The sequence below is a fragment of the Sciurus carolinensis genome, chromosome 8 (genome assembly GCF_902686445.1).
Source record: "Sciurus carolinensis chromosome 8, mSciCar1.2, whole genome shotgun sequence".
Classification (NCBI taxonomy): Eukaryota; Metazoa; Chordata; class Mammalia; order Rodentia; family Sciuridae; genus Sciurus; species Sciurus carolinensis.
In genome coordinates, this window is record NC_062220.1 from 131,616,658 (window position 1) to 131,728,957 (window position 112,300).

The 112,300-nt window shown below is 56.0% G+C and overlaps 2 protein-coding genes across 6 annotated transcripts; one reads left to right on the top strand and one right to left on the bottom strand.

The window, feature by feature from the left end:
- The first annotated feature begins 4,040 nt into the window (after positions 1–4,040).
- Positions 4,041–53,910, top strand: Fam222a (family with sequence similarity 222 member A). Of its 2 annotated transcripts, XM_047559861.1 has the most exons (3): positions 4,041–5,088; positions 30,084–30,210; positions 51,379–53,906. In XM_047559861.1, exons 2-3 carry the CDS (start codon positions 30,129–30,131, stop codon positions 52,659–52,661), a joined length of 1,365 nt encoding a protein of 454 aa, XP_047415817.1. In that variant the 5' UTR covers positions 4,041–5,088; positions 30,084–30,128; the 3' UTR covers positions 52,662–53,906. The 2 variants fall into 2 exon arrangements, with proteins under 2 accessions (XP_047415817.1, XP_047415818.1); XM_047559862.1 differs by lacking the exons at positions 4,041–5,088; positions 30,084–30,210 and adding an exon at positions 47,570–47,646 and having other exon boundaries at positions 51,379–53,910.
- Positions 53,911–64,955: 11,045 nt separating this feature from the next.
- Trpv4 (transient receptor potential cation channel subfamily V member 4) lies at positions 64,956–103,155 on the bottom strand. 4 transcript variants are annotated; one of them, XM_047562653.1, is made up of 17 exons: positions 103,059–103,088; positions 97,939–98,039; positions 89,421–89,825; positions 83,368–83,540; positions 78,896–79,048; positions 78,100–78,240; positions 77,015–77,313; positions 75,386–75,565; positions 73,534–73,692; positions 73,233–73,325; positions 72,960–73,033; positions 72,095–72,260; positions 71,808–71,874; positions 69,255–69,571; positions 67,162–67,289; positions 66,020–66,141; positions 64,956–65,633 (listed from the first exon to the last, which is right to left on the bottom strand). In XM_047562653.1, the coding sequence occupies exons 3-17, from the start codon at positions 89,804–89,806 to the stop codon at positions 65,476–65,478; spliced, it is 2,616 nt and encodes an 871-aa protein (XP_047418609.1). In that variant the 5' UTR covers positions 89,807–89,825; positions 97,939–98,039; positions 103,059–103,088; the 3' UTR covers positions 64,956–65,475. The 4 variants fall into 4 exon arrangements, 3 of the variants coding, with proteins under 3 accessions (XP_047418609.1, XP_047418610.1, XP_047418611.1); XM_047562654.1 differs by lacking the exon at positions 97,939–98,039 and having other exon boundaries at positions 103,059–103,155; XM_047562655.1 differs by lacking the exon at positions 97,939–98,039 and having other exon boundaries at positions 89,421–89,822; positions 103,059–103,077.
- Positions 103,156–112,300: the final 9,145 nt, after the last annotated feature.

Consider the following 112,300-nt stretch of genomic DNA (forward strand, 5'->3'; position numbering starts at 1 on the left):
GCCTTCCTCTCAGATCCCCTGAACCTTCTCCGGCAACCTACTATGTGTCAGTAGCTGGGCAAGGTGTTAGGGACACAGCAGTGATGAAACGGCCAAGAGTCTCTTCCAGAGTTAGGTCCAGGCAGGGAGACAGAAAATGAGTCAACCCAGAAGGTCTCAGGAGGTAATGAGTGCTGGGGAGGGGACCTCGGAGGGCAGCGACCCTGGGGAAAGGATTCAGAAGGGGTAATCAGGGAGGGCTTCTCTGAGGAGGTGCAGCTGAGCTGACATCTGAACTACAAGAACGAGCCAGCTGTGCACGGGGCACTTGTCCCTGGCCTTGAACTGGAAATGACCTGACAGCTGAAAACAGCCCAGAGACAGCTGGAGAGGCTGCAGGGAGCGCAGGTGGGATGGGGGTGGGAAACTTGGCAGGGTTCCGTCCCTCAGGCTGCTTGGGCCTCCTCAGTCCCCCCCCTCTCTTCTCCCCAAGCCCCGAGGTCTGCCCCCACCCCCAGAGGGGCTCCAGGCACTGGGGGGCAGGGCTGGTGAATGACAAGGTTACACGTGCCCCTTTTCTCTGGGAGAAGCATAAAGAGCTCTTTCTTTCCTGCTTATTAATAGCTCTGATTAAATTATCTCTGAAAAACCTTCGTGGTGTGCACCAATGGGGGCTCGGCTCCCTCCAGGCGCTGGCCTAGATTACAGCAACCAGGGCAGGTGAGGCGACCGGGGGCGGGTGGGAGGCTGAGGCAGGCCCGCTCCCCCGCCTGGATAAAGCCCCTGCTTTCTGCCTCTGACGAGACCCGGCTCGGCCTCTGACCTACCTCTGCTCCTGGCATTCACGTTTCCCTCCGTTGGAGTGCTATAGGCCTTTGCCTTGGCAGGTCCCTCTGCCGGGGACATCTCCCTTCCCCATTACCTATCCTCCACTGGGTCAGGCACCTGCTCTGGACCTTCTCCTCTCCTGGTACTCTGAATGACTCCTGTTAGTTTCCTTGTCTGTGTCCCCCACGAAACTTAAGTTCCACAAGACCTGTCTTGGACCAGGTCACTGCAGAATCCTTAGTATGTGACATAAAGTGGTTTCTTAGGCAATGAATGGATAAAGGAATTAGCAGAAAGCAATGGGAAGTGGCCAGACCTCAGCGAGGGTGAGGCTAATTTCACCCATGTGGGAGGGTGGGAGTGGAAGTTCCAGGCTCCAGACCCCCTGAGCCAGGTCTATGTGACAAGCGGTCCTGGGCGCAGAGAGGAGGAGTCACACGGCTGGTGACCCAGCCATCTGATTCCACTCTCTCCTCTTCTTCATACTCCTCCTCTGTAAGAAGACAAAAAACAAAACAAAAGCCCCGGCCACACGTATTCACTGGTTGGGAGATGAATTCAACAGTCCTTTCCTGAGCGCTGACGGTGTGCAGACCGGTTCTGGGGATGGAGTGCGGGCCCTGCCCTTCAAGAGCCCCAGGCTGGTGGGAACAGATCACTCAGACGGGGTGCACCCAGTCCAGAGGAAGCACTCGGGTCTGGAGGGTGGTGGTCAGGAAAAGCTTCCCAGAGGTGGTGGTCCAATCACATAAAGCAGAATTACTAACACAACCCTGAGCAAAGGCCTGGGTCCCTCGCCTCAGGGAGGCCGGTGTACTGAGGGGCTGTGAATGTGTGTTTGGTGGGGCATAAATGGAAGTTCAAGGTCGAGCCACTTCTGGTGCATCCACCTGCCTGGGTGCTGGGAGAGGCATCCGGAAGACCCCCTTCCACCCAAACAGCTGCCTTCCAGCAGGCCACTCCCTAAACCCACCATTGGCACATCATGGACTTCCTGGTCTTCAGAGATGGGGGTCCTTCCAGATCTTTTAAACCGCAGGTTGCCAGGCCTGTCTATACTTTGAAAGCTTGTGGAGACCTTTGGAAACGACTGACCCACTCCCGGAAAGGCTGGTAAGAACCTGATGTTCAGAAAAGAGGAGAACCTTGTCCCCAAGTCAAACACTGACAATTAGTGACTGTCACCAGCTGCAATAAATCAAGCTCAGGGGGTCTGGTGTTTGGGATCCAGTTCTGTCATTGTGTGACCTTGGGCAAATCAGGTGACTTTCCTCTGATATGTGCATATCCTATGTGCCTCACAGATGAGAGTATAAGGTGATATGGCCATGTGATATAAATGGCACTGAACACACATCCGGCACCTAGTAGGTGTCAGTCAAGTCAATGGTCACCTACAACAGAAAAAAATCCCAAACTTTGGAAACCCTGTAGTGAGGTCAGATGTTGTTTCCCTTCTGCCCCACTTCCAGTTCTCTCTCTTCCTAGGCTTTGGTTGACACTTATCCCTTGTCCTGTCCGGGGCTTGAATCTGGTCCCCCTACCTGTCCACGCCCAGGGTCCAACCAGCGAGTCACCAGGCAACCCGCCTTGACGTCAGGGCAGCTCTGGCAGCTGGCCGGGAACTGAAGCAGCTGGAGGTCGGATCACGTTTCCAGGTAAATCCCCACCCCCACCCCGCACCGAGGGAGGTGAGGCGGGGGCGGCCGCAGAGAAATAGAGCGGGGCACCGGGCCAGGAGCTGGAAGCCGCATGCGTGGCGGCTCCGAGACCTGGAACAAGGCAGCTCCTGCCCTAGATAAAGTGGTGGGTGGCCTACTTGGGCCGGCCTCGGAGGTCCCTCGCGGGTTCTAGGTAGGTGTGGGAGGACTCCCGAAAGTAGGCTAGGGCCCAATTATAATCAGCGCATCCTGCTGGATACACTTACCAGCCCTCCACAATGGAAGAGCACCACTGTAATTTGTTAGGCACTTCTAATGTTCTTTCCATGCAATAATTGATTTTGTCCTCATTGACAATTTACACGGAGGGAATTAAGATACCCTATCCCCCCATTTTGCAGACAAGAAACTGAGACACAGATCCATGAAGATACACAGTCAAAACCGACAGCTAGAAAGAGCAGGGCTGGAATCCCACTCAGGTTCTGTGGGATTCTGAGTTTCACAACCCTCCCAACTTGCTGTGTGATGGACACTTAGCAACTGCAGAAACTGCCCCTCCCAGGACTCAGTTTCTCCATCTGTAAGTGGGAGGGTTATACAGGCCACCGTGGGCTATCAGACAGACCAGATAAGAACTTATGCAGCTGCTTAGAAAGTGAAAGCCACTGTATAGTTTGAGGGGATTCAAATCTGGGCCTCAGGTGGAGATCATAAAAAGCTCAACTAAAGAGGGCAGCATGTTACTGTGCATGCAGGTAATGCTCCACAGATCTCAGCTCTGATGCCAAAAATCCATCATTGCCAAAAATATGCCTTGATACAAAACATTTAAGGACACTTGGCATCTCGTGGACTCAGTTTCTTTTGTATGTTGGGAGTATAATCACAATGCCTACCATATCAGTTTTCTCATCTGTAAAATGGGTGTGATAATACCTCTCACACGATTGTGAGGAATAAGTAAAGTATGTACTGTGCTATGTAAGTGTGGTAGCTACTGTTACTGACTAATATTAGTATTAGTGCTGGGGATTGAACGCAGGGCCTTGTCCACCTACCTCTACCACTGAGCTACACCCCTGGCCCTTTTGTGATTATTTTAAACACAGTCCTCACAGGGTTGTTCCCAAGGTTAAATGAAACAATGCAGATAATGCACTTACCACAGTGTTTTGCCTCAAATATGAGCTCTATAAATGATAACTAGTTTTTCCAACACAGGTTCCTCGACAAAGGGACTACAAGTACCAGCATGCCCTGAGCCCCTAGTCGGGGCCCCTCCACCTTGGCGCTAGCGCGCAGCATGCCGGAAGTTGCAGTCCTCGAGAATCAGGTCCCGCCTTGTTCCAGCTTGGGGGAGGAGGTTGGAGAGCCGCCCTGCCGGCCTTTGAATTTTGCCGCGAAAAGCGCGCGTGGCGGCCCTCAGCCCCGCCCCCTGGAGGACGCGGTGCCGCGTCACCGTGGTAACCGCCTCTTGGCCCCCGCTGATTGGGCTGGGATGCGGGGGGCGGGCCGGAGGCGAGACGCTGCGGCGGCCGCCGGCGCTCGCGCCTGTCAGTCGGGCTAGAGCGGAGCAGCGGTCAGGAGTGCCGGGTCGGCACCTCCGCCGAGAGGCTGCGCGCGCCGGCCGGGGGAGGCGGAGAGCCGGGCCCGCCGCCTGCGGGGCGCGGCGCGCGGCACCCAGCCCTGAGGCAAGGCGAGACGCCCGCGCGCACCAGGAGGCGCGAGGCTGCGGCCCCGGGAGCCCCTGCGCGCCGCCCCGGGCCATGGGCGCGTGAGAACCCGGCGCGCGCCGCCCCTGCTGCAGCTCGCGAGCTCGCACGCTCGGTGCAGAGTCCCCCGGGCCGTCTCCGCTTCCTTCCTGCGCCACCTGGACCTGCTATTCCTTGGCGCTGAGGCCCCTGAGGCTGCATCCGAGCCTCCGACACCCGCTGCCGCCGCCACCACCGCTGCTGCTCGCCGGCTTCCCCTCCCCCCACACCCGGGGCCGGGAGCCAGAGGAGGAGGGGCCGGTGCATTCTCGCCGCTGCTCTTTGCAACCTGCGGGGGCCGGTGCATGCCCGGCGAGGAACCGGGGCCGCTGCAGGTGCGTGCAATCCCGGGAGGAGACGACCCCACCCCCACCCCCCGGCGAACCCGGGGGCTGCCAGCGGCGGGCGGGCGGGTGAGCGAGAGGAAGCAACAAAGACAGGCTGCAGCTGGGGCTGGCGAGAGGGGCCGCGGCCTCCCGGCTCCCTGCGCGGACGGAGAGGGCGCCCTGGGAACAGCGCGGGGCGAGCTGCAGAGGTGAGCGGGGCCCCGAGGGGAGGCGCAGCGCCTCCCGCCGGACGCGGCGAGCACAGACTCCGGCGAGGATGCGCAGCCTGAGCGTCCTCGCGGCCCGGGTCCCGGGCGAACGCGACCCTCGCTGAGCAGAAAGCCCCGACTTCGGACGGCGCGCTCCGGAGTCTGGATCGCTTTCACCGACACCGTCCCTTCCCACCCGGAAAGAAGCTTCGGCCCCCAAGGGGGCTTTCCTCAGGCAGCCTCTGCCACCTCTGCATGGCTGCAACCTGTCGAGTGGAGCGTAGAGGCCGCTGAGACCTGGTGCCTGCCCTACGACCGCCTGGCTGATTGGGTGAGTTGCGCGGGGCGGGGTTCCGGGCTAGAGCTGAGGGCACCCCTTGGTGTCAGGGCAGCCTGGACTGGACCTAACGGGGACGTAGATTGTTGGGGGCATTGCGCCTCTGGCACGTCCCTTTCCCTTCCACACACAACTTGTTTGGACTGGCCAACTGACTCGAGTGGAGGCTGGGGACCCCTGGTGTGCATTCCACCGGGACTAGGGTAGTGCAGATACCAGACAGGAAAGGTCTCTCCACCCGTAAAGCTAACAGACAAAGGTAATGGCTCCGTCCTCTGAAAATTCTCGGGGAACTCCTGCGTCTTGTGGGAAATGAAGGGGCACCCAAGTTAGGGCAGCATTGAGGGTCTCCACAGCAGCTGCTGAGATCTTAAAGGGACATGGATCAGAAGGGAGATATGGGGTCCTGGCCACCGTGGGTATGTTTGAGGATTGTGCCCTCTGTGGATAGAACACCTCCCATTCTGGCAGGTGTTCCAATAAATAACTTGCAGAGAGACCTGGTGTTCAGTGGGGCTGGGATGTAACGTCACTGCCCAGCCTCTGGTATCACTGCGTGATGGTGGCAATGAGACTTGCCTTGACCCAAGGCTGGAGGAAGCAGGTCTGGATGCCTTTGGGCAGTGGAGAGGTAAAGGCCAACTCCCCCCACCCCTGCAGTCTTCTGACCTAAATCCTCAGCCACCACATGAAGTGGGGGAGGGAGACAGTGCCAGCTGTCCCTGCTGATGCTCCTCCCTCCAAGGACAGGTGTTTAGAACTTTGCCCATATAACTTGGTGGTGCCTGGGGGCTTGGCACTCCCAGACTGAGCAACTTTCTGCTTTCAAACAAATGCTAAAGAGGAGACCACCCTGAACCCCACCACATACCCAGCCAGCAGACTAGAGTTCCTGGGGTCCCTAGAGAGATGTGGGCCCTCAGCCTTCCAAGAGGCCACCTCCACTCAGGAAAATGGGACTGCCCTGCCCCCAGCCAGGGAGGGTGCGGAGAAGCCGCTGCCTGCCATGCTTCAAGCCCAGGGATCCCCCTGCTGTTCAACCCCAAGGCGAAGGGCTTGGCCCAGCCGGTCCCATGTTCCCTCTGGTGTTTAAGATGGTTTTGACAAGCCTAGTGTGATTGATGCTCATTGAGTGAATGGAGGGCAAGTCAGCATTAGGGTCTGAATCTGGCTCTGCCAGGACCCGGCTTTGATGGGTAGAGGGCACCAGCCCTCTTTTCCTGTCCACACCCGATACTGGCCCTGGCCCTGTAGTGTGCAAAGACCCGAAGAACCCCCAGCCAGCATCCTGCTGCTGGCTCTGTGATTCTTCCAAGTCCCTTCCAGCAGTTACTGCCAGTGTGGGCTGTGGGCGCAACTGCCGTGACCACATTTCTAGGAAAAGGTTTGAAAACCGTGTCATTGCTTCAGGGGTGAGGGGCAGGGTGAGAGCAGAGAGGTGCATGTGGGGGGCCGTTCTTAGAAGCGAGGCCCCGTCTCCATGCAGTGAGCATCGCCCCCCCACCCCACCAGACTCTCTAGCCAGATGAACAGGTATAATAAATATTGGCGGAACTGCTTTGGGGGCTTGGCAGGGAGATGGTATTTCCAGCTGAAATGGTGTCGTTAAACACACAAGCTTCAGAGGACAGAGGAGCAATAGCAGATTGGGGGAGAACGGGGAGATGTGGGCAGGAGGGCTGTTTGCACTGCCTCTCTCGACGCTTCCCAGTTTAGAAACAAACTCAGTGTGCGCCAGAGATCCACAGACACAGGCAGCTGGAGGCCTCCGTGGAGTATTTACACTTCCCCAGCCAAGGCGGAGAGAAGGGCTGTCAGAATTGGGCGATTCCTTCTGTTCCCTTCCCTTGGCTCCCTGGGCTTGGCAGTCAGCGCCAGACGAGGAAGGGGGGGGGGTGAGTACCAGCTTCCCCGGTGTCTCCCTGTGTGCCAGGCATTTTACTCCAGGATCTCACTCCTTGACGTGGCTTATGGGCTGTGACCCATTTTATAGATGAGGAAACTGAGTCACAAAGCAAGAAAGTGATGGTCTGTAGGTGCTCAGTCAGGTAGCTGCAGAGGTTTGGCCCTGAATTGCCCTGGCTCCAGAATGTCCAGGACCTCCCCATTCACTTGTGTGGGTACAGGGGAGGTACCCCTACTTGTTAGGGGGACCCTGCAAGAATTAGGAGCTCTTGGTAATGGAGGGAGGCTGGCTCCACCAGGATGCCTTGTCCACATCAAAACCCAGGTGTGAATCCTGGTTCCCCCTTACCTGCAGGCCAGGGTTACACAGAGCAGCAACTTCTGCCCTGGGCCTTGTAGTCAGCTTGCTCCCCGAACCACCCGACCCCTTTCCAGCCCCGGAGAAAGGAATGAGTGGCATAAAACCTCCCACAGGAGAGCTCAGAGAGCCAACCTAGGTGATTTGTCATCTGCCTTTCTGGGCTTGTGCGGAGGGAGTGCTGAGGCCACCCTCAGCCATCCAGGGACCCTGTGGGTGGACAGAGCCGATGGGAAGACAGGGATGCAGACAGCAAGGGGACCTGACCCAGCATGAGAGTGGGAAGGGCCCTGTAGGTGGGGTGCCCTGTGAGTCTCCAGAAGGACGCTCAAGGATGCGCCAGTCAGTGGGATTGGCCGGGAGAAGGCCAGTGATACTTGGGCTCTGTGCCTACTGAGCTCAGAGGGGGAAGGGGTGGCCAGGAGGTGGCTGCGTCCTGGGGCTCAGGGCACGGGGGAGAGGTTCTAGTGAAGGCTGCCTCCACAGGGACAGTCACCCTGGACATCCTTTGGGGTCAGTAAGGGAGACCTTCTCAGTCCTCTGGGCAATCTCTCAAGGTTGGCTTCCACCCCCATCCCCAGTAATCCTTCTCACTTGGCTAATTCCGCATAAGCTCCTCCAGCCTGGATCCTCTGAGCCTCCAGGTTGCTTTGGACCAGGATTGGGCCAGGCCCACTTCCTTAAACCCCTTGTTGAGAAACTTGAGGCCCCCTGGTGAGCAGTGGCTCCCAGGAACCCAGCCCACCACTTGCTGACTGTGTGACCTTGGGTGAGTAGCATTGCTTCTCTGAGTTTGTTTCCTCATCCAAGAGAGGCAGCCGCTAACAGCTCCCAATGGCGAGGGTTATCAGGAGGATTCAATTGAGGGCTTCGCGCAGACTACAGCATGCCGCAGGCACTCCATAAATGCGCCGCTTCACGGCTCCTCTTAGCCTTATCTTCAAAACAGGGCCTTGAATGGCTCTCCCAGTGCTTTGCTGCCAAAGGTGCAGGGCAGGCAGCCCGACCCTTCTGGCCGCCTCTGCACCAGGGCACCTCAAGTCACTGGGGCCCCCACGTGGCGAGCACACGTGGCTCCCATCTGAGTTCTGGCGGGGCTGGGGCCCGGCCCGGGGCCCCTCCCCAGGCTCCCTCTGCCTTCCCTTCCCTCCCAAGCCGAGCGAGCGCCGGCTCATATTCATGAACCGTAATTCAATCAGGCGGCGATTCCTCTGGGCTCGGGCGGGGGTGAGAACGGGGAGGCGCGCACAAAAGGGCCGCTTTATTACCTCCCGCGGGCCGGGAATTGCTGCTCTCCCCCAGCAGCGGCCGGAGCCGCCTTTATTGTGTTAACCCATTTGCGTGTCAAGAGCTATTGTGCGCTTTCTCCGCCTGTGCGGGGCGGCCGCGGGAGGAGGGCTGCGCTGCGCTGCCGGCCGGTCACCTCCGCGGGCGCCGCCCGCCGCCCTGATTGGTTGCTAAGTGATTTGCATCCAAGGTAATCACTTTTATCTCAGAAGGATGTCGACTATAATTATAAGCTACTGACATCTTTTGAAATCTGCCTAATGACTATTTTAGTCTGCCTGGGCTGGGGGTGGGGAGGGGGATTCTGCAGCGGGGGAGGCGATGGATTCCTTCCACCTGGACCATTGATTCCTTAGTTGAGAAACATCTGAGGGCCTCAAACAAAAGGCCAGGCGGCTGATGCGGAGCTGGCATTCCAGTGGGCGGAGTTAGTACCATTTTAGAGATGGGGAAATGGAGTCCTGGGGAAGGAGCCACCTGCCAAGAGCCACGCAGCCGCGACTGGGCAACTCGTGGGCTGGCCTCTTAGCTGGGTGACAGACAGAAATAATGGTGATGGTGCCTGGGCAGAGGTCAGTGGTCTGGTACCTTCCTAAGAAATGTAGGTGCTGTTGGTACCCCCATTTTACTAGGGTGGAAATGGGCACAGGGAAGGCATGTCACTGCCCAAGTCACTCAGCCAGGGAGTGGAAGATTGAGGTCTGTGGCCGGCCATAGGTCCCGGGTGGGGGTGGTGGCATGGGCAGGGAGAAGACAGTAGAAGGTCAGGCCTGGGGTTCAGCTCCCCTGCCTCCCCCCTGCTTCCTGGGGTCCAGCCGGGCCAGGGCACCCTGGTGCTGGCCACTGTCAGGTGGCAAGGCCCCAAGGGCCCACAGCCTCCGTAGGCAGTGAGAGGAGCCTGCAGCTAACTGGAACTCTGGGCAGAACTGGAGTGGGCCTGAGAGGAGGGACCGTCAGGAGGGGAGACGGCAGCTGGGCATCCAGGCTCCTGACAGAGGGGCTTTTGCGCTGGGTTCTGAGGACCGAGTGGATCTGCCCATCGTGGGATGAGTGGGGGTGTCGCTGGCAGAGAGAGTTTGAGAACCCAGGGGCTGGCCAGGAAAGGCAGGGGGAGCTTATCAAAGGGCAGAGATGGAAAAGGGTGTAGGCTAGGAGGGTGCTGGAGCAGATGTGGTCCAGAGGAAGAGGGGACACCTGGCAGAGTCCAGGCCCGGCAGGTGTGGTGGGGGAAGGGCTGCCGCAGGTCAGCAGGGGGCCTGGATTCTCTCGAACCGGGATCAAACCAGGTCTCCTACACTGTTGCTGCCTGTGTAGCCTCAGACAAGTTCCTTTACCTCTCACGCCCTCAGTTTCCTGGAGCGTTTAGAGGATTACTGCAGTTCTCTTGTGGGTTTCTAGATGGGAAGATTTTGTGTGTGTAGTTCTGTGAGTTCTGGGGACAGAAAGAAGGGAGAGGCTCAGCAAGCTGGGCGACATGGGCTCAGACCTAGGCCCAGGCCATGCCCCTGGCCCCACAGCAAGTTACTGTTCCAGCTGCAGCAGCTGTTTGGGGCCCTGAGAGTCCCTGCTATTGTGCAGAGATCACCAGGGACAAAGGCCTGGGAGGTCAGGGGCCAGGCCATCACTGGCTGTGAACAGGCTCCCCTGGATGGGGACTTAATGACACAGAACTTAATGACCCAGAATCCGTGGGGAGAAGGGCCTCCCTTGGAGGAAGAGAGGAGGGGGAGGTCAGCCACCAGCTGTCTGCCCCAGGATTCACTGCCAGGGCAGGGACACCTGCCTCAAGAGCCCTGGCCGAAGGCGGGTCTCCCCAGGCCTGAATTTGGGGCTCAGCCTCTGTGTGACCTCAGTCTCCCAGTTTGTCACACGGGCCAAGAGTCCACCTGGGAGGGCAGCTGTGAGGCGTGGCAGAGCCGAGAGGAAGTGGGCAGGAACAGGAATTGCTATTTTTGCTCGTTATTCATCCGTTCATTCAGAGAGACTTGCTGGCCTGTGCCAGGCTCCCTGCCAGGTGCTGGGGACACAGAGATGAACAAGGGCCCCAGTTACTTTGAAAGGTGGCATGTACGGAGGGAGGGGCTGCAGACAGGGGAGTGGGCGGGTCCACCATGGAGGAATCCACAGGGTGAGGCAGGAGCAGGGATGCAGCAGGGACATGGTCCCTGCTCCTGGGGACCCTGGTCTCTCATGGAAGGTGGAAGCTTACTTCTCCCTGGGGTAACCTGACAGGCTCCCGAAGCGGGAGGCACTTGGGGTTGCTGGCTTTGGGGACTTCCCTTTAAACACCTGGCCATCATGAGAATCACAGGACACTGCAGACAGCTACTGTGTGGCAGACCGCGCTTCCTGCCTGGCGTCTGTTCTCTTGTTTAATCCTCGAGGCACTGTGTGATGGGGGTTTTTATTTCTCTTGTGTAAAGGAGAAACAGAGGCTCAGCAAGGTGAAGCGACTGCCCAGGGCCAGGGCCACCTTGACAAGGACCGCCAACTCCCTTTTGTTGTCCACAGGAGCTCTGGCCTCTCTCCCTCCTCTGAGGGCACTGAACTTGAGTGGCGCTATCATGGGAGGATCCTTGGGCAGACACTGAGGGGGACCCTGTTCTGGGCCAGCTGTCTCCTTTGTGAGCTGCACGCCTTTGAGCAAGCCACCCCAACCCCGGCCTCTGCCATGTCCTTCAGGAGACATCAAAGATGGCAAGTCCAGGCAGGCATGACCTGCCTTCCACTGCTGTGCCCTTGACAGGCATTGCCAATCAATTGCCGCCCTCTTCCCTTGCTGAGTTCCTCCCTGACCTTGGGTTTTCTCCAGAGCTCTGGGAAGGCAACACCAATCAATCAGCACGGCCTATGAGCTGAAGCTGGTTACCCGCCTGGCCTTGATGAGCTCAGGGTTCCTTCTGCCATCTTCATGTGGTTCAGGGGACCAGGGTATCAAAGCAAGGGATTCTGGGGAACCTTCTCTAAGGATATGCTTGGTTCTTTAGCCACGAGAGCCATTTAGGTATGAGAGTCAATCACCATTTTCCAGTTCTGACTCATATCTCTCCGTGAGCAGATTTCAAACACCTGTAGTCTGGAATTTATTTGCAGTAGCATTTATTGAGCTCTTCCTGAGTAGGTCCTTGGTGGGCGCCCTCTGACTCCTTAGTCTGCAGAGCACCTGTCTCTCGGCACCTCTGGCCCGTTTGAGAGATGAGGAAACCGAGGCTTGGTGCAGTTAAGCAGAGTAGGTTGTGAACTTGTGGAGTGGCTGAACCCAGGTCTCAAAGTCTATAACCTGAGGGTGGCAGGCAGACTGGGCAGCCTCCCTGGACAAGATGTCAGCTGTTGCAACATCTTAACGGCTGGTGGGCTTCTAGCAGACAGAGCCAGGCAGGATGGCCTGGGTGGAGGGGACAGCCTGAGCCAGGCACGACAACTCTTTGAACAGAGGAGCGATGAGGTCCCATCTGTGAGTACTTACTCAGCATCTCTGTGACCCCACCCAGAGGTGCTGCCTTTCTGTGACCTCCTGGAAGCTTTAGCCTGGAACACAGTAGGTTGGTATCCAAAAAGCATCTGTTTAAAAAATGAATGAATGCTTCCCAAACGACAGTACTCCTGACCTTTCTCCCCAGGGGCCCTTTCTCCTCCAGCTGCTAGGAGGGGAGACACCCGAGTCCCTTTCTCCAGGAGTAGTTGAGCATAGGCCTGGTGGTGAGGGGCAGGAGAGGGACCGGGCAGGTACCTGGGGCAGGAGCGTCCCTCTGGGCACTCCCTGACTCCGTTGCTGTCCCTAGGACCCCTTCCAGACCTTCCTGCTGGGCTGTCCACGCCTCACTAGCCACGCCTGGCGGGCAGTGTGGGCCCAGCGCTTGGGGGGATGAAGGATGAAGGTTCGTGACCATTTTTTAACTCAATAAAGGGAGAGACAAGCGGCAGGCTGCAGGCCGGAGATATAATTAGTTCGCAGCGGTGGTGCTTTCTTGATTTAGCTTCTGAGAGAACAAGACAAGGATGTTATACCCAATTAGCAGTAACATCCAGTCGGAGCCTCAATAGGTGAGATAACAAGCTATTTTTATGACTTTTCTTTCCCAGCTTGGAGGGGGCGGGGGAAGGGGGCATCAGGGCCTTATTTCTTTTCATCAGGGAACAATTATTTGCGATCTCAGGATTTCCCCAAGCCAAATGATGCATTCGTTAGCCCAAACAAGCCAGCAGCCCAGGGCAACAGCTGGGGTGGCAGCCTGAACTTGGAGCCCAGGGGTTGTAGGAAGGGTGCAGGCCCCCTTGTCCACTTTCTGGAAGCCCCCAGAGAAGGCTGGCTGTGCCAAGCCCGCCGTGTGGCAGGGCAAGTTTAGCTACTCCAGAGATTCTTAGCGCCTGCCTTGATGGCCCTACCTGCCTTCGAAGGGACACAGGAGGGGGGTCAGTTCTTCTAGGGGAGAGGGAGGAGCCCGTTCTGGCCCTCAGCGTCCTTCCTGGCACTACCCTCAATCCCTCTGCCAAGTGGGCCAGAGGTTCTGGCTCCTCCGCTCGGAACCCGCTGTGGGCCTCTGCCTGTTGGACCCCTATCATGGCACGCACCGCCTAACCACCCCTGCCTGTCCTGGGTCCCAGATCTACTCTCTGGCAGGTCCCGAGTGTGATTAGCTGTGCTCTCTCCACGCTCATTACCCCACAGCCGGGCACCCCGCACCGGCCAAGTCCCTGCCGAGCAGGGAAGCCCCGCCAAGCCCCTCCTCGGCTGCCTGGCTACACTCCGGCTCCTGGCGAAGGCTGGGGGATGCCCAGAGAGGGAGCTGGCCCGGCTGCCGCGACACCCCACCAGGCAGGCCCCCGGCCCGGAGCAGGTTGGTCCTGAGGAATCCTGCCCCTCCTCGTCCCACACCTCGCCTCTGTCACTGTGCAGCTCATGGTTCAGATAACTGACGAATCCAGCCATGCAAAGTGGGAGTTTAATTGCAAACAGTTTTTATGGATCATGGGCCCATCTGCGCCACCATATGCAAGAGGGAAAAGTACCCCCCCATCTCGCTCTCAGACTAACTCCAAAAACAACGTTGCAGGCTTTTCTGAGGGCTTCCAGAATGCGGGGTATTTTTCTGGCGGGAGCCAAGCATGGAGCAAGTGCCTGCCCAGAATCGAGACCACCACTGGGCCTTTGCACGGACCATGCCCAGCCTCTCCCAGCCACCTGGCTGATGCTCTTCGCATGGCCCTGGCGGCCTTGGCCTGGGGAGGGACGCTGTGGGTGGAAATGTATGAATGAGCCGTGGGGAGCAAGGACAAGGCACTTCCCTCCCATTTCTGGCACAGGAAATGGAATCCCAGGAGGACGGGGCTACAAAACCTCTCTGACTCCCTTCTTAGTGGCCCCTCTTCCCCTGGTGCCCAGGCCCGCTCTGCAGATGAGCCCCACCCAGGATGGAAAGGCCATCGTTGGGGGGTCCTGAGATGGCTCCCCCTAGGGCCTGAGGACTGGTCTCTCAGAAGACTTCCCTGCCTGGCTTTGAGTCCCACACTGCCACGTCCCAGCTGGGTGACTCGCGACCATTTCCCTCCCTCCCTCTCTCCCTCTGTGCCTCAGTTTCTTTCTCTGTCAGGGAGGAGAGGCTGATAGTTGCTGTCCTTGGGTGCATTTATATCTGTCATCAGGCCGGGAGCCTTGTGAGTGAGGGTCCTCGCTTTGTCCCTGGTGACCTCCGAGGCTCCTCATGAGGACACTCGATGATAAGGAGACAGGTGTTGGCAGGGCTCCCAGGGAGGGAGCGGGACACGGGCTCTTGGCTCGCCAGCCGTCAGGGAGTTCACTGCATCTCTCTCCGGCGTCCACCTTGCAACCCGTGTGTCATGAACTCCATTCTACAGGTGAGGAGAACCGAAGCTCAGGGACGTTAGGAGACTCTCAAGGTCATGCAGCTGAAGAGAAGCCAGGGCTGGGACTAGCACCCTGGAGTAGGTGACTTCCAGCTGACCACGTCCCCGCCCCTCACATTACAGGTGAGGAGGTCAGACCCAGAGTTGGGGAGGGACTTGGCCAAGGTCACACAGTAAGAAGACAGCCCTCAGTGTTGGGCCGGGGGAGTCTTTCCTGTCCCTTTTGTGCAGATGAGGACAGGGGACCCTGCAGCCTTAGAGCCAGGCCAGACATGTCCGGCTGCTCTGCTCTCCCTCCCCAGCTCCCCTGGGTCTGTGCCTGGGGGCTTCACTCTCGGCTTTATGAGCAGGCAGCTCGGGAGGGCCAGCAGCCAGGGCCCACTCGGGCACTTGGCACAGCCCTCCCGCAGCAGGTGGCAGGAAGCGTGGGGCTGGGGCTCCGTCCCCGGGGCCCCAGATGAGCACAGGCCCACTCCCCGCCCGGTGCTGATCACCAGCTCCCGTTGTAATCATTAAAACTATTAGAAGGAAACGTTCGCTTGAAGCAAGTGTCAGGCTCCGAGCTCTGCTTTGTAAACGCTCACAATTAATGCCAATCAGGCCCGGAAAAGAGCCGGCCCGGAATCCTGTCTGTTTCGTCTCATTTGTCAGCTGGTGCGCCATGTTGCACATTTTCATACAATTGCTATAAACATGAAAGGGAAACTCCGCAGTGTTCCCGGGCGCCCGGATGGTGCGGCAGGCTCAGCGGCTCCATACTCCGCTGCGCACTTGGCCGCCCCAGCAGGCGGGAGGGAGGGAGGGGGACTTTGTGTGGTGGGAGGGGGGGCTCCCGGGGGTCAGCCAGGGAGGTGGGCCGAGCGGGCAGCCTGGGCCTCCTTACCCCGTGCTCTGCAGGCTGCGTGGCCCCCAGAACCTAGAACAGCTGAAAAACAAAAAAATTTTGGGCAAGAGTTTGTAAGCTGCTCACATGGAAGAGAGGGGCTCAGAGTCGGCCGCACCTGGCTTCCCAGCGCCCAGCGTGACCCTCGGGTTTGTTGCTGCCTCGCTCACACCCGGCCCCTGCCACCTTCCAACGGGGCTGTGGTTTTTCCACCTGTGTGTTGGGGGTGACAGCGGGTGTCAGGCCCCAGCTGGGGCCTGGGAGCATCAGGAGGTTGTCCTCATGGCCGTGGCTGCATCAACTCTTTGAGGGCAAGCCGTCCCTCTGAGCTGCAGGGCGTGCGAGCCCATAACCGTTGTCCCAGGGTAGCTGCGGGGTTAAGGGGGGATGATGGAGCTACAAACCCCAGCACACAGTCCCACTGCCTGGAGATGGCCTGGGGCAGAAGAGACCCCAGAGCCCGGCCTCAGGGTCAGCACCAACAAACGTGAATGGCCCTTGCTGGGTGGAGGGTGGGGGTAGGGGATCTGGAGAGGGGTGCTGTCCTCTTCCCTCCCCAGGAGACGAGGCCCACAGGAAGGAGATGCTGAGACATGGCTGGTCAGTCCCCAGGGGTTCTGGCCTGCCGTCCCTTTGCACACCAAGCCCCTCACCGCCTCTTCGAACCCTCTGACAGTCCAGAAGGATGGCCACATTGCTGTCATGGTCCCCATTGAACAGATGAGGAAACCAAGGTCCAAACTGACCCAAGGGTACACAGCTAGCAGGCGAAGCTGGAGGCAGATGCACACCTGGGTTTGGCACCCTGAAGTCTGTCCTGCCTTGCTCACCGGGGTGTGAGGCCTTCTGCACACGCACACTCTCTGTGGACAGGGTCTTCTGAGGCCAGCCTGGCCCAGCAAGGACACACTGGCCTTTGTGTAGGCTCTGGCCAGGCTGGGCAGCAGCAGAGTGGGGAGCGGGTGGTGTGGCCCGGCCCGCGGGGACAAATGCACACAGCAGGAATAGAGGCCCCTTTGTGTGACTCTCCGTGGGGGCAGGGGTGCTGCCAGCTGCCACCCCGTGTGACCGGGAAGCCGGAGCCCTCTGCAGAGGTTTGCCCCCACCCCCAGGGGACCATCCAGGAACCTGTCATCTCTCCACCACTTCCTGCTCTTGTGTATTGCCCCCTTGTTTGAGGGACTGGCTGTGAGAGGAGCTTCAGGCGGCCACTCACCTGTGGGCCTACTGTGTGCCGGCCCGGGGCCCGGCGCTCCACTGACCCTGATGGTAAGGGGCAGTAGTCGACGTTAGACACTGAGGTCTTTGTGCACGGCGTGGCGCACAGTAGGCCTTCAACAAAGTCCAAACAAAGATGTGAGCAGACCTGGTCCCCAGCCAGCAGAAGCAGACACAGACAGGTCAGGGGCGAGGCCGTAGGTCCAAGAGGGGGTCAGGTGGAGGACACCTGTGCTCTGACCCTTGTGCAGCCCCTCGGGGCTCCTGCAGCAGATGAGAGGGACGCTCAGACAGACGGGCCGGAGCTTCCTCCGCTCCTGAGGGCGGAGCCTGAGGCCGCCTGGGCTGGCTGACCCCTGGAGTCCGAGCTGCACCTTCCAGGGGGACCTCAGGGGTCCCCGGGCCCAGCAAGTGCCCCCGGCCTAAGGAAACGTGGCCTCTACGCTTTCAGAGATGCCAGTTTTCTTCTCTCAAGAGATCAAGCGATGAGAATCTGGGTAGATTTTTAGTTTTGTCGGTTTTTTCTTTTTAACATTGGCAACCACTTCACTTTTTTTTTTTTTTTTTAATGCAGCAAACAGGGCAAAGAAAAGATGTGTGTGGGCAGGCTCTCCCGGGCTCTCCCGGGCTGCGGTGGGGCTTGGGTGAGGGCATTTCGGGGGTTCCCAGGATGGCCCGTCTTCCCTGTCCCCGGCCACTCGCACCCCACCCCCCCCGGAACCCCTCCTGACACCCCCAGCCGCGCCCTCCCTGCCTGAGGTGGGAGGCAGGGCCCAGCCCCGCGAGGGCACCACCCAAATAGCTATAATCAGCAGCCTCGCCAAGACTTCAAACTCACCCAATTATCCTGCGAGGGAAAAAAAACACAAAATGAAAACAAATTAACATGTTTGCATAGAAGCCGCCGCAGCAACACACACAGACGCGCAGGCACGCTCGAGCTGGCGGGTGCCCCAGCCCGGCTGGGAGGCCCCGCTGCCATCCTGTCCCAGGTCTGGCACCCACCTGGACCACGCTCCACCTGGGAGCAAGCCCCGTGACCTGACTGGACACTGCCTGGGGCCACCAGCTGCCGGTGTCTTTTCCTGCAGGGCTGGGGAAGGAGCGAGGGCCTAGTGTGTGCGAGGCGGACGCTCCACCTCAGAGCCATGGCCTTTCTTTGCTCTTTTTCTATTGAACATAAAATTCAGTGTGTGCCAGGGCTCCTCCGCACCGCGCTGTGAGGTAGGTCTATTACGAACCCCTTTGTACGGGTGGAGAGGCTGGAGCCCAGAGAGGTTAGTGGGCCTGCCCAGCACTGCACAGCGGGCAAGCAGGAGAGCTGGCCTCCTGCCCTGCTGGGTGCCTTTCAGCTCTGTTCCAGGCACAGGAGTACTCCAAAGAGGGCTCAGGTGCTCCCCTGTCCAGAAACCGCCTGGCCTGGGGCAGCCCTCTCCTTGGGCCCCACGCAGCTCCGTCTGGCCAGGGTTGGGGTGGCTGGCTGGCTGGGTACCTGGCATCCCTTCGTGTCTGAGTCTGCTCTGGACCCCACAGCCTGGCATGCTCAGGGGCTCCCTGGGGTTTGGTGAGTGTGCCCACCAGAGACTCTCCCTACTCTTACCTGAGCCCCTTCGGGGCCTTGTCCCTGGGGGTTGAAGAACAGTCTGCGGCAGTGAGTGTGGTTTAGTCCGGGAACTCGAGGGTGGGCCGCTTCCCCTTGCCCTGTGTGACGGGCACACCCCTCCCCCTCTCAGCCCGCACTGTCCCCCGTGGCCTGGGCCGGTGACGTGCAGGCACCCCGCTCTGCACACGTCTGCTCTGGCCTAGTCCCCTCTGCGGCCCCGAGGGACGCGAGGGTCCCTGTGCACTTTCCAGACGGTGAGACCAAGGCCCCGAGGACCTCTGACTCCCTGCCAGCCCTGCCAGGGCGGTGGCGCTGGGGTTGAACTCGGTTCTGGGGTCACACTGTGCCCCTTCCTAGAGCTGCCTGTGGGGACCGCAGGGGACAGTCCCTCGTGGGGCTCGAGTGAGACCCGTCGGCTGTGTGGTGGTGGTGGTGGCCTCTGGGTGGCCCCTCTGGCATCAGCCTTCTGGCCTGGAGTCATATCCGCAGCCACTCAGAGCAGGACAGTGGCCAGGGGTCCCAGCGTCCACCCCAGGAGGGGCCACCCCTGTCCTGTGGGCCGATGCCCAGTTGGAACCCAGCCCACCCTCAGCATGGCCACGCATGGCTTTAGAGTTCACATCCAGACCCCACGGGGTGGCCAGGGACAAGCCCCTTTTCTCTCCTCCCTGAGCCCCTGCCCCACCAAGAGGACAGGAGGCCCGGATGGACTGCATGCCAGGTAATGGGCCCAGTGCCCCGGGTGCTGAGGCAGCGGGGGCCCTTTCCCTCCCCCAGAGCCTCTGGGCCCTAAGCCTCCACCACAGCCTAGCGCTGGGGTGCGCACCACCTCCCCACCTGTGCCCCCGGCGGGTGACTGTGGGCCTAAGAAGAGGCGCTTGCCACTCACTGGCAGCCCTGCCTGCTGCCCACTGGATGGGCACCCTCAGTCCTGTAGGGCCTGGGGTTCCCAGAGTGACGGGGGCAGTGTGTCAGCGAAGTGGAGCCACCAGGAGCCACATTAGGTGACTGGGGAGGACCGTGAGCCCGGGCCATGCCAGGGGCAGCAGGCCGTGAAGGCCCCGACCCTTCCCCGTGTTCACCTGGGATTCCTGGAGCCTCTCCCGGGTGCCGGCCCGAGACCCAGCTCCTCACACGGGGCTATGGTGGCAGTCACACAAGGTGAGACGCGACGCTCGGGAGGGACGGTCCGAGGCACCGTGGGGTGGCCCCTCCGCCCCCCTTCTGAGGTTCTGGGAGAGGCTGGGAGCCGGGCGGGGCGAGTGCCAGGGAGGAGATTCTTTTCCTTCCCGTTACAAAAGTAGTGTTCACCTTTTAGTGTTCAGAAGTACGAGCTTGATTTCACGTTGGGGACGTTCTGCCAGGTGCTGGGGGTGCGGGCAGCGTCTGGTTTCACCTTGCGTGGGTGACCCGCCGGCAGGGCCAGGCCTGGGCTCAGTGCAGCCTGTCCTGGAGAGGACTCGGGGAGCCACCTGCCCAGCAGCCCGTCGCCCGGCCCTGAGCTGCCGAGCAGCCGTCGTTCTGCGCACACCTGATCCCGTCTCTTCCACGTCAGGTCGTTGGTAACCGGCACCAGGCAGTCGGGCTGTCGCTGATTCAATCTCGGCTTTGTGCTGGCACAGCCGTTTTTCTGATTTTGAAAGGAGGCCCATCTTCCAGCCTGCTTTCCAGAGGTGGGGGGATGGACAGAGGAGCTGTGTGTGTGTGCATGTGCGTGCACGCGTGTGTACATGTGCGTCCCCCACGTGAGCACATGCACGTGCTCTCCGCCTCCGCCTCTGAATGCCCAGAGTGGAATTCGGGGTGAGGTGGGCAGATGGGGTCTCCCCAGGCCTGCTGCCTCCACTCTCACCCCAGTGCCTCCCGCCTGCCCACCCTGAGCACTTACTGTGCACCCCACTCGCAGATTCAGCAGAGACTGCTCTGGTGGAGGAGACAGACGACACTCATCCGTAAAATAACCGAGGAGTTGGTAATGAGAGTGAAGGAGCCACAATGGCGATGGGATAATGACTGGGCACAGGGTGGTCGGGGGACCTCTTGAGGGTTGGGGTTGCGGCTCAGTGGCAGAGTGCTCACCTAGCACGCTTGAAGCCCTGGGTTCGATCCTCAGCACCACATAAAAATAAAGCAAAGATATTGTGTCCCAAAAAAAGGAGAACCTCCTGGAGGAGGTGATGTTTGAGATGAGGCATGAATGAGGAGATGGAGCTGAGGGTGGGGGTGATAGGCAGTGGGCAGCACTGCCACACCTTGGCCACAGGTGGTTACTGAGCTCGTGCAGGGAGGCCAGGCTGAACTGAGGTCCCCTGAGGGTTTACCATCCAGCCTGGATTTCGGAGATTTAGTATGAAAAGAAGAACACAGAGTGTCTCACAATGACTTCTTGAGGTGACACTAATTTGGACCTATTGGGTTAAATAAGAGACATTATTAAATTCACTTCTCTGCTAAAAATTTACATATTGGGTACCTCTTACTGCATACTTTCATTGACCAGCACTGGCATCGAGACAAACAGAGATGCAAAGGCCCTGGGGTGGGACCAAAGTTGTCCTTTTAGAGGATCAGAAGACCCGGTGAGGCTGAGCAGTTAGCCAGACTGTAAGGCAGTGCGGGAAGGGGGTTGGGGAAGGGGTTCCCATGGGGCCTCTGAGAAGATTGTTACAAGGCCAGAGGGGAGTTTCGAGTGGGGAGGGACGTGAGATACACAGGGAAGGCTGAGCCCCGCCCTGGGGGTGGAGAGTGCCGTGGAGCCGGGGCCACAGGGCTCATGGACTGCAGGGGTCTGTTACAGAAAGAGCTGCTACCAGGACCTGCCCAGAGATGGGCTCCCCAGAACGCTCACCGCTTCCTGTTGCTCCTGGGTTTCAAAGCTTCCGGGACTTGTGTCCCCTCTCCTCCCAAGGTCCCCCCCTCCCCAGCAGCTGTTCCCTGTCACATCGGTGAATTTACCATGAGCACCAGCCTCCCAAGTCAGGTGGTCAGAGGTTTTGAAGCGTTCTAACAGATGAAGAGAACACAAGGGGTGCGTGTTTGTTGGGGAGAAGAGAATGAAACTCCCGGAGACGAGCAGCCACACAGGGGCCGCCGTGGAGTGGCCTGCACCCAGGCGGCCCGGCCTCCGCTCTCAGCACTTCACAAACCGTGGTGGGCGTCGCACGCGACCCGGTCAGAGACACCCCCGCAGGACCGCAGCGAGGTCGAGAGCTGGGGACTGTCCTGTTCACAAGGGGGGCGTGTTTGGCTCTCGGAGTTTTAAAAACAAAGCCGGAAGAGACCACTCCCAGGCGGTGGGCTTGCGGGCCGGGCCGGGCCCTGTCATTGAGTTCTTCTGAGCCTCCGTCCAAAGCCTCCATTCATTTTCGTCCCAGCCCCAGAGGCATCTGTTGAGCTTGGCTTTGGGCTACAAGTCACAACCAGCCCTTAGTGGCCGCTGTCCACCCTGTAGACCCTCTGGTCCATTCCTCCCCTCTCCCCTCAGTGTCTGGACCCTCAAGCCCTCCGCATCCTCGGGCCTTTCTGCCGCCCTCCACCCCGCTGCCTGTGGCCCTGGACGGCCCCTTCTGGCCTCCGTGTCCTCTTGGTACAGCGGCAGCTGTCATTCTCCAGGTCGTGCGTGGGTTAAGTGAGGCGATGTCTAGAAAGTGCCGAGCCCATGGGGAACACTAAAAATAAAAATTAGCTCTTACCGTTGCTCTTACTATCGGCTTTCCTCCTTCCCGGTTGCCTGGTTTAACCCTGAACTGTGGGCAGGGCCTGGGGGGTTGGGGGTGAGGCTGGGAACACGGAGCCCCTGCCGCCCTGGTCTTTCCTCTGCCCTCGGCGCATGGTGCTCCCTCTTTGGGGACCCCTTGTGCCTGACCTTATCTGATGACACCTCCGTTTTGGCCTGTGTTCACATGTTGCTCCTCCAGAAAGCTCCAGGCCCTCTCCCCAAAATCTGGGTTGGGGGTGCTTCCCGCCAAGCCCTCCAGCCCACACGGTAACCTCACAGTAGGATATTTCCTATGATTCCCAGCTTGCCCCACCTTTTCGGGAAGGTGATGATGGAGATGGTCACTTTTTATGCAAGAGCTAAGACCAGGACCTGGTGGGGCAGGGGTGCCCTCCAAACGTCCCACCTTGGGGTCTGGCTCTCGGGAAAGGGTGTTTTAGGAGGTGACAGCTGGGCAGGAGTCTGGGATTTGGGCCTTCCTCCCCAAGGCTTGTTACTTGAGAATGAGGAGTCCACGCATCCACTCCCTAGGAACTGCCTGTTGGAGAGGGCCAGTCGGGTGTCCCAGTGCCTGTGACTGCCCCCTGATTTCTGGAGGGGGCTTTTGAGCATTCCTATTGAGTCCCCAATGCCCACACGGAGTCTCTCCTTGCCCTGAACCAGCACTTGTCCACAGCAGGGTATCTCCGCCGGAGTTTGGGGGCCTCCGGTGGCTCCCCCCGGATAAGGTGTTTTCAGCTCCCCTCCCGGAGGCTGGATCTGCTGCTGCAGCCGAGCCGTCTCGGTCTCCCCACGCCTTCCTTCCTTCCCTGGCATCCTGGCTCCTCCCCCTCCGTCACTTCTTCCTCCTTCCTGCCCACGGTTGAGGGTGATCATATACAATGCCAGCATGAGGACCCTGGCACTGTGTGGGTACAAATTCATGGTAAGGAATTAGCCCTTTTTCAGATAAAGAAACTGAGGCTCGGAGAGATGGAGGAATTTGCCCAAAGCCAGCGTTCAGGGATAAAGGTGGGATTTAGGTAAAGGATAGGACTTGGGCATCTGGCTCCAAAGCCCGTTACAGGACACTGTCCTCCTCCTGTGAGGCAGCTGTGGTGCCTTCCACCTTGGCATCCCTGGGTCAGGCAGGAGGGGCCCATTGTGGCTGCCACTCTTCCTGCCTCCACCAGCTCCTATCCCCTCAGGATCTGACTGTCCCACATGTAGCACAAGAATTGGCACACAGTAGGGGCTTGTCAGGCTGCCATGACCTCACAGGCCAGTTCCCATGGTGCCTGAGGTCGCTGTGCTCTGGACTCGGCCCCGCCCCTTTCTTGGCAGGTTGGCTGGGAGCTGGCCGCGGTGCTGAAGGGCTGTGGGACAGCCACCCACCCCCCAGTCCCCAGTCCCATGTCCCATCCTTCCTGAGCCCGCCTGTCCTTCAGGACCAGTTTTTCTGGAGCCCACAATGCACTGCTGTCAGCCCTGGGAGCCGATGTGGGAAGGGTCAGGAGGGTACGTCAGGCGTCCACCCACTGGGCCACCCTATCACGTTCACACGCACTGTGGGTCTTAGGAGCCCTGAGGAACCTGGGCTGCAGCTGAAGCCCAGGCGGACTCTTAAGGGGGAGGGGTTGCCTGAGCCAGGGCCTGCGAGCCAGCCTCAGCCTCGAGGGATGCCCAACTGAGGACCCTGGCCACCGGCCAGGATTCAGGATTGTCACTTTGTTGTTTGCTTGTCCCTTTGGCCCAGAACTGCCAGCATCTCTGGCTCTAGGGCCCAGCCCAGAAGCAGGCCTGGAGGGGGGTCTGGACTGAGCAGGAGGAGGTGAGAGCTAGGCATGTTTGGGCTGGCACCTCTGTCCTGGGAGCAGGTTCGCCTCTCAGACCCCTGGCTTGGGGGGGGATGCCCCAGTACTTGTGGGGACATGAGGCCTCTGGTTGAAGGGCACAGTGCTCCCCCACCCCGACCTTAAAAGAGAGTAAAAATCCCCTTCCGGTGCTGCGGCCCCAGTAGCAGTGGGAAATAATCACTTTTCACAGGCCCTTATCCACAGCCAAGCCCTGTGCCGGTTTAATCAGCAGGCCCCTGTGACTGGAAGATTCCCCGGCTGGAGAGATCAGGAGAGGGGTTAAAGAAAATTACCCTGGCCTTCTCCATGCTAATGTAATCTCTAACCAGATCTGCCTAGCCGCAGCTCAAATTGCTTTTTAGATTAACATTTAATTATTAACAGGGTCCCCTGGCAGGCCTGGGGCTCTCAGAACAGGGATGGGGGAGGGAGCGGCAGGAGGGAGTGGGGGTGGGGTGGGCTTCGGCTCTGGCTGCCTTGCAGAGACTGGCTGAGGGGGGAGAGAAGGAGCCAGGCAGGGGAGGGAGGGGGTCAGGCCGGGAGCAAGACAGACAGACAGACAGAGGAAAGGAGAAGTGAGACACCCGAGGGGTTGGAGCCAGGGGACAGGAAGTAGAGGGTGGATCTTCCCATGGTGGGAACCCGGAGGGCCCGAGGAAGGGACTGTGCACCACTTTTGAGCGAGGACCCTGCACCCTTCCTTCTGGCCCTGGGCAGGCTGGTTTCTGGCCCTTTGCAGTTTCGAGAGTCCCGTGCTTTCTGAGGCTTTGTGCTGGTGCTGGGGACCCACCAGAGATGTGACTCCCGCAGGGTCTCGCAGCCAGGGCTGACCACCATCCCGCATTCCTTCTCCTTCCTGGGCCTGGGCTCCCAACTCCACTCAGGCCTTCCCTGAGTTTGGGGGCAGCTGGGTGACCAGGACAGCATGAAGAGAAGGGGATATCAGTGACAGCTAGGGGCTGGAGGTGGGGTGGGGGTCCTGCCTCTCCCCAGGCAGGCTGGGAGGCCTGTGGCCTAAGGCACATGTCTCTTTGACCACCTTTTAGGGAACTCAAAAGTCCTCACTGGCCACTCAGCTCCCTTATGAGCTGCTGGGTTTCCCCGCTTCCTGTCTCTTCTTAAGATTTGAAGCCTCTCAAAAGTAGGAACCATAGCCAGGTGTGGTGACCCATGCCTGTAACCCCGGCGGCTGGGGAGGCTGCAGCAGGAGGATCACAAGTTTGAGACCAGCCTGGAACTTGAGACCCCGTCTCAAAATGATAAGTCAACAGGGCTGGGATGTGGCTCAGTGGGAGAGTGCCCCTGAGTTCAGTCCCTGGTACCACCGGCAGAAGGAGGGATGGAAGGAAGGAGTTGCATCTAAAATCCTTACTGCACGCTGCTGTCGCGCTTGGGTCGTGACCGAAAGCCAAGTGGTGACATCCTCTCGTGGCAGGCGCTGGGTGGTCCTCGCGTAGTCGGCTGGCGCACTTCCCACCCAGGGTCAGTTAGGAAGACAGAGACTCAGGTGCTGTGGCTTCCTCAGGGTCACTCAGTCAATGGGAACCCCTGTGCTGGCTGGTGACACCGGCCCTCTGGGGCTGGCTCTCCTCTCTGGACTCCTAGTCCTGTGGGACACCAGGAGGGGACTGGCACGACCTTCCTCTCAAGCCACAGCTGGTCTCAGGCCTTGAGTGGAGCCTGGCTGCTCCAGGGACCAGGGGGAGGCAGAGGGCTGGAAGTGGCACAGCCTGTGGCCTTGACGGCCACCACCTTGTCCTGCCTCAGGGCCCAAGTATGGCTTCATGCTGCCCTGCCCCCTGGACAGCCCAGCCTGACTGGGAGACACGCTGATCTGCACACTAAGGGCGAATCCCACCGCCCACGCCTGCAGGAATTGGGGGCAGGAGGGACAGACCAGGAAAAGTCCGTTTTCAGCTGGGGCTAGATTTCGGTATGGAGGGTCGGTTCTGGTGGGATATTGCTCTGGGGCCTTCTGGCCGGACATTCTTAGCAGCTGCCACAACAACACATAGCATGGGCTTGGGCCCCCAAAGATGCCTGGCAAGAGCTTGCCACCTGCAGGTGGGGCAGGTGTGGAGGAGGCAGGGCCTGGCCTTACTCATCGCAGTATTTTGGGAGGCGGGTTGCTGGGGACTGAACCCAGGGACACTCGCACTGAGCTACATCCCCAGTCCTTCCATTTCATTTTGAGACAGGGCCGCACTAAGTTGCCGAGGCTGACCTGGAACTTGGGACCCTCGCTGAGATTCTGGGAGTGGCCATGGCGCCCAGCTTCCTCTCAGCGCAGGCTCAGCCCGTGCTCGGTGGGGTGTGTGGGGAGTGGATCCCCTTCTGGGAGCCCCCGCCCTCCTTTCTCTTCTCCTCCCTCTGTGGTTCCAGCCCCTCCTGCGACGGAAACCGAGCGGATTCCTCTTCCTCCCGGCCTGGTGGGCTGGAGCTGGGCCGATGGGCACCCCCTGCCTGCCATGATGGCCTTGCCCGACCATGGGCTGAGGTTCCGGGTCTGACTGGGGACTCGGCCACCTCAGCGTCGTGTGACCTTGTACCGACTGCTTCCCCGTCTGTGACCATTTCCTCATCTGTGAAATGGGGCTAAAAGCAGACGCACCCCAGAGCCTGCCCGGGCGATGCAGCCAGCTGAGGGACCAGGTGCCCGGGGGCGGGCCCAGAGGGGACGGTCAGGAAGTGCTCGCTGCTGGGATCAGTACCAAGGTGCACATTGCTATTTCCAGACCTCCCCCTCCCACTGGTGTGGGGGCTCCCGGACACCCCCTGCAGCCAGCCAGGCAGGAGCCATGACAAAAAGCAGGCAGGCCAAAGGCCCCAGTTCCCCGTTCTTTTAATAAAAATAAAGATGGCCCACAGACATCCTCTCCTGCTCATTGTTCTGCCAAGGCGAGCGGCAGACTCAATTCCTCCTTGGACTTGGGAAGTTCTTCCTCTCTCCCCTCCCCTGTCACATTTCCTTTATCTAAATCCTCAGCTATGAAAGGGCATATCGACAGCTGGGGGCGTTATCTGGTGGAGGGGACCTTTTCCTCGGTGTCTCTGAGATAAGGCGTCTTATCAGCCCCCCGTGTCAGGGACGGTGCCAAAGCATTCTAATCATTGAGACTTGCGACATTTTTCTCCCTCCCTCTCACCCCCCTTTTTATTATTAAAGCCACAAAAGACCTTGAGCTTATAAACAGTCTGATTTGCAGATAGGATTTCAAAATGAGCAGCTCTCCGGATGGTCCCTGGCAAAGCCGGGCGCATCAGGAATCCACATGGCGACTCTGGGGGGACTGGCTTTCTGCAGCTGGGATGAGGCCGGGTAGCGAGGGGCCAGAGTGGGGTCACAAAAAAGATCTTGAGTGCTTTACGCGCCCACTCAGTCCTGCCCCGCGCTTGCTGTGTGACCTTGTGCAGGACGCTTGGCTTCTCTGGGCCTCCGTTACTTCATCTGCAGATAACCAGTTCATTGATGGAACCATTCAGTTGACCCCTCTTTGTTAAATGATGACTCTTTGCAAGGCACTGGGGAGAGAAAAATGAGACCCACACGGTCTTTGCCACTGAGAAACTCATAGTCCAGTGGCAAGGAACAGACAGGAAAGTTGGCAGTTACCACGGGGTGCAATTAGGACTGTGGTGGGGGCACCCAGAAGGGGGGACGCTGAGCCAGGACCTGGAGGGACAGATCTTAGATAAGACGGATCTGGGGGGCAGTGCTGTTGGAAAGAGGGGCCGTGTCTCTGCAGGTCTGGAGGCCAGGAGAGATGAGATGGGCAGGCCATGGGGCCTTGAGTGCCCAGCAGAGAGAGTCAGGCTGTCTTCCGAGGCCAGAGAGGAGTTTTAAGGCCCAGGAGGAAGTTCTGATTTGTAGGTGATGCAGATGATACAGGAACGGGGTGCAGGTCCACAGGTGCCTCACTGGGACGGCCCTGGAAAGGCCCAGCTGAGGCCCTACCTTGGACACCATCTCCTCCCAGAAATCCTCTCTGGCCCCCTGAGCTCAGTCGCCTGGCCCCTCTTGGCTCCCAGCCCCGCCTGGGCGTCCAGCATCAGAGCCCCTGGAAGGGCAGCGGTGGGACCTGAAGGGGCTCCAGAGCATGCCCAGCGTGGCCCGTGCAGAATTGGGGCCGGGGCTGCAGAGGAACTGAGTTTCTGGCACCTGGTGAAAGGCTGGAGGTAAAAAGAAAACAGACCTGGGGGACCAGAGGGACCACGGAGGGACTTCTTTACCAAGCCAGAGATGGACAGTAGCCCTCCTGGGGTCACAGCAAGAGCTGGGGTGGAGGACGTCCCCAGCTTCCAACCCAGGGCTCCCACACCAGCTCTCGGGCTTCCTTCCTCCCCGGCCCCGCTCTGCCCACCGCGGGCAGCAGCCGAGCCCCATGGTGAAGGGCAGGCACACCGGCCGCTGCTGCTGCTGGGTGCCCTGGGCTGGGCACTGCCCCTCTCTGGTCTGGGTTCCCCATCTGGGGAGGGGTGGGTGCAGGCTGGCTTTCTCCAGCTGATGGGGGGGTCACTGTTGGAGCTGGAATGGGTCATCACCAGCCTCTTACCTCTGGGGGGGTGTGCCGGCCCCGCTTGTCCCTGGGGGCCTCCTGCAGGAGGGTGGGAGCAGGCGCAGGCGCACCTTGGTGTGGGCAGGGGCCCCTGGGAGTGTGGCGGAGTGGGCGGGGCAGAGCCCACGTGCCGGGTATGTCCTCGAGGCCTGTGTCAAGGGACAGGGTGGCAGCGGCCCCGGCCAGGCCTGCTCCCGCCACCTGCTCACGTCCTAGGTCCCAGGGGAGCGGCGCTGCCTGCCGCAGTCAAGGACTCCATCCCCGCGATGAGCCCACTTCAGTCCCTTTCTCAACTGTGATTTCCGCCTGATTGTAATGGCATATTTTAAAATTACCAGAAATCAAAGCCGGGAAGTGGATCCTGCAGCTTTTAGTGCCTCTGCCGCCTTCAGGCTGGCGATCGGGGGAGGGGGGAGGATCACCTCCCCTCCCCCCACAGCCACCCCCTCCCCCCTCTCTCTCTCTCTCTCTCTCTTTTTTTTTTTTTTTGAGACAGTAATAGGAGAAAATTGGTTTTGAAACTGAATAAAAGTCCCTTTCAGAGGAAATCATTTCTTTCAGGGTACCTTTGCTGAAAGTAAAATAGAACATAATGAAAGGTGGTTACGTGATTGTCTTTCATTTACCAAGAGGCCAGGACAGACGGGAGGCTGCCACCGTCTCGGGGAAATACAAGATTGGAATAATTGCACCGTAACAAGGAGCTTGTTGTGAAATTAGTATCTTAAGAAAGTAGTGAAAAAAGCCTTTTCCTCATGAATACTTCATTATTAGCAGAAAGCGGCAGAATTTAGGGCAGCAGGCACCTGTTTAGGATTAAATAACTTCCCTTTCTTCCCGCCACACACGCCCTCCCTCCTTCCCTTCTCTCTTCAAACCAACGTGAAGACAGAGGTGACCCAGCCCGGCTGCTTGGGACCTTGCCCGGGACAGGATGCCTGTGTGGGTGGCCCTCAGGGGAACCAGGATGGAAGGGCCTGGCAGGAAAAAGGTCCACCTCTCCTGGCGGCCTCGAAGACAGGCCTGTCTGGATGCTGCTCCTGAGGGGCTCCGGGCCCTTGGGAATGTGCCTCGGCCTGAAGTGTCCTGCAGCGCCTGTGGGGAGCCATATCTGAGCTGCTCGGCAAAGCAGGGCCGCCTTGGGTGACCCTTCCCTTCCCACTGGGGTGAGGGGCTCTGTCAGGCCATGACAGAGATTCGGATCAGAGCAGCCTTGGTGGCCTGTGGCGCCTGGGCTGAGTGCTCTTGTGGATCAGGGTTGGATCAGCCTCCAACAGCCCGAGATCTCCGGCAGGGACCAGACCCGTACTTGAGCGAAGCGGGACAGTGAGCACCCATGGTATATTTCCTGGGCAGCCCTGCGTAGATTCCAGAGATGGCCAGATGGGGCGAGTCTTCCTCCCCTTGATAAGCGGAGGCCGATCTGCTCACACGGGATCACCAACCAGAAGGACAGCCTGCCTTGGGATACACGGGGTGAGGATCTGCCCCTACCTCTGAGGCTGGCAGGGCAGCCTGATACAGGAGGGGCCCGCAGGGGTACATCTGCCTCTTCATGATGGGAGGCCACCACTCAGGAGGCCTGCGCGAGGCCTAGGTGAGCTTCCAGATGCTCGGGCCTGGGTCTCCTCACTTGCCGAGCGACGGGAAGGGATGACGTCTGCGTTCAGTCTCCATGGTTTTGCAGGATGCTGGGGAGGGTGATGGAGGTGGGTCTGGGGTTGTCCTCAAATGACAAGCACCTCGCCTCCCTCCCCACAGGGACCCTGCTGCAGAGTGCACCCCCCGGGGGGCCCCGGCTCAGCCATGCTGGCCTGTCTGCAGAGGACCCAGAACCCTCCCGGCCAACACCTGGCCTGCCCGAGCAGGAGCCTGGAGCTTCGCAAGTGTGAGTATCCTGTCCCCAGCCTCTGGGCCTCTTCCTCTGCCGGCTCTGAGTGACCAGGGCTTGCTTTCTGTTCTTCAGGCTGTCACAGGGCAGGTCCTGGCCAAGGAATGTCACTCACCCCATGATGCCAGCCAACCCCGTCTTAAAGGCCTCTAAGCCTGTGCCCACGCTCTGCTGTCCACCCCACCCCCAACGGTGACATCCACTCCCTGGTCTGGCCAGCTCCCACTGGGCATGGCCCGCTCTCCTTCCCTGCAGCCTCTGTGCCCCATGCCAGCACCATGACCCGACCCTTGTTCTGGACCCCACCACCCAGCATGTCTGACTCTCCCTCATTTTCCTGCATTAACAGAAGGTAGCACAGCATTGAAGCAAGAATCATCCTGGACAGGAGCTCAGTCCAGGGTCTCTCGTTGGCCCTGAGCCTGTCCTTGGTCTTGAGCCTGTCCTTCCCCTGGGTCTTGCTTTTTTGGTGTATCAAATTAGGGAGCTGGACTTCGTGACCTTCAGGGGTCTGTCCTCCTCGACTGTTGCCCACCAGGTTATTAAACTCTCTGACAATTTTTAGCCACGACAGGGCTTTAAAATTTTTTGTTGAAGTACCTGGAAACAGTTCACATCAGGGAGATTTGCATAAAGACCTGGATTTCCAGGGTTCTTCCTGCAGAACATCAGAGGATCTGGTGACATAGGCCTGTGCTGCCACACCGCAGCTGTTGGTCAGAGCTGAACTGTTTATGGCCTCTTCAAAAGCAACGTTCATCTCCGGCACGCCACAGTCCCCACCTCTCCCTACTGCTTCTCTCCTGGAGCTAGGATCAGTTACCACGTATCATTATGCGTTTACTTTTTTTTTTGTAAGTATTTGTTCATCTTTAGACAAGGTTGCTTTCTTGTCATATGCATGGATGCTCCAGAGACCATGCAAGACGGCCTGTTTCCTGGCCCTGTCTCCATCACAGCATGACCTCAAACTCAAGTGTCTCACCTGAGCAGTGAAAATAGGATCATTGTCGTTTTAGTTTAGTTTGTAAAGAACGAGGTTGAAGATCTTTTCCTGTTCTAGCCGTTTGTCTTTCCTTTGAATCATCTACCCATCTCCTTGGTCCATGTTTTCGACTGCGTGGTTGTCTTGTCCTTCCTTATTGATTTGTAGGAGCTATTTGCATATGAAGGAATTAGACCTCTGTCTTGTCATTTTGTCTTTGGTTCCACCATGGAGGAATTTTCTTCAAGAAGTGAGATTTGTCAGTATTTCCTTTTATGGCTTCTGGATTTTGCATCACATTTACCAAGTCCTTCCTCTGGCTAAAATACTAACAATAATTATTGTTATAACTATATAATAATAGTAATAATAATCATTATTATTTGAGAGGAGGTCTCAAACTTGTGGGCTCAAGTGATCTCTCCCACCTGAGCCTTCTGAGTATCTGGGACTACAGATGCATACCACCATGCCCAACTTGAGATTATTTATTTATTTTTTTTCAAAGGAAAATTTTCCTCAAGATTTTTCTAGTTTTCTTAATGTTTGATGGGTTCTTTTTTGTTTTGTTTTGTTTTGTTTTGTTTTGTTTTTTGGTACTGGGGATTGAACTCAAGGCACTTATCCACTGAGCCACATCCCCAGCCCTATTTGGTATTTTATTTAGAGACAGGGTCTCCCTGAGTTGCTTAGCACCCCACTTTTGCTGAGGCTGGCTTTGAACTCACGATCCTCCTACCTCAACCTCCCGAGCCACTGGAATTATAGGTGTGCACCACCACACCTGGCTCTCTTATAGTTTTTTCAAATGTATATATGATCTACATATTTCTTAAGTCATCTTTTTTTAGTGGTATTTTAAAAAATATCTGTTCTCCATTTTGTAATTTATCTAGTATGAAGAGTGTGGTATGGATCCCAGTGGATTCAAATATCAGTGCAATGCTGGTTCCCCACCCCCCCCGGGGGCTTCCTGGGGATTGAACTCAGGGGCACTCAACCACTGAGCCACCTCCCCAGCCCTATTTTGTATTTTATTTAGAGACAGGGTCTCACTGAGTTGCTTGAGTGCCTCGCTTTTGCTGAGGCTGGCTTTGAACTCGAGATCTTCCTGCCTTAGCCTCCCAGCCACTGGGATTATAGGTGCGTACCACCGCCCCCAGCTTGCAGTGATGTTTTAATTGTTATGATACATTTGAAAAACTGAACAGCTTTACTAAGATATGATTCAGATACCATTTACCCATTTGAAGTGTTACAACTCAGTGGTTTTTAGTATGTTCACCAAATGGTGCAACTAGCACCACTTTTTGAGAATGTTTTCATAAGAAGAAGAAACCCCATGCCCATCGAGAGCTACCCCTCGAGAGCTACCCCTCGTCCCCTGCCTGCCCCCTCTTCCTCTACAGATTTCCCAATTCTGAACTCCCCTAAGCGTGGACTCAGATTGTGTGTGATCTGTTGCTCCCGGCTTCTTTCGCTTAGTGTGGCGTTTTCAAGACTCACAGTGGGTATATGATACATTTTGATATGTGGCGGAGCCTGTTGCTCCTTGTTGTTCCCCCGCCTCTGAATCTCCTTCTGTATTTATTTTCTCATCTGAACTATGGAATCCACTTACTGAGGAAAAAACAAACCCTATTTGTGATTTTGCTGGTGTTGCATTACCCTTACAGATGAATTTGGGAAGAAATGTCCATTTTATAATGCCGTCTTTCCCTCCAAGAATGTACTACACCTTTTGGTTTATTTGAACTTCCTTTTGTGTCCCTCAGGAATTTTAATGTTTGCCTTATTTAGATCTTGCACAGTGTTTGGTTATGTTTACTTCTGCATAGTTTAGCTTTTGGATTAGTTTTCTTCCAGAAATGGAGGTTGTTGCTTCGAAAGCTATTAACTCCTACTACCTTACTGAATTCTTTTATTGTTTATAATTCAATTTAGACTCTTGGGTTATCTAGTTATCATTGCAAATGATATTTTTACCTCCTACTTTGTTTTATTCCTTTATTTCTCAGTTTTATCTCATAGAGTTGGCTACTATCCCTGGAACAATGAAAATAATGGTGGTAATAGATATTCTTGCTTTGTAGCTTCTAGATTTCTCCATTGAGGAAATGTGACTTTGGGGCAGGTGTTTTATTGAATGAAGTAAGTCTTCATCTCATCCTGTTTAATTAAGGTGTATTAAAATCAAGAACACACATTGAACTTTGCCAAATGATTTTTCAGTGTTTATGAAAATAAATGTGTGGTTTCTTTCCTTCAGTCTATTAATATGAATGACAGTAATAAGAGTTTTTCATATTAAACCATCCTTGCATTCCTGGTTGAACTCTACTTCGTTGTGGGGTGTATTTCTTTATAATACGCTTTCTGGGTTGGATTTGTTATTTTACCTAGATTTGTTTGCCTCAATTTCATCAGATTGCTCTTTTTCTGGAATGATTGTTTTGGTTGGGTTTTGCAGTCTGCAGACTTACATTTTCCCTGCTTTGGGACAATTTGCATAGACATGAAATGATCTGTTCTTTAAAGGTTGGCTGATCCCCATGAAACTGTCGGGAGTAGTGCATTTATCTGGGGTGGATTGATGATGTCCTCTATTTCTTCTGCAAGAATTGGTTAATTAAAAAAAATTTAGTTTTCGATGGACCTTTATTTTATTTATTTATATGTGGTGCTGAGAATCAAACTCAGTGCCTCACACATACTAGGCAAGTGCTCTACCACTGAGCCACAATCCCAGCCCAAGATCTGGTTAATTTTAATTGTCCTATTGCCTCTTGAATGAATTTGATAAATTGTTTGTCTTAGAAACTATCCATTTTATCCAGGTGTATGTGTGCATGTATGTGTGTCTTCTTGTAGTCCTAGGGATTAAACGCAGGCTCTTGCACATGCTACGACTGAACTACATCCCCAGCCCTTTTTATTTTGAGATAGGGTCTCACCAAGTTGCTGGCCTCAAACTTGCAATCCTCCTGCCTCAGCCTCCCAAGCCTCTGGGTATTACCGGTGTGCACCACCGCACCCAGCTCTTAATTTCTTATACTGTGTATTTCGTACTGTTTTTCCATTTTTCTTGATTCGGTTAGTTAGCTAATGATATTATCCATATCCCTTCCCCAAAGATCCAGCTTTAGGATTTTTTTTTTTTTTAGTAATTACCCTTTTCTGAATTTTAATTCATAAATTTACACTTTTACCTTTATTTAAACTTTTCTTCTATTTTGTAAAAAAATTCTCAAGTTACTTGAATCTTTTTATAAACAGGAAAAATTAAGGCTGTCTCTGAGCACTTCTTAGCTCTGTCCTATAGGTTCTCATAAGTAGTGATTTCAATTTCAGTGTTTTCTAGATACTTCGACATCTTGGTTTTGATTCTTTAAGACTCATTTGAGCCCCACGCATCTAATTAGGTAGTAGGTGCTTTCTAGCGTTTTATTTTATTTTGCATTATGAACAGAGAATCTTACCTATTTCTGCTTCTTTGGAATTTACTGAAGTTTTCTGTGTGATATAATCTACAGTAATTTTTGTGTATCTTGTGGTTTTTTTTTTTTTTAAATGGGGACTTAAAAGAAGGTGTGGCCCTGTTTTCAGGATTCGGATTTGGTATGTACCAATTATATCTACCCCAGTAATTCTGTTAATTAGGTCTTCCGTGTCTTACCTGTCACGGATGGAGGAGGAAGCAGACACCCTCTGCTCATGTGTTCCAGTCTAGTTCCTTCTGTATCACCTGCAGCTTTGACCTTATGAGTGATGATCCAGCATGATTTTGTGCTTAAATGTTACTGCCTTAAATCCTTGTTGTGTTTAATCCTCTTTGCTCTGAATTCAACGTTAGCCATTAAAATGGTAAGCTTACCAGGTATGGTACTATTGGCTTGCAAGTCTGCTGGGCAGGAGGCTGAAGCAGGAGGATAGTGAGTTCGGGGCCAGGATTGGAGACCCTGCCTCAAAATAAAAAGTGAAAAGGGCTGGGATGTAGGTCAGTGGCGTAGAGCACATCTGAGTTCAACCCCTGGAACTAAAGGAAGGAAAAAAAAAAAAAAAAGATGGTAACCTCTGCTCGTTGATGACATTTTTCTCAAAACCTTTGTCAATCCTTTTATCTCAGCCTTTCTGAATTAGGTGTGACTTATGTACTATAGATACTATGGAGTTGGATTCAGCCTTGTGATCCAATCTACCTGCCTCCTCGCCCCCTCTTAACAGGAGAGTTTTAGCCCATTTGCATTTATTGATATGACAGATGTCTGGTCCTGAATCAATCATCGCGGTCTTTCATTGAGTTTAGAAGTCTTTCACTTTGTGATCTGTGTTCCCTGCTTGGTTTTGTGTACCTGCTAGTCATAGAGCCGGTTGGTGCTCTTGTCCTGGTAGCATGATTTTAAATAACTGTCCTTGAGATAACAAAAGGATGAAATTAGCATCTTCCATTTTTCTCTCCTCAATGTCTTCTCGGAATTGACTTTGTATTTTTGAACCTCTGTTCCCTGACATCAGCTTTCAATGATACCTTTTGATCCTGGCTATTCAAGGTGAAGGCATTGCCTACTTTATCATCACCCCCCCTATCCTTTCTCTTTGTCAGTGATACCATTACTGTATTATTCTCAGGGCCCAGAAAGTGAGCATTTGGCTACATCACCACCATCCCCACATCTGCCTCAATCTCAGTCTCCTTGATAAATAAGATCAGCACTTGCCACCTACCGCTCCATCTTACATGCGGTGGTCCCAAATGGTCCCTCGGGGTGTTGCCGAAGCCAGGCCTTGCAGCATTCTAGTACATTCGGAATGATCTGTTTGTTGTCTTTCCACTTGAACAGGTAAAAAGAAGAAGTCATTTATGGGTCACTTTGTCTCCTTGAGGATATTGTATTCCTCGTTCTACTCTCTTCTGATGTCGCATGTTGTAGGAGAAGTTGAAGCTGATTTTTCCTACTCTAACTTGCTTGTGATCTTCCTGTACCTTTCACGGCCAGTTACTTTACGAGGATACCTCTCAGGGTTAATCTGTTGGAGTCTGTTTTCCCTGGAACATGGAATTCCCTTCAGCATGCACATCTGAGGCTTGTATTATTTCTCCGAAGATTCAGGTTAAGCATGTATTGGCCATCTTTCCCTTCCCCACCTATGCCCTCCTGAGGAAGCCTGACTCCTCATTTCCTTTTCATTTTAACTCATTTTTCTTTCTACGTTGTCAGCGCCTGCTTTTTTTCCTTTTGCTCTTGTATGTCTGCTTTGTGTTTTTGCTTTATAGAAACAACTGCTTGCAGTTGCTTATTTTCCCTCCCTCCATGATGAAATGTTGGTTGTAACCTTCATCTTTTCTGTGGTTGCAATCTTCTGATGGGAAAAGTGTTTTCTGCCAGTCATGAATTCCTTTATTCTTTGCCTTACCTTCATTTAAAACTATATTTTGATTAGGTCCTAGTCTTGTTCAATATGAATTACTTTCCCTTTGGAGAAAGTGAGTTGTTTTTGGTTTTGTTTTTGTTTTTTCCAGTCCAGCTATTTGCAGGAGGTTCAGGTTGAGAAAAGGCCAGGGCCATGTCCTGGGCTAACTGAAGTTCTCCTTAGGACTCTGTGTGTAACTTGTTTATTCTTTATTTCCCTCCACTTGCCTCACAGACAAAGAGGTTCCTGCAAATATGGCTTCTTTGTGTGATTTCTTGTGTGGCCCCCTTCTCTGTTCTAAACCAGCTGGGTCTGCCACCAGCCAATGCACCCCTGCTTTTGCTACTGCAAATAAGGTGTTCAGGTTTTATATCTCAGTGTACACACCTCACTGAAATTGGGAAGTGCACTACTGACTTTTTTGTGGAGTCTGCAGCTGCAGGATCTTTCTGCTGCTGCTTTCCTCAGCCTCACCTGACCTCTGCTGCTGTTTGCAGCATATTCACCTGGTTGGTTTAGGGGTTTATCAGCTGCATTGTATTTCACGGCATGGATTAAAGAATAACATTCAACTCTTCCTTTGTTGATGGACACTGAGGTTGTTTCTTATCTCTCAGATTGAATCCAGAGTGCTCTGCCACTGAACTACAACCCCAGCCCTTTCTACTTTTTATTTTGAGACAGGTTCTTACTAAGTTGCAGAGGCTGGCCTCAAACTCTCCAACCTGCAATCCTCCTGCCTCAGCCTCCCTTGTTACTGGGATTATACATGTACACCACACCCAGCTTCTTGCACACATGTATCTGTACCAAAAAAAAAAAAAAAAAAAAAAAATTCTCCCAGGAGGAACTCACCGCCTCAAAGAGTCTGTGCATTTCCACCTCTGGTTACTATAGTCCAGCTGTCAGGGCTTCCCCAGCCTGCCTTTTGCTGCCAGCAGCTGGAGGCAGGAGCTGGACCTTGTGATTTGGGCTGGACCTTCCCTTCTGCTCCAAGGCTGGAACCAGAGAGCATGAAGGGTCACCACCCCTGTGCACGGGTCCTTTCACATCCCTGCACTGATTGGAAAAGACAGACTCTGCCTGTAATTGAAGAGCACAGGAAAGAGGGAGGTGGGGGGAGAGAAGCAAATTGAATCCAGTGCCCTGCTGCCGGTCAGTGCTGGACACTGGGCGGAGGAGGCTCCTACTCCTTTCTTCTGGGCATGACCCCGGGTTGATGGAGACCTTCTGCCCTGGGCAGAAACAAGACAGGAAGGAAGGGCTGACCCTGCTGTTTCCCACCAAGGGAGAAAAGGCTACCAAGCCTTGGGCGGTGTGACCTTGAGCAAGTCAGTCAACCTCCTGGGGCCTGTGTTCCCCCTTCAGAGGGTCAGAAAGGGTGCAGCAAAGAAGCCATCCAGCTCTGCCCGTCTGTGATGGTGACATCTAAAGGCTAGTTGGAGAGGGGGCACTGTGAGACCCCTGTCCTCCTCTTCCTATAGAGTGGGGATCAGCGCGGTCGGGTTGCAAGAGCTCTAACAAGGACCGGCTTCCCGTGTGCCCAGAGACTGGTCAAGCAGACATGCCGCAGGTCACGTCTCTGGGAGCTGCGGGTGCCTCATCTGGTGTCCAGGAGCCTGGGCAGGAGGCAGTTGTGGCCTATTCCAGGTGACCAGAGAAAGTGACCCGGAGAAAAAGGAAAAAAGATTTCCGAGAGAGGGGAAGTCCAGTCCCCTCCGCTCCCTCAGGCCTCAAGCTCCTCCCAGCTGGCCAGAGTCCTGGGGTCCCAGACGGGCTCTGCCACCCCTGGGACAGAAAACAATTTGCCTCAGCTGCTTCAGACCTTCCCCACTGATAAATATTTGACTTTCTCATCATGGTGTTAATATACAAACTTTGAGTCACCCACTGCCGAAAGTACAGGCTGTGCAGAGCCCCAGAGAGGCGCCGCGGGGCCGCCGAGGGGGACTCCAGGGACTGGTCTCTTCTGCATCCGAGGGAGCTGCCCCAGGAGGCAGGTGGGAGCTGCCCCAGGGCGGGGAGCCCAGCCCCCGACACCCATACTGAACAGGGGGACATGGGGCTCCCCGGCCCAGCTCTCATCCTCACTGATGAGACCCTTTGAAGGGCATGTAACCCAAGACCAAGCTCATCCCTGGCTCCCCACACGCCTGCCCTGCAGGCCGCCCACGGCCCCCGGGCTGGAGCTACTGCCCAGGTGAACCAGAGCCCGTGAGCACTCGGCAGGGGCGCTGCTTCCAGCTATGCTAATAAAATCTAGAGGAAAAGGGCCCATTTAAAATTCCAATAAAATTCAGAACTAATCTTGGGCTGTGCCGCAGATTGGACGACATGGCAGCCCGAGCGCAAACCCCCACATGCGACCTAACGAGTGAAAAACGAGCTCTGAGCCAACCAAGAGGGCAGCCAGCCCCCCTCATCTGTCAGAGTGTTGAGCCACAACTACCAATGCACCTGAGCAAAGACCCAAGTCACTGCTGCACACCGCAGGAGGTCCTAGGCAGTGCACAAGACAAGAAAAGGAAATTCAAAGACAGAGGGATCAGAAAGGAACAAAACCGTTTGCCTAGGAAACCCAGGAGAATGCGACTTCAGTGAGATCGTGACTCTAAGACCAACATTCAGCGGGAGGCTGAAGCAGGAGGATCGCAAGTTCAAAGCCAGCCTCGGCAAAAGCAAGGCACTAAGCAACTCAGTGAGACCCTGTCTCTAAATAAAATACAAAATAGGGCTGGGGAGGTGGCTCAGTGGTTGACTTTCCCTGGTACCGCCCTCCCCCCAAAATAAAAGACCAACATACAAACACAATTGTACTGTAAAACAGAGGTGGACAACTTTCTGTGCAGAATAGATACTTTCAGACTAGTGGGCCATAGAGTCTCTGTTAGGATATATCAAAGCTTTAGGTCCAGCAGGAAACAGCCACAGACATACATAGATGAACAGTGGGTGTGGCTGTGTTCCAATAAAACTTTATTGACACACACTGGTAGCCTGCTGGAGTTGGAGTTTCTGTTACATCTGCTAAGTCGTGCAATCTCCCACTCTGAAATTTAGGAACATTTTCACCACCCCTAGACCTTTTAGTAGTCACTCCCTGTTTGTCCCCAGCTCCCTGAGCCTCAGGAAACCACTGAACTACTTTGTGTCTTTACAAAATTGTCTGGGGCGCCCCCTGCAGACAGACACTAAGACATGCAACCTTCTGTAACTAATTCCTTCATTTCCAAAGTTCATCCACATTTTGGTGTGTTTCAGCACGTCATTCCTTCTTATTGCTGGATGATATTCCATCATATGAATATATCATGTTTTATTTATCCATTCAATTGATGGACGTTTGGGGTTTTTCTGCTTTTTTGGCTATTGTGTCTAATGCTGTGAACATCAGTACAAGTTTTCAGAGGAACCTGTGTTCTCATTTCTCTCCTGTATATAGCTAGGAGTGGAATCGCCAGCTCACATGGTAACAGTTAGCTTTCTGAGCAGCTGCCAGCTCTTTTCCAGAAGGGCTGCACCATTTTACATTCCCAGCGTAGGAGGATCCCAGTTTCTCCGTGCTTAACCCAAACATGTTATCCTCTGCCTTTTTGATTTTAGCCATCTTGGTGGGAAGCGGTATCTCAATGTGGTTTGAAGTTACATTTCCCTAATGACTAAGGAGACTGAATGTCTTCTCTATACTGGGGATTGAGCCTAGGGACACTCACTTTACTACTGAGCAACACCCCCAGTCCTTTTTATTTTATTTATTTTTTTATTCTGAGGCTGGGTCTTGTGAAGTTGCTGAGGCTGGCCTCGAACTTGGATCCTCCTGTCTCAGCCTCTTGAATTGCTGGGATTACAGGTATAGGCCACCACACCTGACTTCTTGCCCATTTTAAATTCAGTTTTCTTTCTTATTAAGTGATAAAAGGCTTATAAATTTTCTAGCTACAAGTCCTGTATCACATGCCTGATTTACAAGTAGTTTCTCCCATGATGGTGTTTTCTTCTTCATTTTCTTCATGGCATCCTCTGAAGCACCAAAGATTTTAATTTCGATGAAGTCAAAATATCTCTCATCACTTGGGTTTTTTGTGTTTTTCTCTAGAGAAGGCTTTGTATGACCCAAGGTCATGAAGAGGAGCCCTGTGTTTTCTTCCAAGAGTATTCTAGTTTTAGTTCTTCCATTGAGGTCTTTGATACATTTTGAGTGAATTTTTTTGTATGGTGTGAGGAAGGGATTTAGCTTCATTCTTTTTTTTTTTTTTAATTTACTTTTATTATAAACAAATGGGATCCATGTTGTTTCTGTTTGTACATGGAGTAACAGCACACCATTTGCATATTCATACATTTACATAGAGTAATGATGTTTGATTCATTTCGTTATTTTTTTCCTTCCCCCCACCCCTCCCACCTCTCTTTTCCCTCTATATAGTCCCTCCTTCCTCCATTCTTGCCCCCTCCCACTCCCCATTATGTGTCATCATCCACTTATCAGTGAGATCATTCGCCTTTTGGATTTTTGAGGTTGGCTTATCTCACTTACCATGATATTCTCCAATTTCATCCATTTGCCTGCAAATGCCATAATTTTATTATTCTTTATAGCTGAGTAATATTCCATTGTATATATATATATATATACCACAGTGTCTTTATCCATTCATCAATTGAAGGACATCTAGGTTGGTTCCACAGTCTGGCTATTGTGAATTGAGCAGCTATGAACATTGACGTGGCTGTGTCTCTGTAGTATGCTGATTTTAAGTCCTTTGGGTATAGGCCGAGGAGTCAAATGGTAGGTCCATCCAAGTTTTCTAAGGAATCTCCACACTGCTTTCCAGAGTGGCTGCACTAATTTGCAACCCCACCAGCAATATAGCTTCATTCTTTTTTAAAAAATATTTTTTAGTTGTCAACGGATCTTTTTTTTATTTGATTAATTTATTCATATGTGGTGCTGAGGATGGAACCCAGGGCCTCCACACGACCAGGCAAGTGCTCTACCACTGAGCCACAACCCCAGCCCCCAGCTTCTTTCTTTTACATGTGGATACAATTGTCACAACACCATTCCTTGAAAAAACCAATTTTTACCCCATTGAGTTTTTTTGGAAACCTTGGCAAACATAAGACACCATGAGACACCCTATTCCTATCTTTAGCCAGTCCCTGTCTTTATGTCCTGATTATTGTAACTTTGTAGTCAGTTTTAAAGTTAGAAAATGTGATCCCTCCAAACTTTGTCCTTCAGATTCTTTTTGGCTCTTCTGGGTCCCAGGAATTGTAGTGCGATTCGAGCAGGGGTCGCATCGGGCCTGTAGATGAATGCGGGGAGATCCCCTCCCAGCATCCAGTCTTCCAGCTCACAGCACATCTTCCCACTTAAATGATTTCTTTCTACAAGGTTCTAAAGTTTTCAGATGATGTTTCGCTCTTCATTTGTTAAAATGTATTCCTCGGTACTTTATTCTTTTTGATGCTGTCAGAAGTGAAATTGGTTCTCTCTTTCTTCTTCCTTTTTTGTTTTTGTGCTGGGGACCAAATCCAGGGCCTTGCTCAGGTTGGGCCAGAGCTCTACTACTGAGTCACATCCCTAGCCCTGGAATTGTTTCCTTAATTTCATTTTTTGAATAGTTCTGTGAGTGTGTAGAAAATGCAGTTTATTTTTGTGTCTTGGTCTTCTGTCCTGTGACCTTGCAGATCTTGTGTATTTCTAAATTTTTTTTGCATCTGTGAATAGAGATGGCTTTACTTCTCCCTTTCTCCCAGGCATGTCTTTTCTTGCTTTTCATCTGATTGTCCTGGCAACGGAGGCTTCCTGGAGGACGTGTGTGACGCCAGGTGTCTGTCTCCTTCCTCATTTTGGAGGAAGCATTCGGTCTTTAACCATTAGGTATGAAGTCAGCTGTGGGTTTTCACAGGGTGTTGACGTGAAAGGATATGGATGGGGGAAATGCTTTTTCTGCACCCACTGAAAAGATGTGTGGTAGCTGCCCTTTATTTCTGTCGATATGGTGTTACATTAATTGATTTTTTGATGTTGAATCAACCTTACCTTCCTTGGACACGTCCCACTTGGTCATGGTATATAGTTCTTTTTCTGTTACTGGATCTGGTTTGCTGGTATGTTGTTGATTTCTCTCTCTATTCATAAAGGATATAGGTCTGTAGTTCTTTGTGTGTGTGAGAGAGAAGTCTTTGGTTTTGGTATCAAGGTAATAATACTGGATTCACAAGATTACTTTAGAAGTGTTCCCTCTTCTCTTTGGGGGAAGAGTTTACAAAGAACTGGTAGCAATTCCTTAAATCCTTGATAGAATTCACCAGTGAAGCCATTCTGACCTGGGCTTTGCATGGTGGGTAGCGTTTTGATTTCTAATTCACTCTGTTGCGATAGGTCTACTCCGATTTCCTGTTTCTTAGGTCAGTTAGGAATGTGTCATTTCATCTAAGTTAGTGGTATAACATTTAAAATTGTAATAAAATAAGTCAACAAAAGATGTAAATGGCATCTGTACAGAAAAAAAAAGTTGATTGCTGTTTTTATTTTTATTTTTTATTTTTATTTTTTTTGGGTGCTGGGGATCGAACCCAGGGCCTTGTGCTTACAAGGCAAGCACTCTACCGACTGAGCTATCTCCCCAGCCCCTGAATGCTGTTTTTAGACCTAAATAAACTTACACATACGTCATGTTCAGGGACAGAGAGGGAAGATGGAAAAATATTTAATCTAATTCCTACTTTTTTTTTTGTACCAAGAATTGAACTCAGGAGCACCCGGCCCCTGAGCCACCTCCGCAGCCCTATTTTGTATTTTATTTAGAGACAGGGTCTCACTGATTTGCTTACGGCCTTGCTAAGTTACTGAGGCTGGCTTTGAACTCGAGATCCTCCCAAGCCCCTGGGATTACAGGTGTTCAACACCACACCTGGCCTCTACACCCTGCATCTTACCGTGTGTGTGTGTGTGTGTGTGTGTGTGTACGTGTGAGACTTGAAAAGCTGGCTTTGAAGTTGAGAAGGAAAGAAGAAAAGGCCAAGAATGGCACTTTTGACATAGTATGGGGCTGGGGAAAGGGCTTTACTACTATGGCCGAAAGTCGGGACAGAGCAGAACCCCTAGAAATGGATCCACACGCACAATGAGCTCAATCTAGGACAAAGTGGGGCCTGCAGATCGTGGGGAATCCACACCCAGCGCTGAGACAACTGGTCGCCCACAGGGAATGAGTGACGGAGCCTTCCGCCCGCCGTGCGCATCGGGGAAACCCCAGCCAGGCGAGCACCGTAACACCCGGAAAGCAAAACCGTTCCACCGTTGGTGGAAGGACAGTGACAGAGAGCGTCAGCCCCAGGGTGGGACGCGCTTCCAAGGTGAGAGAGAAGGCACAGGTAAAAGCCAAGTCGGACCACGTGAAGATTCAAGAGAGGGTGTCCACGACACTCACCACGGACGTCTCCAGAGAGAGACCACGGTGTAGCTGCAGAGAACCATGGGGACAAGACCCACAGGGACGCAGACCGGGGAGGCTGGGGCCAGAGGCCGGGCTGGGCAGGTGCGGAGAGAGGAGCCGGGCTGTCGCAGGCGCGGATGGAGACCTGCGTGCATGGCCAGAAGGAGGCCCCAGGAGCACACAGCCTGGGACCTGGGTACGGGGACAGCGAGGGAAATGAGGCCCAGGTGAGGGCGGGAAGTCAGGCTGCGGAGAGGCCAGAGCGGCCCGGCTCCCCAGGACCCTGGCCGCCCCGGGCTGAGGAGGCTGTGTGCGCGGGGCGCCTCCTGTCCCCCTGTGTGCAGTGTCCCTGCGCGTCTGTGAGCGTGGAGGGCGTGCGCACGTGTGCGCGGAGCCGGGGGACCCCGGTGCAGTGCCCAGTGGCCTCTGCTGAGCTCCGTCTGTATACCACGCCTTCTGACTCGCGTTCTCTCATCCCGTCTTCTCTCCCTCCCCGGGGGAAAAGGGCTGCGGTCGCTTCCCAGAGGTCCCCTTCTCTTCCCAGAGGTCCCCTCCCCGTAACTGGAGCACCAGGGCAGGCTGGGGTCCCCTGCTCCTCCCCAGGCCCCCGCAGCAGAGGCCAGGGAACAGCTGCGTCCCCCTGGCCAGGCAGCCCTCCCCAGCCCCTCCTGGGCGACCTCATTAGGGATTCTGCTGGTGCCACCAGCTAATTAGTGTCACGTTAATTGAGCGTTCAGGAAGCTGCCACCTCCAAGGGCGGAGTGTCGCAGCGAAGGGGAATGCAGATGTGGGGCTGCTTCTCCCTCAGGGGCCCCTTCTGTCCTGAAGAAGCCCTGGACACCCCTCGTGCCCCGTTTCAACCCAGATAGCACCCACTGTGTCTTGGAGAGCTTTCGTGGAGGAGGCAGCAGATCTGAACACCTACTATGTGCCAGGCACACCTGTCATTGTCCCCTCCTGTGGGAAAGTGACAGGCAGCCCCTCTCTATACCCAAAAACCTGCGGTCACCCAGGGAACCACTGCTCCAGGATCATGCCCCGTGAGCCTGTGGGAGGCCAAGGCCACAGAGCTTCCAGGAGGCTCTGGAGCCTCAGGACCCAGTTCCAAACCTGCTGCTCACCACGCCCAGCCTGGGACCTTGGCCCAGGGACTTGCCCGCTCCCAGCCTCGGTCAGCTGCTCTGTCACATGGGGCCAGCTCCAGAATGTGCCTCGCAGGGTGGGGAGGGCCAGACAGAGCACGCCTCCCCCTGGACACGTCTGGAGGGACCGACTGAGGTCCACAACAGGTGCCTGGGTCCCCCAGGGGACAGCCGGACCAGGAATGCTGGGCTGGTGTCCCACCCCCACCTCCCCCTTTATGAGCAGCAGGTCTGTGTCACATGCTCTGTGGGGCATCGAGCCCCACAGTGACTCCAGCAGCTCTGTGACACAGCCACCCCTGCGTCCCTTCTTGCAGATGAGGACTGGAGCCTCCCATGCCCAAGGTCATCCACAGCAAGTGGCAGAGCTGGTGTCAAACCCCTGCGACTGGACTCCTGCAGAGCGTTAGCTTCTCACCACCCTGGTCCCCACACTAGAGTCCCCACCCCCCTCCCCCCTCCCCCCTCACTGCTTCTGAAAGGCAGCGATGCAGCCGATTCCCTCTCAGTCTCCCTGTGGCAACATTAAATCCCACTCGAAGGGCTGGTTTTAATTGGCTTAATATACTCGTTAATAACTGCGTCTGTTTAACGCACCTGTAAAAGGCCCATAACGTGAACTTAATGGCGGTGACGACTCGCCTGGCACTTCCAGCCAGCCTCTTAAATTTCCTGACAAGCCTTTAGTGGGGGCCACGGGGCAGAGATGGGTCAGAGTTAGAGGCGGAGCAGGGGAAGGGGCGGCCTGGCTCACTGCCGGGCACCTTGCTCTCTGCACGCCCAGTCCCTCCTGGTTCTGTCTGGCCTCCGCCCCTGCAGCCTCCGGAAGGGCCTCCGAGCAGGGCCTCCCAGGCACAGAACCCTCATTTCTGTGATGCTTCCTGAGCTCCCATTGGGTTGGGTCCGTACAGCAGACAACGGAAGCGGAAGCTAGCTGCTGGCAAGCGGAAGGAGCCTGAGACACAGCGTGCGCTCCAGGGGCCTGAAGGAGAGGAGGCCGAGGGGGGAGGCCTGGACCCTGCAGCCAGGGTCTCCAGTGCCACCCTGAGCAGGCTCCAGGGCGGGTTTTACAGAGGCAGCCAGGAGTGCAGGGGTGGTGGCGGCTTCAGTGAAATCAACGCCAACAACTCCCACGGTGCCTGTGGGTGTAGGCACCAAGCTAGGCCAGCCCTTTACACTGCCCAGGAAAACCCTCCAAGGTCCGCAGCGGCACCGACCTTTTTACACAGTAGAAAGCTGAGGCTCAGAGAGGGGCAGTGGCACACCCGAGGTCACACAGCCAGTGTGTGGCTGAGCTGGGATTTGAACCAGGTCTGATTAGGAGCCCGCCTGCCACCCCCACCCCTGCAAGGCCATCTGCCCCAGCCTCTGCTGCAAGGCCATCTGCCCCAGCCTCTGCTCTGCCCAGGGAGGAGGGGTCAGCTGGAGTGGCCAGCACGCTGCTCAAGGCCAAGGGTTGAGGAGAATGTTTTGAAGAGGGCTGGATTCGGAGGTAAAGGGCATCCGCCCCAGGACCCCAGAAGGGCAGAGCTGCGTGCCCCTCCCCCACCCCAGGTCAGTAGTGGCCCTGGCTGGCCACTGGCGATGACAGAAAGGCAAAGGGACCCACCCAGGTGGACGCTGGGGCTGTTTTCTTCAAGTCCTGGTGCCACCCGCTGTCCCACTCGGGTCCCCACCTCGTCAGAGCCTGGGAAGCCTCACTCTGGTGCCCATCACCTGGCGGGTCCTGTGGCCTAAGTCTTTCCCAGCTCTGGCTCCTCCGTGGAGTCTGCACCCGGGTCCCCGCAGTGCCGAGGCCCTACCGATGGCTGTGCGTGCCCCCCACCTCTAGCCTGCCTCCAGCTGTCGCCCCAAATGTGCCAGGCGCTTTCCTGGGATCCCCCAGGCTCCCTCTCGCCTTCCCCGCTCTGTACTCGGAAGGCCACTTTCCAGGAACGCCCTCCTCTCCGGCCATCGTGCCCGAGCGAGGCACGGCTTTGTCCTGCGGTCACGCACACCCTGCTGCTGGTTCCTAGGGCAGCACCTCTAGTTGTACCGGGACTCTGGTGTCGGGGCACCGCGGGGGGTACGTGCCTGGACGGTGGCACCCGTGGGTGCTCACACACGGGGTGGGCTGCAACCTCCATGCAGGCCTCCTCTGGCGGGTTCCAGGAAGACGTGGAGAGAGAGCATTCCGCAAGTCGTGCGGTGTTTCACAGGCTTGCTGTGAACGTCGCGTCCCTTCCACCATCTCCAACAGAACCGAGCAGCCGCGCCAGCTCAGGACCAAGGGAAGGAGGGTCAGGCTCGGCTCTCTGCCGGAGTCACGTCAAGGAATTTGTGGCCGAGTGTTGAAACCATCTCTCCTGCTTGGTCCTTGTTGGCCAGGCTCCCTGCTGCCCGCCTCCCCTCCGCCCCTGACGGCAAAGCCGGCTCTGATGGATGCTGGTCTCCAAGGCCCACTATGGTACTGGCACATGGTGGGGACCAGGAGACCATGGGTGGGGACTGGAGGGAGGCCGTTCAAGGGGCACAGGGAACAGGGACTCCGGGCTGGACGGTGCACCTCCTGGCCGCAGCCTCGCCATTCATTCCGTTAGTGGGCTTGAGTTCCTGCTCCGTCTGTGAGCACTGGGGACACGGCCGTCCATGGCAAGTCAACCCAGGGAGGCCGGGTCTGGAGGGTGTGGGGACAGGCCTGCAGCAGCGCACTGCTGGGGTCCTTGAGGGATGAAGCCCAGGCGTGGGGACCCCCAGGCAAGGCAGGAAGGAGCAGTACAGTCTGGGGCCTGGGTCCCCTCCCTCAGCCCACCGATCCTCGCCACCGAGAAGCCTGCCTCTGACTGCAGGCTCCTCACTTCCTCCACGGGAGGCCTCCTGCCTCCTCTCAGGACCCAAGTGGACCTGGCAATTGCACTGACCATCCATGACCAGACCCCTCCGGGGGGAGTCTGGAGCCTTCCCCAGGCTGGGGTCAGGGACCCCGCACCTCCGCTAGACTCTGGAGTTTGAGGTCCCAGGGGTGGGCCAGGAGGAGGTGTGTGCGGTAGGGAGCCAGCTCAGGAGCTCACGGGCCTGGATCAGGCCAGCCTTGACCCTGGGACTCTTGTGGCCTGAAGGCCTGTGCCCACCGGAAAGCCTCAGGCGCAAAGCATGGAGCAGCAGGAGCCCCACCAGCGTAGGTCCAGGCAGGACCTGGCTCTGGGCCACCAGAGGGGCGGGGCAGAGGCCTGGACAGCAGCCACAGCTGCCCAACTGGGGGCTGCTAGCAGGTCACCTTCCTGCCTCTTCTAGCCCCTGGGCTGACCCTGGTCCCCACTAGGGATGGCCCTTCTGTGGAAGAAGAGTGAGCCCCAGAGTTCTCCCGGGCCTTGCCTGGGTTGAGTGGGGTGACCGTGACCCAGAAAGTGGACAGAGGGCATCAGCTGAAGCTCTGCTGTGCTGGCTTGGGGGAAACCGGCTTCCTTGCTTCATCTGTAAAATGGAGACCTTGTGCGTCATCTGTGTGGCAGGTGACTCCCAGGCTTAGTGGCCTAAAACCGCAGCCATAGTCTACTCCTCTCTCGCCTTGAGTGGCTCAGGAATGTGGGAGTAGCTCAGGAGGGTGGCTGGGCCCAGGATCTCTCAGGAGGGTGCGGTCAGCATGTCACCCAGTGTTGCCCTCTGACCTGGAGGCTAGAGGCCTCCATTCATCTCTGTGTGGGCCTCTCTCCAGAGGCTACTCCAGTGTCCCCGTGTGACAGAGGCTTCCCCCAGAGCAAGTGATCTGAGAGAGTGGCAGAGGAGGCCATGGCTTCATCCACCATGTTCGGACAACGCCGTTCACCAGCCCTGCTTGACGTGGGTCCTGGGCACCACGTGAGGGTGTGATTTGTGCCGTCAGAATCACTGAGCAGTGGTAGGTCCTGGGGGTCAGCTGCCAAATGCCAGGACCTGTTTCCTATCTGTGACGTGGGGACCCCTTCCCACCCCCAGAGCAGCCAGGCCCTCCAAATGAGAGCCACCAAGAAAAAGCCAGAGTCTGACACCGTCTCCTAGCACCACGGTCGGCTCCCACAAAAGCCAGAGGGACAGCACTGCCCGCCAGGAGCCCCGCTGGCCAGGTGGGCAGGACGTCCCTTTCTTGAATGAACAGAGACCGGGAACATTTGTCGCTTTTTTTTTTTTTTCCCCTTCCTTCTTAAGGTTTTAAACACCTAATTTATTCCATCCATTAGATAGATTTTGTAGATTTAATCATTTTCACAGTTGGTGGCTCATTGGATACTCAAGATAAACTCCAAATGAAAGTATAATGGTGAGGACAAATGAGTTTTCACACCACAATGGCAGAAACTTGCTTGGGAAGAGACTTTAAGAGGAACGAAAATACATACAGATATAATTTTTTCCCCGGCAGCTGGTTTTGCTGACTCTAGTAGGGTTACCACAGCTAATTTCACCAGTTTTGTTCATCTGTAAAATTGCATAAAAGTGACATTTTTGTGCTCATTATAGCAACTGCTGATTTATGGCTGGCAAATGAAGAACGGGTCCCTTTTTTGCGGGACTCTCCGAGCGGCGCTAAGTGCCCATGAAATTGCTTGTATAATGTAGTTTAAATCCAATCTCGGAGAAAGATTCCCCCGTTGGCCAAAGTGACATTTCCATTCTCCACACTGAGTTTATTTTAGGCCACTTAGGAGGGGGCGGCCCCAGGCGGGGTCAGGATGGGGACCCACAGCGGGCTCACCTGCCCTGCCCGGGTTAGGAACAGGGACACTGCCCCAGCCTCCCTGAGGTATGTGATGCCTCCTGCTGCTGCTGCCTGACTCCACGTGGCTGCCTGGTGCTCTCAGGCTGGGTTTGTCCAACCTGGTCCCCCTGACATTTGGAGCTGGAGGGTTCCTGGTTGGGGGGGTCTCCACTGTGCATTGTGGGATGTGCATCTACCACCAGATGCCAGCAGCACCTCCACCCCCCGGCTGGGACAGCCAGATACATCTCCAGATGTCACCGTGTGCCCGTGCAGCGAGACCTGCTGCCCCTGCGGAGAGGCCCGCCCCGGCACCTCTCGTCCCCTCTGCTCGAGCCTTCTCTGGCCCTGCGCTCGCTCATCCTAAGTTACTTACAGTGCCCACCCGGGACGGCCTCCCTCACCTCTGGGCCGCTGCCCGAAGCTGACTACTCCCCTCCCTCCCTCACGCCTTCCACCACCACTTGGGCTTCGGCACTTAACCCGCGCGCCATTCCTCCCCGGCTGGGTAACTCCCTTACCCCACCCACCACCCCGCGTGCATTTCATTCCATCGACTGCGAGCCCGCCAGCAGGTGAGGCTCTGGGAGGAGCAGTGGGGAGGCCTTGGCAGTGGCGGGTCTGCAGCACCAGCCCCACCTGTGCCAGCTGCAAGGACGGCTCGAGCCCCTTGCTCTGCGGGGAGGGTACTAACGGCACCAGCTTCTGCTAACGCTACCCCCTCGCAGGTCGCATTAACGACAGCATGGCACCATCTTGTAGATGAGGAAACGGGTCCAGAGTGGTGATCTGGCTCCTCCAGGTCACCCTGCAGACCTAGCACCATTATTACCCCCATTCCACAGGTGGGGAAACTGAGGCTCAGCTGGGCAGCCAGCTTGCCCAGGGCCACACAGTCCCATCCAGCCCCAGGGTCTTTCCAGCTTCTTGCAGCCCCTGTCCCTACTGCCTTGGCCCCATGGGAGGCTCTGGGCTGCACTGGGCGATGTCTCAGGACCCAGGAGGGGCTCGAGGGGTGGGGGGGTCCACCCGTCGTGACCCACTCCCCTGTGGCAGGGCCAGTTGTGTATCTAGTATCGGTGAAGGAGTGGCACAACCCAGATGGAGCTCACTAACAGTATTAGTGGCGGCTGGTCACGTGGGAGCAGTGTGGGGTTCCACCCGCTGCGGACAAAATCCAGGCATGAGTAGCCTGCACTGTTGGGAGTCAGGCAAGCCCGGATGTGCTGGGGACAGGGAGGGGGCACAGGAGCCTCTGGGGTACTGGCGGTGCCTGCCTCCCACCCCGGGGTGCTCCATTTGTGACAGTCCACGAGCCCAGGACGTGTGTGGTCTCCTTTCTGTACGTCACAGCTTAAATTCTGGAAAGAGTGAATGAAGAAGTGAAGGAAGGGAAGGGGGCATGGGCTGCCCTGGGGAGCAGGGGCTGCGCTCTGGGCCTCACCTGTGCCTTTGTCCCCGCAGGTGAGACGGTGGCCAGCTCCATGCATTCCTCCCGCTACCCGAGCCCGGCGGAGCTGGACGCCTATGCCGAGAAGGTGGCCAACAGCCCGCTGTCCATCAAGATCTTCCCCACCAACATCCGGGTGCCCCAGCACAAGCACCTCAGCCGCACCGTCAACGGCTACGACACCAGCGGCCAGCGCTACAGCCCCTACCCACAGCACACGGCCGGCTACCAGGGCCTGCTGGCCATCGTCAAGGCTGCCGTGTCCTCTTCCAGCGCAGCCGCGCCCGCTGGGCCCGCCAAAAGCGTGCTCAAGAGCGCAGAAGGCAAGCGGACCAAGCTGTCGCCTGCCACCGTGCAGGTGGGCATTGCGCCCTACCCAGCACCCAGCACTCTGGGGTCCCTGGCTTACCCCAAGCCGCCCGAGGCGCCCGCCCCGCCACCCAGCCTGCCCGCAGCTGCCACCACCGCCTCCGTCATCCCCCTGCCGGGCCGGGGCCTGCCCCTGCCGCCTTCCAACCTGCCCTCCATCCACAGCATCCTCTACCAGCTCAACCAGCAGTGCCAGGCCCCGGGCGCTGCGCCCGCCGCCTGCCAGGGTGTGGCCGTTCCCCACCCCAGCCCGGCCAAGCACGGCCCGGTGCCCAGCTTCCCCAGCATGGCCTACTCGGCCACGGCCGGTCTGCCCGACTGCCGGAAGGGCACGGAGCTGGGCCCCGGAGCCACGCCGGCGCTGACGTTGGCCGGGGCCGCCAAGCCGGCAGGGTACGCCGACGGCGGCCTGGATTACCTGCTGTGGCCTCAGAAGCCGCCCCCGCCGCCGCCCCAGCCGCTGCGCGCCTACAGCGGCAGCACGGTGACCAGCAAGTCTCCCGAGGCTTGCGGCGGCCGGGCCTACGAGCGGGCCAGTGGGTCTCCCCTCAACTGCGGCGTGGGGCTGCCCGCCAGCTTCACCGTGGGCCAGTACTTTGCCGCCCCCTGGAACAGCGTGCTGGTGACCCCCACCAGCGACTGCTACAACCCCGCGGCGGCGGCGGCGGTGGCGGTGACTGAGCTGGGGCCCGGGACGGCCCGGGAGCTGGCGGGGCCGACGGCGGACGGCCTCTCGGGCCTGCCCAGCAAGAGCGTGTGCAACACGTCGGTGCTGAGCAGCAGCCTGCAGTCGCTGGAGTACCTCATCAACGACATCCGGCCGCCCTGCATCAAGGAGCAGATGCTGGGCAAGGGCTACGAGACGGTGGCCGTGCCCCGGCTGCTCGACCACCAGCACGCCCACATCCGCCTGCCCGTCTACAGATAAGACCGCCTGGCGCATGCGTGGACAGACGGACGGGGCACCGAGCGGGGACGCAGGCTGCTGGGCGGGGTGGGTGGCCCGCAGGGGCCCCGGCCCTGCGCCCACAGATGCCCGCGGGGAAGCCAGGCCGGCTGTTGCGCGTGGGAAGAGGCAGGATGACTTCTCCAAGGCCCCTCCCCCCTCGGCGACCCCAGGACACGGAGGATCCGGAGGTGGCCAGTGACATCCACCCCTCCCTCCACCTAGGTCAGCAGAGGCAGGGAGAGAGAAACCGCCTAAACACAGGAATGGTTCTTTCTGGGTCTCTAGAAAAGGGGCTCAGACCTGGGTGGGATGCAGGAGGAAACGGGAGGCTCCAGAGTCTTCTCCCACAGTCTCCTGGAAAAGGAGCAAAGGGGCCTTTGGAAGTCACGGGGTCCAAAGCGTCCCTCTGCCTTGATCCAGGTGAAGACCGCTCTGACCCTGGAGTCCTGCAGGCCCCCACCCATACTGCCTCCCTCAGCCTCCTCCCCCACCCATTTCTTCCTAACCGAGTTGCAGCCCCACCCCCATTCTCTGTACCCTAGACCCACATCTCCGCCTTCCCTCCAGTACATCTTACAGGGCTGCTGGGCACAGTTGTGCAAGCTGTGCACTGCACGGGGCACCTCCTTCGAGGGCACCACTTGCATCCTAGATTTGTATATTTATTACAGTTTTTCGCATCTTGAGGAAGAGGCACCGTGGGGTCTAGCGATGGGCCTGCAAGCTTAGACCCCACTCAGAGGGACCCTACCTTGCCTTCTTTGGAGGGGAGTCTTCCGGGAGCCAGTGAGGGGGCAGCCTGCTGATTGTACTTGGGAGACCCAACCGACTCCCTTCCTGCAAACCGGCCTCCAAGGCCTGGCCCACTCTATCATGGGGGGAAGGGAGGCAGGGGTCCCCAGTAAGTCCCCGAGGCCTGAAGTCCCCCACGTCACGGCCCCCCGGTGCTCCAGCAGCGGTACTGTATCTCTCCAAGGCCTGTTCAAGCACTAAGTGCATTTACGAATCTCTGAGAATGTTTTTTTTTTATACTAAAATTGACCATTATATTCTACTGTGAGAAGTGCGCTCCGCACTATATTGTTTTAAAAACGAAGAGAAAGAAAAAAAAAGGGGAAAACACAAAGTGGTGTCTCAGCCGTCCGCTTGCTTCGTGCGCAGCTCCGGGTTTGCTGGTCCTTCCTGCCTCGGGGATGAGGCGGGCTGCGGCCGCCCCAGCCGCTCGGCCCCGGAACAGCCTTCATCTGTCATTCCAGCTCGCTGAAGCCAGACGCTGCCATGAGCCTTACATACATGTCAGCTCAACGCCAGCGGCCGTGGTCGTGGTCATGGCCAGCGATCCGTCTGCAGAGCCTCAGGGTGGGCACCGAACCCGAGTCCCTCTGTCCCGTTTTTTCTGTGGTGCTGTGTTGGTCCTGGGGTGGCGTCTCTGTTCCTTCACTAAATTCCTTCCCAGCCTCCATGGTGGCAGCCTTTCTGGGCAGCTCCATCCCAGCCGGTCAGACACCCCAGTGCCCAGAGATTTGTGGCAGGCACTACTTGCCCCAGGGAGCTCAGCATTTATTAGGCACTGCCTGTATGCAGCACAGTTCATACAGACAATATCTCACTGGGGAGCCTCAAAACCACCGTGCAAGCTGGGAGGTGTTTGAGAGCAAGAAGCTACGGCTCAGAGACATGAAGTGATCTGCTCAAGGTCACACAGCAAGTCTGTGGAGAGCTGAGGTTCACCACCCGCAGCATCGGTTCTTTCTCACGTCCTGCCTCTGCCTCTGCTTCCCCTGGCTCTTCTCCCCTGGGCTTACCAGCCCGACATCTGGGCCAGGAAAAATCAGAGCTCCTCCCCCAGTCTGAAGCCAGGCCTCCCTTCTAGGTGCAGAGCCCTGTGGTCAGCTGGTGAGGTCCAAAGCAGAGAAGGGAGGCTTCACCTCCCCAAGACCAGGCCCCCAAATCTGGCAGCGCAGGAAGCCCAGTCCCCAAGAGGGTGCTGGACTCTGGACACTGGGTTCTCCAGCAGTCTGCGTCCAGGAGCAGGAAGCAGAGGCTTAAGGAAGCAGCTGTGTCAGGCAAGACCCAAGCCCTTGGGAGCGGGGTCAGTGAGCCAGCACACCACCCAGCCTGGAGGGGGCAGGAGACCTGGTCCCACCGGACACCGTGCTGGGAGAGGCAGAGCCCTAGGGGAGGCCACGAGGAACAAGCATTATAGAGCATGATTAGCCTCCGCCCAGCTGACAAAGCCATTTTATGACCCACTCATTTGCATCTCACAACCGCGAGTGACATCATGCCCATTTACACATGGGGACACAGAGGACCTGTGGACACCCATCGGGGCCATCCCAGTGCCAGCTTGGCCTCTGGTTCACCCAGAACCCACACATCCCAGGGCCACCTGGAGAAGGGACAGAAGCAAGACTGCAGCCACTCTGTGCCAGGTCCCTTGCATTTGCAGGTCTGGGCTACCCACCGCTTCCATCCTTGGAAAGCCTCCTGGCCTTTGCAGGGTCTGCGTGCATTGCACACGGGGTCACTGTCACAGCCAGGCCTGGCTCCAAGCCCCGCTGGGGTCCTAACCCGCTCTAATGGGGACTCCCTAGGTGCCTTGGCCAGGATCCTTCCCCCTGGGCCTCAGTTTCCCCATCCGAACCCTTTGGAACCGCACTCGTGCTAGCTGGTCATAGTCCTGCCCGGTATTTCTACAGTCCCTGGTGATGACAGGGCAGGACAGGGGACAGAAGCGTCACTGCTGTGATTAGCAATGGCCCACAGCTAGTGCAAGCAGCTGGACACCAGGCCCAGCGCTAACCGTCTCCGAATCCTTTCTGTCACTCAGCACAGTATGGGTGCACCGTCTCACTTCACAGGAGAGGCCCCTGAGGGCTGGAGAAGGGCTGTCACTTTGCCCAAAGTCACACAGCCAAGGCCGGAGAACCAAGAAGCAGCTGGCCTGTCCAATTCTGAGCCTGAGTTCTCCAATGGCGCGCTCTGCAGACAACAGAAAACCCCCCCAACCCCCCCAACCCCCATGTGGCCCTTCTGGCTCCAGAAGCCAGACCCAGGCTCGGGTCCCACAGCCAAGGCTGCGTGAAGGAGACCCCCTGACCGACCCCTCCTACGGAGCTGCTCCCTCTCTGTCTCAAACCCAAGGGTCTCCTCCCCATTGAACCGTCCTGGGCTCACGCGCCTTAGAGCGGAGCTGTCCGCTTTGGTAGCAGGTGTGCCGACAACCTGACTTCGCTATTACTGACACGTTCCCTCCCGGCGACCATGAGATGGCCCCATCAGAGTGGCCCCAGAGCAGAGTAGGGCCAGAAGCAGACAGGAGTGGAGGGACCCGAGTCAGCAGGTATCCGTCCACCTTCCCAGGGTGGCTCCCTGTTTTCTTGACTCACGTTCATGTCCTAGACCAGCCCCCCAGGAAGCGGAGACAAGTTCAGCCTCCTGGACTTGACCTCCCTCCAAACAGCAAGACCTTGAACTAGAGCTGGCTTGGCCTCAACTCCAGGCCCAGGCTCCCGCAGGGTCCCACGAGTGCTGCGCTGCATCTGATTGGCTGCGAGCTCTTAAAGGGGCGTGGCCCACTCCGGCCCACCACCTGGAAGGTGGGGCTACACCCGTCAGGTAGTTTTCTCTTAAATCACCACCATCGCCAGTTCACCAAAGTGGCAGGTTGATGGGAGGAGGCAACAGAACTGTCCTTGGCATCCCTCCAACACCACACGTGACCCTGGACAACCTGGGGGACCTCCCTGAGCCTCAATTTCTAGATCTGTCAAAGGTAGAGGTGGCACCTGAGTTAGTTCATGAAAAAGTCCATGAAAAGGGCTTCCCCAGGGTCTGGGGAGATAGCGCAGTCGGTAGAATGCTTGCCTTGTAAGCACAAGGCCCTGGGTTCGATCCCCAGCACCCCCCTCCCCCCAAAAAAAAGAAAAAGAAAAGGGCTTCCCCAAAGGCACTGAGGCTTAGTGGTCAGAGGAGCTGACTCCACCCTGATGCTGCCCCCATGAGCAACGTGGCTTGGATGAAGTGATGACCCCTCTAACGGCCTCTTCCTCAACTGCATCTTGAGGCTGGTACACATGAACCCCACTCACCATGGTTCGACATAACAAAATTTTTTTGGTACTGGGGATTGAACCCAGGGTGCTCTGCCACTGAGCTACACCCCAGCTCTTTTTATTTCAGGACAGGGTCTCGCTAAGTTGCTGAGGCCGGTCTTGAACTTGAGATCCTCCTGCTTCAGCCTACGAAGTAGCTGCAATTACAGGAGTGCACCACCAGGGGGCACCTGGCAACATAAAATTTTTGGACTTTACAAGGGTACAAAAGCCATATGCGTTCAGTAGAAACTTCTTCCATCTTTGAATTTTGATTCCTCTCCCCCAGTAGACTTGAGGTAATTGAGTTTCTTCTCTCCAGGTCTCATTTTCCCCAGTTGCAATACAAGGACCCATGATGGGCATTATTTCCGGGACCACCACTTCCTAACTGTCCTTCATCCACCAAGTTGAGCTGGAGAGACAGCAGGGAAAGACTCTCAGGGAGAGTGAGGAAACCCACCACCAAGAAGTGGGGATTGAATACCCTTATTTTGAAGAAAAAAACAGGTTCAGAGAGAGGAGGCCACTTGTCTGAGGACACACAGCAGTTTGATCCTCCAGAGGCGAGTCTAGGCCACCTTCTCTCTTTCTTGGTGATGGGAGTATTTCCTGGGTCTCACAGACTCACCTAAGAGGGAGCTCACAGAATCTTCTTTCTGACCAGGTCACCAGGTTCCAAGTTTCCCTCAGGCCTCTTCTGAGGAGGTCCCCAAGTGTGACTATAGCGACCCCTGGTGGCCAATCTCCAGATCTCAGCAGCCCCACCCAGATCAACCAAGGGCAGGCAGATGTGTGGGATTGAGGGGGGTACCTTCTGCATGTGGTGTGCTGAGAGCAAGTAGGGCGCTCTGACCTCACTGAGGACCTCAGGGTGCTGTGATCTGTGGTCCTGGGTTTGAGTCCCAGATCCACCCACGCTATAGCCCTCTGTGGAGAAATGGCATGTAGGTAAGTTTGGAAAAGTCACCAACACTCTAAAACAATCCTGCCACCCCTAGAAAGTTCATACTAAGGCATACTTGGTTCATACCAGGCCTCGCTTTCTTCATCTGTAAAATGGAGATAAAATGTCGTCCTTGCATCTGTATGATTTTGGCTAATAGAAAATCCTGATTCGACTGGTTCAAGTGAGAAAGAAAATGTATTCTCTCAAGTAATCATAAGAAAATTTAAGGCTAGGCGGCCAAAGATCACTTAATTCCGCAGCTCAGTGATGTCATCAAGGGCCCAAGTTCTTATTCTTCCATTCTACCGATCCTCTTCATGCTCACAACATAACAGCTGCAGTTCCAGGCATTGCATCCAGAACTGACCATTTTCAGCATAAAAGACAGTCTCTCCCTTTATTCATCTTACTTTCCCAGAATTTCCCCTCTCCCCGTAGACTTGACCTCTTGTCTCATGGATCAGAACTGGGTCATGTGGCTGTTCCTGTACTAATACGTAGTAAGGGAAATAGAGTCACGGGGCAGCCCGTAATTGTGCAAAGCACAGTGGGAAACTGAGCAAAATCAGGTGTTGTGCTAGGTGCAGCTCCTTGGGTGGCTGAGGCAGGACTTGACTTTGAGACCAGCCTGAGCAACAGAGTGAAACCCTGCCTCAAAGATAATAAGAAGAGGGCTGGGGAGGTAGCTCAGCTGGTAGAGTGCTTGCCTCTCAAGCACAAGGCCCTGAGTTCGATCCCTAGTACCACAAAAAAATAAAAAAATAAATAATAATAACAATAAGAAGAAGAAGAAGGAAAGAATCAGGTTTGTATATAAAGAAGAGGAAGCAACAATCCCATCCAGAAGCTTCTGCACATGGTTCCTCAGCCATTAATACCAACACCAATCACAGCACCCAACATGGGGTAGGTGCCTGATCTGGGCTCATCTGCTTCCTCCTTTTAGATGTCCTGTGAGAACGCAAAACCTCCAAGCTGGGCCCTCTTCATCCAGCCTCCACTCCCCAATCCTGGGGGACACGTCTGCCCTGCCCACATCTCTTCCACCCCCTCCTCCGCTCCATCACACCCTCATTTGTGTTTCTGTCTCAAACACCTGGGATGAACAAAGATCTCTCCATGGTCTCCAGTGATTAGGGATTCCTAAAAAGCAAAGGCAGAAAGCACTTGGTTCACACATAAAAGCTTTTGCTAGGGAGCCAAACATTAATAACAGCATGAATGTTTTCTCACCTATGATACAGAACAGAGGGATCTGCATACACCAGGAATCTGGGCGAGGTGTGGAGACTGAGTGCCCACCGCCACATTATCACATTCGGGAATGTCAGAAGCATGCAAAGAGATGAACAGTGTGGCTGAATATGGCTTTTGATTAAATAAAATCCCCAGCATTCATCTAAAATAATCATAACAGCTGATAATAACAGGGCATGCAGTGATGAATTCTTCACAGGCAGAAGAGGTAACTGTTCAATGAAGACCTGAGAGTTTCGGAGACTGTCTCTTCGGATGGGATTCCTTTGTTTTTGACTCTGGTACCACTAATTATTTCCCAGTAGTGCTTTAAACTCAGGAGGGAAAAAATCCTCCTGTCAAATATGACATACAAGTGCTTTATCATTGTTAAATACACATACATGCACATAATAAGAAACCCTTGTTGGAATGCAGTTAGGGCATGTTCAAAGGGAAAGGGCACTAAAGACAAGCTGGCAGGCTGGAGGACTGTAAAGGTGGCAGGTGACAGCCAGGGTCTTTGCTGCAGAAGTGACTGGGCCATCACCTGTCACCCATCACCTCTCTGGCATGGGATCCCAGGGCAGAATGCCTGGGCTTAAATCCTGCCAGTATCACTTACCAGTAGACAAAAGAGTTTTCACTTCTCTGAGCTCTTATTTTCTCATCTATAATAGAGAATGTAGTAGACTTTTTTTTTTTTTTTTTTTTTTTTTTTTTGGCTTATCTGGGTTCTATTTTCTTTTTCTTCTAGGGTCAGTGTCCATTACCTATTGATGTGTGCCCTTTTTTAAAAAAATCACAAAAAACTCAGTGGTATTAAAACTAAAAAGTATTAATTTCTTTAGTATCTACAGGGTTCTTTTGATCCCAGCTGGATGTACCTGGGGCATGTGGCTCTGTCCCATGAATCTCTGGCAGGGGGAGGCACAGATATGTCTGCTAACATCCTATTAGTCACACAGGTCACATGATCAAGCTCAGGCATGGGAGATTATGCTGTGACCCCAGCATAAGAGGGAAGCACAAAGTTGGAAATTTTGGGGGCATGAATGAAAAGAGGAATGGGGATTGGGGCTACTGATGCTGTCTAGCACAGGTAGCAACATTTCAACTTTCCTTAAGGAGAACTGACCTGCTCCATTCTGTACCTGTAGTCCAGGGAAAGTCAATTCCACCCTTAAGAGGTGGCCAAATATCTCAGGTCTGACCAATCAAACAGCATTCTGCTTCCCAGGAAACAGTGATTGGTTCAGAAATAGATGCATTGGCTAGGGAAGTGGCTCAGTGGTAGATTGCCTACTTGGCAAGTGCCCTTGAGACCCTGAGTTCAATCCTCAGTGCATGTGCGTACACACACACACACACACATACACACACAGGACACCAGCTGGTCCTGTAAGTGGAACAGAACAAAGATGACACAAAGGAAGAGATAGACACAGGAGAGAAATTAGTCCTGATGACCTCGTTCAAGCCCCTGGATCCAGCCATGCCTGAAGCTAGACATGCCTGGACTTTCTCATTAACGAGAACCAATTTGTATTCAGATGTCTTGTCAAATGCAACCCTGAAAACTATGACTAATGCCTGTGGGCAGGGACAGGAATGTATTAAGAGTTCCAACTTTATAGTATCACTCTGTGGCTTAAATGAGGTTATATATGTAGAAGTAGTAAGTTCAAGCCTGAGACACCTGAGGAGTTCAAATAGTGCAAGTGGAGTTTTATCAGTTATTAGAAGACACAGGAGAGAGCTCTTGCAGAGTGAGCAATTGAGAAGGGGAAGATGGTGAGAAGTCATGGAGGAGGAGAGGAATCCACAACTGGATTCAAATCTGCACTCACCAGGTAGCCGTGTGACCCTAAATGGGTCACTATTCCTCTCTGTGCCTTATTCAGAAAGGGAATGAATCCTCTTACTCCCTACCTCCCAGGATTATTCAAAAGACTGAGATCATGTGGTCAAAGGAATGACAGATGTTCTTCAATTGACATCCTGATAAACCCATCATTAAGTGAAAAATGCCCCAAGTGGAAATGCATTTCATACACCTAACCTGCCAGACATCATGACTTAGCAACACCACACTGTAAACTGGATTGTTTCTCCTCTGATCACGAGCCTGACTGGGAACCATGGCTTACTGCAAGAGAGTAGCATACCACCTATCACTAGCCCGAAGAAAGGTCCAAATTCAAAATTCAAAGTCTGATTCTCATGTGGACTGTTTTACACCATTGCAAACTCAGAAAATTGTAAGTCAAACCACCATAAGTCAGGGACCTGCCTCACATTCAAACCCTGCCTGCTCCACTTTAAGTTGCGTGGACCTGTGTGGTGTCTGCAATGTCTCAGCCTTAGAGGGACACCTCAGCCTAGCAGGCTTTGATTGACAGAGTCAGGCCCACAACAGGCACCCCTTCAACACCTGCCTGAGGAGTGGAGAAGGAACCAAGGTGCCTTAGCTTGGGGCAGGCCATGAGATCTTAATGATGTTGCTTTTCCATAACCTTCGTAGGTGATGAGTCCCCGTCTCAGGAGCTATGTGAGTAAAGGTTTGGAAAATTGGTGGCAAAAGAAAAGTAAGCATGGATGAAGTTTGGGGTGGATCAATGATGATCCCCAAATGTCAGTCATTTCCATCACATGGTCATCATTTTCCCCACGAATTCTAATTTGTTGAATGTGGTTCCTTAAATCGTCTAGGTTTTAATTCGTACACGAATTTATTGTAAACTTCACTGGAGGGCACTACTTAATCTAGAAAAACAATATTGCTTCCCTCAAACAGGTCTTAATACTCTAAAAGGAAAATGAAATTGAAATCTGTGTTCTTCCAGAAGTTCAGAGCCAAAGTATTTGTCACTATTTAAGACAGATTGTTTGAAGAAAAAATTAAAAGAAAAAAACAACCAGAAGCACCAAACTGAGACCTTGACATAATCGGGAGACAAGGATAATTGAAAAAAAAATAGGTTTTTAAAATGCAATTTGAGGAACAATGTGTCACTGAAAATATTTTGGCATACAACCAGTACATGTTCATGTTGGGACATATTAAGTCCAGTATGATTTTTTAATCAGGTTCTGGGTCAATCACCAGCACTACGGAAAAAAAAAAAAAATTACTGGAAACAGAAAATCTCAGACTTGAAAACTTTTAAATTCTCTCGAACAGCTACTGAGTCATAGACAATCCACGCTCAAATCATCAAAAATTTTTTAAAAAATTTTGGGGGCTGGGGAGATAGCTCAGTTGGTAGAGTGCTTGCCTTGTAAGCGCAAGGCCCTGGGTTCGATCCCCAGCACCCCAAAAAATAAATAAATAAATAAAAATTTTGAAAAAGTTAATACATGGCTAAAAGTGTTTTCATAGGAAAATTCATAGCCAAAATTATTTCACTGTAAAAATATAAATTATGTACTTAACTCAAGAAGTTACTGAATCTCTGAATTGGAAGGGTTTCTGACTTTGTGGGGTAGGCCCAGGCCATGGCCCCTAAAAAAGTCATCTGTTCATGGCCCCACAATGAGCCACAGACATTCTTGGTGACAGTGAGGGCAGACTGGTTGCCTACATAATCTGAATTCCCCCATTTTCCTTTACCACAGAGCTCAGACCTGGCCAGGGTCACTTCCTCCATGTTGCCATTGCTTCTTTAGACCAATTGCTACTTCCTGTCTGGCAATTGACTGAAGCATGAAACACGTGACACAATTCTGGTCGACAACAGAAGAGGGGAGACAAACTGAGGAACTTAAGGGGAAAGTTTCCTTCTATATAAAAAGAGATACAGGAAGAACCATATGCCCTTCTTCCTGGGGATATAGTTGGATCTGGATGTGATGTCTGGATCTGGGGCACCATCTTGTGCCCCCGAGGAAAGCCAGTGTGAGGAAAATCTAGCACACCCAGGCAGATTTTGTTGCCTAGGACAGTGCCTGGGACACAGTTGGAATCCAATACATAAATGCTGCACGGACACGTGAGTGGTGGAACTGGGTCCCTAATGAATCGAGAGTCCCAGAATTCACCAGTCCTAATGCCACCCCTCACTTGGGACATCCTACTATCTGAGATGATAAATACTCTTTTTTTTCTTTCAGTTGGTGTGAGTCTTCTGTTACTTGCTGCCAATCATAAAACTAATAATCACATAAGTAGCATGAACTTTGCAGTCACAATCTTTCTTCTTTGAAAAGTCCGGGAGTCACTTGGTCTTCCCAAATGTCATGCCTATTTTAGAGATGAGGATCCACAGGCGAGGCTGGAATCCCACTCTTGACCCCAAACGCAGAGCTTTCTCCCACCTGCCTGTTTTCCCCTTCACCGCCCCCACCTCAAGGGCACCCCAGGCAAAATGGGCCCCATCCCTCATCTCTAGTATCCACCCTCGAGGAAGGACCCAGGCAGCCACCGGGTCTTCTGACCATCCCAGGGCAAGAGCCCAACACCAACAACCCAGGTAGAGAGCGCGCCCCCTTCAGCCAGGGCTGAGGAAAAGGGGAACCTTAAGTTCTCCTCTCTGTCCCACACCTGCCGCCCTCCAGGGATTCAGAGCCCCAGGGTCTCTATCTGGATCCTTCCTGAAGCCCAACGTGAGTGAGAAACGCTTGTCTGTCCCCTCCAGAGTCATCTGCCCCTCCTGCCATTCTGGTTGGGGCTCCCTGTGGTTCTGGGGAGGACCAGCCAGGGTGGGCATCGCTTTCCACTGGCCCCTGGGATGGGCTCAGGTGTAGCAGGTGACCCAAGTCCATCCAGTGGGAATGGTTCTTGGCACCCTGTCAAGGGACGCTAGATGGGGCGCTCCCAGTTGGCTGCTGAAGCAGAAGATGGAGAATCGTGCACTGGAGAAGCTGGCTGTCCACATACCCCGAGGACAGCCCTGGCAGGCCACGTGCCCCGGGGGGAGACAGAGAGCTGGGACCTTGGCAGGGTGGGCGAGAGCCCCACCCTGCACCCTGGCTTCCTCCTCTTGATACTCACGGCCATGGATTCTCTCCCGCCACCCACCCTCATCCCTCTGACAGATGAGGATGCAAGGACCCAGGGAGGCAAAGAGACACCATCCAAGTCCCCAAACACAACCACCACGGCCGAGGTCTGGGCAGAGGGTGCAGGTCCAGCTCTGTGAGCCCCACGCTGCTTCCCGGGCGGCTGCCCGTGGCCTTGGACTCCTCGGAGCCCCGGCTCTGCTTGACCGGCGCCTGGGAGAAGACGGGTGGAAGACCCCAGCCCGAGCCAGGACCCGGGAGCTGCGGAGGCCGCAGCGGAGGTCGCTGCTGCAGACCGTTCAGGGCGGGTGTTTGTGGGGCTCCGTCCCCTCCAGCATGTCTCCCTCTCCTCTGAGCAGACCTGCTCTCTCCGGTTGCGTTTGGAATGTGACTCTTCCCCTGAAGCCGGGGTGTCCCGGGCTGGGTCCCCGGCGCCGCAGGGTGCAGAGGCGGGGCCTGGGGCTGCTTCGGTCACACTCTGACCTCATCCGCTGATGGCGCCACAGCCGCCTGGGCCGCGGGAGGTGGGGCCGCCCCCAGGCTCCGTCCCCTCCCCCTCTGTCCCCTCGCTGACCAGGCCACCTGCGCTCCCCGACCCACCACGTGCTCCCCACAGGCCCAAAGCCGGGGAGCCACGCGTGTGGCCGTGGACCGAAACCACAGGCCACAGAACCCTCTCCTCCTCCAGACGGAGGTTCTCGGGGACCTTGTCGCAGTGACGGAAAACCGACCACAGCCTCCACCGCAGGACTCCCCTTCCCCTGCCCTGCGTCCCTCCCGTCCCAACAGCCTCGCCCGTCTCTCTGGCCACGACCACCACCATCACAACCTCGGCCTTCCAGCCCCAGACCACCGACACCTAAGGCCACCTGGGGGTTCTCATGCCCTGGTTCTCACCTGACCCCTCTCCCGCCTCCCGTAGTGTCACCCCCAGGCTTGTCACTGTCACCCCACCCCCACCACTGGCCCCGCCGTCTCCACCGCCAGTGGATGAACATTTATTGAGCACCACAAATCCCAGACACCGTAGGACACACAGAGGGTGCGGCCCCACCCCAGGAGCGGCCCCCGGATGCCACCGAGCTGCGGAGTGTGCTGGTGTGTGGAGGGTGGGGCTGGCGGCGGGCTGGCAGGGCACCTGGAGTGGAGGCTGAGGCCTCTGCAGGGTTCCAGCTGCGGCACAGGAGGGGGTCACACCGCTGTCCTGGGAGGGGAGCAATAAATAATGGGGAGGCAGAGCAGGCCTGGCCCCCGGGTGGAGAGCCCGGTGGGCTTATGTGACTCCATGGGAGTGAGACCCGGCCAGGAGCCTTCCCCAGGGGGAGCCAGGGGCAGGAGCCTGGGGACCAGAGGGTCCTGGGGCCGCCCGTCTCCATCAGCCCTCTCCTCTGGGGTCACGGGAGGGCGTGGGGACACCTGGGAGAAGCTGCTGGAATGCAGGTGGACGAGACAGGGCAGGTGAAGGGGTGGGACGGACTGCAGGCTGGAGACCCCGCCCCACCCTCGGTCCCTAGAGGGGAGCGTCATCCGTCCTCCACTTGGGGGGGTAACTCTGCCGGTGGCCGTCACAGCTGGGGTTCCCCAGGTTGTCCAGGGGCACCACCACCTCGTCCGGGCTCGAGTTCTTGTTCAGCTCCACCACGCGGGGCACCACCGAGGACCAGCGATCTGGGCGGTAAGCAGAGCCGGGAGTGGGTGAGACCTACCGTGAACTGGGCACTCACAGTCTGAGGTGGGATGTCGTGATGCCCATTTTATGGAGTGGAAACTGAGGCTCAGAGAGGTCAAGGCTCTGGCCAAGGGTTGCACAGGAGTGCAAAGAGGAACCAAGACCCACCACATCCAGGTCAGAACCCTGAGTGCCCAACTCCAGGCTTAGTGGAAAACAAGTGCAGGGAGGGCCAGGACGAAGTGGGTCCCCAAAGATGGGGACCCACTGCCGACTGTCCCACCGCCCCATCCTAGAGACATGATTCCGGGGACGGGGACAGGTGGCTCTGACACACAGGTGACAAGCCCAGGCAGGTCCCTGCGCTCCCCAGTGCCTCGCTCACCCCTCCGGAGGCGGCCCACGGTGTGGGAGAAGCCGTAGTACTGGTAGGTCTCGCTCTTGCCCGGATCCTCGTTGATGATGCCCAAGTTCTGGTTCCAGTGAGACCAGTTCACCTCGTCCACCCTGGCGGGCCGAGAGGTGGGTTGGGGCAGCCCCTGCCGGTGCCCCAGCACACCCTCCTGTTTTTCCTGTTATGGCAAAAGACTTCCAGACCTGGTTCTAAACCATTTTAAGCACACAGTTCAGTACATTCCCCATGCTGTGGGACCATCAGTCCTCTCGGTTCCAGAACCTTCCCAGTGCCCTAAATGGAAGCTCTCTGCCCATTTAGCAGTAACTCCCTGTGACCCCTCCCCTAGCCCCTGGCGACCTCTAATCTGCTTTCTGTCCTATGGGTTTGTCTCTGCTGGATGCTTCATACAAGTGTAATCATACAACCTGTGGCCTTTGGCGTCTAATTTCCTTACTCAGCATTATGTTTTTAAGGTTCATTCATATTATAGCAGGTGTTAGAACTTCATTCCTTTTGAAGGCCAAATAATATTCTAGCGAATGGACGTACCACCTTTTATTCATCCACTCATTCATTGATAGACATGCTGCTTGATATTTTCACCTCTTTTTGGGAAATCCTGGTAAAGTCAGGTTACAAGCTCTTGGGTCAAATTAACCCAATATAATTTTTTTTTGATTTTTAACATCATTTTAAAAATTATTTTTCATACAATCTTTTTTTTTTTTGAGCAATTGCTACATGTCAGAACTTAGCAAAGAAGATGCATTTCTGGTTCCTGTTTTACAGATGAAGAACTCGAGGCTGGTTGAACAGCTTCTGAAAGGTCACAAAGCTGGTAAGTTACAGGGTCAGGATTCGAACTTGGGATTCAGCCTCAGTGGAACTGAGCAGCTGGCTTGAGAGGTTGATAATAGCAACTGGCTATTGTGCCCATTTCACAGATGAGGAAACTGACTTTGATGCCAATGTCACCCTTATATTCTCTGCTGTCGATCACCAAGGAATGAATCGCTTTAAAAGCCAACACCCTCCACGGCCCCGTAAGAAGCAGGCGTCCTCCGCACGCAAGCTGGGTGAGGTCCCGAGCCTCGTCCTCCCAGGCCCGGCTCTCCCGCCCATGCCCTCACCTGAAGCACCACCTGCGGTCTGGAGTACCGTCGGAGCTCTTGCCCACGGTCACCATCTCCCCGGAGCGGAAGGCCTTCCTCAGGAACACGGGGAAGGAGCGTTCGATGTCCAGGATGGTGGTGGCCCACTGCAGAGAGGGAGGCCGGGCGCCGGGTAGGGAGCCTCCCAGCCACACCCGGGGCCCTAATGGCAGCAAAGGGGGTGACGGGCCAGGGTGGGCAGAGGACCAAGCTTCCCAGCTCCTGCTGCCCCTAGGAAGGGACTTCATGAACTCAGATCCCTAAGGTGGCTGGCAGGAAACCCAAGCGCGGGCACAGAAGGACCCCAGCCCAGGGCCTGTGGCTCATGCTCGGCAGAGGGAGGGCTAGGAACTGGGGACACCCGACAGCCAATGCCCCAGGCAAGGGGGCAGCTGCCACCCACCAGACCGCCGGCTGCCAGGCAGGAAGGCGGCCCCAGCCCCTCAGGGCTCCCCGCATTTCACCGACAGGGATGGGCGGCCAGAAATCTTGATTTTTTTATTTTTATTTTTATATATGGAGTCTCTCTAATTTTTAAATTTTGCATTCAAACTTTTTAATTATGGAAAAAATGCATCCTTGGTGGTCGGGTCCACTTCACATCTTGTGAGTTGCACTTAGCAGGGAAACTGAGGCCCAGGCAGGTAATGGTTTGGGTTAGAGTTACCAGGGGGTCCAGTCAGTTACCCTCACATTCAGACCCAGGAGGACCACCTTGGTTTTTGCTTTTCTTTTAGTTTTTTGGCACTAGGGATTGAAGCCAGGGGCACTTTACCATTGAGTCCCATCCCCGGCCCCTTTTATTGTTTTATTTATTTTTAAATTTTGAGGCAGGGTCTCCCTAAGTTGGTGAGGCTGGCCTCGAACTTGTGATCCTCCTGCCTCAGCCTCCTGAGCCACTGGAATCACAGCGTGTCACCGCACCCGGCTGACCTTGGTTTTTTGTTTGTTTGTTTGACTACACGGCTTCCTTGAAGCCCTGAGTCAAGGTGAACGTGGGTGCTGTGGTCCTGGGACTTTGGGCTTTTTGTGAACACCCGGGGTTATGAACCGCACCTGGCCAGAGAGGATTCTGCTTCCTAGGATTGCAAAGAAAGTGAAGGCAGCAGCTTGCTAGGGCCTGAGAACTACAGCTGAGTAGGTAAAAGTCCCCCACCCCGGGGACACTGATGCTTCCCTGAGCTGGTAGGACACGGAAGCTGCTCCGGGCTCAGCGTGGAATCCCTGCTAAACGTGGATGTTCTCCAGGTTTTGGTATGTCCCCCCAAAGTTCATGTATTGGAAACCGAATCCCCAAATTCATATGTTGATGATATTTGGAGGCGAGGCCTTGGGGAGATGATTAGGGTGAGGTGAGTTCGTGAGGTGGGCCCACCGGCATCAGTGGCTCTTTAAGCTTGCGGGCTTGCTCTGTCTCCCCACATGATGCCCTCTGCCATATCATGACCCGGCAGGAAGGCCCCCACCAGGCACAGTACCATGCTCTTGGACTTCCCAGCCTCCAGAGCTGTGAGCCAAATTCACTTCTATTCTTTATAAATTACCCAGCCTCAGGTATTTTGCTATAGCAACAGAAAAGGGACTAAAAGAGTCTGAGACTTTCCTGTGCCAACAGAGTTCACTCAGTCATGCTGGAGGGAACCAATTGGGTCCTGAGGGCCACACTCTGTAAATTTCCAACCACTGCTGGTGGTCAGGCAAGAAGCTCCCTTAAAATTCACAAGGTGGCCAGGCGCAGTGGCTCAGGAGGCTGAGGCAGGAGGATCTCGAGTTCAAAGCCAGCCTCAGCAAAAGCGAGGCACTCAGCAACTGAGGGTGACCTTGTCTCTAAATAAAATACAAAATAGGGCTGGGGAGGTGGCTCAGTGGTGGAGGGCCCCTGAGTTCCATTCCCGGTACCCACCCCCCGCCCAAAAAAATTCTCTAGGTGGCTGTGGGAAGTAGGCAGCAGCCTTTGGTACCGTTTTACAGGCAGTGAAGTGGAGGCAGAAGGAGACTCCCAGGCCCTCCAGAGTGGAAGCTGGGAAGGACCAGGGTGGCCGGGCGCGGGGCTGGGGCTCCCGGGGCCTCACCTGCAGCTTCCAGATGTGCTTGCTCTCCTTGGAGACCTGGCCCACCGTCTCCCCCATGAGAGCGATGAGCATGTTCAGCAGCAGCACAAAGGTCAGGATGATGTAGGTGACCAGCAGGACGATGAAGACCACGGGGTACTTGGTGCTGCTCAGCATCTCCAGGTCGCCCATGCCGATGGTCAGCTTGAAGAGGTCCAGGAGGAAGGTGCTGAAGGTCTGGCTGTCCCGGCACGAGGGGTACGTGGGCACCGTGCAGTTGGTCTGGTCCTCGTCACACACCTTCATGTTGGCGCACGGGTTCAGGAGGGAGACCAGGGCTGCAGAGGGCAGGTGGCCTCTGCTGAGCAGGAGGCGCCTCGCCACCGGACAGAGGGGAACCGAGGCCGGGGGAAGGGAGAGCGCTGGCCCCGCGTCACCCGGCAGGTGACGGGACCTGCCGGGCCCCCAAAGCCGCGGTCCTTTCCACAGACGTGCTGAGGAGGAAGGTGCTTTCGGGATCTAGGATCAGCTTCTTAACCAGGGGAGCTAAGATCAGTTTCCACTCGGGGGGACATCTGGTGATATCTAGAGACACGGTTGGTTGCTACAACGGGGACAGGGGGTGCTCCTGGCATCTAGCGGGCAGGGGCCAGAGATGCTCTTGTGCATCCATAGTGCAGAGGACAGCTCCTCACGACAGCAAGTCTCTGGCCCCAAATGTCAACAGCGTCTGACCCAAGCAACACCAACGCAGCCTATCACTCATTTGGTCCCAGATTTACTCCTGTTTCCCCTCTGCTCCAACCCAGAGAAGAAGGGTCAAGCTGAAACCCAGTACAGGTCCAGAGTCTCCCAGAAGCCGGGCTTCAGAATCCCTCTCGACACAGTCCAGCAGCCACAACGTAGCCCTAAAGCAGCCAGGGCAGGGGGTATGAGGAGGCTTGGCCCTTTCAATCCAAGGCACATAGAATGTCACATTGCCTTTGAGCTGGGATTATAGTCACCAGGTTTCAGTTCACATGCTAGTGTTATTTGATTGCATAGTGGACAGTGGAACACCGTGTTGAGAAGGATTCTGAGACCCGGTCTAGATACATCAGAACAATGATTCTGCGATCCATTAGCTATGTCTGCCATGGGCACAATAATGGGAAACAGTAGTACAGTGCCTTGTTTATGTTATGTCAGCCTCAGGCCTGGGATCTAGTGACCCCAGGCAGAAGCAGCCCTGGGACCAAGCTGATCACTAATTTGCTACTTTAGCCCCCAGGCTTCTGCCTCAGTTTCTATAAATAGGACTTCAATAGGGTTGGACATCTGACCTGAACCCTTACCTTCTGCTGAACCTTGACACAGTCTATTTCTCCCCAGCTCCACTTCTGGGAGGCGGAAGCTGGATTCCGTCCTGATCTCCCCAGCCAAGGCTATACAGCTGTGCTTTCTCAAAATAATCCACACAGAGCTTTGGGACCCTCTGGGTTAAAGTGTCTCCACCATCTGATTCCTGCTGCCTGGCTGGTCCCCCAGTGAAGCTGCTCAGAATTTAATGTGTCCTGTCCAGCCCAAGTTGGTCACTCCCCTTTGGATGTGAGGCATGGACGGCAGATCACCCACTTCTTGGGGATGAGTCCAATGATATGGTCGGCTTCCCCATCCTTGGCCCTTCCCGCACAGCCTATGCCAGGGAAGTCCCAGCGCGCCTCAGCTCGGCATCACATCACCGAGAGGTACGCTGAAGGAAGCCGATGCTGGGCCTCTATCCACGTCCCCTCAGTGTGACCTTACAGCTCCCCCTCAACAACTGGAGTCTAGCCAGGTGCAGGGGCTAAGATCAGTCTGTAATCCCTACAACTTGGGAGGCTGAGATGGGAGGATCACAAGTTTGAGGCCAGCCTCAACCACTTAGCAAGACCCTGTTTCCAAATAAAAAATTTTAAAAGGGCAGGGGATGCCGCTCTGTGGTAAAGGTCCTCTGGGTTCCCGGCACTGGGGGAAAAAAAAAAAAAGTGGAGTCTATTTCTCTACCTCCTGACTCAGAGCTGACCTTGGACTTGCTTAGCAGAGTGAGGCAGGGAGGCCGAGCCAGGCATTGACCTTGAAACTTCTCCTCACCTCCTTGGACCTTGAGACCACCCCATAAACAAGCCCACCCTGGCAGGAGGATGAGTGACCATGTGGAAGAGAAACAGGTCCTGTAACCAAGGTCACCCTGGCTAAGCCAGTAGATGACCACAGACACAGGGGCCTGCCGAGATCAGCCGATCCACCCCTGGTCGGCACGGCCACCCAGCTGACCCACAGACTTTGGGGTCACTGCAAATGGCTGTCATTTTAAGTCACTTCGTTTCATGTGGCTCCCTTTGCTACACCAGCTTAATCACGTGCTAACTTTTGAGGTTGGGCAACTTATCTAACCTTTCTGAGCCTCAGTTTCCTTATCTGGGAAAGGGGAGAATAAAGGCAGCTGTCTTGCAGGCTCATCAGGAGGACGGGACCCGCCCGGTCAGCGCACAGCGAGACTCCACCAGCCCGCGAGGCCCTGGCCACCCCTCCCCCAGGGCTCCCCACGCTCACCTGAAGCATAGCCGATCATGAAGAGCAGGTAGACCAGCAGGAAGCGGAACAGGTCTTTGAAGAGGATCTAAAGCCCCCAGTGGATCACACGGAGGCAAAGAGGAGACAACGGTCTCTTGCTTTCTCCGTCCTCCCCACAAGGAGACTTGTCCGTCTCCCAGGCCCAGACCCGTCCCTGCTGCCCCCACAGTGCCACAGCCTCAGGTCAGCAGGCACCTAAGACCCGCATGTGATTTGTCAGACTCCCTCCAGGGACAGCTAAGCCCAGAGGACCCTCCGCCCCGTACCTTCTGGATCATGATGCTGTAGGTCCCCGTGAGCTTCAGCCCGCGGGTGAAGTACAGGGCGTTCATCCAGCCCAGGACCAGCGCAAAGACCATCACAGCCAGGTAGGCCTCAACCCCCGCCAGGTAGAGGGCCGCGGACACAATCACCAGCACCGAGTAGATGAAGCTACAGGGCAGCAGGGGCCATGGGGGGGCCAGAGGGAGAGGCGACAGTGAGGCCCTGGAAGGGGAGACATGTCCCCAAGCCCTCCCGTGCACCAGAATATCCCAATGTCATCTAGACCCTCAAAAGACACGCGGAATGAATTAGCTGGGTTCCCCAGTGTTGAGTGCTCTGCTAACAGAATGTTAATTAGTTAGCAATCAATGTACATGTAATGTCCCCGAGGCCCTAAGAGATTCCAAAGTGATGCCCTTTGGAATCGCTAGAGAAAGATTTAATGGTGTTCACTGGAGAGTTTGTGGCCGAGTGCCTCTCACTGTCTCGCAGCTTTATGGGGAAGGGAAAAGAGGTAGCAAATCCTGTGCCCAATGCAGGCATCACTAATCAATCACAGCTCTCTTTCCCACTAAACACAGCTTCAAAATCCTTGGCGGACCGGCACTCCAGGCAGACATTAGCAATCCATCACTGGCAAAAAAAGGTTAAAATTATTTCTATAATTTTGGTAAATATGGGAACTCCTTAGCAACCAGGATATTTCTTTAACCAGAAGACTCTACTGCCTGACACTGGCCTTGTCCTGAATTTGGATTTGTGCTGCCCGGTTGAACGAATTCACTCGTCATCCCCCACTCTGGATGGCCTGACGGAGCAACCCCACCATCCCCACCCAGAAGCAGCTGTCCAGGGAACGCGACTCACTACAGCAGCTGGAAGGAGCCATCGATGAAGAGAGAATTCACGCCAGGGCATTTCTTCATGAACAAGTCTTTGATCTGAAGGAGGGAAGGAAGGGAACCAGTGACGGGTGGAGCCAGGAAGAAGGTAGAGGGCAGGAGAGAGGAAGGGACAGAGGAGAGGGAGGCAGAGCACGGGACAGAGAAGGGACCTGGGCTCTTGGCTGCAGAAGAGAACACAGGATTGGAGCAGGAGGAGGAGGCCGGGCGGCTGGTGGCTCGGGGGCCAAGCACTCACGTTGGTGAAGAAGAACAGGACCCCCGTGAAGAGCGTGACGATCTCCCCTGCCAGTCTCAGGTAGTCCACGGTGGTGCGGTAAGGGTAGGGCGGCTGCGGAGCGGGGCGCAGGGTCCTCACCCGCCCCTCATCCGCGTCCCGCGCCACCTCCTCCCTCGGTTTCTTCCTCCTGGCCTCCCAGCTCAGAGCCACCTGGGGGTAGGGGCACTTCCTCCACCTGTTCCCAAGCCCTCTGCGATCCCGTCCTGGGCCGCCCTCCCCGCGCCCTCCCCGCGCCCTCCCGGCGCCCCCGAGCACTCACGGTGCCCTCTAGTGGCTGGTAGTAGGCAGTGAGCGTGAAGATGACCATGGCGCACAGGTAGGAGACCACGTTGATGTAGAAGGAGACGGCCCCGAACTTGCGCCACTTGTCCCGCAGCAGTTCATTGATGGGTTCCACGGCCAGCATCTCGTGGCGGTTCTGTGAGAGGCAAGAAGGTCGCGGTCATCTTCTGATGCTGGGCGTCCACACGGGTGACCTCCAGGGCGCCTTCCTCCACCTCTGCCCCAGAGCACTTCTCCGCCCCGCCTGTTCTTAGCTCTGCCCAGGATTTTCTCTGCACAAACTCCTGGGCTGAGCATTCAGGGCTCTGCCCAGTCGTGCCTCAACTTACCCCTTCCACCCCATTCTAGTACCATAGAACCAGAGCTGAAAAGCTCCTTAAAGAACATCTGGTGGGGGCTGGGGAGATAGCTCAGTTGGTAGAGTGCTTGCCTTGTAAGCACAAGGCCCTGGGTTCAATCCCCAGCACCAAAATGCGGCAGGAGGATTGCAAATTCGAGCCAGCCAGCCGCAGCAAAACTTTAGCCCTAAGCTAGTTACCAAGACCCTGTCTCAAAATAAAGAAGAAAAAAGAACTGAGGATGTGGCTCAGCAGTAGAGTGGCCCTGGGTTCAACCCCCAGTACCAAAAATATATATATATATATATATATATATATATGAACACTATCTTCAAATTCCAATCTGTGAATAGCATTGAGTCACTGGCAGCAAAAATCACCTCTGCAGCTTGTTAAAAATAAGAATAAGGGACTGGGGAGATAGCTCAGTTGGTGGAGTGCTTGCCTTGCAAGCACAAGGCCCTGGGTTCAATCCCCAGCACTGGGGGAAAAAAAAAAAAAAAAAAAGAATAAAAATTCCTGGGCTCCATCCTCAGAAATTCTGATTCAGGGAGCAGGACTGGGAAATTTAGCTCAACGATGCTAAATGATGGACTCATCACAATACTCCAGTTCTGAGCCCAGAACAGACATCAATAGTTGATCCCTGCACAACAGTGCTCTATGCACTTGCCTGGTAGACACGACCAATCAATCAGTTTTCTAAACCTGCAAACCCAGATCTAAATCAAGTTGATCACTAATTTCAAGAATGAGGGATGTGAGGTCCTGCAAGGGAAGCCAAGTTCACAGAGTCAGTAAGCCACAGGGCGGAACTGAAAGGGGGACCATTTGTACCCATTCCAGCATTTTCTGCCCCATTTGAATATCATCCTTTCTAATGACTTGAGAACCTTCATAACCATGGATTTGTGTGACAATAAAGCCATAAAGATGCTACTGAAGCATATTCCTCATGGTTAAAGATACTAAACCCAAGCAACTGGGAGGAGAAAAGAAGGGTCAGTAGAACGTGGTGCATTGACACCCAGCAATGGTTCCGCGTGAGAATACTCAAGGGCACAGAATGATGTTCGTGAAACACTTCTAAGTGAAAAAGAAGGACTTTCACCACTTTGTAGAATGGCCGCTAATGATAATAGCTGACGCATAATGTTTAATCCGTGCCAAGCAGTTCTAAAATAAACCCACGTGGTCCTCCCCCAACCCTTTGGGATATACATTATCCTTCTCTTCAGTTTGCAAATGAGCAAGCTGCGACCAGTAGAGGTTCAGTGGTTCGTCCTGAGTCACACAACTTGGAGGTGACAGAGCCAGGATCCCAACCAAGCCCTCCCTGCCCCACAAGCCTTGGTCACTTTGCTAAATGCCGTACAGCATTCTGGGCTCTTCGTTGGCAACTTCTCTTGCGCTCAGCCAACAGACCCGCCACTCTGGGTCACAGACACCTACCCCCGGCCCCAGCCTCCCCTGGCCCTGCCCGGTGCCCACCTCGATCTTGCTGTTGTAGACCAGGATCTCCAGCACGGAGGCCTCTTCCCCGCACGTGTCCAGGGAAGAGAGGTCGTACAGCGAGGAATACACAGGCCCGTAGGCCCAGTCCTTGAACTTGCGGGACAGGTGCCGCGTGTCCTCATCTGTCACCTCTCGCCGGATGATGTGCTGAAAGATCTGCACAGGAGCAGGAAGTGAGGTCAGAGGGCCCAGGGGAGGGGCCCCGGTGCTCAGCTCTTCACGTCCAAGGGACCCTGCAGGCCAGGCACAGCCCTCCAGAGCATGGAGAAAACACGAAGGGAGCCCCGGGGACTGGCTGGGCCGCTCCGCTCGCCCCCTTATTTAATTCTTACTCCTCCCATCTTGGTTCACAGACGAGCCAAGAGGTTGGGAGGAACAAAGGGCTTCCCAGAGCCACACTCCCTCAGCCCAGGCCAGCCTTGAGCCCGGCGATTACGGCAGTGAGCACCTTCTTCAAGGCCTTGCAGCAGCCGCAGCTGGATCTCTGCAGCACCTTGGTCCTATTACGCCCCTGTTATCTTGGGCTCAGACACAGGGAAGCTGAGGCACAAAGGGGGCTGGGAATTGCCCAGGGTCACGCGGTCTCGTCCTAGGGCACAGCCAGAATTTAAACATAGGCCTTCTCCGCAACCTCGAGACCTTGGCTGAAGCCGGGTGTGGTGGTGCACGCCTGTGATCCCAATGGCACCAGAGGCTGAGGCAGGAGGATGGGGAGTTCAAAGCCAGCCTCAGCAACTTAGCGAGGCCCTAAGCAACTCAGTGAGACTCTGTCTCTAAATAAAATATAGAAAGGGCTGGGGAGGTGGCTCAGTGGTTAAGCACCCCTGGGTTCAATCCCCAGTACCAAAAAAAAAAAGAGGCAGAGAGGGAAGGAAGGAAGAAAGGAAGGAAACCCTGCTCTAGGCCTTGTGCCATGAGGATCAGAGGAAGGAAGACACTGCTGTGGGGAGCTCAGTGGTTAGGGGCTGGAAGGACTGCAGGGCTAAGGCCCTGGAACTCAATCTTTTTTTGGGGGGAGGTTGTTTGTTTTGTTTTGGGGGTACTGGGATTGAACCCAGGGGTGCTTTACTACTGAGCTACATCCCCAGTCCTTTTTACTTTTTATTTTGAGACAGGGTCTTGCTAAGTTATTAAGGTTAGTCTCAAACTTGTGATCCTCCTACCTTGGCCTCTTGAGTAGCTGGGATTTCAGGTGTGAGCCACTCACCCAGCTCTGGGACTCATTTTTAAAATTTATTTATTTATTTTTTTGCAGTGCTGGGGATCGAACCCAGGGCCTTGTGCTTGCAAGGCAAGCACTCTACCAACTGAGCTATATCCCCAGCCCTTGGGACTCATTTTTATATCAGCAGCTTATCCTGACTGGTGAGAGTAGGGAGGTGAGCATCTAGTGAGGTGGGAAAAGATGAGAGGCTCTGAGATGAACTTGAATAGCTTGGTTGGACAGTAGGGAGCCATAACAGGTTCTTGAGCTAAGCTGTCTGCACACTCGGGTTGGCATGATAAATGCCAGTCACACCCTCGTGTGTGTGCGTGTGTGCGTGTGTGTGTGCGTGTGTGTGTGTGTGTTGAGGGGTAGAGGTAGATGAGTCAGCTCCCACTCACCCCAATCTTGCCCGTCTTGGCAGCCATCATGAGGGGAGAGAGGCCATCGTTGTTGAGCACGGCCTCCAGGTTGCTGTCGGGGAAGAGGCGGGCACACTTGAGCAGCAGCAGGTCGTACATCTTGGTGACGAACTTGGTGTTCTCGCGGGTGTTGTCAGCGATGGCCACGAGCGCGTGCAGCACGGTGTTGCCCCGCGAGTCCTGCCTCCGCATGTCCGCCTTCTTGTGGGGGTTCTCCGTCAGGTAGTTGACGATGTGAGGCTGGTTGGTGCACGCGGCCAGGGACAGGGGCAGCTCCCCTGTGGGCCAGGACAGATGGTCACTGAAAGGGGCCCAGGGTGGGGTTCTGCCTGCAGATACTCAGGGGACAGGGCCGCCTGGGCACAGATGGACACAGTGCCTACAGACCCCGGGCCACTGAGCGTCTTCCTGGGTGAGGCTTGGAGGTGGGTGTGGCTATTGGGGGCGTGGCCACGTGGTTGGAGGCTGCAGAGGTGTGGCTACTGGGGGCGTGGCCACGTGGTTGGAGGCTGCAGAGGTGTGGCTATTGGGGGCGTGGCCCGTGGCTGGAAGCTGCAGAGGTGTGGCTATTGGGGGCGTGGCCACACAGTTGGAGGCTGCCAACTCTGTGGGACTCTTGTCTCTGATCCCCACATACATAACATGCGCCTGCAAGTAGGGGTGACATTCAAAATATTTTGTCCCAACTGTGACAATATGGAAGCAATGGGGTTTGGGCCCCACGATCCGGCCATTGGTTCCAGGGTAAGTCAGATTAAAGGGTACACACGATAAGGTGCCCGGTGCTGACACCCCGTCACAGTTCGAGGGTCCTCCTGATGCTACTACACAGAGGGGGAAGCCACGGCACAGGAAGGGGAGGTCACATGGCTGGGAATTAGCGGACAGAAGATTTGAACTCAGGTCCCTGACCACACTGTGGTCTTGGAGAGCAAGACCCAAACGCAGCCCTTGGTCAGCCCAGCTCCAAACGTCCTCAGGGATGTGGCCACCCACCCACACACCCTGTTCCCTAGCCCCAACCTCCTCCCGTGAGCCCTGGGCCCCACCAGGCCCTGCCTCACCGAAGTAGAAGTAGCCACCCTCGTCCCTGGGCTGGAAGAAGCGCCCGCGGGCCTGCGCATGCACATCGGCTCCTTGGGCCACGAGGAGCTCCACGTAGTGTTTACAGCGACGCTCGATGGCAATGTGCAGGGCGGTCTGGCCTGGGGGAGGGGTGACAGTCATCCAGGGCTCCGGTAGGGCAGAGGCCCCACCAGATCAGCTCGGCGGGGATAGGGTGGGGTTCACAGGCCAGAGCCCTGGTCAGCAACCAGAGCCTCAGACTCCCTGGGGTGTGGAATTTGGGGTGCACGAAGCCCCAGATTTGCTGCATTGTAGCAGAATTTATATTCCAAGGATGCCCAACTTGCGGGATTCCCAAGTTGAGAATTTTCCAGAAGCGCCCACTACTTTCATCCTAGAAGAAATGGCATCTTGGACTCACGGATTTTTTGACTTGGATATAAAATTCATGGACTTAGAATCTTAGCACTCTGGATTCTGAATGCCAGCTTTGATTCTTAGAAGCTCCGAATTTAGAGCCGGTTGTGCCTTCGCCACCCAAAGTTGCTGGTTCATAGACGCATCCCAAGGAGCCCTAGAATGTCAGGCACCCACACTTCCAAGTGCAGAATCCCAGGCTCGCGGATCGCTAGGCTCGCTGCACCCCAATCTCGGAGCCTTTGATTCCGCCACAAAGCCCATCAAAGTGGAAGGACGGTTCCCCTGTCTGTCCACCCAGTCACTCAACATTGCTCCCAGGGGATCAGACAAGGTGCCCCGCCTTCACCCTGCGCCCCTGCCCAGCCTCGCGCGCACCTCGGTAGTAGATGTCGCGGAAGGGCGAGTTGATGAACTCGCGCATGTTGCCGGTGCGCTCCGCGATGTCCAGGAGCACGGGGATCGTGTCGTTGCGGCCGTTGCTCAGGTTGAGCAGGGCCTTGGGCAGGCACGTCTTCCCGGTGGACGGCTCTGGGGAGAGACGTGCAGGAGGAGGTGGGGCTCAGCACGGTGGCCCTGAACTGCTGGGCAGTGGGCAGAGAGCAGGAGGCGGCGCAGGCCCTCCGCTGAGTCTGTGCCTCGTCCATCGGGTGGGGACGCAGGACCACTCTATCTGCCTATCCTTCGTACCGAGGGCATCAAATACTCAGGCAAGTGGAAGGGCTTTGAAATGTAGGTGGCCACAGCCTGTAGGTGAGCATTTATTCAACTAATCGCATTTGTGGGGAATATTTTAAAGGGTTTTGTAATCAAATAAATGGGATTGCATGGTCAGACAGGTAAGCAGGCTGGGGTGCAGCTCCGGGGCAGAGCGCTGGCTTACATGTAGGAGGCCCGAGTTCCACCCCTAGCCTGAGGGGGAGTGCCAATCATATTTCTTTGCTGCAGGACTTCTCAGAGCCTTTATTATGCTAGTGGGGACTGTGGACCTCTGAGATCAAAATAGCATTTGCTCACCCACCGGAACCCAGAATCCTTTTCCCGTGTTTTTTTTTTTTTTTTTTTTTGGTATTGGGGATTGAACCCAGGGGTGCTTAACTGCTGAGCCACACCCCCAGCCCTTTTTATATTTTATTTAGAGACAGGGTCTCTCCGAGTTGCTTAGAGCCTCACTAAGTTGCTGAGGCTGGCTTTGAACTTGCGATCCTCCTGCCTCAGCCTCCCGAGATGCTAGGATTACAGGCGTGCACCACGGCACCCGGGCTCCCGCGAAGCATTTACAATCGTGCTTCTCCCGGGGAGGAGAGGCATACAGACTGCCCAAGTGTGGCGTGAAGGCACAGAGGATGGGAAACTGCCCTAGGAGGAGCGGGACTGCTTCTCGGGGTTTCCATGGACTCAGCCCTGACGCTGACAGCTTCATCCACCACCAAACCTCTCCTGAGCTCAGTCTCCGCTGGGTACCGTGGGTCCCTGACGTCTCTCCCTTCACTTCTATGTCCCTTATGCCAGTTTCTTTCCCTTTTCAGGGATTGATTTATATCTCAAAAGAATGTGTCCGTGAAAAGAAAACCCTGCCAATCAGACCGAGTCACGCGGGGGGCACAGGGACTCGCCACGCACGCGAGACACAGGTGCGGGTTGAGGGGACCATCCTGCAGCCAGAGACCTCAGGGTCTGGGACAAGACTGTGCTAATGACAGCAGTGTGAATCTTTCTCTGCTTACTCTCCTTCCTAGTTAAGTCTAAGCTATGAAAGGAAATCGATGAACCCATCCGAACTCATCGACGAGCTCCGAACCAGGCAGATCGGGAGCCCTCAGTGAACGTGAAGGTCCCATCAGTCTCCCCGGGGGGGAGGGACTTCGGGAACCAGCTCTCTCCATACCAGAAAGTGTCAGGCGAACTGGAAGCCTTATGGGGACTCCGACTGCAGCCCCAGCCCCCCGGGAGCCTTGTTCTCCAGTTGCTTCCCATCCAACCCTGGCACCCAGCCCAGAGCCGACACCAAATAACTATTTCTTGAATGAACAACTAACTCCAGTTGAGGATCTGCTCCCCAAAGCTGGCCAAGGCTCCCAGGGATTCTGTGCAGACACAGACACCCCCCCACACAGGTCTGACCTCAGGGGACCTCTGCACATGCCCAGCCTGTCCTGTCAATTCCATCTCCTATGTCTCTAATCCTCCCATAGCTCTCCATCTCCACTGCCACCACGGGGGCCCAGCCACTGTCTCTCACATGCCCAAGACCTCTCCCTGGTTGCCCCCAGTCCCTGGAGCCTTTCTTCGTCCACTCTCCCCATGCCAGCTGTAGGGGTCACCTCAGAGATGTAACTCTGATCGCAGCTGGCCACAGGGCCTTTACACATGCCATCCCTCCGCTGTCTCCCAGATCTGAAACACTCCTGGCTTCTCTTCTCACCTGACTAATACAACTCATTCTCACAGATCAAGGGTCACCTCCTCCAGGAAGCTCTTCTAGATTTTCCAGGAGTAGCTCAAACCCTCCCATACAGCCTCTTATTGACACCCAGTACGGTTTGTAACTGTGTGTTTATTTCAGTGGTTGCTTGGTTCACGCCAGTCTCCCCTTAGAGTCTGGGAGTAACTCGAAGGCAAGGTCCCTTCTGCTTCCCTCAGCTCATCACTGTTGGACCCAGTGTAGCACAGTGTCCGATACTTAGTAGGTAGGTTGGTACTCAATGATCATCGACTGAGTTAATAAGTACCCAATGAAGCCGTGAGCTGATTGCCAGTTAATTCCACACCATAGGTGGAACTGGACCCTGGATTTGGGCTTCCACACCCACAGACACAGGCTAGAGTGGGGCAGGGGACCGGCCAGCCTGGGAGTCTTGGGATGAGATGCAGGAGCAGTGATTTCCCAGAGGAGCAGGACACACAGTTCCAGGGTTTGACCACCAGATGGCGAAGTGGTTCTGCGCCGGGCTGGCGGTGGGGCTGCGGCTGCTGGAGCCCAGGGGCCCCACACTGAGAATTGCCAAACAGGAGCTTGTGAAACTCGGGCAGGATGGGAGTGGGGGTGGTCTGGGCTTCCCTTGAAAATTAGATGAGCTCATCAGCCTCTAGCCAGAAAAACATGCAGGGACAGAGCCGGGTTCTGTGGGGCCCGAGGCTTAGACAAATCGGGGTCCTATTTACTAAAATGAACACACAATTACAAATACAAAAGTAGGCCCAGGACCTGAGATGGCGCCTTAGCGGGCAAAAGGCTCTGCAGCCTCAATTGCATCGTGAGCCCCACGTTGATCTCCCCTCCCCCAACCTCGGCAACTTCAGGTCCCTGTCCCTCAAACCCAGCAGAGTCCCCCACCCACACTGATGCACAGACGCACACCTATCTGGGGTCCCCAGACTAGCCAAGAGCTGCCACTCAGCCCTGAAGACACGGGAGCCAGAGGTGCGTACAAGCCCAGCCTGGGGCCACTGTCATGTGGAGCATCCAGTCCACAGGATCCTCTACCCTGCAGTCCGCCCCACCCCACCCCCACTTTGCCTGACAAATGCAGTAGACTGGGGGCGGGTCCAAGGAGACTGCTCATCCTGCTCACCCTGCCCCCCGGATAGTCTGAGGGCCGGGAAGGACCCTCGACCTCCCAAGACTCCAAGCTTGGGCCCCCAGTCAAGGGCACCTTGGCTAGCCAGGCACCAAGAATGACTCTCTTTTCTATAAATCCAGAAATTCTCTACTGATGGACACAAAGCCACCACGTTGTGTTGGTTCCACGTTAAGAGTTGAATTGATAAATGTCTATGTGGAAAATGAACCACGGACTCCAAACCCGTTTGGGGGGTGTTTGGTTTTGGTTTGGTTGCGTTGTGCTGCTGGTGGGGGGGAGTACAGGGCCTTGCACGTCCTCGGCAAGCACTCTACCCCTGAGCCTGTACAAACCTCAGCACTGTTTAAAATCCGATTTTCAGACAAGGTCTTGCTAAGTTGCTGAGGCTGGCCTCCAATTTGCAATCCTCCTGCCTCAGCCTCCTGAGTAGTTGGGATCACAGGGGTGTGACACCATGGCCAGGGGTCACCCTGTTTTGCCACTTCATTTGCGTAAGTCTTAAAATATGGCCTCTCTTGACCATATTTCTTAGCTTTCTTAGACCTAAGCCACAGACCAATCATGGTCCTTTCTGAGACAGGCCCTTCTTTATGGCAAGTGCCACCATTTTGACATTTTATACTGATTCGTGGGATCATTTGGCCAGTTAACTATGGCTCACCTGGCAGCCAGCATGTGGGGGCTGCTGACCGGTGGAGGGGCTGACAGCTAAGGCCTGGGGCTGTGGAGGGAGCTGGTGTCCTGCTGGTTGGAGGCTGAACTCTCTGGGCGGCCAGAAGAGCCGGGAAGAGGGAGGGGGCTTCGGCCGAGGGAGGGGAGCCTGGAACAGGGGTGCTCCTGGGCAGAGGTTCACCCTGCGGACCCTCAGAGACCCCCTAGAGGGAGCAGGGCCTCCAGGAGGCCAGCTGTCCTGTGCTCAGCACTTCATGGGATGAACTCTCCTAGAGGTCAGGACTACGCTACCATTTTACAGATGGAGAAACCGAGGCTTGAGATGCCATGCACGCCTGAGGGACTGGCTGTGATATTTAACCCGTGTGGGCCGCCTCCTCTACGCTCACCTCTTCCAAAGAAAGAACGGAATGAGTGCACCAGTGGAGGTGGCCAAGGCCCAGAGAGGCTGGGGAACACGGTGGAGGGCACACAGCCTTCCATCCAGTCTCTTCGGGAGAGCACTGCCTCGGGAGGAGAGGCCAGGGGAGAGGGGACGCCCCCGCCAGCCTCCCTCCGTCCCCGCCAGGCCCCGCTGCCGCCCTGGGAGCTCACCTCGGAATTCCTCGTCAGTCAGGCGCTTCTTGTGGGTCAGCAAGAAGGGGAGCAGCCCGTCCAGGTCGGCGGTGGAGCCCCGGGACACGATGTCAAAGAGAATGGGCCGGTTGAAGACTTTAAGGATGGGGGGCGGCTGGGGCGCAGGAGCTTTGGGGCTCTGTGGCTGCTTCCTGAAGGGGATGCAGAGGTGACCAAAAGCTCTCCCCCTGCCTGCCCACTGCCCTGACCCAGGAGGCCAGGGACAGGGGTGGCGGGAGCCCAAGTCCTTGGGAGGGACCACATGGAAGGGAAGAACTAGAAACGACAAGGGGCGTTTATCCAGCAAAATGACAGCCAGACCTACTGTGTGTTGGGGGACAGACAAGCTGAAATAAACACACAAGTCCACCCACCCACCACCCACCCATCAACCATCCATTCACCATTCACCTGCGTATCTGCCAACATGACCACCGATCCACCCATCCATCCACCCATCCACTCACCCACCCATCCATCCACCCATCCACATACCCATCCACCCATCCACCTATCCACCAATTCATCCATCCACCCATCCACCCATCCATCCACCCATCCATCCATCCATCCATCCACCTACCCATTCACCCATCCACCTATCCACCAATTCATCCATCCACTCACCCACCCATCCATCCACCCATCCACCCATCCATCCATCCATCCATCCATCCATCCATCCACCTACCCATTCACCCATCCACCTATCCACCAATTCATCCATCCACTCACTTACCCATCCATCTACCCATCCATACATCCATCCATCCACCTACCCATTCACCCATCCACCTATCCACCAATTCATCCATCCACTCACCCACCCATCCATCCACCCATCCATCCATCCATCCATCCATCCATCCATCCACCTACCCATTCACCCATCCACCTATCCACCAATTCATCCATCCACTCACCTACCCATCCATCTACCCATTCATACATCCATCCATCCACCTACCCATTCACCCATCCACCTATCCACCAATTCATCCATCCACTCACCTACCCATCCATCTACCCATCCATACATCCATCCATCCACCTACCCATTCACCCATCCACCTATCCACCAATTCATCCATCCACCCATCCACCCATCCATCCACCCATCCATCCATCCATCCATCCACCTACCCATTCACCCATCCACCTATCCACCAATCCACCCACCCATCCATCCACCCATCCATCCACCCATTCATCCACCCATCCATCCACTCACCCACCCACATCCAACCCCACACCAACCCATCCATCCGAACATCTGTCACATACTGAATACTCACTAAGGCAGACAGACTGAAAGACAGAGAGAAAACACAGGAAAAGCAAACTGAAAGATAAAGCATGCGTTATCTCCTTCATTCTTTCCAACTCTCACTCATTCATTCAACAAACATTTGAGACAAATGAGGCCAGGCCGGTAGGTACTTAGCCCAGGGCCCACCACCCAGGAAACACTCAATAAATGTTAGCTGAGGTGACTTTTCTTACAAGAGCTTCCTGTGCCTGCAGCTTGTGTGTGCGTGGCAGAGAAGCTGAGCCACAGAGGCAGGTGAACAAAGGACACAGCCCAGAGGTGGCTAGCAGAGAAGGGGACAGAGAGAAAGTAAGGGGAAAAAACAGATGCTAAGCCAGGTGTGGTGGTGCACGCCTGTAAACCCAGAGACTCAGAGACTGAGGCAGGAGGATTACAAGTTGGAGGCCAGCCTCAGCAACTTAGGGAGGCCCTAAGCAACTTAACAACATCCCTGTCTCAAAATAAAAAGTACTGAGGATGTGAGTCCAGGGTTAAATACCCCTGGGTTCAATTTCTGGTACCAAAAAAAAAAAAGATGCTAAGAGGAGGGCTTGGGGACATTCAGTCATTCAACAAACGGCAATTGGGCACCTGTCGTGTGCTGGGTTCCGGTGGGGGGAAGGGCTAGCCTGGGGCGCCTGAGGAGGAACCTCTCTCCCTGCACAGAGCCCTGCCCGTAGAGGGTGCAAGTGGAATTTAAGTGACAGTGGAGAGAAGGAGAAAGAGGGAGGCAGAGTCTGGGAGGGAGAAAGGAGCGAGGAGGCCAGGCCAACCCACAGAGCTGAGGCGGGCGGAGGGCGGGAGTGCCCAGGCAGCTCTGGGAAGGGCTCTCGCCATCCGCGGCCTCTGACGCCGGCCCCCGGTGGGCTCCATCCCATCTGTCTCTGAACTTCGACCTCCATCCCCAGAACAAAAAGAACGCTGCCCCCACCAGACCCCCCGGGGTGACCTTTGGGGGCTCAGCTGCTCAGACACCCTGTTCCCCCGGCACCCCCCAAGGTCTCCAGCTCTGCCCGCCAGGTGGGAGAGGGCGGGAGGCTGGAACGGGGTCCGAGGGAGAGACAGGGGACGCTGAGTCACCAGCTCCAACAGGATCTCAGGGGAGGGGCGCGGGGACACTGCTGCCCTGGGCCTCAGTGTCCCCTGTGAGCAGCCGTCCTGCCGATTGTCCTGTAGATTGACTGGGGGGCTCTGACCCTTGGACCTCGGCGCCACCCCCGACCTGACTGTGCCCCCCGTCCTGTGCTCACTGCCCATCTCTCCCTCTAAACTCAAGATGCCAATCTGCGCAGCGGCTCACCTCAGGTGCCCCAGGGCCAACCGCGCAGCCTAGCACACAGTAGGTGCTCAAGAAATATCATTGAGTGAATCCACGACTCAGTGAATAAAGAGAGGGTTAGACCCAACCGAGCAAGGACTGGGGAGGGGAACGGCTCCTCCATGAGCTAAGAGGCCTGTGATCACGGTGGCTGGACGCCTCCAGACTCCAGCACCGCGCTCCATGACACACACAGAGGGCACCAAGAAGGGCTCGCAGGGAGCCTCCATGGGTTACTCCCTCCTCCTAGGCTACTCCCTCCTCCTAGGTTACTCCCTCCTCCTAGGTTACTCCCTCCTCCATAGGCTACTCCTTCCTCCTAGGTTAATCCCTCCTTCATAGGCTACTCCCTCCTCTTAGGCTACTCCCTCCTCCATAGGCTACTCCTTCTCCAGATTGCCAGAAGCTTGGGAAGTCTCAGAATCCCCACAGGCTACTCCCTCCTCCCAGGGTACTCCTTCCTCCAAGGCTACTCCCTCCTCCTAGGCTACTCTCTTCTCCATAGGCTACTCCCTCGTCCAGTCAGAAGCTTGGGAAGTCCCAGAACCCCCAAGAGGTCCAGGAAGGAGAGTGGAACCTCACAAGGCAAAGGTCTGCAGGTGAGAGACACCTGGGCTTGCAGCCGCCACACAATCCAACACAGAGGCCAGACCAGTGCCCCTGAGTCTGAGCTCCAGGGCTCAGCTCAGCAAAGCCCACGAGGGGAGGATGGGGTGTGGATAAGCAGTCTGGGGGTGCAGAGGCTCCGTCCCAGCTAGGCCTGGCAGAGAATTCAGAGGAGCCAGGCGCTCTCCCCACCAGGGCCTCTCTTCATTGTCCTGCTGTGCTTTCAGCTGGCCTCCTTCACTGAAGAGAAAGAGGCCAACGCTTTTTTGTCGTGGGGTGGGGAGACACTGGGGACTGAGCCCAGAAGTGCTTTACCACTGAGCTGCATCCCCAGTCCTTTAGATTTTTTATTTTGAGACAGAGCCTTGCTGGGCTGCTGAGGCTGGCTTGAACTTGCCATCCTCACATCTCAGCCTCCGGGGTCGCTGGGATTACAAGCCTGAGCCATCACGCCCAATGAAGCTTCCAACTCTTGAGGAGCCCCGGAAAGCCAGTGGGTGGTCAGGAATAAAGGTGACGCTCCAGAAGAGCAGGGGCACAGCTGGGGTTTGTGCCAGGAGCAGAAAGTGGGTGGACAGATGGATGGATGAGCAGATGGATGGGTGGCTGAAGGAAAAACTGAAAGAATCAGTGGCCAAGCAAATGAAGAAACAGAGAGCTGGGGAATGAACCAGCGTTTAGAAGAAAAAGAGAAAGGGGAAAGAGGGCAGGGAGGGAGGAGCGGGGAGGCGGGCTCCGAGCGCTAGAAGTGCAATGAACGAGTGGTTTCTGAATGGACTCATAGCTGAGTGGCTGGGGAACAGAAGCGGCGGCTGGAGGCCTTGGGGCTAGAGCACTCCTGGCAGGCAAGGAGCCCTGGGCTTGAGCCTGAGCACCGAAAAAGGAAAAGAAGAAAAAAGAAAAAGAAGGGAAGGAAGGAAGGGACGGAGGGAGGGAGGGAGGGAATATAAAGCAGTGGGTAGATTGGAAGATGTATGGACATTTGGATAAGTAAATGGTAAATGAATGGAAGGCTGGTTGTATGGGTAGATAGCTAGACAGATAACAGATGGACTGATGAGTAGAGAGACATTTAAGTGGATGATGGGTGGATGGGAAAAAATCATAGACAAGAGGAAAGGTGGGTGTCAGCATGGATGGATGGATGAATGGATGGATGGGTGGGTGGATGGATGGATGAATGAATGGATGGGTAGATGGGTGGGTAGGTGGGTGGATGGATAGGTGTGTGGATGAATGGGTGGATGAATGGATGGATGGATAGATGGATGGATGGATGGATAGGTGGGTGGGTGGATGGATGGATGGGTGGGTGGGAGGATGGATGGGTGGGTGGGAGGATGGATGGGTGGGTGGGTGGGTGGGTGGATAAGTGTGTGGATGGATGGATGGATGGATGGATGGATAGGTAGGTGAGTGGGTGGATGGATGGGTGGGTGGGAGGATGGATGGGTGGATGGATGGGTGAACGGGTGGGTGGGTGGATGGACTGATGAGTGGATGGGTGGGTGGGTGGATGGATGGATGGGTGGGTGGATGGATGAATGGATGGGTGGGTGGGTGGATGGAGGATGGATGGATAGATGGATGAATGGATGGATGGGTGGGTGGGTGAATGGATGGATGGATGAATGGATGGGTAGGTGGGTGGGTGGATTGACGGGTGGGTGGGTGGGTGGGTGGATGGATGAATGGATGAGTGGGTGGGTGGGTGGATGGAGATGGATGGATGGGTAGGTGGGTGAGTGCAAGGATGGGTGGGTAGATGGATGGATAGATGGATAGATGGATGGGTGGGTGGATGGATGGGTGCATGGGTGGATGGGTGGATGGATGAATGGATGGGTGGATGGGTGGATGGGTGGGTGGATGGAGGATGGATGGATGGATAGATGGATGAATGGATGGATGGGTGGGTGGGTGAATGGATGGATGGATGAATGGATGGGTAGGTGGGTGGGTGGATGGACGGGTGGGTGGGTGGGTGGATGGATGGATGAATGGATGAGTGGGTGGGTGGGTGGATGGAGATGGATGGATGGGTAGGTGGGTGAGTGCAAGGATGGGTGGGTAGATGGATGGATAGATGGATAGATGGATGGATGGGTGGGTGGGTGGATGGATAGATGGATGGATGGATGGGTGGGTGGATGGATGAATGGATGGGTGGGTGGGTGGATGGGTGGGTGGATGGAGGATGGATGGATAGATGGATGAATGGATGGATGGGTGGGTGGGTGAATGGATGGATGGATGAATGGATGGGTAGGTGGGTGGGTGGATGGACGGGTGGGTGGGTGGGTGGATGGATGAGTGGATGGATGAATGGATGGATGAATGGATGAGTGGGTGGGTGGGTGGATGGAGATAGATGGATTGGTAGGTGGGTGAGTGCAAGGATGGGTGGGTAGATGGATGGATAGAGGGATAGATGGATGGATGGGTGGGTGGATGGATGGATGGATGGGTGGGTGGATGGGTGGATGGATGGATGGATGGATGGATGGGTGAGTGGATGAATGAATGGATACATAAGTGGTTGATAATGAACAAATGGAAGTTTGGTTGTGTGGGTGGTTGAACAGGCAAGTGGAGAGATGGGTAGGTGGGTGAATCGGTGAATGAAAACTCTGAGTTAGCTGGGTAGAGTTGTAGAAAGGAGTAGGTGGATGATGGAGGACAGGTGAGGGAGTGAACTGATGGAAGATGTGTGGACCCGTGTGTGGCTGGAAAATGGACGTATGGATGGGTGCTTCAGGACAGAGGAGGAGACACGGACCGGCAGCCAGCAGTACTCACTCTAAGACCTTCCTCCTCCACCGCTTATTGTCACTGGGGTGGTGACGATAGGTGCCGTAGTCAAAGAGTGAGTCCATGGGTGCTTTCTTGGGCCCAGGCACCACCGAGGACTCGTACAGAGTGGACTCCAGCAGGTCAATGGGGTTGGGCACCCCCTTGCGGAAAGCACCCTGGAACTTCATGCGTAGGTTCGGTCGCCCATCACCAGGGCCGGCGGAACGACCGGCATCGGCAGGTGAGGGTGAAGGTGAGCCGTCCTCGCCCTCAAACAGATTGGCCAGCGAGGACAGCGGGAAGGCCTCCCCGCCAGAGGCGCCACTCTCCTCCCCGAGGGGGTCGGCCGCCTCCGTGGGCCCTGCGAGGGGGCCGTCGCTGGGATCTGCCATGCTGGCACCGCTCAGCCTGCTGGGGAGTGAAAGAGGAGTCAGCAGCGCCCGGCAGGCGACAGGGGCCCCAGGAAGCCCCCTCCCCCGTGGGCAAACAGCACTGCGGCCAGCGCTTCAAAGCCACCCTTGTAATGACAGGGGCTGGGGTGGCCACTCCCAGATGTGGTCGGCCGCCAGCCCCAGGCAGGATCTGCAACAGGGGCCTCTTTCAGGAACCTGGAGACACGGGTCTGCCTGGGGCCCAGCGACCCTGGGCACGGGCGGGAGGAGGAAGGGCCTTGGAGTCACACGGGGTTGCCAAACCTGGAGCCTCGTGCCTCCTCTTGACCCAAGAAGCCAGCATCAGAGCCCCAAGAGCAGGCTCCACAGCCAGCCTCCACCTTAGCCAGCGCACGGCACAAGGCAGTCAGCGTTCCACGGCCTCAGTCTCCTCATCTGTACAATGGGGGCATCTAAGCCTCAGGGGAGATTGAGCTGAGAGGATGCCAGCCAGTGCCCAACACAGAGCCACCCAGCGGGCGCACAGAAAACCCACTGCTGTGTGGCCAGTGGTCCTCGGTTTCCTCCCCTGGCACCAAGGTTGTGATCCCAAGTCTCCAGAACCGGAAACAGAGGCTCCCAGATTCTGGTCGACTTCTCCAGCGCTGGGCTCCCTCCGGGGCTGAGCCGATCCTCCCTCTGCTGGTTGACTCTGGCCACAGTGCTCCCAGCTCAAGACCCCCTCTCCCGCCGGCCTCCCTGGCCCTCCACCTCCCAGGTTTATCCTGGAGAGTTCGGTCCCAGGCGGGGAGCACCCAGAGAGGAAGGGGTCCTTCAGGTCCCCCCGCCCCACCCCAACCCACCAGGAAAGAACAGGTGCCACTGGGTCCCATTTCCCACATAAGGAGTCCAAGGCTGCCAGAAGGGACAGTCACTCAGCTGGTTGGAAGAAAAAGTCTCTCAGGCTCCTGGCCCAGGGGCTCAGTCAGGAGCAGGGCAGGGGAGGGGAGGGCCCTCTGCGGCCGGGTGCTGGCCAGGCAGCTGGGCACCGAGGGCGAGTTTCCTGGAACTCTCTCCATCCCACCTGGGAGGCAGGGACCTGTCTGAAGAGAGGTCTCTTGTGTGTCCCAATCTCCACCCCCATCACATGTGTGGAGGGACAAACAGGTTCCCACCTTATTTGTTTTGTGGCTTCCTGGAGGAAAACCGTGGACCAGAGAGGTAGAGACACCACAGCAGGACACACAGGGGGCAGGGGCTGGCTCCCCGCTGGGTGTGGACAGGGAGGGAGAGCCTGGACTTTGGAGTCATTTGGGTCTGGGTTCTAAGCCCCGCTCTGCTCTTTACATGAAATATGGCCTCGGGCAGGTTGCTCAAGCTACAGAGCCTCAGTTTCCTCTCTGTAGAATGGGTACAACCGTAGCAGCTTCTGCGTAGGGCAGGCAGTAGCTAGCGAGCCTTCATTTTCCCACCTGTAAAATGGGGGTAACCACACCCTTCCTGGGGTCCTCAGGCATGAGAGGCACCCGCTCAGGGCCAGCACCTCATAGGACCTCTGAGACCTTAGGTCCCATCCACCTGCCAGGCCCCTTGAGGCTGCCGCCTGACTTTGGCCTTTGCTCTCCAGGGCTGGGGGGCACATGGAGGCAGGGTGGGGCTTGCTGTGGGGGTTCAGGCGTCGAGGGACAGGCTGACTCCGCCAGGCGCACCCCTCCCCGCCCCATAGGGGCCCCGGGTGGGGGACGGGAGGCCGTCAACACCTCCCTGCTCGCTGTGCCCTGTACCATGGCACCTCCCGGTCAGGGCACGGTCACTTCGGGCAGGTCACACGGCGACTCCGACTGGCATTTCAGTTATGATGAAATAACAATCACGAAATGATCCACCCTCACCATGGTGCCTGGGGCCTTCTTACAGGGCGGGCACCCGACTAGAGGCCTCACGCCTGTGTTCGTGCCCAATCCTGCGGCACGAGACCAGCCACAATGCTGAAATGCGGGGACGTGTTTGCTTGTCTCGACTGTTCTGGGGAGAGAGCTACTGGCGTCTAGTGGATCCAGGCCACACGGGACAGCCCTGAACCACAGAAAGACACAGACCAAAATGTCAACAGGCTAAGGTTTTAAAACCCTTCCCCCTGGATTTAGGACTGCTGTAATTTCCATTTTATAGATGAGGAAACTGGTTCAGAGAGGTTAAGTGACTTGACTGAGGCCACACAGCACATTAGAAACAGAGCGAGATTCAAATCCAGACAGCTGGTTGCTGAGTGTAGGATGCCCCGATCCCTCGGTTTACAGCACAAGACCTGGGTGCTGGTCACCACGTGACGCCCCTACAGGAACCCATTCGAGCACTGGGGTAATCCTTTGAAGGTAAGGATTATAAATGCCAGCCTATTCTCATCTCCGAGCCTCAGTGTTTCTACCTTTGAAATGGAGGTTGCAACGACAGCTCCCATCTTGCAGGGCTTTGTGGGATGTGGCAGGGGCCCAGTGTCCTGTGGGCACCAGAGACCCTTAACGAATGTTGCTTCTTGTCACATCTACTCATGGGCAGTGAGGACAGGGTCCTGCTTCCGCGAGGGGTGCAGGACTATACAGACTGGCATTTTCCAGCCCCTCCCTCATTGAACCCCCAGCCCAGGAACTGGCTCCACTTTACAGCTGAGGAAACTGAGGCTGGTAGGCCAGCCAGAGGGCAGGAGGACTTGAAAAAGTTCTTCCACCCCGCCCGGCCCGGCCCAGGAGCGTGAGCATACTGGCTGCTGGTTCTCACACACACACACACACACACACACACACACACACACGCACGAGCTCGGCTGGCTCCTTTGCTCTGTGGCAATTTCCTTCCCAAACGTTGCTGCCCTGTCCTCTGTGGCCGGGAAGCGCTCACTCCCTGTTCTAATTTGCCCTCAAGGCTGTCATTACACATTCCAGCCCGGAGCCAGCCGGGGGGAAGGGGCCGGAGGAGAGCGGCCGCCTGGTGTGGCCTCCTCTGTGTCTCACGCATCGTGCGCGTGTGTGTGAGCACGTGCCCGTGTGCCCGGCGTGCGCAGGCCCCCCAGGGCCCCCCGAGGGCTCCCCGACGCCTCCCACCCGAGCGCCTCTGCCGCGTGCAGCACCAGCTGCCACCGGGTGAGCCCTGGGGGCGCCAAGGACGCTCGTGCAAGAGGGGGCACGACCCCACGCGCCACGGCTTGGCGACTGCCGACCTTTGAAGCGGCGTTTTCCATGTTTTCCTGTATGCACCAGATGGGAGGGCGCACCCAGATGGCCGCTGGGGACACCACGGGCAGAAAAGGAGGGTCTGAAGCTCGGGGCCAGGGCGGGATTGGAAGCCACCGGCTCCTGTTCGGGTATTTGACAACGGTGTATTGAGTGGCGTACGTGCCAGGCGCGCTCGAGGTCCCGGGACACACCCGTGAACAGGACGGTGGGATCCCCCGGGGCTGACCTTCGGCTGGGGAAGCATTAGGAACGGGGCGGTCGGCCAGCCCCAGGTCTCCCTGTCTGCTTTCCCAGGACGCAGCCCCAGGCCCCGCATTCCGCTCCTGCGCCCCCGACCTGGGCGCGGAAAGCGTGCGTGCTGACGTCACGCAGGTCCAGGTCGCTCCCAGGCACCCGCGGGGTGAGCCTGAGCGAGCCCCTCGCCTTGCCGAGCTGCCTTGCCTCACCTGCCCCTGGGGACTGAGGGTGGCCACAGAAGTCCACCAGCAGCAGGGCGGGCGCCTGGCACGGGCGCGCCCCCGACAACCCGCACTGCAGAGCGCGGGGGGCAGGTTCTCCAGGACAATCCCCGTTCAGGGGGCCAGGGCGCCCCTCCTCCATCCCCCGGCCCCTGCAGCAAGGAGGGGCCTTCCTCAAGGTTACGGGTGGCTTTGCCTGAGCTCATGGAAACCCTGGCACGAATCTGCCAAATCCCAACCTCCTGACGACACGACCAAGGAAAGCTGCTTAAGTCCGGGGGCAGGTTTGGGCACGCGGGGCTGCCCCACCGCAGGGGAGGGTGGCAGGGAGCTGCTTCCTCTCAGCTCCCTCCCTCTGTGATCGATTAGGCCGGCCCAACAGGCAACCATTGGGCACCACCTGTTTGCAAGACACAGGGCACCGGCAGGGGAGGGGACAGGGCAGGTGGACATAAAAGAGCAGGCACTCTGAGGACAGCCGGAGGGAAGGCGGCGGCTTCTCCCAGCTCCGTCCTTCCCCAGGGCTGCTTCCTCTGCCTGCTTCCTTCTCAGGCTGGCTCCCACTCTCTCCTGTCCCATCTTTAATGGGGCACAGGGATGGGGGATACTGGGGGTGAACCCCTGCTAGGCGAGCGCTCCACCACTGAGCCAAGTCCCCAGCCCTTCCATGATTACACTTTTTTTTTCTTTTTTGGTAACAGTGAACCCCGGGTGCTTAACCACTGAGCCACATCCCCAGCCTTTTAATTGAATATATATTATTTAGAGACAGGGTCTTGCTAAGTTGCTGAGGCTGGCCTCCAACTTATGATCCTCCTGCCTCAGCCTCCTGAATCACTGGGATTCAACTTTTAAACTTACTTTATTCCCTCAGCCTTCTTCCTTCCTCCCTGTAGTTTGAGGTCCAGGACGGAGGCACTGCTTCATGTCCCCTGTGCCCCCCCCCCCATTCAGCATCAAGAGGAGTCAGGATGGGGCAGGGGTGAATGTCCGTTTTCTTGGCAGCACTAATCCTGATGGGACGGGGAGGCTACGAGGAGCAAGGAGCGGGGGCCTAGGAACTGGGGTGTGACCTGGAACAGGAAAGAAGGGTAGAGAAGGCTGCAAGGATGAGGCCGGAGGTACAGAGAGAAGAGAGGCAGGGAGGCAGGAGAGATGGGCGGGTGGGGTCGGGTCCCCTAGAAGAAGGAGCTTGGTCTTGGAGGGGGTGATGCTGGTGGGAAAGGAGCCGCGGGAGGACAGGACCCCAGTGTTTGCTGGAGGCAGAGGAACACCTGATGTGCCCCGGGACCTTGCAGGGGAGGCAGTGGGCTCAGAGGGGCAGAGCCCTTTGTCCAAGGTGGGCAGCCGGGTCTGGAGCCTGTGTGGCCCCAGCTGGGTCTGGAGCCTGTGTCTGGACCTGGGGGCGGGGCTGGGGAGGGGCTGCAGGAAGACTGACTGCCAGATCTCCAGCCCCCTGCCTCTAAGGCGGCCACCTGGCTTAAGTGAGACAGTGTGTCACCCGCCTGGTCCCTGGCACAGAGCACGCTCGGCATGGTCAGCAGCCATACGCTGCTGCTCAGGGGACAGCCAACGAGCAGGCCAGAGATCCAGGCAGGTCTGGCTGCCAGGGAAGCAGAGCAGCTGGACCCAGAGCCCGGGAGGTGAACCTGGCAGCCACCACTGGGCTGGGAGCCGGGCCCCTTGGCCTGGCGAGACCCGGTGGCTGCCAGGCCCCTGGCGGACGGCAGCAGGGACGCCACACCATGCCCGGCACCTTCCCCGGCCCGTGTTTACCTAGCGGCTCTCAGCCCAGCCCGCTTCCTGCCTGAACACTGGCCGCCTGTCCCGGCCACACAGAGCCTCAGTGTCCTGTGGGGTCGCCCCCACCCACCAGGGTGTGCCCCTCAGTGCTCACACCACCCAGGCGGGGCAGGTCTTGCCCCACGGAGGGCAAGGCCAGTGTGGCCACGGCGTCACGTCACTCGGCAGGCCCCGGGGGACTGAAGGTGCGCTCAAACACCCCTCCAATCTCCCGCCGGGGTCCCCATGTTCCCAGGGGCCCCCAGCCCTGGAGTGGAAGCCTTTAGGAAGCAATGTGGCTTAAAGGTTAAGAGCACGCGCCGTGCAGACATAAAAAGCCCGGCCAGCAGGGTTCCAGTCACACGACATGCCCGGAACAGGCGAATCCACCGGCAGAACGCAGACTCCTTGCTGCCAGGGGCCAGGACAGGGCGCCCTGTGCTGCTGGGTGCGGGGCTCCTTTCTGGGTGATGAAACGTTCTGGAGTTAGTGACCATGTCCGTTCACCTCTGCATGTACTGAGGAACCCCTGACGGACACTTGAAAAGGTCAAGTTGTATGATATGTGAATTGCAAGTGACCCTTCCGGCCAGGTGCAGTAGTGCACACCTGTAATCCCAGTGGCTTGGAGGCTGAGGCAGGAGGATCGTGAGTTCGAGGCCAGTCTCAGCAACTTAGTGAGGTCCTAAGCAACTCAGGGAGACCCTGTCTCTAAATAAAATATAAAATAGGGCTGGGGAGGTGGCTCAGTGGCTAAGCACTCCTGGGTTTATCCCTGGGACTCAAACAAACAAACCCAAATGATACTTTCAGGCTCAGAGATCTTGGGCAAGTCACTTCCCACCTTAAGCCTCAGTTTCCTTCTACGTCACAGGATGCTCGAAGATGAAACCCATGTGAAGGTTTAGCACAGGGTTGGGCCTGAGGATAGGAAGCCCCTGCCCCAGGAGGCTCAGAGTCCTTCTTCCCTTGTCCTCCCAGCAGAGGCTGGGCCCAGGATCCATCCTCTCAGAAGCAGCCTGCCTGGAATGAGATATTCCTCAGCCTCAGACTCAACAAAGTCTGTGGCCTCCCTCTCCTGGCCCAACCCCTCTCCTGGAGGATTAGCCCAGCCCCCCCAAATTTTTTTATAGCCCTGGGGATTGAACCCAGGGGCACTTAACTACTGATCCACATCCCCAGCCCTTTGTATTTTTTTATTTAGCGACAGGGTCTCGCTGAGTTGCCAAGGCTGCTTTGATCTCGAGATCCTCCTGCCTCTGCCTCCCTAGTAACTGGAATGACAGACGTATGCCACCACACCTGCCCCAAGAGATGATTTTGTAGACTTAAAACCTCACCCAATCTATATTCTGCTCCCCACCTGCCTCTGGTTGGCTGTGTGGGCAAGCTGCTTCTCTCTCTGGGCCTCAGTTTCCTCAACTGTAAAACGGGGGTGATAATTACCACTCCGGAAGGGGTGGCCCATCTTTGCTCCATAATTATTTGTTATAGGGCTGGGGAGATAGCTCAGCTGGTAGAGTGCTTGCCTCGAAAGCACAAGGCCCTGAGTTCGATCCCCAGTACCAAAAAAAAAAAAAAAAAAAAATTATTTGTTATATTGCACATTTAAGTTGAAAAACAGATGACAGCTCCTACTCCAAAGGTCTGTTGTGACAACTGAACACTGTGATTCAAGAATTCGGCGTGATGTCTGGCATACAGTAAGTGCTCAATAAATGGTGGTGGCCTTGTTATTCTCGTGAACCTTCCTTGGATTTACAGCAGTAGGTGATGAAGCCCAGAGGGGTCAGGACAGAGTGGGAGCCGGAACCGAGCCTTCGGGGCTCCCAGGTCAGGGCCCGGGACTCCGCGGAGACCCGGCCTCTGGAAGGAGTTTCTCCACCGTCCCATCGCCAGCTCCCAGCAGCTCTGGAGGCCGTCAGGACACCGACTGCCCATCTCCCAGCTGGGAGACCGAGGCCCAGACAGGACAGGACGCCCACCCCCCTGCACAACGCCCTCACCCCACTCCCACGTGCAGAACCCCGAGGTGCGGCTGGGTCGGGCCGGAGCCAGGGAAGGGAGCCCGAGGCACCGAAAACAGGTTTGGATCCTCCCTCTGCCCAGCCGGCCTCACCACCAGCCTGTGCCAACGGGAAGCAGGCCGCTGTCTCTGGGGGCACCGCTTGGAACTCTGCCGGAGGCTAGGGCCTGACCGTCAGCAGCACCTACAGCACGTTGGGTAGTAAACCAGCTGGATCCAACACGTCTCCACTCCCAGAGGCACTGACTGAGCCCAGGAGAAGGAGAGCAGGGGACGGGCGTTCGTGAGACCTCCCTCGGGCACAGCTCAGCAGGCGGGATCGCTACTCCCGTTTCACAGATGAGCAAACCGAGGTTCAGAGAGACCTAGCTGAGGCCACAGCTCAACAGAAGGGGAGGGGCCTACGATTCCAACCACCTGCCTCCAAATCCATTCGCGTTCAGCCTGCAGGGCCTGCAACGCTCCCTAGGCCCCCTTCCAAGCACCGTGTCCCTCGGCAGCCTGGCATGGCAGTGAGGGACGGGGGTGCCGCAGAGAGAAAGCTTGGAGTCTGAACCTTGGTTTTGCCCCTTGGTCACTGGGTCCCCTCGGGGGGGTCACCTCACCCCTCTGAGTCCAGCTTCTTCCTCTCTAAAAGGGAGGCCATCGCAGTACCTGCCACTGGGCCACCTGGCACGGCGTGGAGGTGATGTCACTCAGGAAAGCTTCAGGGGACACAGACTCCTCTTTTCCAGTCACAGCTGGGTCCCCAGGGCCTAGAAAGAGACCTGGCGGGTAGCAGCGGCTGACGGTGTGTTTGCTCAATGAACAGATCAACAAGTGAGAGGCGGCAAAGACCAGCTTAGTCACTCTCCCGCTAAAGCTGTGCCTCTACCCGGGGAGCTTAGCTGACTTTCTCCTTCCTGTCCCGGAACAGGCAGTTGGCTGAGCACCTACTACAGGCAGGGTTCTCTGACCTTTGTGATCCAACACCTCCCTTGAAGGCGACAGCTATCATGAGTCCATTTCACAGAGGAGGAAACTGAGGCTCGGCGAGGCCAGGCCACTGGCCCAAGCCCACTCATCTCAGGGCTGCAGCTGGTGTTTGAGGGCCAGTTTCTTCTGTGCCCCTGTCTTGCTGGTCTGTTGTCTGTCCCATCAACCCTCCTCCTTCCCTTCATCCTCCTCTGTGCCAAAGGGAGATGGGAGTAAACCAGGCCGAGAGGTCCCCACCCAAGGGCAGGCAGCACCTGCTGGTGTCTCCCCAGAGTCCATGGGGCCCACACATCAGACACACACACACACACACACACACACACACACACACACGCAGGAGCAGCTGTCCCCAGTGGTCAGCTCTCCTGGTCAACTGGGTAGAACCCAGGCCACCGCACTGTCAGGGAAAAACAGGCACCGGAGAGACTGAGGAGCCCTTTGTCCGGGGCAGGCAAGGCGGGAGGGGCAGCCGTTACTCACCACCCCAGGAAAAATAAGAGCCCTCCCGTCGGGCCAGGGATCCGCACCCCCGCCACCCGCTGAGGTCTCTCCAACACCCTGACCTCATCTAGAGCAGACCCACAAGGCTTCCTGTGTGCCTGGCGTGGTCTTGTGGGACCCTCCCTTACCAATGAGGAAACATGCTCAGAGAGGTGTAGTGACTTCCTTGGCATCACACAGCCAGCAGTGCCCAGAAGTTGGGTCAGAAAAGAGAAGTTGACGGTCGGGAAGGAACTAGGGTGGGATGGAAGTTAGAGTCATAGTGAGAGTGGTGGCCGATCTCCCTTCCTCTTTCCAAGTGGCCCAGCGGCGAACACATGCAACACGGGAACTTGAGGCGGTGGGATCCAGGCCAGCACAGGAGTGGCATCCAGAACAACACAGGTGCCCTCGCGCTGGCAGACTCTGCCCTCCAGGAAACTTTGGGTGGCAGCCCCAGGAACGAGAGGTCAAGCCTCCTCCTGAGGTCACACGGCAGTGAGTGGCAGAGCCGGAAGGTAAACCAGGGTGGGTCAGACTCCGAGAGGGCAGCAGTCATTGGCTTTTCTGGGACCCAGTGGGACCAGAGTCACTTGGGCCTGACTTCCAGATTTTTTTTTGACATGAGCAGCTCTCCTTGGCGACCATTTCCTCCTCTGAGACTCAGTTTCCTCCCCGTCAATGGGCCTCAGTTTTCTGCCCTGACATCTCCAGTGGGGGTGGGGCTGTGTCACCTGTGATCAGGTGACAGAGGTTGCTTATAAACCGAAGAGTCAGCATTAGGCTGGAGATTGTCCTGAACCAGCCGGGGAGGCAGGCGCTCGCCCGTCTCCATGGCACAGGTGAGAAACGGAGGCCAGAGTGCAAGGAAACGTACCGCCACCATTAGAACCTGGGCGGCGGGGCTCTGGCCCGAGCTTTGCAGCGTGAAATCCAGAAAGCAGGCAGCGTTGGTTCCTGGTGTTCGGCCAATGCCCAGGAGTATTCCCGGGCTGTACGGACCCATCCTTGTCCAAATGCAAGTCTAGCTTTGCCCCTGCTGCTACCTGGCACGGAGGGGATCTCAACGGATGCCCGGGAAACACACCCTACTGGAACAGGCTGCAGGACAAGGAGAGCCAGCCCAGGGCGAGGGAGGAGACCTGTGCTTCGGCCGTGGACATCCTTGTAAAGTGGGGACTGACAGATGAGGAAACCGAGGCTCAGACAGACCAGCGACTTACCCCAAACTCCCCAGGTTGGAGAGGAGAGGGTCTAAGCATAAGCCCAGTGATTCAGGTTCTACCTCTACCCACAATACCAGATATCCCAAAAAAGACCAATGGGGACAGGCCACCTTGGCGGTGAAGGGCATAGACTTTGGACTGGTACAAATGGGATTTGGACCCCAGCTTTGCCCCTTCCCAACTGAGAGACGCCAGGTAACCTACTTAATGCCCCCTGACTCAGTTCCTCCCTCTGAAAACTGGGTACAATAACAGTTTTGTATCAAAATGTACTAAAAGTGCTTGGCTCAGTGCCCGTACATAGGGAGTACTCAATAAATTCATGCTACCATCAAATTACTGCCAGCCCAGACCAGGTTTGGCTAAAGCTAGGCAGATTTGCATCTAGAATTCACGCAGGGACCACAAGGGCCCGGGACCACAGTATCTCAAGAGATCTGAATTAATCTTTAACAGAATTTAATTTTGCTCCAAATCAATGATGCAGCACATTCTGGAGGGCCCTCTGGCATGAAATAAATGTTCCCTGGCTCCCTAGGTCCGGCAACAGAAAGAAAGCTGTTCTCTGGATCCCTGTGACTGGAGAGTCAAAGAAGGAGAAACAGAGGCAGGGGCCTGTGGGAGGGAGAGAGCCATCCCCCTAGGAACACAAGAAGAAGCTCAAGGATCAGGCCCTTCTAAAGTACTCGTTCAGGGGCTGGGCATGGAGCTGCCCGGCAGAGCACATGCTTAGCATGCGTGAGGCCCTGGGCTCCTTCCCCAGTACCACACACGCCAAAAAGGATTGGTTCAATCAATCAATCAATCAATCAATCAATCACGGAATGAATATTTACAGAGCATCTACGTGTACCGGGCACGGTGAGGTCAGGTCCTGTGGCCTCCTACATCTCCTCCCAGATGTCTCTTTCCATTCCACATCCAGGGACACAGACGACTTCCCCAGCTTGGGGACCACCGGGCCCCTCCAGTCTTTCCCACTCTGCCTCCCAAGGGCCCTTCCTAGACCACACGGACAACATGGGCAGCCTGGGCTTCCAGGGCTTCGGGGTCTGACTTAGCCCCTGCCTACCTGATTCCCTGTCCCGCCTGTGACATCACATGCTCCAGACTAGTCTATCCATGTCTCCAGCCTCTGAATGCCAGGCTTCCCGACTGGGAGACAGGTAGACTCCCGTCTTGGCGTCCACCTGAAAGCCCTTTCCTCTAACTCTGCATTCATTCTCCAAGGCACAGCTCAGTCACCACCTCGATCAAAGGCTCCGTGACCCCTCCTGGGTGGCCCGCTAACCTCCAGCATGAGCTTCCGGTCCCACTCATTCAGCAGCATGTATCTACCAAGCACCTACTGCACGCATGCTCCGTGGGGGCCCGTGAGTCGGGTGGGGTGCTGACCACCTGGAGGCCACAGCTGCACATCCGGGGCTCAGGGAGGGATGGCCTGTCTTCCATTCGCACTCTGGGCTGGAGCGAGGCTGGGTTCCTGGGTACCGAAGTGCCCCAGTGCCCAGCCCAGCTGGCCCACCTCTCAGGGAGCACCAGACGAGGCCTGAGGAGCCTCTGAGGTCTGAGTCTCCTGTGGCATTCCAGGCGTGTTCTCGGGAACTCAGGGCCATCCCAGGGGACCTGCCCTCTTTTCTCAGGGCAGCGTTCATACCCTGGTGAACTCCCTTTCCAAATGACACCCCCTGGGTTCACAAAACGAGGGAGACTAAACCATGACAGCCTTTTGGATTCGGGAGCCCTTCTCCCTGGGACTCACCAAAAAAGGCTGCAAGGGAGCCTTTCAGGTCCCCCCATCCTGCACACAAAGAAGCCAGAGAAAGGATACGGAAAGGGCAGGTTGTCTGTCTTACCTTTTCCACCTCAAACAGGTGACAAGAACAGTGGCCAAGCCGGAGCCCTGACTGTGCCAGGCTCCTTACAGGACACCTCTCCCAGCCACAGCCCTGGGGGATGTCTCCCCCCCACCTGTATTACAGTCACAAGCGAGGTCAGACAGCTAAGGTCCCACGGGGGGACTGCAGAGCACACCCAGAGCCACGCAGGTCTGGTGCTTAACCTGGCAGATGACCGGGGTCTGTGTCTTCTACACACTGTCCCTGAAGAGACCACCTCCTCGCCTTTCTCAGGGTGGGGCTGAGTGACCCCTTGCCCTGGGGCCCCCGCAAGGCACCAATGCTGAACTCCAGAGCCATCCCCAAGCAAAACTCATGCGTGATAGTTCATTAGAGTTTTAGGGGTGCACACCCCCCCTCCCTCAGTAGAGGCCCTGGTTTTAGACACTGAGCCAGAACAACCACAGGGTCCACTTCCTCCCCGTCACTTCCTGGGCACTCTGAGTGCCACTGTGCAGAGCTGGCTTGGGGACAGACCACCTAGGGTGGTGAGAAGGGCTTTGGAGCCAGCCCCTGGGGAGAAGTTCTCTTGGTTATACCCTCACCCCGAGCCTCAGTTTCCTCATCTGCAAAATGGGAAGGACAGACCGAGGGACTGTCTGGGGCCAGACTGGGGGCGGGAAGTCAGTAGTTCAATCGGCACTGTTCTTGGTGTCCCCTGGGGAAGCAGGGAGAGGCGGTCTCTCTCCCTGTCCTCAGAGGAAGACCCACTGAACCGAGTCTCCAGGGTGAAGCTGGAGGTTAAAGATTTTCCTGCCTCTTGGGGACAGAGCCATCTTTCGCGTACTCAGTAATCAAGAAGTGGCCTTTGGAAACTCCGTGCTTCCAGTTTCTTCCAAGTTGCTCAGAGGCCAAGGGCGAACTCAGTTCCCGGTCCGCCCCACACCCCGCTAACCCTCTCCAACCCCGCAAGGTGGGATCCCACCCAAGTGCGCCTCGGGGGCCTTTGGTTTCGGGACTGGGTCTCAGGGACGCGGATCCACAACCCCAGGGAGGCCCAGCGAGGTGATGCGCGGCCCAAGGGCATCCAGCCGCCCGCCGCCGCCGCGACCCGCGCCTCCCCACCGCCTCCCGCGCGCCCCGGCCGGACTTCCGAGTCTTGGGACCCTCGGGGGCGGGATGGGCCGCGGAACGGCTCCCGGGAGGCGCGAGGGGACCTCCCTGCCCCGACCCTCCCGGGCCCCGACGCACTCACCTCGGGGACGGCGGGGCGCCGGCGGCCGGGAGCGCGGCGCTTCCTGAATCCCGGCCCGCGGCCGGAGCCCGGCCCTCCTCCCGGCTCAGGTTCCAGCCGCCGCGCCGCCCCGCCGCCCGGCCACCACGCCCACCGCGCCCGCCGCCCCGCGCGACGGCAGCGCCGCTCCAGGCCCGGGGCAGCCCCTGCCGGCCCGGGGTGGGGTGCGGGTGGCGGCGGCCTCAGTCTCCTCACCTGGAAAATGGGCACGGCGATCCCGGGCCCGAGGGTCCTGCGCTCCTGGAGACACGCTCCGGCCCGGACGCCGCCGGCCACTCGCTCTTGCTCTGGGATCGTGGCGGCCCCGGGAGCGCGTCCTCGCCGGGTCTCGGGCATCGCGCACGGCTCGGCACGCGGTTGCTCCGCTCCGAGGATGCTCTGCCATGGGTCCCTGTCCCCAGCTAGTTCCGGGTCCGACAGGGGAGGCACCTGACTTAGTGCCCATCTCGACTCGGTACAGGTGAGCTCCTCTCCGCCACCTCCTTAGCGGCGCTTAGCCCGGGCCTGGCGCCGAGTGGGCGACCAACGCCTGGCTTTTCTTAAATGGGTGACAAAAGTGAGCCCCAACGCGCATCTGTCCAGCCCTGCGTCCACTTGAAACCCTCCACAGGGTGGTTGGAAGACCTAAGGGGGCTGAGCTTTGCAGCCAGGCGCCCTGGGCCCAAATGACGCTCTGCGACCCTTCAGCCCAGGGGCCCCAGGAAGACCCCCACATGAGCGTTTCCCCACTGGCTGGCCGGGTGTGAAAGTCTGCGCTTTGTGAGCAGAGGCCACAGAGGCCAGGGGACAGTTCAGCGCTCTTCACCCTTATTGTTTTCATTAAATTGCGTTGACTCCAGTTGGTAAGGTGGTGGGACACGGAGCCTTGGCGAGGACAGTGGCCCTCCACCAGCGGCTGCCTCCCTGGGGGGCGCGGGGGTGGGGCGCACCATGGAAGCCCTTCCTTCTGGGTGGCCCGAGCAGAGCAAGCCAGCAGCTATGTTGGGGGGTGAGGAATGTAGGCCCCTGGGCCTCCCGAAGCCTGTCCGCTGGGGGCCTTCCCCAGCTGGAGTGGGGCCAGGCTGGGGCTGGGCCAGGTTGGAGGCGGAAGGATATGGCGCCAGGGATGGTAACTTGCTCCTCTCCAAGTGGGAGGAAAGGGGCGCGAGTCCTCAGCATGGCATCGCTGACCCAGTCCCGTTTCACAGATCGGGGACTGAGACCTGGGTGCCAGATGTCTGGCTGGAGGCTGGAGACTGGCCTCTACTGCGGACACCTGGGTTTCCACACGGTCCTGCCGCTGATTAGGTGGGAGCCTCCCTCCCAGACTTCATCGGAAAACTGAGGATTCCACTTCCACGAAGCAGGGGACCTTGCTGCCCTGCTCCAGGAAACACGACCAGCACCTGGCACTTAGATCCTTTAAAAAGTGATGGTGGAGCTGGGCACGGTGGCACATGCTTGGAATCCCTGTCACTGGGAGGCTGAAGAGGATCGCAAGTTTGAGGTCAGCTTCAGCAATTTAGTGAAACCCTGTTTAAAAAACAAAATCATTTTAAAGAAGGGTCTGGAATGTAGCTTAGTGGTAGAGCACCCCTGGATTCAATCCCCAGTACCTCCCCCCAAAGTGCTTGTCGATGGGGCTCTGGGGAAGGGAGAATGTGGCAATCTCCTTTATTCGGTACAGAGTTTCACTTTTTTTTTTTTTGGTACCAGGGATTGAACCCAGGGGTGCTTAACCACTGAGTCACACCCCCAGCCCTTTTTATGTTTTATTTTGAGACAGGGTCTCACTAAGTTGCTTAGGGCCTCGCTAAATTGCTGAGGCTGGCCTCCAACTTGTGATCCTCCTGCCTCGGCCTCCCCAGTCTCTGGGATTACAGGTGTGCCCTTCTGCACCCGGCAGAATTTCGCTTTTGCAAGATGCAGAGTTCTGGAGGTGCGCAGTGGTAATAGCCGCACAATATGAATGCACTTACTACCACAGAACTGTGCACTTGAAAGGGCTTAAAATGGCCAGGTTCAATGGAGCACATCTGTAATCCCAGCAACTTGGGAGGCTGAGGCAGGAGGATCACAAGTTGGAGGCCAACCTAGGCAAGTTAGTGAGACCCTGTCTCAAAAAAAAAAAAAAAAAAAACAAACAAAGGACTGGGGTTGTGGCTCAGTGGTAGAGCGCTTGCCTAGCATGCATGAGGCCCTGGATTCCATCCCCAGCCCCCACATGAACACACACGTGCATATAATGGTTAAGATACAGTTTTTATGTGTATTTTACCAGGATAAAACAATTGGGGGGAAACTGGGTTCACTGGAAGCATATCTGCTGTAGAGAAAGGAGGCGGAGGAGGAAGAACAGAGAGGGCTGAGCTCCAGGTGGGGAGGGTCCCAGCAGCACCCGCAGGGCCCGCCCCGCATCCCTCACTGCTTCTGCATGGTGGGCTCCGTCACTGTCACACAGGGAGGGCCCTGGGTGGCAGAAGAGGCCCGTACTTACTGAGCGCCTCCTGTGTGCCAGGCCCGGCCACGGGTGCTGTGGGGAGATCCGAGAGCCAGACAGGCCCGGATCCCAGGGGCGTTGCTCCCTAGGTACCCAGTTATAAAACATCTTGCTTTTCAGTTGGCACAGCAGCGCCCTGACTCGCTGACAGCTCAGGTCATCTCCTGGAGGGAGTCTGAGGCCAATTTATAGAAAAGGGCGCCAAGAGGCCAGTTGTCTGAGATCGCGCCACTGGGAGGATCTGAACCCAAACCCAGCAGACCATGCTGCGTAGACAGCCAGCCCGACTCCATCCATCGCCAAAGGAGGAAAGAGGAGGGGGGCGCTGTGGAGGAACCAGGACCCCTGGGCTGGTAGGGATGGACCACGGTGCAGCTGCTGCCGGAGAGTCGGGGGTCCCCAAACGGTTCCACACCGGGAGCCCGTGGGACCCAGCAGTCCGCTCCTGGAACACGGCCAGAGAACTGAAAACCCACGTCCACGCGAGAAGGCGTCCCTGAAGAGTCACAGCGCCGTTTCTAAGAGCCCGAAGTGGGAATGACCCAAATGCCTGAAGGATCAGAGACACGGTCCCTCTGGACCAGGGGGTATTATTTAAGCAACTGGTTCAGAGGCCAGGAGGAACTTCAGTGCCCCCCACCCCTCTTCCAACACCGCCCACCAAAGGCAGGGACCCTCCCTGTGTATCTTTCCATCTCACTCACAGGCAAAGTCCCCAAGAGGCAGAGCCATACAGATTTAGGTCCCGGGGTGATGGCCAAAGAGTTTGGGGCTTCGTTTTAGGGCGCCGTGTTTGCAAATCGACCGTGGCGATGCTTGCTCTTACCCGACCACACGAAACGGCACTGAATAATCACCTTGCAAGGGCGAGTTGTGTAACTCAGTAAAGCTGCTGTAAATGATTGAAAAGAAGAACATGGTCTCTGGCTCAAAAGATCCTAGGTGTTGGGGAGGGGATTATGGCTCAGTGGTGGAGCGCTTGCCTAGCCTGTGTGAGGCGCTGGGTTTGATTCTTAGCACTGCATATAAAGAGATGAATAAAATAAAGGCTCATCAACATCTAACAAATATATTTTTTAAAAAAGATTCTAGGTGTGGTTCTGCTATACTTCTAAGCTGTGTGAGGTTGGGCAGGTAACCCTGCCTCTCTGAGCCTGTCTTCTGAGTCTCATCTGTAAAATGAGTGTGGGGAGGATTAAACACAAATGGGTTCATGAGGGCTGGGCAGTGCCTGAACATAGTAACTGCTCAATAAATACAGTCACATACTCGCACAACGACACGTTTCTCCCACTAAGATAAGTTCGTGTTCTCTTCTACTCAGGTGCTCCTGAGTTTCCGGTGCTGCCCATTTCTCACGTAACTCAACGTCCTCCTTCCCCACAATCCTGTGTGGTTGGCCTCAGCGTCCCCGTTTTACAGATGAGAACTGCTGAGTCCAGAAGTCGGCAGGCATGGCTGGCAGGACTGTCCTGCACACGGCCCTATCCAGGTGGACACCTCTTTCCTTTCCTTCCCCGCACCCACTACCTGGTCCGGACCCCGTCCCCTTTCTCATCCAGGGCACCCTTAGCCCGGCAGGTGGCAGCACAACTCCAGAGTTGGGCTTGGACCAAGAGTCCACGTCCAGGTCCCTGGGGACCTGAGTGGTCCTCGGAGTCATGGACACAACTGGAAGCATCAGGCGGGGCTGGATGCCCGCAGATCCCGGTCTCAGCCTCGGGCAGTTTCTCATCCCCTTCTCCCGCTGCTCTGGGAGAGGGCCTCCCACCCATTTTGCAAATAGACAAACTGAGAACTCTTGGTCCAAGGAGGAAACCGCTGGTGGCGCACTCTGAACTCAAGATCGTCTGAATTCCAACCCCGCCCTCCAGCCGCTAGAGCAACCAGTGTGGCTCGGTCCCCTCACGGAGGCGGCGTCCCTGCTCACACCCACCTGGATGAGATGGGAGGGGGGCTGGGGGAGAAGTTCCAGTTGTGCCTCGGGTGGGCTCCAGCCAGGCAGAAGGAAAGCTGAGAAGAGACAATTGGGGAAAGAGGGCTGGGGAGGTACTGGACTTAACAGGTGGGCACTTATGTAGCGCTTGCTGTGTGCCGGGCACTGTGCAGGTTTGGTTTTCATGAATGCCTCCCAGTTCCAGGAGGGGAAGCATGCCCAGAGAGGTGAAGACAGCTGCCTGGAGTCACACAGCCGAGAAGGGGCAGGGTCCTATGGGAGCCCGCCTGAGGAGACAGCAGGGTCCCCCCACCTTTGCCAAGAACCATGGAGACAGGGCACAAGGAAGGAGGCTGGAGACAATGAGCTAGTTTGTATACCTTGGTCCCTGCAAAGAGCTGGCTTTTGTCCCAGAGACGGGAGGCCCCACCCTGCCCAGGACCCACCTTCAATGAGGCTCTTCTGGAATTCTCCCTGGGGCAGAAACCTGAGGCCAGGTGGGGAGGAAGCCTTTTCCTCGGGTGACTGTTGCCATAGGTACAGAGCTCTCAGTGGCTCCGCCGCTGGCTGTGATTCTGTATCTCTGGGCAGCCGACCAGGTGGCCTGTGGGTGTGGCTGAGCCACAGCTGGGCACTTCAGAAATGGTCGTCCTACGGCTGGGCCACCATGCGGCTGCGTGGGGGCAGGGGGCTGGCCTTGGTCCTAGGAGGGTCAGAGCCTCTGGGTAGGCAGCCCAGGAGGGTGCAGAGGATTGCAAAGGCTGAATGAGCCCCTTCTGGAGAGAGGACGGTGACTTCCACAGAGGCCAGGGACACCTCCCAGCTTTGGTTCCCCCCAAACTAAAGCACAGCCCGGGCCACGAAGGCTCCCTCTCCCAAGCCAGGAAGAGGCAGAAGCTGGATTGGGTAGGGGAGCCTCTTTTTCTGAGTCCACAAAGGGAACATCTTGAGATTCTTGCTAATGTTTTTTTTTTTTTTTTTTTTTTTTTTTTTTCTAACTGTGAAAGGACTTTGGGCTTAGACCTTGCCTGCTCTCAGAACAGAAACCAACCTTGGTCCCTCTGCCCCTCTAGGTCCCTGTCCCCCTGGTTCTCCAGGCTCTGGCCACCTTGGCCTCTCTCTGTTCTTAAAATGAGCTGCTTCCCCTCCTGCCTCAGGGCCTTTGCACTGGTTATAGCCAGCCTCACTGCACGCCTGCTCTTTCTCTCCTTTCAGCTCAGATGTCACCTCCTCAGACAGCTCCTCCCTGCCACGCCGCCCCTGCAGTCTAAATCAGGACCCCACAGCTACTTCCCATCACAGTGTCCTATTTGCTATGCTTCACTGCACGTTTTGCTCCTGGATTCATGGCGTATCCCCTCCACAGGGCAGGCAGCTCCCACGTCTTCTTTGCAGGGTGCTCTGAGCCTAGCTCAGGATCTTGCACACAGTAGGTACTCAGCACACCTGCTGAATGATCTTGCCTTTCAGACAATCCTCTCAGATCCCGGCTGACAGATAGCCCGTAAATCATCATCTTACTGCCCTAGATCTGCCTGCCCCTCCCCAGGCTCTAGGTGCTAGGAAGTTTGCCATGGTCCCATTCAGGGCCATAGGAGAGTTGGTTTCAGGGGGTTATGAAGGTTATGAACCCAGCTGGGGGCTGCTTACACTGCTGAGAGGTGTCCCCTGTAGCTTGTCAGAGCTGGAGACTGGAAGGGAAAGAACTTGAACCATCTAATGCCCTGATTTTAAAGATAAGAAAACTGAGGCCCAGAGGGGAGAAGTGATTTGCCCAGAGTCACACAGCAGATCTGGGCAGAGGGAGGAATAGTAGCCAGGATGTTTTCCAGGACACTCCTTATTGTTGTGTTGACATGAGCCTCGTCGTCACTGTATCTTTAAGAACAAGGAATGGGCTGGCGTGGCTCAGTGGGAGAGTACCTGCGCGCCAGGCCCTGGGCTCCATCCCAGTGTGTGTGCGTGGCCATGCTGTGGCTTAATAACTGCTTGGGGGTTAGGTTGTCCCTTCAGGAACCCCTGACCAGGTGTAGCACCATCATAAATATCGACATGAATAAAAGCCAGTTGTTGAACACCTTCCGTGGGTCAGGCATTTCGCATAAAACACACTGTTTTATGTAACCCTGGAACGCAGAGGTGGTCTTGTCCCATTTTACAGATGCAGAAACTGAAGCTCAGCGAGGTGAACTGACTTTTGCCGGGTCACACAGCTGCAAAGTTACAGAACCCGGCCTCGAATCCAAACATTGTTAGGCGGTAGTGGTGCTGGTAGCAGGCAACAGTAGTAATAAAAGTGACCGGACACAACAGTGACCCCCATACAGAGGTGGGCCTGAAGGCAGAAACCCAGAGGGTCTCCAAACTTTCCCAAGGGTTCAAACGGGGCTCCTCATCTGACCCTCGGGGAAACAAATCGGAGGACAAGGGCTCTCAACCGGGTCGCTCTCCTACTTGGTGTTTGGGGCGGGCCTGGCTGGGGCTCCCGGCTCTGCGGGGAGCGCAGTGCGGGCAGCGCCACCTACCGGGCCCCTGGGGAGCTGCTGCGCTCAGGGAGCGCAGCCGGAAGCCGCAAGCCTGCGCCAAGCAGAGAACCCATCGGTCAACTATCAAAACCCAAAGGAGCTGTCTCTCCTCTGTTTCTCCATAACCTCCTGCACAGGACAATGGATCATTGGACGATGACTCAGCTAAGCGTCTGCCTGGGCAATTTCATTGACTGGGTGAACTAGATCCATGAGCATCCCCACTGTGTGGACCAGGAAACTGAGGCTCAGAGGTGAAGTATCTGTCCAGGGCCACCTCGGTAATAAATGACAGAGCCAGAACTCTCATACTCGATTTCATCACCCACACCCTCCCATCACAAGAATAGATGCTTGCAGTTGTATTTAACCCTAAGTTATCTAACCCTTGGCTTCAAACACTGCTCTGATTGCTTTATAAATACTGGGGTAACGGTTGGCTTAAGCCTCACAACAGCCCCATGAGATGGCTGAGCAAGACCTCCGAGTTGTACACAAGGAAACACGTTCCTCTCATGGAAGAGATGCATTATGGTGGTTTGAAATAGCGTCCTGTGGGTCAGGGAGGTTTTTAAAATATATATTTTTAGTCGTAGATGGACACTACCTTTATTTGATTAATTAATTTATATGGGGTGCTGAGGATCGAACCCAGTGCCTCACACGTTCTAGACAAGCTCTGCCACCGAGCCCACAACCCCAGCCTGGCTCAGTGAGTTTTAATGGAATAAATCAATAAGTGAATAAATGAATCCATCTTGGCCAAACTTGAGCTCAGTCTGGTTTCTGTGAAGTATCTAGTTGACCCTGGGGAATGTCCAGGCGGATGTGCTGGACCAAGGTCACAGACCAGGGGGGCGTCTGAAGTAGATGCCATGCCACCGTTCCCTCACATCTGTCTGGGTCACCGGGGCGAGTCCCCTCCCCTGGGCAGAACCACAGTTTGGGAGTTCATTTTCTTCATCTGATGAGTGGATGGACACCTTACACCTGCGGCTCAGGAGGAAGTGAAATGGTGTATATAAAACCCTGCAGAGCCTGGCCGGCAGCTCAGCTCCACCCCAGGTAGAACCCAGTTCCACTTTGACAAGGATAAAACCGGAAGGCCCGGATGCACGGCTGGCTTGGTCTCTGAGGTCAAAACCCCAAATGCTCCCAGGAAATCAGTGGGTGCCAGGCATGAAGGAGGCTGGCCCTGGGAAAGTCCCCCCATGAGCAGAGTGCCCCCTGGATTCATTGTGTTATATATTAGGAATTTGAAGAGACAGAATTCTTTTAATTTGCTAGCAGAATTTTATATCTCTAGGAAACCCAAAGGGGAAAAACCTAAAAAGCAATTAGAACTGAGGAAGAACAGTAGCATTCCTAGTTTCAGCAATATTAGAAAATATAGTGAAATCGGAGACAGTCAAACCGTAGGGCAGATCTCCATCCCTTGGCCCTGCCAAGGGGACCTTCCAAACTAGGCGTCTGATTGGATTGCACGCAGGACACTTGAAGGTGCTTCATAATTTTCAGGGTTAAGCTCAAATCCCTCGGCAGGACGTGGGCCGGCTCTGGGTCAAGTCACCAGGTCCTGGAGTGTCCCCCTCCCCCTTCTGTGGAGGTCCCTTGCAAGCTGTGACTCAACCACCTGCATCTCAGGCGTAGCCCTCTCATCTGCGGTCCTGGGCTCCCCTAGGTGCTGACCTTTCTGAATCGTTATTATTGACTTACTGGTCCATCTTGCGCACTCGACCATCAGCTCTGTAGGAAAATAAATATTTCTCGCTTCATTTAACCCAGTATCAAAAAAAGCATCGGCCCGTGATAAAGTGCAAGTGAGAGAGGTGTGCGGAGACCGAGTCCAAGTCCAAGTGAAAAGGGAACCCGCGCCCTGCTCTGCCAAGGGGGCACGTGCCTGCTCTCGGCTCCACGCAGGAAGGCTGGACTTTGAAAAGAGGGTAGGGTTGGGCAGGCAGCTCAGTGGTAGAGTGCTTACCTAGCAGGTGCAGGCAAACCCAGGGTTTGATCTCTGGTACCACAAAACAAACAGACAAAACCCAAAAACCCCAAGATTTTTGTATGGAATCTCTGTTTTTCAATGTGGCAACCAGTTTCATTTTTTAAAACTATGGAAGACAGAAAACAGGTCCTTGGGAGGATTGGGAAGAAGCAGTTGTAATCTCTGATGCAGAAAATGAATCAAGAACCGACTGCTGAGTGCGGTGACACATGCTGTCATCCCAGAGGCTTGGGAGGCTGAGGCAGGAGGATCGAGAGT

Excerpts from the sequence above, each read along its gene's own strand:
- Trpv4 (XM_047562654.1), bottom strand. The coding sequence starts at position 89,806 with ATGGCAGATCCCAGCGACGGCCCCCTCGCAGGGCCCACGGAGGCGGCC. Across the intron at positions 78,241-78,895 it reads CCGCGACATCTACTACCGAG|GCCAGACCGCCCTGCACATT; the intron begins GTGCGCGCGAGG and ends CCCCTCCCCCAG. Across the intron at positions 66,142-67,161 it reads GACCGCAGGTGGTGCTTCAG|GGTGGACGAGGTGAACTGGT; the intron begins GTGAGGGCATGG and ends TCGGCCCGCCAG.
- Fam222a (XM_047559861.1), top strand. The coding sequence starts at position 30,129 with ATGCTGGCCTGTCTGCAGAGGACCCAGAACCCTCCCGGCCAACACCTG. Across the intron at positions 30,211-51,378 it reads GAGCCTGGAGCTTCGCAAGT|GTGAGACGGTGGCCAGCTCC; the intron begins GTGAGTATCCTG and ends TTGTCCCCGCAG.